This window comes from Pteronotus mesoamericanus, unplaced genomic scaffold, assembly GCF_021234165.1.
Source record: "Pteronotus mesoamericanus isolate MK-2021 breed Mesoamerican mustached bat unplaced genomic scaffold, CSHL_Meso_final scaffold_85, whole genome shotgun sequence".
In the NCBI taxonomy this organism is placed as follows: Eukaryota; Metazoa; Chordata; class Mammalia; order Chiroptera; family Mormoopidae; genus Pteronotus; species Pteronotus mesoamericanus.
In genome coordinates this window covers 43155409-43299587 of record NW_026555329.1, presented here as the reverse complement: position 1 = coordinate 43299587, position 144179 = coordinate 43155409, and the positions used below count along the sequence as shown (strand labels likewise).

The following is a 144179-nucleotide window of genomic DNA, read 5'->3' as shown; positions in this document are numbered from 1 at the left end:
TAATTCAAACCTAATAGTATACTCTTCCTTTTTCTTACCCCATTGTTCCCATATCCCTTCTGTGTTTTACTTATATTTTAAATTTGTTTTCTCACTTTCTTTGCCTTGGTACTATCCCTACTCTTATCAATTCTCCTCCCTTTTACAACTCAATAACATTTTCCCCTATGGTAATCTCATATTGCTTTTGTCATATCTTATAATATTTGTAACCTCTCTTCATCTTTATTAATCTTAGCTCAATTGGGGTTGAGACTGCTGATGTGGTAGGGGGTTCTTTTTGCTGGCGTAGATTTGGTTGCCTGGTAATACTCTTTTGTTCATCAACACCTGTACAACAGCACACAAGATAAGGTGGGAATTGTGATTACCAGTAAGCCCACTGAAGAGGAGAATCCACCAACAAGGAAGCCACCAAGAAGTAAAGCCCAATACAACAAGAGAGCCCACACAAACAGAAGAAGGGGCAAGCCTAGAGCATCTAGACAAGAAGATCAAAAGGACTGCACCACTGAGTCCCTCAGAACTCCTACCACAGATGCCCATCCCATGACAACAGGCAGGCAAAGCAGAACATCCTGAGACATAGAAACAAACAAAAAGAGTCTGGTAAATTGGGGAGACAAAGAAAGAACCTCCAAGCAAAAGGAATGGAAGAATACCCAGTAAAAGACCTAAATGAAATTGAAACAAGCAATCTATCAGATACAGAATTCCAAAAAATGGTTGTAAGGATGCTCAAGGAACTCAATGACAACTACAAGGAACTGAGACGAAACTACAACAGCATGAAAAAGGAAACAGGAACTATAAACAAGAATCAGGAAGAAATGAAGAATACAATATCTGCAATAAAAAAATACAATAAAAGGAATTACAAGCAGGCTGGATGAAACAGAGGACCAAATTAGCTAGCTGGAAGACAAAGTACAAAGAAATACCCAGGTAGAACAGCAGCATGAAAAAAGACTCTAAAAGTATGAGGATAACTTAAGGACTTCAGGACAACATGAAACGTAACAACATTTGCATCATAGGAATACCAGAAAGAGAAGAAAAGGAGTAAGGGGTAGAAAATCTGTTTTAAAAAATAATGACAGAAAACTTCCCTGACCCGGAGAAGGGAAAAGCCATGCAAGTTCAGGAAGCACCTAATCAAGATAAACCCAAAGAGGCCTACTCCAAGACACATTGTAATTAAAATGCCAAATTTTAAAGACAAAAAGAGAATCCTAAAAGCAGCAAGGGAGAAACAAATATTAACGTACAAGACAGCTCCGATTACGCCAGCAGCTAATTTCTCAACAGAAACACTACAAGCCAGAAAGGAATGGCAATAAATATTCCAAGTAATGAAAAGCAAAGGCCTGGATCCAAGACTGCTCTACACAGCAAGGCTCTCATTTAAAATGGAAGGTGAAATCAAGAGTTTCCCAAAGAAGGTTAAAAGAATACACCTCCACCAAATGAGCATTGCAAGATATGCTAAAGGGACTGCTTTAAGAAGATGAAGGAATAGAGTGAGAGACTGAGCAACACAGGTACAAAAGGAAAAAATGGCAATGGATAAGTACCTATCAATAATAACATTAAATGTAAGTAAATTAAATGCTCCAATCAAAAGACATAGGGTAGCTGGATGGATAATAAAACATGACCCAATAAATATATGCCATTTACAAGAGACCCACCTTAGAACAAAGAATCTACATACAAGGAAAGTGAAGAGTTGGAAAAAATTTTCCAAGCTAAAGGACAGGAAAAAACACCAGGGTAGCAATACTTCTATCAGACAAAATTGGCTTCAAAACAAAGGCCTTAAAAAGACACAAAGAAGGTCACTTCTTAATTCTAAAGGGAAGAATCCATCAAGAAGTCATAAACATTGGAACCATATATGCACCCAACATAGGAGCACCCAACTATATAAGGATTATCTTGGAGGACTTCAAGAAAGATATAGACAACAACATACTTACAGTAGGAGATATTAACACCTCACTGTCAACAACGGACAGATCTTCCAAAGAATCAGTAAGGACATTGTGGCACTGAACGACACGCTAAATCAAATGGGTTTAACTGATGTATATAGAACTTTTCACCCCAAAGAAACAAAATATACACTCTTTTCCAATGTACATGGAACATTTTCAAAGATAGACTACATGATAAGACAAAAAACAAGCCTCAACAAATTCAAGAAAATTGAAATATTATCAAGTATTTTCTCGAATCACAATGGCTTGAAACTAGAAACCCACCTTGAAGGAAAAACTCAAAAACATTCAAATACATGGAGACTTGGAGACTGAATAACATGCTATTAAAAATGAATGGGTAAACAATGAGATCAAGGAAGAAATCAAAAAGTTTCTGGAAACAAATGAATATGAACACACAACAGTCCAAAACCTATGGGACACAGGGAAGCAGACCTGAAAGAGAAGTTCATAGCAACAAAGTCCTATCTACAAAACAGAAAAATTTCAGATAAACGACCTAACCCTACATCTACAACAACTTCTTGTAGGAACAACAACAAACAAAGCCCAGAGGGAGAAGAAGGAAATAATCAAGATCAGAGCTGAATTAAATGACACAGAGACTAAAAGAACAATCCAAAAATCAATAAACCAAGGAGATGGTTCTTTGAAAAGATAAACAAAATGGACAAGCCTTTAATCAGGCTCGTCAAGAGAAAAAGTAAGATGACCCAAATAAATTAAATCAGAAATGAAAGAGGTAAAATTACAACTGATACAACAGAAATACAAAAGATAGTAAGAAATTACCATTAACAACTATGGCCAAGAAATTTGAAAACTAGGGTGAAATGGACAAATTTCTAGAAACATATAATCCTCAAAACTGAGTCAAGAACCAGAAAGCCTGAATAGACCGATATCAGGTAGTGAAACTGAAGTAGTACCAAAAAACTCCCAGCACACAAAAGCCCTGAGCCGGACAGAGTTGCAGGAGAATTTTACCAAACATTCAGTGAAGAGCTAACCTCAACTCTTCTCAAACTGTTCCAAAAAATCCAAGAAGAGGGAAGACTCCCAAACTCTTTTTATGAGTCCAGTATTATCCTAACTACAAAACCAGATAAAGACACCACAAAGAAAGAAACTACAGGCCAATATTGCTGATAAACATAGACGCCAAAATCCTCAACAAAATATTAGCAAACTAGATCCAGCAATACATTAAAAAAAATCATACACCATGATCAAGTGGGATTCATCCCAGGGATGCAAGGAAGGTACAATATACACAAGTCGATATATGTAACACACCACATAAACAATATGAATGACAAAGACCACATGATCATATCAATAGATGTTGAAAAAGCATATGATAAAGTACAGCACCCATTTATGATAAACACTCTCAGAAAAGTGGGAAATAGAGGGAGCATATCTCAACATAATAAAGGCCATATACAGGAAACCTACAGCCAACATCATACTTAATGGGCAAAAACTGAAAGCTTTCTCCCTAAGATCAGGCACAAGACAAGGGGGTCCACTTTCACCAGTTGTATTCAACATGGTATTGAAAGTTCTAGCCACAGTGATCAGACAAGAGAAAGAAATAAAAAGCATCCAGATTGGAAAGGAGGAAATAAAGCTGTCACTGTTTGCAGATGACATGATAGTGTGCATAAGAAACCCTATAGACTCCATCAGAAAACTACTCAACCTAATAAATAAATATGGCAAAATGGGGGATACAAAGCCAACATTCAGAAATTGAAGGCATTTCTGTATACCAACAATGAAATATCAGTAATAGAAATTAGGAAAAAATTCCCATTTACTATAGCAACAAGAAAAATAAAATAATTAGGAATAAACCTAACCAAGGAAGTAAATGACTTGTGCTCAGAAAAATACACAACACTGAAGAAAGAAATTAAGGAAGACACAAATAAATGGAAGTATAAACTGTGTTCATGGATTGGAAGAATTAACATCATTTAAGATGTTCATACTACCCAAAGAAATCTATATTTTCAACTCAATTCCTTTCAGAACACCAATGGCATATTTCACAGATATAAAACAAATTTATATGGAACCATAAATGACCTAGAATAGCCTTAGAAATTTTAAGAAAAACAAAATAGGAGAGATCACAATACCTGACATCAAACTATATTACAAGGCCACTGTAATCAAAAGAGTCTGGTACTGACATAAGAACATACACATAGATCAATGGAACAGAACAGAGAGACCAGAAGTAAACCCATGTCAGTATGATCAGTAAATGTTTGGCAAAGGGAGCAGAAGCATAAAATGGAGTAGAAATAGCTTCTTCAATAAATGGTTTTGGGACATCTGGACAAGTGCATGCAAAGAAATGAAACTAGACCACTAACTTACACCATACACAAAAAATAAACTCAAGATGGATAAAAGACTTAAATATAAGGCATAACACCATAAAAGTTCTAGAGAAGAACACAGGCAGGAAAATTTCAGATATCCCACGCAGCAATATTTTCACCAATATGTCCCCCAGGGTAAGGTATATAAAGGAAAGAATAAACAAATGGGACTTCATCAAACTAAAAAGCTTCTGCATGGCTAAAGAAAACATCAACAAATCAACAAAATGGAAAGTGAACCAACCTTATGGGAAAACATATTTGCCAACGATAGCTCCGACAACAGTTTGATCTCCAAAATATATAAAGAACTCACATGACTCCAAATGAGGAAGACAGACAATCCAATTAAAAAATGGGCAAAGGACCTGAATGGACACTTCTCCAAGAAGGACAAACAGAAGGCCCATAGACAGATAAAAAAAAGTGCTCAACATCACTAGCCATTAGAGAGGTGCAAATTAAAACTACAATGAGATATCACTTCACACCAGTCAGAATTGCCATAATTAATAAATCAACAGACAATAAGTACTGGTGAGGTTGTGGAGAAAAGGGAACCTTAGTACACTGTTGGTGGGAATGCGGACTGGTCCAGCCACTGTGGAAATTCCATACCACTGTGGAAAACAGTATGGAATTTCCTCAAAAAACTAAAGACAGAACTGCCTTTCAATCCAGCGATCCCTCTGCTGGGGTTATACCGTAAGAATCCTAAATCACCAATTCAGAAGAATTTAAGCACTCTGATTTTTCATACCAGCATTATTTACAATAGCCAAGTGCTGGAAACAGCCTAAGTGTCTATCAGGAAATGAGTGGATCAAAACTGTGATACATTTACATAATGAAATACTACACAACAGAAAGCGAGAAGGAACTCCTTCCTTTCACAACAGCACGGATGGAACTGGAGAGCATTATGTTAAATTAAATAAGCCAGGAGGTGAAAGACAAATATCATAGGATGTCACCTATAAGGGAACCTAATCAACAAAACAAACAAATGAGCAAAACAGAACCATAGACTTGGAAATAAAGAACAAACTGAGGGTGGCCAGAGGGGAGGTGGGAAGGGTATAACTGGGGAAAGACGAGGAAGGAGCAAGCCAAGGAACACGAATAAAGGACTCATGGGCAGGGACAATGCTGGGTGAGAATTGACTGTGGTCGGGGGCGGGGGACAGCGCAGGGTAGAGCAATAAGGAAAATGGTGGGACAACTGTTAAGTGAACAACAATAAATTAAAAAATTTAAAAAAAAAAGAAAAGAAAAGAAGTAGGTACAGATCTAGGTTTTGTGAAGCCTAAAGATTATACAGACTGGATAGCCATCTTTTTAAAAAAGAATGCCCAATTACCCATTAAAAATATAGGTATGGGACCCTAGAAGAGGCCCATGCAAGGGAGGTGTCTTAAAGCCTCAGCTTCATTAACTTCAACTCTGCTTAGAAGTGAGAATATGATCCTAAGTCATGATGTGACCTTAGACACTGCTTTCTCCAACAATTATCATGTTTAATTTAAATAAAAAGATTCCCTCCAAAATTACATTTACTATCCTCATGCTTTACTTCTGTGTCTTTAAGCTGTAGCTAATGAAACATTTGTGGGCATGACCTGCACTTTTTAAAGGGTGAAATAAAATAGGATAGAGAAAAAAAAACAGCAGGGTGTATCACATGATGTAAGGGTAACTATTGTTTTGTGGGGCTTTTTTTTTTTCAGCTTTATAAACACATATGCCAGTAATTCTTAAACTTTGGTTTCAGGATCTTTCATACCCTTAAAATACATGGAGGACCCCAAAAAGTTTTTGTTTATGTGGGATATATCTATTGATATTACTGTATTAGAAATTAAAACTGAGGATATAAAATTACACTTATTTATTAATTTTCATATTAGTAACTGTTGTGGTCACCCCAAGGAGGCAGGATGAAGCCAACAGTGAGCAGGACATCTAGGTGGTGACCACCACCAAGGGTCTTTCTTCCCTTGCTTTGGTTTGCTAATTGGCTCTGCTGTCTGTTACCAAGCATGCATTTTGAGCTGCTACCTGTTGGCCAATGCGCCCTTTGCTGTACTGCTGCCTGATGGAGAGCTTGTACTTTGAATGGTCCTTCTTCGTGCTGTCTTTGCCGTGTCCTACCACACCTTTTATAGATGTAACCAAATGAAGTTGGAAGTTTCAATAACTGGTGTTTAGGGCCTGGAGAATGAGACCGAGGCACTTTTTAAAGTAGCCCTGGGTCATGTGTCTCAGCCTTTGCCAGATATTACCCTCTCCAGACTCCTTTGCTACCTGCGGAGTCCATGGGCATTGACAGAGTGAATAGAAGTGGAAGTTGCACACTCTGCAGAGAGCATTGCCATCATTACACATGCTGGTGCTTGCAGGAGATCTGCTGCTTTCATCCTTTCACTGGGACATCCCTAATTTAAGATGGGACACAAGGTTTAGCACAATTAACCCTATAGCTACAGTTTAGGCAGTGTACTTTGCACTGGCCTTTGGCCAACAATCAGCCCTATCTGCACATTTTTACAGATACTTGGGTCCAACCAATGGTAGCAACAATTCCTTATCCAAGGTTGCATACTTGTGGGTAAAGAACTCAGGGAATCTGTTTCCTGACAGATACCCAAAATATAGACCAAGCTCACACATATATCTCTGCACACAATAAAACAACAATGTGAGGGCTCACCAAGACACCTATCTTCTTTTCAGTTTCAAACATTATTGATAGTAATCAAGGCACACATTTCACTTTGCAAAATACACAATGCTGAGTTCTTGAAGAAGGCATTCAAAAGAACTCTCTACCCAGTCTCAGGTTACAGGTTTCATAGAGCAGGGTCATGGTTTGTTTGTTACAAATTCAAATTCAATTATATGAAACATGCTAGTCATTTCAGTCATCAGTCAAATATTAGGGGTGAATTTTAATAGTGAGTTTGACTCTATTTTTGGTATTTGAATGCTGACAACTTTCAACTCTACTCACCTTTTCCTCTTGCCCTATATCTGAGAAGGCAACAAGAAAGCTCACAAGCTCCCTCCTTTGCTGCCTACAAAAAGTTCAGACCACATAAAATCTGGTCTACATGAGGAAACCCTCACACCAGTCTTACCCAGTATAGTGGTAGGTACAAGTTTTCCAAACTTCTATTTTTCACTTGAAAGCTCATATTTTATCATTGGAAACAAATGTTAATAATTGTTATCTTTAAAGTGACAAACATACTTCATTCGTTTTTTTGACAAAATACATGCCAAATACTCAAGTAAGAATAAATCTAGTTTGTCTGCTAGGTATTGTTACAGAAAGTAAAAATGGTGTTCCATGAAAAATATAGCTAGTTCAGTCTGAAACTCAAACAATGGCTCAAGTGCCTTTCTTAGACAACCATTGTACTTCAGTATGCAGCAAAAGTGCTCTATGCGTAATTATTTCATGCACAGAATGTTAAAACAATGTCTATGCGAGAGTGAAGATTTGATCAAATTAATGACTTTTTACAGCTTTATCAAGAATACTCTTTGGCCAGAGCCAACGAGTGGGAGAAGGGTTTAGATACATCCTCCGAAGGTACTAAGTTAGACCGAAGTCAGTGTTCCTTATCACCTCATCCCCTTGTGGGCTGAAGGGTCCGGGGAAAGGGCCTGGCTGTTGACAAACTACCATAAAGTGTTTCAGGACCCTCTGTAGCCACTCCTTATTGGGACTGTAAGTACCCACCATATACTCCTCAAAATCAGAATTCAAATAAAACAATCAAACAAATGAACAAAAAGAATGTTCTTACATGATACTGGCTTTTTAAAAAGTTGCTAGTGCATGTAGATGAAGAATGAAATGACTACTAGTACAGTTTGGTGCCCCTGCCTTGACTGGTGCTGAGGCACCAACAAATTCACCATGATTGCTTTTCACTATTAGTTAACAATGTGAAAAAGGCAAATTATGCCTGATGTTCAGAGGCAGGTGATTTGAGACTGTGAGATGAAATAGCATGTTAGACAGGAAAAAGCAGGAGATCAAGAATCTGGAGTTAAGGGTTCTAGTCTTGCCCTTACACCACTCAGTACTTAAGGGTTACATGTAGTAGAGAATTAATAAATATTTTTAGGTGATTGATGAACTATGTGGACTTAGAAAATCACTTAGCTTCCCTGGGGTTCAACTGGCTATAAACTGAGGCAAACTACATTTGGAAACGTACAAGTAGGTAAAGATGGTGAAACCCTAAAGGATGCATTTCTATAGGGGAGAAGAGCACACGGATAATTTGAGGTGCCAATTCATGTGTGAGAAGAATATCTTTTTCTGTTTGTTTTTTTTAATTGGTGCTAGATAGTTGGCAACATCCATTCAAATCCTTATAAAAGAGCCCCACTTATTTGGAACAAGGTGAAAAGAACAAATCCAAATCAAATGAGAAACTACCTGTATTGGGTTGAATAGTGTTCTACCCACTCTGCGAAAATTCATGTTCACCCATAACTTATGAATGTGACCTTATTTGGAAATAGAATAAGTTCAATGATTGATGTCCTTACAAGGAAAGGGAGATTTGGAGACAGATAAGGACACAGACAGGAGAGAAGTTCATGTCACCACGGAGGTGGGATTGGAGCCATGAAGCTGCGAGCTGAGGAAGGCTAAGATTTGCCAGCACATACCAGAAGCCAGAAGAAAAAAAAAGGTTCGCCCCACAGGTTTTAGAGGGAGCACGGCCCAGTCAACACCTTGATTTCAGACTTCTGGCCTCCAGAATTGGAAGAGAATAAATTGTTGTTCTAAACCACTCAGTTTTTGGTACTTGTTACAACAGTCCTAGGAAAAAAATACAGCATCTTAGAAAGCTTCCACTTGAGAAAGGTCAATGTCACGAATTATGAATAGTTCTTAGATACTCCAAGGGAAATTATCAGTGTTACACTTTGAAGCAAGGGAGTTTGAGCATCTATGGATGAGGAGAAATTGAAAATGAACAAATGAATTAAGACCAAAGTGTAAGGAAGGTAAAATAATTAATGAAATTCCATTTATTTGAAATTTCCAGAAGAGGCAAATCCATAGAGACCAACAGTAGATTAATAGTTGTCAGGAGTTGGGGAGAGAAGGGAATGGGGAGTGAATACTTAATGGGTATGGAGTTTCCTTTTGAGGAGGTAAAAAATTTCTGGAATCTTCAGTAGGTGAATGGATAAATAAACTGTGGTACACCAGACAATGTAATACTATTTAGCATTACAAAGCAATGAACTATCAGGCCATGAAAGGACATGAAAGAAACTTAAGTGCACACTACTAAGTTAGATTCCAACTATGTGACATTCTGGAAAAGGCAAAACTATGGAAATAGTAAAAAAAATTAGTGGTTACCAGGAATTAAGGAGGAAGGAATGAATAAATGGAGCACAAGATTTTTAGGCCAGTGAATGAATATAATAATGGATACATGTCATTATAAAATTGTCCAACAGCAAGAGTAAATCTTAATGTAAAATATGAACCAAGGTGGCTTTAATGCCTTGGTAGCGTATGTAAACACCAAACCTAAGCCAGAGTCAATGCACTTGAATCTTAGAAAACAAAATTTAAGCACAAACAGCCAACTAGGTTTTCCCAAATAAGGTAACACTGAAACTACAGCCAATCAAATACTTTATTGGATTTGTTTTTGCATCTTCTCTATAAAAATCTTTTTCCTCACACCTGTTGATGGAGGGCTCTTACTATTTGTTTGTTACTGCCCAATTCAAATTGATGTTTGCTCAGATAAGCTCTTCTAATTTTAATGTATCTTAGTTTATTTTTTTTTAATAATCACTGTGTGCTGGATATACACATTACAGTTGGGAAGAAAAGCTCTAATACATTTTCCAACTCCAGGATGCTGTAATGCAGTGATCAGACAATTCAACAAAAAGCTCAAAGGAAGTCTCAGGTTGTTAGGTATTCTGAATTCACAAACACTTTCCCTGCCAGCCTACAGAGATGTGGCACTTTTTTTTGGCACCTTGTTTTTTTTTTCACTTTACAATTTATTTTAGAGCTATTTCCATATCAGCACATTCTTAATGATTATATTACAGTCTTATAGAACTACAGTTGGTTGCGCTATAAGAAAACACTAATTTGTTACAGTGTTAATTGATACGTGAGGGAACTATCTGAACATAATGGGAATTGTGCATTTGTTTATGCATGGTTTCTTCTGCAAGATATGCTAGGTGAACACAGAAAGCTGCACCCTGATGAAGTGAGCCACAGAAAGAATCCACTAGCTGCACAAAGGTCCACGCCTCGAACATTCACCAAGGACTATGGCAGAATGCTGTGTTCTAAGCCACACCCATTCAGGAGACATGGTGCTCTCAAAGAAATGATTCAATTCTAGGAAGAAGGGACCACTCAACCTGAATTTCACTTTTACAAACTAAATGCCTGAACCTCTCTTTCTGGATACTTCATTCCAAAACACTGGAACAGTAAAATTATAAGTAGTTGAGATATGTAAAGAGACATTAAACTTCTTAAATGTAAGAGAATCACACTTTCTTCTGACATTAAAAAAGGTTCTGAACACTTACATGAGAGGATCTGATTAATCCAGTTGGAGAAAAGGAGTGACAAAACTGATACCAGGAGGTGGTACCTGGTGTGCAGCTGGGAGCCTGGCAACCCAGAAGTAACCTGTTGGAAAAGTGAGGCTGGTGAGCCATGGCCTTTTGGAGAAGTGAGGTTCCCCCAGTGCTGTTGGATCTACAAAAGAAGCATCCTAGGGGATCCTGGTGTAGGTGTGATTTTTATATCACAGCCATAATTATTTTAGGAGAAGCAAGCCCACTCTACAGCTACAATAATAGCTGACGTTGAATCTTGCCTGTTTACAAAGGGCTTGCACATCTAAGATTTTATTGGAGGCTCAGAATTACCATGGGGAATCAAACCCCACATCCAGGGCCTTCTGTTTGCAAATCCCCAGGCAGCCTCTCCAGGGCCCAAGTCAAAACAAGACCAGGCAAGTGTTACTTACATGGTTCTCAAAACATGAGAATGAGATCACTAGAAACTTGTTAGAAGTGCAATTTGGAGGACCTTGGAGCTATGGACTCAAAGATCCCAGAGCGGGGCCCAGTAATTTTGATACCAGTACAGTGCCCTGAGTGAGAGAGGGGCCACTGGAAACTCCCAAGGCAGTAATGGTGAAGCCGCACTGCTAGTGCTGGTGAGGACAGATTTCCCCACCCCCAGGCATATAAGCGCAGGATACCTTGCATAGCTTATGCAGGAGGATAGAGAGAGGGATTCACAAAGGGTAAAGCCCTCCTACTCCTTTCTGAGGCGCAACCACACTTGTACCGTAAAGGTCAATATTCTGGCAGGGGGAGGTGCTGTCCTGTCAGTCTAGCCTGTGAAAAAGGCGGTATTGGCTGGGAGAGACAGACCTTTCCGGAGTGTGTGGAAGTTTGAGCCAAGAGATTTAAATGGAGGAAAGGGAGAAATGCGCCCCTTCTTCCTATGGCACCCACCAGCATGGACATATGGGCCAGTGCTTTTGTTGGACCAGCGGGCCCTGGAAGCTATGTGGCTGGGCTACAGGCACCAGACCCTGGGGCCGGCACGATGGAGTCTCCGCACAGCCAGCCATAGTGGTTGGCAACAGCCCTGGGACCCTGGTGCAGGAAGTGGCAGTGGCCATGTGGCAGTACAGGCCCCATGTACAGATGCCAGGAAGGAGTCTGAAGCTAGACAGTGGCAAGAAAAGAGGCAGAGCTGCCTGGATGGTCGTGCTGCAGCTGCTTGCCATTCCCAAAGGACGGTGTTTTTTAAATGGGAGAAGGAACTGCAGGCACAGCCTCTGGTCAGGCAGTGGGTGGCAGGGTTTTCCTCTGAGTGTTCTGGAGGGGATGGGCTCTGAGGTAGGAGCCTCCCATACTCCCATATTGTGTAGCTTTTGAATAAAAGATCTTCCCCTTTTCACCAAACCTCTGCTTCTGGAATTTGCCTATAAGTGGTGGTGGGCAACTAATCCCACATTCTGTTGAGTAAAACATCTGTGTTTGAACAGCCCTCCCCAGGTGATGCTGAAGATTGAGAACCACTGGGTTGAAACCCTAACACCTAATGGACTCCTCAGTGTTTAGATCCACACTACTGATGACAGCCTGCAGTTGGAAAAATCATGGAGGGTGAACAATGTCGCAGGGGTGAGCCACGGCAGCCCTGCTTCTAAATCTTTCTCTCTAGTCACATCCAAACCAGTGCCTTGGGGTCTCCCTATTTTTTCTGCTTTCCTGCATGGCCATACTCTGTCCATATTTCCCCTTCTTTCCCCTGAAAGTTTATCTAATGTTGAATAAAACTTATCAGAGTCTGACTGATTCTCAGACCCACTCTTCCCTCCTGAAGTTCATCTGGAGGCCACTGACCTTCAGACCCAGATTGAGCTCACTCAGGTCTTGGTTCAAGCTGTTACTAAGAGGGGAGTCTGGAAAGAGTGCCGGCCTCACCCTCTAAGACTATACCTCTTCTTCATCTGCCTGCCTAGATCCTGCTGTTGGCTCACACAAACTACCAATTGTGGCTGCTTGGCTCTTGAAAGCTGAGAATTCCCTGCTTCCCACGTAGAGATATCTGATACCTCCTGTTTCCTGCAGGGCCAGGCTCAAACAGCTCCTTTGTGAAAGCTTTCCTGGTACCCACCCTTTCTCCCCTTTGCAGGAAGAGTGAGCCAGTTCTTTTTCTGGGCTCCTGTGGCACCTTGAGCTCTTTAGAGCATCTACCTCACTGCATTTTGTCTTTATTTACACTGCTGAAACCCTTTTTGGACTCCAGTATCTATGTCTCTGCCTGGCCCTAAGGAATGTGACAGTAAATGCTTCTTAGATGGGATGACGGTCTGACTGCTCCTAATCACAGACTATGGTCAGTGCTTCCTATGTCTGGATTCCTAGCATGTGGAGCCGCAATTTGGGTGCTCAGCAAACGAGGTGACCGGGACATGGAGATGAAGCAGAGCATGTATCTTCATCTCCTGATCTTTCTACATATCGCTCAATAATTTCAACCCTCTTCTGCATTATCCGTTCCTTTTACCTTTTGGGACCAGTGCGGTGTACCTAAACTCTGGTTCTCCAAACCAAGGCTGAGGTAACAGACCCCAGTCAGGTTCATAATAAGGAGAACATATAATTTATCACTCATATTGGAGCACTTTGGAGAATGAAAGGGGCAGTATTAGTAATGACACCAGGACAACAGGCACAAATGGGGAGTGGCACAGGCAAACTGGGAGGAGATGTGGTCACTTCATCTGAGCCACATGGTTGCTTGGGCCTCTTGCATTCAGGAGCTAGGTTTGGCCAGACTGGGCCCAGGTAGAAGCTGAACAGGGTTAGAGAAGAAGGGGAGCAGGAGCATGAAAGGGTTTCATGCCTGAGGCAGGTAACTTTTTTCCATGGAGTCTATAGCCATCCCTGACGTATAATGGTTTAACTTATAATTTTTCAACTTTACAGTGTTGTGAAAGTGATACACATTTGTAGAAACTGGACTTGGAATTTTGAATTTTGATCTTTTTCCAGGCCATCTCATGATGCCGGGCAGCAGCAGCCACAGTTCTGAGCCAACTACGTGGTCACAAGGGCAAACAACCCATACTCATCAGTGTATTCATTGTGTTAAGTGATTTTGCCCAACTGTAGATGATGTAAGTGTTCTGAGCATATTTAAGATACGCTAGGCTAAGCTATGATGTTTGATATTAAATGCTTTTGTGACTTACCAACTTATGATGAATTTATTGGCACATAACTCCATCATGAGTTTATAAGCACTGTAATGCCAAATTTTGAACCGTGAGAAGGCCAGTTTAGTAAAAACAAAACAAAATCAAAAACAAAAACAAAAAATTTTTTAAAGATTTAATCTGACCTCCAGCTGCCTTAGTTATCTCCTCACTTTTGGCACTTTCTCTGCTTTCTCAAAGGGCCACCACTGAACACCCATTATCTCTTGTTTTGCCAGATGCTCAGGGACCTGAGGAAATCACCCAACCAAATTTTAACCCCATTCTGTTTTGCACTTGGGTTTCAAAGCGTTTTCTTTTAATAATTTTTTATTTTTCAATTACAGGTGATGTACAATGTTAAATAAGTTTCAGGTGTGCTTATTTGACATAAGTGATTAGACATTTATATACTGTAGTAAGTGTATTCACCCCAATAAATCTAGTACCTTATCTGGCACCATACATAATTATTACATATATAATTGACTATTCCCTATGCTGCACTTTATATCCCATGACTATTTGTAACTATTATTTTGGGCTTCTTAATCCATTCACCTTTTTGTTCAGACCCCCAACTGTCTCCCCTCCAGCAACCATCAAAGTGTTCTCTGTATCTATGAATCTGTTTCTTTTTGGATTATTCATTTATTTTGTTCTTTAGATTCTGCATATAAGTGAAATCATATGGTATTTGTCTTTCTGTCTTATTTCACTCAGCACTATATCCTCTAGGTCCATCCATGTTGTTGCAAATGGCAAGTTTTCATTCTTTTTCATGGCTGAATTATATTTCACTGTATATATGTACCTCATCTTCTTTATCCATTCATCTACTGATGAGCACTTAGGTTGTTTCCATATCTTGACTATTGTAAATAATGCTTCAATGAGCACACGAATGCATATGTCTTTTCAAATTAGTGTTTTGGGTTTCTCTGAATAAATACTCGGAAGTGGAATTGCTGGGCTCTTAATTGTCTCTTGTTACAGACTTTGTTTTAAAGTCTATTTTGCCTGGTATAAAGTACTGTTACCCCAACTTTTGTTTGTTCGTTCATTTTTTTTTGTTTGTTTCCATTCTCATAAAATGTGTATTTCTATCCCTTTACTTTCAATCTGTGTATATCTTTTGATCTGAAGTGAATCTCTTATGGACAACATGTATGAGTCTTTAAAAAATATTTTTATCCTCACCCGAGGACATTATTTTCATTGCTTTTAGAGAGAGAAGAAGAGGTCAGGAAAGGCATGAATTGGTTGCCTTTTCTATGTACTCTGACCAGGAATTGAACCAATGACCTTTTGGTCCATGGGATGACACTCCAACCAACTGAGTCACACTGACCTAGGCCACCCTGTTTCTTTTGATTGGAGCATTTAATCCACTTGCATTTAAAGTAGTTGTTCATTGATATGTGTTTATTTCCACTTTATTATTCATATTTTTAATTTTTTTCTTCTCTTCTTAAAGAAGACCCTTTAACATTTCATGTAATACTGGTTGGGTGGTGATGAACTCCTTCAGCTTTTTCTTGTCTGGGAAGCTTTTTATCTGTCCTTCAATTTTAAATGACAGCCTTGCTGGGTAGTCTTGGTTGTAGGTCCTTGCTTTTCATCACTTTGAATATTTTGTGCCAATTCCTTCTGGCTTGGAACTTTCCTTTGAGAAATCAGCTGACAGCTTCATGCTATCTCCCTTGTAGGTAACTAATTGCCTTTCTCTTGCTGCTTTGAAGGTTCTCTTTGTCTTTAACTTTTGCATTTTAATGATGATGTATCTTGGTGTGGGCCTCTTTGGGTTCATCCTGGTGGGACTCTGTGCCTCCTGAACTTGTGTATCTATTTCCTTCTCCAAGTTAAACAAGTTCCCTGTCATTATTTTTTTCAAATAGGTTTTTAATTCTTTGTTCTCTCTCTTCTCCTTCTAGTACTTCCATGATGCGAATGTTGGTACCCTTGATATTATCCCTGAGACCCCTTAAACTATCCTCATTTTTTAATATTCTTTTTTTTTTTTCTGTTAGGCTTGGGTGTTTTTCTGCTACCTTATCTTCCAAAGTGTTGATTCAGTCCTCGGTTTCCTCTAATCTACTGTGCGTTCTTTCTAGTGTACTCTACATTTGAGTTATTGTATTCTTCATTTCTGACTATTCCTTTTGTATGTTTCCTCTCTCCATTTTTTTGTTTTCTATCTTTTTGTTGAATTTCTCATTGAATTGATCTATTCTTTCCCTAAGTTCATAGAGCATCCTTATAACTAATGTTTTGAACTTTAAAGCTGATAGATTGCTTATCTCCATTTTGTATAGATTTTTTTCCCCTAGAGTTTTGTCCAATTCTTTTATTTGGGACATGTTTCTTTGTCTCCTCATTTTGGCTGACCCTGGTGTTTGTTGCTATGTATTAGGGTAGATCTGCCAGGTCTCCTGGTCTTGATAGAATGGTCTTATGTAGTTGGTGTCATGTAGGGCCCAATGGCACAACTTTCCTTGTCACTCATGCAAGGTGCTTGAGGTGTACTCCTCGTGTCTGCTGTGTGCATCCTCCTGTTGTAATTGAGCCTGTATTGCTGCTGGCACATCAATGGGCAGGATTGACCCCCTCTGGCCAATGGGCTGCAAGGGCTGGTAGCAACTACAGTGGAGGTGCTGCTGTGCGGGGGCCCACCCCATGGAGCAGAACTTGCCTCAGAAAGGTTATTTGGTGCCTGCCAAATCCACCCTTGTGTGTGTTTCTCATGGAGGTGGTTGGGTAGTACTCTAGCATGGTCTGAAACTGCCCACTGGGGCTTCTTAGGCAGTGCAGGCCAAGGTCAGCTGCAACCTGTGGCCTGTTGGTGGATTCCCAGCATGAGCTACAAAGTGAGCTGCAAAAGGTTGCCACCTATGCTGGGCTTGGAGGTGCCTGGGAAAATCCAAGCTATGAATTGAGGCCAGCTGCTGCTAGTGCCAAGCTTTCCCTGCTTAGCAAAAGGTAGGGGCACACTGAGGCCAGATGCTATTTATTTGGGGGTTTTGGACCTTTGAAAAATTTTAGGAAAATCTGAAGCATGAGCCAAGCCAGGCCTTTTGTATGGAAATGTCACTGGAAATGGTTTAGGTGGGCCCCAAAGCTGAGTGGGGTGGGGTCTAAGGAGTCACCAGGGAGAGGTTAACTGTGCTAGCCAGGTTGATGGAGATTCAGATATGGTACCTGCTTGTGCCTACAGTGGGAGGTTCAGAAAAGGAACAGTGGTCTCTGCCAGCACTTTCTTATGGGAGAAATCTGCCCCTCCTTCCCTTGCACTGAATCCAGACAATTCACTTCCTCTCTGTTTGCCCATGCCACCTTTCAAGCTGTTGTCCCAGTGCTGGGGCTCAGAGGGAGTGAGTCTGAGTAAGTCCGTGAGTGGGCTCTTCAAGAAGAACACCTGGGACTCCAGAAACCCTCTATCTCACTTAGCCACAATCTCCATTGGTTTTCTCAGCCAGGAGCTATGGGAACGTCTGTTCCTGGCACTGGAACCCTGGGCTGGGGCATCTGGTATGGCATTGGGACTCCTCACTCCTCAGGGGACCCACAGTCAAGATATTTCTCCCAATTGTTAACACCTCACATGGGTGTGGGACGAGCCAATGCAGCTTCTTCTGTATATCCTTAGTTATGGGACTTCTGTTCAGCTAGACAACAGGTAGTTCTCCCTGATGGTTGTATAATTTCATTGTAATTTTGATATGTTTGTGGGAGGATTTACCTACTCTGCCACCTTGGCCTGGAGAAATCAGAATGCATTTTTCAGGCGCTTATCTCTTTGGAACCACACAATGGCTTTCTGGGAGGGAAGTGCTCGGAATGACTAGATGCCTGTCACAGAAACACAGGACACAGCAGAACGTGAATAGAAGGAGTTGTGTTTATATAAACATATCCTCTCCCTTGCTGGGTAGTCTTTGACACAATTAAACAGAATGCTTACCATTTACTATCATCCTGTATCAGATTAGAGGGTGACGTTATTCCCATGACAAAAGGATCCCCATATTACCAAAGGGTCCTTCAAAGAAGCAGCCTCATGTGTGTGCATACATATCAGATACTTAATAGAGGGAGAAACCAAAAGTTGGAGTATTCTAAGTTGTTGCTTATTAAATGTAATTTAAAATGAAGATAAAATTAATCTGAAATTATGATGCTAAAAATGTACTTTTCATATATTTATCTTTAAATGGTCATTTTACTAGTAATGGGTATTTTTTTGTTTGTTTGGGTTTTGTTTTTGTTTTGGTTTTTTTTTTTTTACTTCACTAGGCAGGAAGTTAAAAGGCCAGATATTCAGCTCAATATTGGACCCAGGAAGAGTTAGGCGACTGGTTGTCATTCCCCCAGCTAGATGGAGGTAGACCTGGTCTGGGCCTCTGGCTCAGTCTGCCTAGGCCCATACCACCTCTGAGCCAGGGCCACCTCACCACCTACTTCCAGCCTCCATCCTGATGTACTAGGGCCACTCCCTGGGTCTTTTCTGGTCAGGAGCAGTGCTTTTCTAAATGGTTGTTACAATGCCATCTGATCATAGATCTCCAGTGCTTGGTTTATAAGAGCCCAAGTATGGCTTCTTTCTAGTCAAGAGAGAAGAGCATTGTCTCAGCAGATAACCTACATGTGCTTCCCCACACATAACTCAAGACTAATCTCAGGACACACCCCTCATTCATTACATCCAGGCCACGTGCATCTTTTGCATCTTTTTCCTTCTCTGAATGTGCTAAATTTCTTCCCACCTCAGGACTTTTTCCCATGTGGTTCCCATGCTTGGAAAGTTCTTGCCCTTACTGGATTATCTGCTGAATCTTTCTGTATAGGAGACTGAAAGCTCTATACATACTTTTGAGATCATCTGGTTACAACTCTCTCCTCAGCACTTAGTTGTACCTAGCACAAAAGTACCCATGAAATGACCCAGAATTTAGGTGTTCTTCCATGCCAGCTCACGTAGAAACTTTTGCAGTAATGCCAAAACTGGGAAAGCTTCCAAAACCACCATGCAATTTTAGATTTTTCCCAAATTCTAGGTTACCTTTGTTCCACCCTGTAATTAAAAGTCAAAGGGGCATGTTACTAAGCAACTATGAACATGCTAAATAATTGTTTACAAACAAAAAAGAGAAGTAAAATTTCTTTTTTTTAAATTGTTACATTTGTTTAATGCACTTTTTTATACATGTCTTTCATTTTGCCGTACATATTTTAATAAGACTTTTTTTATTTTTAGTGTTCAAATTCATTTGTCTCCATTTTCCCACCACTACTTTCCCCTGCCCCACCCACCCCCACCTCCAATCCTCAATCCTTACCCGCTTTGGCTTTGTCCATGGGTCCTTTGTACATGTTCCTTGATTTGACCCTTCCCCTTCTTTTCCTCATCCCCCGCCTACCTCCTTCCCTGTCATTACTGTGGGATTGTTTTTTCTTTCAATGTTGCTGGTTATATTTTTCTTGCTTGTTTGTTTTGTTGATTAGGTTCCACTGACAACCTAATTAGGTGAGTCACCTAGGTATTTGTCTTTTGCCCCCTGGCTTATTTCATTTAGCATAATGCTCTCCAGTTCCATCCATGCTGTCGTGAAGGATAGTAGCTCTTTCTTTCTGCTGCATAGTATTCCATTGTGTAAATGTACCACAGTTTTTTAATCCACTCATTTATTGATGGGCACTTAGGTTGCTTCCAATGCTTGGCTAGTGTAAATTGTGCTGCTGTGAACATGGGGGTGCATGTTGAATTGGTGTTTTTGGGTTCTTAGGGTATAATCCCAGCAGCGGAATTGCTGGGCCAGAAGGCAGTTCCATTTTTAGCTTTTTGAGGAAATTCCACAGTTTTCCACAGTGGCTGCACAAGTCTGCATTCCCAACAGTGTACTAGGGTTCCCTGTTCTCCACAGCCTTGCCAGCACTTGCTGTTTGTTGATTTGTTTATTTTAGCCATTCTGATTAGTGTGAAGTGGTATCTCATTGCGGTTTTAATTTGCATTTCTCTGATGGCTAGTGATGATGAGCATCCTTTCATATGTCTCTGGGCCTTGTTTATGTCCTCCTTATAGAAGTGTCTGTTCAGGTCCTTTGACAATTTTTTAATTGGGTTGTTTGTCTTCCTTGAGTGGATTTATATGAGCTCTTTATATATTTTGGAGATCAAACTCTTGTCCGAGGTACCATTGGAAAATATATTTTCCCATACTGTGGGTTCCCTTTTCATTTTGCTGTTGTTTTCTTTAGCTGTGCAGAAGCTTCTTTTTTTGATGAAGTCCCATTTGTTTATTCTTTCCTTTATGTCCCTTGCTCTAGGGGACATATCAGTGAAAATATTGCTGCAGGGGTTATCTGAGAGTTTCCTGCCTATGTTTTCCTCTAGGATGTTTATGGTGTCATGACTTATATTTAAGTCTTTTACCCATCTTGAGTTTATTTTTGTGTATGGTATAAGTTGGTCAAATTTTAATTTTTTGCATGTAGCTGTCCAGCTTTCCCAACACCATTTGTTGAAAAGGCTATTTTCACTTCATTTTATGCTTTGGCCCCCTTTGTCAAATATTAATTGACCATAGAGACATGGATTTATTTCTGAGCTCTCTATTCTGTTTCATTGATCTATGTCTGTTCTTATGCCAGTACCAGACTGTTTTGATCACAGTGGCCTTGAAATAGAGTTTGATGTCAGGTATTATGATCCCTCCTACTTTGTTCTTCTTTCTCAAAATTGCTGCAGCTATTCAGGGCTGTTTATGGTTCCATATAAATTTTTGAAATGTTTGTTCTATATCTGTGAAATATGTCATTGGTATTTCAATAGGGATTGCACTGAATCTATAGATTGCTTTGGGTAGAATGGACATTTTGATGACGGTAATTCTTCCAATCCATGAACACGATATATGCTTCCATTTATTTGTGTTTTCCTGAATGTCTTTCTTCAGTGTTGTGTAGTTTTCTGAGTACAGGTCTTTTACCTCCTTGGTTAAGTTTATTCCTAGGTACTTTATTTTTCTTGTTGCTATAGCAAATGGGATTTTTTCCCCTGATTTCTCCTCTGATATTTCATTGCTAGTGTACAAAAATGTCTTCAATTTCTGAATATTGACTTTGTATTCTGCTGTTTTTCCAAATTCACTTATTAGGTCAAATACTTTTTTGGTGGGGTCTATGGGGTTTTCTATGTACTCTATTATGTCATCTGCAAACAGTGACAGTCTTACTTCCTCATTTCCAATTTGAATACCTTTTATTTCTTTTTATTGTCTGATCACTCTGGTGAGACTTTCCAATACTATGTTGAATAGAAGTGGTGAAAGTGGACAACCTTGTCTTGTTCCTGATCTTAGTGGGAAAGCTTTTTGATTTTGCCTGTTGAGTATGATGTTGGCTGTAGGTTTTTCATATATTTGCTTTATTATGTTGAGGAATAAATACCTCCTTTATTCCCATTTTGCTGAGTGTACCATAAATGGGTGCTGTACCTTATCAAATGCTTTTTCCACATTTATTGATATGATCATGTGGTTTTTGTTTTTTCTTTTGTTTATGTGATGTATTATGTTTATTGATTTGCAAATATTGAACCATCCTTGCATCTCTGGGATGAATCCCACTTGATCATGGTGTATGATCTTTTTAATGTACTGCTGGATGAGGTTTGCCAGAATCTTGTTGAGGATTTTAGCGTCTGTGTTCATCAGAGATATTGGCCTGTAGTTTTTTTTCTTGATTGTGTCTTTATCTGGATTAGGATGACACTGGCCTCAAAAAAGAGTTTGGGAGTCTTCCTTCTTCTTGGATTTTTTGGAATAGTCTGAGAAGGACAGGGGTTAGCTCTTACTTAAAGGTTTTGTAAAATTCTCCTGTGAAACTGTCCAGCCCAGAGCTTTTGTGCGCTAGGAGTTTTTTGATTACTGCTTCAATTTCACCAGCTGTTATTGGGTCTTTTCAGGTTTTCTGCTTCTTCATCATTCAGTGTTAGAAGGTTATACTTTCTAGAAATTTGCCCATTTCACTGAGGTTTTCAAATTTCTTGCATATAACTGTTCATAGTAATTTCTTATAATCCTTTGTGTTTCTGTGGTATCAGTTGTAATTTCTCTTCTTTTCTGATATTATTTATTTGGTTCCTCTCCCTTTTTTTCCTTGATGAGTCTGCTTAAAGGCTTGTTGATTTTTTTTATCTTTTCAAAGAACCAGCTCCTGGATTTGCTGATATTTTGAATTGTTCTTTTAGTCTCTATGTCATTCAGTTTTGCTCTGATCTTGATTATTTCTTTCCTTCTACTTGCTCTGGGCTTTGTTTGCTGTTGTTTCTCCAGTTCCTGAAGCTGTAGGGTTATATTTATTTGAAATGTTTATATCTTTTTTAAGTAGGCCTGTGTTGCTATGAACTTCCCTCTGAGGACTGCCTTTGCTGTGTCCCATAGGTTTTGGACTGTTGTCTGTTCATTTTCATTTGTTTCCAGAAACTTTTTGATTTCTTCTCTTATCTCATTATTGACCCATTCATTGTTTAATAGTGTGCTATTCAGTCTCCATGAGTTTGAACTTTTTTGAGTTTTTTCTTTGAGATTGGTTTCCAGTTTCAAGCCCTTGAGGTCTAAGAAAATGCTTGTTATGATACCACTTTTCCTGAATTTGTTGAGGCTTGTTTTGTGTCTTCTCATGTGGTATACCTTTGAAAATGTTCGATGTACATTTGAAAAGAATGTGTATTTTGCTTCCTTGGGATGAAAGGTTCTATAAATGTCAGTGATGTCCATTTGACCTAATGCATCGTTCAGTTCCACAATGTCCTTGTTGATGTTTCATTTGGAAGATCTATCCATTGTTGACAGTGAGGTGTTAAAATCCCCTACGATCAGTGTGTTGCTGTCTATCTTTCTTGAAGTTGTTCAAGATTTTCCTCATATATTTGGGTGCTCCTATGTTGGGTGCATATAGGTTTACAATGTTCATGTCTTCTTGATGGATTCTTCCTTTGACTATTATGAAGTGTCCTTCTGGGTTTCTTTTTATGGCCTTTGTTTTGAAATCTATGTTGTCTGATATGAGTATTGCTACTCCTGCTTTTTTTCCCTGTCCATTTGCTTGGAATATTTTTTTCATCCCTTTACTTTCAGTTTGTGGAGGTCCTGTGTTCTGCGGTGGGTCTCTTGTAGGCAGCATATGTGTGGGTCATATTTTCTTATCCATTCAGCTACCCTATGTATTTTGATTGGAATATATAATCCATTAACATTTAAAGTTATTATTGATAGTACTTATCCAACTTTTCCTTTTGTAACTGTGTTCCTCTCTTTCTCACTCTTTTTCTTCATGTTCTTAAATCAGTCCCTTTCATATATCTTGTAGTGCTGTTTTGGTGAGGTGTATTCTCTTAGCCTTCTTTTAAGACAAGTAAGATTTCTGTAAGATACTGAATTTCTGAAAAGTAGTCATTTATTTATTTATTTATTTTTGCACAGTGTAATTTTAAGCCTCCATGGAAGAAGATTCTATTCACAAAAGCAACCAAAACATAAACTACCAAGGAATAACGTTAAAAAGAAATGTGCAAAAGTGATATTTAAAAATTATAATGCTTTGTTAAGAGACATTAGGATTTTAATAAACAATGACAATTCTCTAAATTAAGATATTAAATTAACCTATGTGTTTTGCACTATCCAAGTCAAAATGCTAACCTTAAGCTTCCTACTTCCAGCTGAGATGGAAGCATAGGTAGATATGTTTCACTTCCTCACACAACCCAAAGAAGGATAACAACCAATTTATAAACAAAAAGGAAATGCAGAGCTGTCAGAAAATCAAACTGTATGGAAGTTCAACAACCACAGAGTTAAAGAAGAAAAATTCATCCAGACCAGTAGGAGGATGGAGACCTGCAACCAGAGCAGAGAAGGCGGTGGCTGGAGGACCAGGCAGGCGAGATGGGGGCTGGCTGTCCCACATTTGCATGCAGACAAACTGGGAGGAACAAGAGCAGAGCAAGACACACCACACAAACCAGGGTTCCAGTGTGGGAAAAGGGAGCCTCAAAATCTCTGGCTGTAAGAGCTTGTGAAGGTTGTGGCTATGGAAGAGACTCCCAGACTCACAAGAGATTTCATGGGAGAGACTCACAGGTTCCCAGGACATATACAAACCCACCCAACCGGGAATCAGCATCCATCAGAAGGGCCCAATTTTCTTGTGGGTAGCAGGAGAAGTAACTGAAAGCCCACCAAGGGCTGAGCAAGAGACAGTGTTCCATTTCTGACCCTTCCCTCACATATATTGCCACAATGCAGCGACCTGGATTGCCCCACTCTGGTGAATACAGAAGGCTCCACCCCTTACAATGTAACAGGTGTACCAAGACAAAGAAATATGGCCCAAATGAAAGAACAGATCAAAACTCAAAAAAAGGAACTAAGTGATGAAGAGATAGCCACCTATCAGATGCAGAGTTCAAAACACCAGTAATCAGGATACTCACAGAAATGGTTGAGTATGGTCACAAAATAGAGGAAAAAATGAAGTCTATGCAAAATGAAATAAAGAAAAATATACGAGGAAACAACAGTGAAGGAAAGGAAACCAAGAGCAGAAGGAAGAGATAAACATTCAACCAGAACAGAATGAAGAAACAAGAATTTAAATAAATGAGGAGAGACTTAGAAACCTCCAGGACAACTTTAAATGTTCCAACATCTGAAACATAGAGGTGCCAGAAGGAGAAGAGGAAAAGCAAGATATTGAAAACTTATTTGAAAAAATAATAAAGGAGAACTTCCCCAATCTGCCAAGGAAATAGACTTCCAGGAGATCCAGGAAGCTCAGTGAGTCCCAAAGAAGTCGGACTCAAGGAAGCACACACCAAGGCACATCATAATTGCATTACCCAAGATTAAAAATAAGTAGAGAATCTTAAAAGCAGCAAGAGAAAAGGAGACAGTTAGCTACAAAGGAATTTCCATAAGTCTATCAGCTAATTCTTTAAAAGAAAATTTACAGGCAAGAAGGGGCTGGCAAGAAGTATTCAAAGTCATGAAAGATAAGGACCTACATTCAAGACTATGCTATCCAGAAAAACTATCATTTAGAATGGAAGGGCAGATAAAATGCTTCCTAGGTAATGTAAAGTTAAAAGAGTTCATCATCACCAAGCCCTTATTATATGAAATGCTAAAGGGACTTACCTAAAAAAAGGGGAAGATCAAAACCATGAAGAGTAAAATGACAACAAACTGACCACTATCAACAGTTGAACCTAAAACAAAAACAAAAACAAATTAAGCAAACAACTAGAACAGGAACAGAATCACAGAAAAGGAGATCACATGGAAGCTTATCAGCAAGGAAAGGGAGGGAGGAGAAAGGGGGAAAAGGTAAAGGGAATAAGAAGGATAAATAGTAGGTACAAAATAGACAGGGAGAGGCTAAGAATAGTATAGGAAATGGAGAAGCCGAAGAACTTATATGTATGACCCATGGACATGAACTAAATGTGGGGGTGGGGATCCTTGTGGGAGGGGGCGTGCAGGGCAGAGGAGGATAAAGGGGAGGGGAAAAAATGGGACAACTGTAATAACATAAGCAATAAAATATATTTTTTAAAAGAGATTAAGCACTGGAGTTTTTTTACCAAATGATACTAAAGCCAATCTATATGGAGGAATAACTTACAAAGACAGCCCAGAAACTCTGTAAAGGAAAATAATGAAAGGGGAACTTGTCTCCCACCAAACACTAAAAAACATGCACAGGAATGTTCATAATGGCATTACGGACAATTGCCAAAAATTAGATAACATCCACATGCTCATCAACAGTAGAACGGATAAATAAATTCTTGTATATTCATAGAATGATGCAGCAGTAAGAAATGAACTCCTGCTATACCCAATAATGTGGGTGAATTCAACCGATACAACAATGAGTGAAATAAGCCAGTCTTCAGAGTACATACCATATGGTCTATTTACACATAAAGTTCAAAAATCAAGGGTGGTAGAATCTGGAAGAGAAGTTACCTTTGGATTGTGAAAAATAATATAACTGAGCCATTTCAAAATGGAGTTGGAGCTGCCATCCCAGAGGAAGTTGTCTTGCATGTCATAGTCCTTAAACCTTTGGACTGTTAAAGCTGGGCCAAATGACCTTTGGACTGGGCCTAAACCATTGTGTTCTGAACAACTGTTTGTTAGGACTATGGGACTGAAAACTAAAAGCTCTTTTTATAGTTAGTATCACTATATTATTTCATCTACACTTACAGAAATTCCTTGCTTAGTTTATTAATAATCATAGAAACTTCTTCCTTCTGTTCATGAAATTATTCCCCTTCCCTTTCTCATAAATACTTCTTGCCTTCACCCCCTAATGGAAACAGTATTTGGGTTTCTTCCTTAATCAGTCCTTCTTTAATAGCTATTCATTTGGATCTCAAATTAAATGCTTTTTAATTTTGGCTTTTATTTTTAAGTTAATGGGGGGGCACAAGAGAGGATTCTGGTGTGATGGTTACACTTGAATATTTACTTTTTAGAAATTCAGTATTAGAATTTACCAGAAAACACAGTAAAAAAAAAAAAAGAGCTACTCAACATGAATAAGTTCACAAAGTTAATATTGAGTGAAAGAAATCAGACACAAATGAGAATACACTGTGTGATTAAATTTATATGAAGCAAAAGATAGTCAAAATCAATCTATGATGTTAAATGTCAAAAGTGTTCATGTTTAGAATGGTGAGAGCAGTCAGGTTTCAGAGGATGCATAAGAAAGGTTCCGGAGGTTATGTTTTTCTGTTTCTTGATCTGAGTGATATTTCCACAGGTATGTTCCCTTTGTGATATTTGATCAAACTGTCTGCTTATAATCTGTGCATTTTCTATATACATAATATGTTTGAATCTCAAGTCTGTGTTTTTGTTTTAAAGTATGTGCATTCCCTTTGGCTTTGCAATTTCACTCTTAGGATTTTTTTCCTAAGAAAACAATAATAAAAGCACCCAAAGATGTACAAAGATATGTACTGAAGCACTATTTATAATAATAGAAGTTAGAAACAACCTAAATATCTACTGATAGGAGAACCAGATGAATGATTTAGGAGACATGCATACACTGAGATACTACCCAGCGAACTGTAAATGATATAGATCTTCATTTATTGACCTAGAAAAAAGGCTCACTATAAAGGCTCAGATGACAAAAGCAGGTAAATATATTGATGTTTTCAAATATAACATCAACATGTTTTCTGCAGTAACTTTGGATGGGGGTTTATGTATGATATTTCCCCATTTACATCTATTTATTTTCTGACTTTCCTATAAAAGCTATATCTTGAAAAAGGTAGTTGGTCTTTTTATTCACATTAAGACAGAGTAGCTATTGATAAACTGCTTTCTCCAAAAACTTAGTCTCTGTGGACAGATTCAGAATTGTGTTCCAGTCCCAACCACTTATTAGCCAGGCTACTTCATAGGTGCTACCTCAATTTAAGTGTTTTTTCCCAGACCAATAAAAATGAAGATAGTTGTGTTAAGAGGATTTTAAAGGATTAAACATATATAAAGCATTTATGGTCGACTGACACATAAAAGATGCCAATAAATGTCACTGCTCTGCTTTTAATAGGTTCAAGCAATTTTAAGTTCAGAATTTGAATTTTAGATTCAACAAATCATTTCAAAAGATGTCCAGTTTTCCAGGGGATTAGACAATAGTGTACAATCTTTCTTGTTCTAGTACAATATTTTCCCCCTTTTGTCAGTTGATTAAAACTGTTAACAATTACTGGGCCTTTTTCCTTCAGGAGGGCAAAGGCAACAATGGGATCACTGGGTGAGGGTGGAATTCTCTTGTGTAACCCTGGTGAACAGGCGGAGTTGCTACACTTGTGCTCCAGTTTCATGACTGAAGGGTCAACACCCCCAGGAGGAGGGGCTCTGGTGATACAACAGACCCAACCCAGCTAAAGTCTAGGGAAGGTAGGCCCAGGTAGGTTCCTCCCTCTCTCTCTCTCTCTCTCTCTCTCTCTCTCTCTCTCTCTCTGTCTCTCTTAAGCATAGATAACCCAGTGACTTCACACAGGCAGAGTATGTCCCACCCAACCATTCCTGGTCCTAGTTTCAGCCTCCTAAGCATCATTTTTTTCCCCAATAAGCTAAATCAGGAGGTCAGGGCATAGGTATAAGCACAGTATTTGGTTGATAGAGACAGACTGGGGACCCCTCCCAATCACACTCCATGGCCTAAGATGTTAAGAGGTGCCTTGCTCAACATGACAAGTCATAGTATAAATCCCAACGTCTTGCTGATGTTCCAAAGAAGGAAAATGCACTGAAGCTTGCCAGAATGTGAATCATAGTAATAAATGAAAACGACATGATTTATAAAATAGAAGCTCATTTACAATGAGACAGTATAAACATTGCAATAGTTTTCATTATGATAGCAACTAAAAACAAAGTAAACTGTGAACACCTTCATATGAAGAGATCACACTAGGAAGAGATGTGTGTGAAAAGTCTTCCTATTTTATCCACTGAAACAGCTACCCATTTCCTTACCTCTCCAAACAATTATATCAATAATAATAGCTAAGACCTAGATACCAGTTAGTAATACTTCATATACGTTAACTAACTTATTTCCCATAACTACTTATGAGGCAGGTAGTATTTCTTATCTCCAATTTACAGAGGAGGACACTGAGGTTGTCATCAGCCAGGCCTTGGGAAGCACCAGTCTTGCTGCTATACGCTCATCATCTAGCTCTTCAGTAGCTTTTTCAGTCTGGCTAAAGACCAATTCCGCCTGTCCAGGCATTTTCAAAATGAGGTCAGAGCTGCCAGACTTTGATCTACCCCAGAGATGGCTTCCTGCCACCAGTTCAGGTTGGTGATGCTGGGTTGTCTGAGTTTGCATAGAGCTGCCATTGCTAAGATTGCTGGCATCACTGCAGTCAGATTGCCAGTCCCAGGGGGGTGCCACCAAATGGAAACTCACTCTGTTGTCTCACTGATGCTGCTCCCACCAGCCTGCCAGGAGGGGGCACTGACTGTGCTCCACTTCAGATCCAACAGTGATTCTCGCTTTGGCAGAGCATTGGAATCACTTGGGAAACTTTTAAGACTCTGTAGCCAGGCCATGCCCTGCACCAACTGCATCTGAATCTCTGAGGGTGGGGTGGAGCCCAGGTGACAGTATTTTTTTAGAATCTCCCAGTGAGCTTAGGTTGAGAACCACTGTTAGTTCTCTCTTTCACTGAAAAAGGGGAAGCCAGACCTCTATGGAAACAGTCTTCAAACTGAACTGTTTGCAAATCTAACACAAGGATATGATCTCTCCTTTCTTTTCAATTTGTTCATTAAAAGTATAAAGCTTCTATTAGGGAAATGTTCCATTTTCCTGTGTCAGAGAGCAGAAAGATAAGCATTTTGTAATAATCATACGGAATACATTTTTCCTTCAAAGTAGGAGGGCCTGAGTGAAAGATAACACTGTCTGCTAGATCATCATTATCAAAAAGAAGAGTCATAGACTGACTATTCTTAAAAATTTAATAAATACTTACTGAGCATATACTTTATGCTACGTATTGTGCTTGATACTGGGGAAGACAGACAGACAATTACAGTTCAGCATGATGTCTATGATGGAGAGGAATTTTGTGGAAACAATAGAAGGGACTCCTGGCAAAGAAAAAACCCAGACAAGTAAGTAAACTGATTTTATTCCATGTATTGGATTAAGAAAAGCCCCTGAATCTGAAGATCAGAAGGTCTAGGTAGCGTGGTTTTGCCTTAGTCACTTATAGGGAGTACGTACAAAAGTTATGGGTATGGGGGATTTTGTGTTAGGGTTTTTTTTTAATATAGTTTTTTTAAAAATCCTCACCAAAGGATATATTTTCATTGATTTTAAAGATTTTATTTATTTATTTTTAGAGAGAGGGGAAAGGAGGAAACGGAGGGAGAGAAACATCCATGTGCCAGAGAAACTCTCATCAGTTGGGTGCCTCTCACACACCCCCAACCATAACCCAGGCACGTGCCTTGACTGGGAACCAAACCGGTCACCCTTTGGTTTGCAGGACGATGTCCAACTCACTAAGGCAACCTGTCGGGGCTGTTTTTATTGATTTTAAAGAGAGAGACAGGTGGAGAGAGAGAGAGAGAGAGAAGCATTGATGTAAGAGGGAAACATAGATCATTGTCTCTTGCACGTGCTCCAACCAGGAATCAAACCTGCAACCTTTTGGTGTACAGACAACACTCCAACCAACTGGGCTACCCAGCCAGGGCTGTTGGGATTGTTTTGCAATCAGGAAAAGTCTCAGTGAGCTAAACAGGAAATGTTTATCTCTGTGTCTAGCTGATTTCCAGGGGAGAAATTGTTCTAATCTTAGCTAATCACTTACAAGACAAAGAACAGGATACTGGCCAGGGGCAAAAGTGGAAGTGTCTGGGTTTGTTTGGCCTTGTCACTCCTACCCAAGATTTTGTGTATGTGTATATATGCTTTTCCTCTTTTTTAAAAAATTGGTAAAACTTCAAATACATGCAAATATAGAAAGAATAGTATGATGAATTCTCTTATAACAATCTTCTACTTTCAATAAATATCAAAATTTGGTCATCCTGATAACTAACTTTTTCTTTCCTTCTTTCTTTCTTCTTTCTTTCTTTTTTCTTTCTCTTCTTTAAAACAAATCCTAGACATTGTGTCCCTTTCACTCTTCCATCCTTTGATATACATCTGTAAAGAATATTTAACTACTTTTGAGTTTCAGGAAAGCTTTCTAGAGGAAGTGACGTCAAAGCTGACATCAATATGAGTAGCAAATTACCTGGTGAAATTGTAGTTGGCAGGGCTGGAAAGAGGAGCAGAGTATGTTCTAGATGGAAGGAACAGCATGTGCAAAAACTTCAAGGCACTTTTGAGAAGAAAAGGGGCCATAAGAGATGAGTGTAAAGAGGTAAGCTGTGTATCTTTCATAAAAAGTTTTGTGAGCCTTGGGTTCTAGAAGGCCTAAATTAACTAGTGAGAAAGGAAGAGAGAGAGTATTGAAAGATTTCTCTAGCCCACACACATGGAGTTCTCTTGGAGCAAGGCCTTACTGCTCTGGGGTCCACTTTCAGTTCTTCCCTCAGGTGCAGAACATAGAGTCCAGTGGATCTCAAAGCTTCATTCAAACAAGTAAAATGTGTATTTTGGGGGTTTGGTTCTCTCACAGAACATCCCCCCTGCCCCATTCCTGCTGGAAGAGGTAGGCAGCCTTGTCCACCACCATCCAGGCTGATAAATTAGAAGCACGGACCTGTCTTTCACTGGTTTATTCCTTCTGAGATCCACTCAGTGAAGTGGAGAGATCCATTTCCTTGAAAGAAAGAATGAGGACATTACACAATACAGTTGAGTTCACAGGTCAGGAAAGATCTGAGCTGGTCATAGAGATTTGGAAACTATCTGCAGAGATGGCACTTGAGGTGAGAAGTGAGCTTAGACTAGTACCCAGAAGAATCACAATATTTAAGTGCCTGGCAGAGGAGTCACATTACATCTTGGTATCATTTCCTTAAGCTTCATAATTGCCCCGGGTTCCTTATTTTTCTTACACTCAACTGTGTTCCTATAGTAAAAATTACAAAACCCTTAATTATGGCAAAGTTCTGTGGCCTTGTCTTTGAAGATAGTGAGGACAGGAGGAAGCTAGATTATAGGGTCCTATTCTACAGATTGTTGGGGTACAGACCTCAACAAGGTAACAGTGGGGTTGAGACAGGATAATAAGAAGCTAAGAAAATTCCTTGGCAAGTATAACAGGGAAACTGAGACCAACAGTTGAACAAACTGGCTGAGCAATTTACAGGAGGATACAAAAATGTCACCTCCATGGAGATAACATCTAAACTTCAGTTGTGTTTCAGCTCCAGGCCCAGAAAAGCAGCAAAACCAGGTAGAAGACACCAGAGCCAACTGCCAGGACTATAGACCCTGCTTGTGGCTATCCCTCTGGGGAGCAGCGCATGCCATTCCCTTTCCCTTCTCCCTGCTTGGCCCTCCCTCCCCTGCTTCCCTCCCGGCAGGCACAGGTCTCCTAAACTCTTAGGCAATAGGCAGCTCTCAGCTTGTCCCAGGCCAATGCCCTGAACCTGTCCCCAAATCCCCTCTTCTCTGACTCGCCAGTGAGCTACAGCAGCCCAGCCTAGGCTCTCCTTTTGCTTTTTCTGCGCTAAGTCCTTTTTTGTTTTGCTGTCCCCAGCTTTAATAAATGTATCACCTGGACTCGTGCTGTGAAATCTTTCTTACAGAAAGTCAAGGGCCCACACACTATCAGCTGACCCTATGCAGACCCATTCGGGGCCAGGCCCCCATCCCGTAACAAGGTGACTAGGATGACAGGGAAGCAAGCGGAGTTGCTGGTAATCAAAGAAGAGGCAGAACGGAGGCAAGGGAAGACAGACTAGCCACAAGGGGAAACAGTTAACAAAATAATCATAGGAAACTTAACATAGAATACATATTTAATAAGACTCACATTTTTTTATTAAAAATTAATTCAAGATATTATAATGACCATTTATTAAGTGCTATGTTCTTGGCAACTGTTCTGTGATTTCATGTAATTCTAGGAACACTGCCCTGAAGAGCGGTTCTCAGGCCTCAGTCTACTAATGAGGAAACCAGGCTCTATACATCATTCAGTGTCTTGTTGATTAGATTGATTAGATGCTAGAAATTTTCTAGCATCTAGTTCTGACCTAGCCACTTCCTAACTGTGGTATCTGGGTGAGGGCCCTTCATCTCCAACCCCTCAAGGTTTGGAACCACAGGCCCAGAGGAGCTCTAATGCCCCTGAGCTCCCGCTCCTGGTTCCAAGTCTCAATATCACTATTTTACAGATGAGAAAACTGAGGCCAGAGGCAATGCAGGTCTAGAACCCAGGCTTCTCATGAAGAGCCTCTCATTTTGAAGCAGCAGCTGCTTGCGGACCATCGCTGACAGTCTCTTTTTTCCAGTTCTGCACAAAAAAAAACATGCCCAGAGAAGGAGACTAATCCGAAGTCCTGATGCGAACACAATGCTAGAGACCACCGGACTGCACACTTGACCGGAGCTGGGCGCCTTTCCTGCAGCGCGTCCCCAGGCGAGTGTCTAGCAAGGAGCCTCTAGTTACCAGTTTCCAGGCACCACGAGGTAGCCGCCTCTGCCTGGGGATCCCCTCTCCCAGGGCAATCGCCACGGAAACCACTTCTCCGGTCTCCCGGGGTCACAGCTCTCCCTCCTTCCCATTCCAGGTGGAAATACCGACCTTAAAGATAGTGGGAGTTCAGTGACGTGGAGAGTAAGTAGCTGGGCGGGCGTGGCGGGGAGCTAAGCGCGGGGCGGGATAAAGTAGAAAGGCACAGCTTCCTCACTTGAGTGTCTCTCTCGCAACCTTCCCAGATTGCCTTCTCCCCTGATCTCCTTTCTCCTCCTCCTGAATCCAGTTTCAAAGCTGGCGCAGTGGTGTGTTCAAGGGGCGGTAGCACTGGGCGGGGCAGGGTGGAAGGGGAGCCTTGCGGGAGAGGCCACGCTCATTCCGCCCGGGGAAGGAAGAGTGGGTCTCAGGAGGCTGCCCGGGGAGGGAAATGCCACCCTGGAAAACAGAGAAGTCTAGTCAACCAACTGAGGTGTACCTGAGGGGTAGGGAGAGTTGGTTAGAGTGCAACCGTAGTACGAATGCCAAGATGTCTCCACTTGTCCTGCTGGAGATGGCCCGGAGGCAATGAATAAGGTGGGTCTGTTGCCACAGAAGCCAGTCTGACATTCCCACATGGCAGACATTTATTCACTGGCATTTATGGGGGAACGCGAGGCAGTGGAAAGAGGAGTGTCTTTATCAAATATTCTTTGGGCCCAGAAGGTCTAAGTGCTATTCCTCAGATAGCCATTGAACCTGGCGCAGCCCAGCATGGTGGAGGGTCCATGAATGGAGGTCGGTCCTCCCTTCCGTCCTTTCTTAATATGTATTAAGGAACCAACTATGAGCCAGGCCTGTGCCAAGTACTGGAGATATAGTAATAAATTTTTTTAAAAACCCAAAGTTCCAGCCCTCAAGGGGACTGCATTCAAGGATGTATCTGAACCTGAATTCTAAACTATAATGCAACTTCAGCTCTGAAGGAAATCATTTATGCAGAACAAAGTGAACAGATCATGCCAGATGTGGAATTTCAGCTTTATTGAGCTATAATTGACATATAAAATTGAAAAATATTTAAAGTGTACATCATGGAGATTTGACATATATACTTTGTGAAAAGATGCCCCCATCTAGTTAATTAACACATCTAACACCTCATATTTCTGTTTCATTCTTCTTAAAATTTCAGTTATACAATACAGTTTTCAGCTATAGTCACTGTGTTTTACATTAGATACTCCTACATCATAAATTAAGTTTGTACCCCTTTACCAACTTTGCCATATTTTTCCCACCTCCAGACCATGGCAATCATGTTGCTACTCTGTTTCTATGAGTTTGACTTTTTTTTTTTTTAAAGATGCCATATATAAGTGTTACCATGTACTATTTGTCTTTCTTTGTCTGGCTTATTTCACTTATTTTCTTGATAACACCCTGACCATTTCCCCAGAACTGCCCCTTACCAGTGCTAGGAGTTGAGGATTTAGGGCTGCCTCCTCAGGCTCCTGCCAGGTATCCATCCCACCCCCTCTTCTCAGCATGTTCCCTCCTCTTCTGCTGTTTCGGGTGGATCAAAGTATTCGCCCAGAAGAACAGAGCTGGGTTTCGGGAGGGTCCTCAGCCCCTACCTGAGGTACAGTCCCAGGAAGGTAAGAGGGTAATGAACAGCAACATGGTGTTGAGATTTGAGGGATTTGGGGGGCTGGTCAAAGAAAAAGATATAACCGAAGAGGTGGAAACACATAAGCTTTAACAAGGTTGTGCTTAATTAAACAAGTTTGCATGGGAAAGGAAGTCCCCCATAGCATGAGAACATCAGAGCACTGGCGGCTGGAAGGGGAAGAGGGCAAGGGAATTCCCAGGGGATATGGGCCTTGGAGAGGGATTAACATGTCTAGGAGGTGTTAGTTTCTCAGCAGCACGGTGAAGAGTGTCTGGGTTGAAGGGCAGCTTGCGGTCTTATATAACTACTAGGCTCTATCTTAGTTATGGTTGGCAGACATGAGGTGAGCCACTTTTCACAGGGTATGCAAAGCAGGAAAGCTCTAAATGGCTAAAAATCTGTTTTGGAGGGCCAATATTTGAAGTAATTGAATGTGTAAAAATTTGAGTTGCACACTGGCAGGCTTTTGAGCTAATGGGACTTACTTAGACCACCGTGAAGAAGTCAACAACCTATGAAAGCCATCTTTGGCTCGCTTATATAACACGTGGACTGAACGAGGGTAGCAAGGTCCATTGGCCTACCTTCTAGGCATGAACTTGACTCAGGGACCTCTTAGATAGCAAATGAGGGCATCTCATTATGGGCAATATCTTACCCTCAGAGGACTCTGAAGACTGCCATTGAAGATCCTTTATGATCTGGCCCCACTGGCTTCTATACCACTGCTAAGTGTTGTGATGGCATCCTGGGTAGATAGTCTTCTCAGATTACAACTTTCCTCATGTCATTATCCCACTTAAAAAGCTTCCTGGCTCCAAAATGTCCACTTTGCCCCACAAACTGAGTGGCTTAAAACAACAGAAATGTATTGTCATAGAGTTCTGGAGACTAGAAGTCCAAAATCAAGGTGTTGCTGGGCCATTCTCTCTCTGAAGTCCCTTGGGAAGGAATCTTCTCTTGCCTCTTCTAGCTTCTGAAGTATGCTTGAAGTTTCCTTCTGAACAATGCTTGAGTTCATTGGCTTATAAAGGCATCACTACAATCTCTGCCTCTCTTGTACTTGGCTGTCTTCACCCTATGTGTCTCTCAGGGTCTGTGTATGTGTCTCCTCTTTTTACAAGTACACTAGTACCACCTTTAATGATCTCATCATAACCTGATTACACCTTCAAAGATCTTATTTCCAAATGAGGTCACATTTACAAGTAAGTGCATTAGGACTTCAACATATCTTTTTGAGGGACGCAATTCAACCCCTAATACCAGATGACTTGACTGGTTAAATGAATGTGATGGAAATATGAAGGAGCTCCCATAGACCTTTCTTAGGTGGGTTCTCTTTAATCTCTCTGTCTCTTCCTTTACCCTGCTGCCTAGAACTTGGATTCTGATGTTAAAGCCAAACAAGGTACAGGAGCCTGGGGAGTACATTCCCAGCCCTGAAGAGCCAAACTGGACTTTTATTTTAGAGAGAAATAAATTGCCAAGTGTATAAAGTTCCTTACTGTAGGGTCTCTATCCCTTGTAGCAGAACCCAGTTCTAACTATCACACTTCATGCTGTCCTGTACTTGGGGCTTCTTCATGAGGTTTGGTTCCTCCTTGGAGTTACCCAGGGGAAGTGAGCACAGGTCCTTTTGCTTTTAAATCTTCAAACTAACTTGAGGATTCTATCCTGCACATCTTTTCTCAGGGACAGTCACCAGTGCCTAATCTCTCTCTTCACCTCTGATTTATCTCTCCATTCTTCAATTCAGAGGGTCTTAATTTCTTCTAGGGCAAGAAAATAATTATGCTCCAACAGTCATGCAAATCTGTGACTTCTGCTATAAACTGCCTGTCCTGAGTCCCCTGGGGCTTTGAGTTTTGAGATTCAAAACACTTATCTCTCCTGCTGTTTTCTCAAAGATGTAGTTTGGAAGTCAGAAATCCAAAATGGATGTTTGTGGGGTTTTTGTTGTTGTTGTTGCTTATACCTCCTTTCTCTGGGACTCTGAGCCCAGGTTGCTGTAGCTGATGCATGAATAGGAGAAATGTGACAAGGGACCACAAATGACCAGGAATGACCCTGCCACATGAGCATTCATCAAGATGTAGTGTCAGAAGATGCCAATGCTACAAAAGGTCTTTAAGAATTTCCCCCAGAAAAAGAATTCTGTGTTCAAATAGGTTTGAGGAACACTCAGAATATTTAATATGCTGATATGCACTGTGAGGTGGATAGACTGCACTATACTCTAAATTAATCTTTCTACCTAGAACCATTTACCAATACATCAAAGCACAGGGGAGTTCTGTCTTCCAAAATGCATTTCTAGATAAGTACATATGTGTGTATTGTTACAGAAGCACAACGTGTCCAGGAGGAAACAAATTGGTACTAATTGTGGCCTCTGAGGGGCCGGGGTGGGAATTAGGCTTTTTTCCCTCTCACTGTACAGCCTTTGGGCTTATGTTTACCATGTACATGTGTTAAAGTAGATACAATAAATTTGTGGAAGCTTAGATGAGCCTAAAGCTGGATATCCAGTTGACATAATATTTAACGGAATTATCCTTAAGAATGAGAGCTGCCACCCTGTACTGAGGGTCGTCATAAGAAATATCCCACTTGAACTCATCATTGAGTCTGATGCAAGAATGACATTGAGGATGCCATAAAATAGGAAAACAAATTTAAAAAACCCAAACAAACAAAAACAAAAAGATTATTTAACTGCTCTGGTGTGCAACTGGGTCTACCAAATTTTTTAAAACTTTAAAATGCAGCCAGACTTGGGACCCAGAAGGATTAAGAGCGATTTTTAAATCCTCATTCACTAGCTGTATCCCTTGTGTTGGAAAAGTCACTAGGCACAGGAAATTCAAAAGTGAATGAGCCAGTCTCTATCTTCAGATGGCTTCTGGAGCTGGAAGTTGCTTTGTTTCTAATCAAAGACTCATCTGGAAAGAGCCTCCATGCACCCACCTCAGCTTCATGGTTTGTACCAGAGCTGGCTGGGCCTGAGTTTGCCTACTGAGAGCTGAACTGAGTTTAACAAGGCTGCCTTGGAAGATAAAGAACTTTGGGTCACCTGGAGTCCTATGAGCAGCTTGACCGTTCTAGGCACTGCACATTTCAGATCACACTGTCAGGCCTAGGAACTGTAGGAGGAGTCTGCTGGCTTGATTTGTAACCTGGACTGGCTATTGGCATCCTGAGTTGGAGGGAGATCATTGGAGGCTCCAGTCTTGTAGCCAGTTGGGCAGAAGCATAGGTAACAACCTGGGCTTCTAATCCACCTCTGAAATGGAGAGCATTCTTGTGGGAAAGTGCCCTTAACCTGTAGAATCTGATGCTGTCTCTTGGTAGATAGTGTTAGAATTGAGTTGAATTGTAGGACATCCAGCTGGTGTCACAGAGCATTGCTAGGTCGTGTGGGGGGAACCTTTCACACACACAGTGGAATTGGAGTGTAGAACCCAAATAGGTACATATCTAAAAGTGGAATTCCTGGATCATACGATAACTCTGTTTAGCATTTTCGGGAACTACCAAACTCTTTTCCAAAGCAGGTGTACTATTTTACAGACTCACCAGCAGAGAATGAGGATTCTAATTTTGCCACATCCTTACCAACACTTGCTATTATCTTTTTGACTATAGCCATCCTAGTAGGTGTGATATAGGATCAGTTGGTTTTGATTTGCATTTCCCTAAAGTCTAAAGATGTTGAGCATTGTTTCATGTGCCTATTGACCATTTGCATATCTTCTTTGGAAAAATGTTTATTTGAATTCTTTGCCCATTTTGAAATTGGGTTTTATTATTGAATTGTAACAGATTTTTCATATAACCTAGATACACGTCTCATCAGATATGTGATTTCCAAATATTTTCTCGCATTCTGTTGGCTGTCTTTATATTTTTTTGGCTGCATTCTTTTGAAGCACAAATGTTTTTAATTTTGATAAAGTCCAATTAATGTTTTTTGCTTTCTTTTTTTGCCTAATCTCAGGTTCTAAAGATTTACTTCTATATTTTCTTTTAAGAGTGTTATAGTTTTAAATTTTACATTTAAGTCAGTGATTCATTTTGAGTTAATTTTTGTATACGGTAGTGAAGAAGGTATCCAATTAATTTGATAGTGTGTGGATATCCAGTTGTCACAACACCATTTTGAATTGTTGTAGCACCTCTTCCAAAGCCTACTAACTGTAATTGTTAAGGGTTTGTTTCTGTATTCTTAATTCCATTCCACTGATCTGTTTGTCTGTTCTTATGACAGTACCTCACAGTGTTGATTAGTCTGCTTTGTAGTAGCTTTTGAAATTAGAACATTGTTCTTTTTCAAGATTGTTTTGGCCATTATGAATATCTTGAGTTTCCATATGCATTTTAGGATCAGTTAGTAAATTTCTGCAAAAAATCATTAGGGATTTTGATAAAGACTGTGTTAAATATGTTGATAATTTGGGGTAATATCTATTGCCATTTTAGCAGTATTAAATCTTCCAGTCCATGAACATATGCTGTCTTTCCATTTATTTAGGTCATCCTTAATTTCTTTCAACATTTTTAAAGTTTTTAGACTATGAGTTTTACACTTCTTTTGTTAAATTTATTCAGAAGTCTTTCATTCTTTTGTCACTGTTGTAAATGGAATTATTTTTCTTAATTTCATTTTCAGATTGTTCATTGCTAGTGTATAGAAATACAACTGATTTTTATATATTGATATTGTACTCTGCAAGCTTTCTGAACTTATTAGTTTTAATAGTTTTTAATGGATTCCTTAGTATATTTTTTATACACAAGATCATGTTGTCTGCAAATAAAGAATTTCCTGCCCCCAACATTTAAAAAAATAGTTTGTCTTTTACAGCAGTTTTAAGTTTGCTGCAAATTTGAGAGAAAATGACAGATTTCCCCTATAACCCTTACCCCCACACATACATAACCTCCTCCATTATGAATATTCCCCCCAGCATCGTACACATAAGACTACAGTTGATAAACCTACATTGCATATTATTATCGCTCAGAGTACATAGTTTCCATTATGATTCATTCTCAGTCTTATACATTCTATGGGTTTGGACCAATTTATGACATATATCCACTATTAGAGTGGCATACAGAGTAGTTTCACTGCCCTATGAATCCTTTGTGCTTTGCCTATTTATTCCTCCCTCCTCTCACTCCTGGTAACCACTGATCCTTTTACGGTCTCCATAGTTTTGCCTCTTTCAAAATGTCAAACAGGTGGAATTATACAGTATGCAGCCCTTTCAGATTGGTTCTTTCACTAGTAGTATGCTAAGTTTTATACTTAAGTAGTATGTTTAAGTTTTCTTCATGTCCTTTCATGGCTTGATAACACACTTCTTCTTAGTGCTGAATAATGTTCCATTGTCTAGATGCACCACAGTTCATTTGTACATTCACCTACTGGAAGACATCTTGGTTGCGTCCAGGTTTTGACAATTATGAATAAAGCTACCATAAATATTCATGTGGAGGTTTTTGTATAAACATACATTTTCAACTTCTTTGGGCAAAAAGGAGCATTACCGCTGGATCATATGGTTAGACAATAATTTAGTTTTGCAAGAAAAGTGGCTGTACCATTTTGTATTCCTATCAACAATAGAGTTCTTTTTTGCTCCACATTCTCACTAGCAGTTGGTGGTGTTAGTGTTCTGGATTTTGGCCATTCTAATAGGCATGCAGCAATATCTCCTCATTGTTTTATTATTTTTATTTTTTAATTAATTTATTTATTTTTTCAAATACATTTGTCTCTGCCTACCCCCCACTACTTTCCCTTGCCCCCTCCCTCCCTCAACTCTTCCCCTTTGGTTTTGTCCAGGAGTCCTTGCTATATGTTCTTTGACTGTCCCCTTCCCTTCCTTTTACCCTGCCCCCGCTTTCCCTCTTTTCTCTGTTGGTTTCTTTTCCTTTCAGTGTTGCTGATCTTATTTTCCTTGCATCTTTGTATTGTTGGTTAGGTTCCACTTATAGGTGAGATCATATGGTATTTGTCTTTCACCCACTGGCTTATTTTGCTTAGCATAATGCTCTCCAGTTCCATCCATGCTGTCGCGAAGTTTAGTAGTTCTTTTTTTCTTTCTGCTGCATAGTATTCCATTGTGTATGTGTACCATAACTTTTTGATCCAGTCATCTACTGATGGGCATTTAGGTTGCTTCCAACACTTGGCTCTTGTAAATTGTGCTGCTATGAACATCGGGGTGCATAGGTTCTTTAGAATTGGCATTTTGGGATTCTTAGGATATAGTCCCAGCAGGGGAATCACTGGATCAAAAGGCAGTTCCATTTTCAGCTTTTTGAGGATATTCCACACTGCTTTCCACAATGGCTGCACCAGTCTGCATTCCCACCAACAGTGGACTAGGGTTCCCTTTTCTCCAGAGCCTCGCCAGCACCTGTTGTTTGTTGACCTGTTTATGATGGCCATTCTGACCCGTGTTAAGTGATACCTCATGGTGGTTTTTATCTGCATTTCTCTGATCACTAGTGATGCTGAACATCCTTCCAAATGTCTTTGGGCCCTCTGTATCTCTTCCTTGGAAACGCGTCTGCCCAGGTCCTTTGCTCATTTTTTGATTGGATCGTTGGTCTTCTTGAAGTGGAGTCGAGTGAGTTCTATATATATCTTGGAAATCAAACCTCTATCTGATGTATCATTAGCGAATATATTTTCCCATACGGTTGGCTCCCTTTTCATTTTGCTGATGTTTTCTTTAGCCGTGCAGAAGCTTCTTATTTTGATGAGGTCCACCTTGTTTATTCTTTCCTTCATGTCCCTTGCTTTAGGAGACATATCAGTGAAAAAATTGCTGCGTGGGGTATCTGAGAGTTTCCTGCCAATGTTCTCCTCTAGGACTTTGATGGAGTTGCGACTTATATTTAAGTCTTTTATCCATCTTGAGTTTATTTTTGTGTATGATGTCAGCTGATGATCCAATTTCAATTTTTTACATGTAGCCATCCAGCTCTCCCAACACCATTTGTTGAAGAGACTATTATTGCTCCATTTTAGGCTTCTGCCCCCTTTGTCAAATATTAGTTGCCCATATAGCCCTGGGCTTATTTCTGGGCTTTTAATTCTGTTCCACTGGTCTATGGGTCTGTTCTTGTGCCAGTACCAGATTATTTTGATTATAGTGGCTTTGTAGTATAGTTTGATGTCCGGTATTGTGATCCCTCCTACTTTGTTTTTCTTTCTCAAAATTGCTGCAGCTATTCGCGGTCATTTATGGTTCCATATAAATTTTTGAAATGTCTGTTCTATTTCTGTGAAATATGTCATTGGTATCTTAATAGGGATTGAGTTGAATCTATAAATTGCTTTGGGTAGTATGGACATTTTGATGATATTACTTCTTCCAATCTATGAGCACCATATATGCTTCCATTTATTTGCGTCTTCTTTAATTTCTTTCTTCAATGTTGTGTAGTTCTCTGCGTACAGGTCTTTTACCTCTTCGGTTAATTTTATTCCTAGGTACTTTATTTTTATTCTTGATATATGGAATGGTATTTTTTTCTGATTTATTCTTCTATTTCATTGCTGGTGTACAAAAATGCCTTTGATTTCTGAATGTTGACTTTGTATCCTGCTGTTTTGCCAAATTCACTTATTAGGTTGAGGAGTTTTTTGATGGAGTCTACAGGGTTTTCTATGTACACTATCATGTCATCTGCAAACAATGATAGCTTTATTTCCTCCTTCCCTATTTGGATGCATTTTATTTCTTTTGCTTGTCTGACCACTGTGGCTAGGACTTCCAATACGATGTTGAAAAGAAGTGGTGAAATCGGACATCCTTGTCGTGTTCCCGATCTTAGTAGGAAAGCTTTTAGTTTTTGCCCATTGAGTATGATGTTGGCTGTAGGTTTTTCATATATGGCCTTTATTACATTGAGGAATGCCCCATTTATTCCCATTTTGCTGAGTGTTTTGATCATAAATGGGTGCTGTACCTTATGGAATGCTTTTCCTGCATCTATCGAGATGATCATGTGCTTTTTGTCTTTTATTTATGTGATGTATTATGTTTATTGACTTGTGTATATTGAACCATCCCTGCATCCCTGGGATGAATCCCACTTGATCATGGTGGATAATCTTTTTAATGTATTGCTGGATGCAGTTTGCCAATATTTTGTTGAGGATTTTAGTATCTATGTTCATCAGTGAAACTGGCCTGTAGTTTTCTTTCTTTGTAGGGTCTTTATCTGGTTTTGGGATTAGGGTGCTGCTGGCCTCATAGAAAGAGCCTGGGAGTCTTCCCTCCTCTTGGATTTTTTGGAATAGTCTGAGAAGGACAGGGGTTAGCTCTTCATTAAATGCTTTGTAAAATTCTCCTGTGAAACAGTCCAGCCATGGGGTTTTGCGTTCCGGGAGTTTCTTGATTACTGCTTCAATTTCCCCAGCTGTTATCGGTCTGTCCAAGCTTTCTGTTTCTTCCTCCTTCAATGTTGGAAGATTATACTTTTCTAAAAATTTGTCCATTTCAACAATGTTTTCAAATTTCTTGGCATATAATTGTTCATAGTAGTTTCTGACGATCATTTGTATTTCTGTGGTATCAGTTGTTATTTCTCCTCTTTCGTTTCTGGTATTATTAATTTGGGTCCTCTCCCTTTTTTTCTTGATGAGTCTGCTTAAAGGCTTGTCAATTTTGTTTATCTTTTCAAAGAACCAGCTCCTGGATTGGTTGATCCTTTGAATTGTTCGTTTTGTCTCTATGTCATTCAGTTCTGCTCTAATCTTGTCTATTTCGTTCTACTTGCTCTGGGATTTATTTGTTGTTGTTTCTCCAGTTCTTGAAGTTGTAGTGTTAGGTCTTTTATTTGAAATGTTTCTATCTTTTTTTAGGTAAGCCTGTATTGCTATGAACTTCCCTCTCAGGACCGCCTTTGCTGTGTCCCATAGGTTTTGGACTGTTGTCTGTTCATTTTCATTTGTTTCCAGAAATTTTTTGATTTCTTCTCTTATCTCATTATTGACCCATTCATTGTTTAATAGTCTACTGTTCAGTCTCCATGAGTTTGCAAGTTTTTGAAGTTTCTCTTTGAGGTTAATTTCCAGTTTCAAGCCTTTGTGGTCTGAGAAAAAGTTTGGTATTATTTCAATTTTCCTGAATTTGCTGAGGTTTGCTTTGTGTCCTATCATGTGGTCTGTCTTTGCAAAACTGCCATGAGCATTTGAAAAGAATGTGTATTTTCCTTCTTTGGGATGTAAGGTTCTATATGTGTCAGTTAAGTCTCTTCGATTCAGTGTGTCATTCAGCTCCACAATATCTTTATTAATGTTTTGTTTGGAAGATCTGTCAATTTTTGACAGAGGGGTGTTGAAATCCCTTACTATCAGTGTGTTGCTGTCTATATCTTTTTTGAAGTCGTCCAAAAATTTCCATATATACTTGGGAGCTCCTATATTGGGAGCATATAAGTTTACAATGTTAATGTCTTCTTGAAAGATTCTTCCTTTAAGTATTATAAAGTGCCCCTCTGGGTCTCTTTTTATGGCCTTTTTTTTTGAAATCTACTTTGTCTGATACAAGTATGGCAACCACGGCCTTTTTCTCTTGCCCATTTGCTTGGATATTTTTTTCCATCCGTTTACCTTCAATCTGTGTAGGTCTTTTGCTCTGAGGTGGGTCTCTTGTAGGCAGCATATGTGTGGGTCATGTTTTCTTATCCATTCAACTACCCTGTGTCTTTTGATTGGGGCATTTAGTCCATTTACATTGAGAGTTATTACTGACAGAAACTTAATCATTTTTTCTCTTTGTACCTGTGTTTTTCTCTTTCTCACTCTTTTCCTTCATCTTCGTAAACCAGTCCCTTGAGCATATCTTGGAGTGCTGGTTTGGTAGAGATGTATTCTTTTAGCCTTCTTTTGTCTGGGAAACTCCTTATTTCTATTTTATTTGAGAGCCTTGCTGGGTAGAGCAGCCTTGGCTGTAGGCCCTTGCTCTTCATTACTTGGAATATTTGTTGCCATTCCCTTTTGGCTTGTAGTGTTTCTGTTGAGAAGTCAGCCTCTAGCCGTATCAGGGCCCCCTTGCATGTTACTCTCTCCTTCTCCCTTGCTGCCTTGAGGATTCTCTCTTTGTCTTTGACATTTGCCATTTTAATGATGATGTGTCTTGGAGTGGCCCTCCTTTGGTCCCTCTTGAGTAGGGTCCTCTGTGCCTCCTGGATCCATGAGACCCTATCCTCAAATTAGGGAAATTTTCCATCATTACTTTTTAGAGGAAGTTCTCTATCCCTTGCTCCTCTTCTTCTCCTTCTGGTATCCCTACTATAGGGATATTATTGCGTTTCAGGTTGTCCTGCATTTCCCTAAATGCCTCTTCATTCTTTTTGAGTCTTTTTTCTATTTCTTGTTCTTTCTGGGAGCTTTTTTCTACCTTATCCTCCATCTCACGGATTCGACCCTCGGCTTCATCCAGCCTGCTTTGGATTCCTTCTACTGTGTTCTTCAATTCAGAAATGGTATTCTTCATATCCTCTTGTGTCTTCTTGATAGTTTCTATGTCCTTTTCCAGGTTGATATAGTTTGTTGTAAGATCCTGATAGTTTCTCTGCAGTTTCTCATAGTTCTCTTTGAGCTGGCTGAGCTCATTGAACTTCCTTAGAACCATTGTTTTGAATTCAGTATCTGGTAGTTCCCTTGCCTCTATTTCATTTAGCTCTCTCTGTGGGGAGTCCCCTTTTCCACTCATTTGGGGGGAACTTCTTTTTCTTCCCATTTTTGTGAGAGTCTGTTAAGTAATTTATATATTTATTTATTTATTATTTTTGCTTCTGCTTCAATTGGGCTGTCTAGATTTCCTGACTTTGTGGATTAAACTTCTATGGTAGTAGGCGGGTTTATTTATTTATTTATTTATTTATTTATTTATTTATTTCCTTTCCTTTTCTTTCTGGGCTTGCCTCTGATTATGTCAGTTGTTGACCCTATATGACCTTGGGTCGTTTGTTTGAGCCTTCCAGGAGTCTACTGTCTGTGTCTGACTCCTGCTTTGGGCAGCTGTGTGACCCCTTCGGCCAGGGATCCGTTATTTCTGTGGATAGCTCTGCACTCTGACGCGGGCTCCTTGATCGCGCTCCCCGGCCTAGCCGCATCCCCCACCCGCCTGGGCTCCCTCGTGCTTGCCCCAGCCCAGGGGGCTTCTTCCAGACCTCACGTACTCGTCTGGCCCCCCAGGCTGGCGGGCACCCTGGCACTGGTCCCTTTAGGGTCTTCTATTGTGTGCTTTTCCTGCTTTTGGCTCTTTGGATGCGTTTCCTGCCCTCGCCAAATGGCGACTATGGAAATGGAAGGAAGTCAGCTCCAGGACTCTCCGGTTAATCCTGTCTCCAGTCTCTCCTCCGGGGACTCTGGGCAGCTCTGTGACCCCTTTGGTCCGGGATCCACTATTTCTGCGGACTGCTCTGCACTCGTGGCCCCTGCCGGTCGAATTACACCTGACCTCGCCGATCTGCGCACTCCCTCCCAGGCCCCATTGGTGCCAACCTGTGGGAGGCCTTGCCAGCTCGCGTGAGCCCTCGCCGGCCCGTGTGTGTCCACACACACACTCGCCAACCCTCGCTGGCCACTCGCGCAAGTGTGCACACCTGCACTGGGTGGTTTTGGGCTGTCTGTTGTGTGCTTTTCGGCGTTGGCTCTTTGGGGGTGTGTCCTTTTCCCGCACAATGGAGACTAGGGAAAGGAGGAGTCGGGACTCCCCGGTTCCTCCTCCCGTTCTTTCCCTAACGCCTCCGTTTCTAGTCTCTCCTCAGGGGTCTCTGGGCAGTTCAGTGACCCCTTTGACCAAGGATCCACCACCTGTGGGGACTGTGTTTCAATCGCAGGCAGTCTGGTTCATGCATGACCCCTTCTGCCTCTTTGGGGGGCACGCCTTTCCAGCCCACAACGGAGACTATGGAACAGGGAGGGAGTCTGGACTCCCCGGTTCCTCCTCCCGTTCTTTCCCCAATGCCTCCGTCTCCAGTCTTTCCTCAAGGCTTTCCCAGCTGGTCTGCACTTAGCCCCCCAGCTGACAGGCACACAAGCTGTGTGCCCAGCGCACAAAAGGCAGGTTAATTGATTCCCTTATGCCTGAGCGAGATGGTAGCTGCAGGGTGGGAGGTGCGTTATCACTGGGGCTCCCCCATCAGCCGTCTCAGTTCTCTTCACAAAGTTTTCCTCACCAATCTTTTCCCAGGCACCAGCCCACCCTGCTGCCGCCTCTACCCAGAGATTAAGGAGGGTGGCTGCCACTGCAATTTTTGCGTTGGCCCTTTAAATGTCTCTTTGCATCCCCGGCCACCTGTCTCTGGCAGAGAGCGCCCCTAAGCTTTTCGGGGTTGTGTTTTGTCTGTTTTCCTGGTTTTAGGTGCTGTAGTTTAGGGGTCCCTGTTTATGATTCAGACCCTGTTCTTCTTGGGGGGAGCTAACTGGCCGCTTCAATGTCCCTCTGGTGCTAGTGCCTGTGGGCACCCAGCCCACCCTCTCGAGCATCCACTGCACTTCTCACCTGTTGGGATGTGTGAGAGTTGAATGCACTGTCTGTCCGCGGCTCCAAGGCTCCTCTCCCATTATAGTTCAATTGTTTCCCAGGTGATTACTCCACTATTTAGTCCCAATTCCAGTTTGGTCTTGGGAGGAGGAGGTCAGCGTGACTCCCATTCACTCCTCCACCATCTTTCCTCTATTTTTTTAATTACTATTTTTATTTACTGAACATTTACTTTATTTCAAACCTGTAAATATCCTTTTTGGCACTTAGAATAATAGATCAATTGGCTCATCTTATCTGAATTTTGTTTTTTATTTTTATTTTCTTAAATTTATTTTTATTGTTCAAATACATTTGTCTCCATTTACCCACCACCACTTTCCCCAGTCCCACTTCCTTCCCTGAGTTCTTCCCCACTTTGGCTTTGTCCATGGGTCCTTTATACATGTTCCTTGATTTGACCGTTCCCCTTCTTTTCCCTATTACACCCCTCTCTCCTTCCCTCTGGTTACTGTTAGTTTGTTTTTTTCTTTCAAAGTTGCTGGTTATATTTTCCTTGCTTGTTTGTTTTGTTGATTAGACTCCACTTATAGGTGAGATCATATAGTATTTGTCTTTTGCCCCCTGGCTTATATACTTAGCATAATTCTCTCCAGATCCATCCATGCTGTTGTGAAGGATAGTAGCTCTTTCTTTCTTTCTGCTGTGTAGTATTCCATTGTGTAAATGTGCCATAGTTTTTTTAATCCACTCATTTATTGATGGGCACTTAGGTTGCTTCCAATGCTTGGCTAGTATAAATTGCGCTGCTGTGAACATGGGGGTGCATAAGTTGTTTTGAATTGGTGTTTGGGGATTCTTAGGATATAATCCCAGCAGTGGAATTGCTGGGCCAAAAGGCAGTTCCATTTTTAGCTTTTTGAGGAAATTCCACACTGTTTTCCACAGTGGCTGCACCAGTCTGCATTCCTACCAACACTGTACTAGGGTCCCCTTTTCTCCACAGCCTCACCAGCACCCGTTGTTTATTGATGTGTTTTTGATGGCCATTCTGACCGGTATGAAGTGGTATCTCATTGTGGTTTTAATTTGCATTAATAGTCTGATGACTACTGATGTTGAGCATCCTTTCATATGTCTCTGGGCCCTGTGTATGTCGTCCTCGGAGAAGTTATCTGTTCAGGTCCTTTGCCCATTCTTTAATTTGATTGTTTGTCTACCTGAAGTGGAGTTGTGTGAGTTCTTTATATATTTTGGAATCAAACCCCTGTCTAATGTATCACTGACAAATGTATTTTCCCATACCGTGGGTTCCCTTTTCATTTTGCTGATTTTTTTTTAGCTGTGCAGAAGCTTCTTATTTTGATGAAGTCCTGTTTGTTTATTCTTTCCTTTATGTCCCTTACTCTAGGGGACATATTGGTGAAAATATTGCTGTGTGGGCTATCTGAGAGTTTCCTGCTTATGTTCTCCTCTAGGACTTTATGGTGTCATGACTTATATTTAAGTCTTTTATCAATCTTGAGTTTATTTTTGTTCATTGAGTTAATTTTGAGTTCATTATTGACCCATTCATTGTTTAATAGCGTGCTATTCAGACTCCATGAGTTTGAATGTTTTTGAGGTTTTTCTTTGAGATTGGTTTCCAGTTTCAAGCCCTTGAGGTCTGAGAAAATGCTTGTTATGATACCACTTTTCCTGAATTTGTTGAGGCTTGTTTTGTGTCTTCTCATGTGGTATACCTTTGAAAATGTTCGATGTACATTTGAAAAGAATGTGTATTTTGCTTCCTTGGGATGAAAGGTTCTATAAATGTCAGTGATGTCCATTTGACCTAATGCATCGTTCAGTTCCACAATGTCCTTGTTGATGTTTCATTTGGAAGATCTATCCATTGTTGACAGTGAGGTGTTAAAATCCCCTACGATCAGTGTGTTGCTGTCTATCTTTCTTGAAGTTGTTCAAGATTTTCCTCATATATTTGGGTGCTCCTATGTTGGGTGCATATAGGTTTACAATGTTCATGTCTTCTTGATGGATTCTTCCTTTGACTATTATGAAGTGTCCTTCTGGGTTTCTTTTTATGGCCTTTGTTTTGAAATCTATGTTGTCTGATATGAGTATTGCTACTCCTGCTTTTTTTCCCTGTCCATTTGCTTGGAATATTTTTTTCATCCCTTTACTTTCAGTTTGTGGAGGTCCTGTGTTCTGCGGTGGGTCTCTTGTAGGCAGCATATGTGTGGGTCATATTTTCTTATCCATTCAGCTACCCTATGTATTTTGATTGGAATATATAATCCATTAACATTTAAAGTTATTATTGATAGTACTTATCCATCTTTTCCTTTTGTAACTGTGTTCCTCTCTTTCTCACTCTTTTTCTTCATGTTCTTAAACCAGTCCCTTTACATATCTTGCAGTGCTGGTTTGGTGGAGGTGTATTAATTTAGCCTTCTCTTTTCTGGGAAACTCCTTATTTCACCATCTATTTTAATTGAGATTCTTGCTGGGTAGAGCTGTCTTCGTTGTAGGCCTTTGCTTTTCTTTACTTGGAATACCTCTTGCCATTTCCTTCTGGCTTGTAGTGTTTCTGATGAGAAGTCAGCTGCTAGCTGTATCAGGGCTCCCTTGTATGAACTACCTGTTTCTCCCTTGCTGCCGTTAGGGTTCTCTGTTTGTCTTTGATATTTCCCATTTTAATTATGATGTGTCTTGGAGTGGCCTCATTGGGTTCCTCTTGAATGGGACCCTCTGTGTCTCCTAAACTTGCTTGACTTTTTCTCTGCTCGAATTAGGAAAGTTTTCCATCATTACTTTTTCAAACAGATTCTCTATCCCTTGCTCCTTTTCTTCTCCTTCTGGTATCCCTGTTATACAGATATTATTACGTTTCAGTTGTCCTGCATTTCCCTAAACTCCTATTCATTATTTCTCAGTCTTTATTTCATTTTCTTGCTTTTTCTGGAAGCTTTTTTCTATCTTGTCCTCCAGCTCGCCAATTTGATCCTCTGCTTCATTTAGCTTGCTTTTCTTTCCTTCTACTGTGTTATTCAGTTCAGAAATTGTATTCTTCATTTTCTCTTGCCTCTTGTTGATGGTTTCTATATCCTTTTTCATGGTAATACAGTTTGCAGTAAGTTCCTCATAGTTTTTCTAAACTATGTTTTTAAACATAGTTGCCCTGTAGTTTTTCATAATTCTCTTTGAGCTCACTGAGCTTCCTTAGAACCATTGTTTTGAAGTCAGTATCTGCTATTTTACTTGCCTCCATTTCATTTACTTCTCTTTCTGGGGATTCCTCCTTTCCCTTCAACTTGGTGGTGTTTCTTTTTCTTCCCATTATTTGTGAGACTCCTCTTTTTCGCTTCTGCTTCTTAAATTGATCTGCCTTGATTTTTTATCTTTGCGGTGTGAACTTCTATGGTTGGAGACTGCTTTTTTTTTTTTCTTTCTGGATCTGCCTCTGATGATGTCAGTTGTTGACCCTGTCTGACCTTAGGCAGTCTGTTTGAGACTTCTAGGAATCTACTGTCTGTGTCTGTCTCATCCGGTTGTTAATCTAGTCTCTCTGCCATCTGCAGCCAGGCTTAGGCACCACAGGGTAGGGCAGAGTCCCTTCTGTGGGTGGGGTTATTGTGTCCTTTCAGACTGCTGCCATTCAGAGGAGTAATTCTGACTGAGGAAGATGACTGTTGCCGTTTGGGGGAGGAGTCAGCACTGGGATCCTCCAAGCTACTCCCTCAGTTCTCTCCCTAAAGCCTTCCTCCCCAGTCTGTATTTAAGCATCTCTAGACCACTCTGCATCCCCTTTAGCCAGGGATCTACTATCTGCGACTGCTGCGCTGTACTCAACACCCTGGCATGCACAACTCCTGGCCAGGGCAGAACCTCCTGATGCCGGGGCTATTGTGTCCTTTCATGCTGCTGCCACTCAGAGGAGTGGTCTGCCTGAGCAAGATGGAAGCTGCAGAATGGGGGCGGTCAGTCAGCAGCGGGACCCCTGACTCCCCACCAGGCACTCTCTCAGTTCTTTCCCCAAAGCCTTCCTCCCAGTCTCTCTTCAGGCAGCTCCAGCCCACTGTCCCTTGCCTTTGCTGGGCTGCCATTACAGATTTTTGCGTTGGCCCTTTAAACGGCTGTTTGTGTCTCCAGCCACCTGTCTCTGCCAGAGAGCACCACTATGCTTTTCACAGCCACCTGTTGTCTGTGTCCTTTTCGGGCTCTAGTGCTCTAGGCTGGAGGTCCCTGCCTGTGGTTTAGACCCTGCTCTTCTCAGGGGGATCCAACTGGCCGTTCCAATATCCTTCTGGTGCTGCCACCTGTGGGTGCCCCGCCCACCTTTTTGAGCCTCTACAGCACTCCTTACCAGTTAGGCTGTGCTAAAGCTGATTCCTCTGTGCATCTGAGGTTATAAGGATCTTCTCTTGTTATTGTTCCATTGTTTTCCAGGTGATTTCTCCACAATTTAGTTGCAATTCCAGTTTGGTCCTGGGATAGGTCAGTGTGACTTCCACTCACTCCTTCGCCATCTTGAAGTCCCCCTTATCTCTCTCCTCATTGTTTTAATTTGAATTTGATGACATATAATGGGGAGTATCTTTCATATGCTTATTTGCCATCTGTATATCATCTTTGGTGAAGTGTCTGTTAATGTCTTTGGCACATTTTTTATTTGAGGTGTTTTCTCATTGTTGAGTTTAAGAGTTATTTGCATGTTTTCTATAAAGGTTTTTCTTCAAATATGTCTTTTGAAAATATTTTCTCCCAGTATGTGGCTTGTCTTTTTATTTTCTTGACAGTGTCTTTCATAGAGCTGAATTTTTAAATTTTAATGTAGTCCTGTTTATCAATTCTTTCTTTCATAGATTGTGGCTTTGATGACAGAGCTAAAAAGTCATCACCAAACCAAGGTCATCTATGATTTTCCTTTGTAATCTTCTATATTTCCTAGGGGGTTTATAGTTTTGCATTTTGTGTTTAGTCTGGTTCATTTTAAGGGGTAAAATGTATGTGCCTAGATTTTTTTACATGTGAATGTCCAGTTGTTTCAGCATTATTTATTGAAAAGACTGTCTTTCCTCCATCATATTGCCTTCACCCTTTTGTCAAAAATCATTTATATAAGTAGTACTTGAATGCGTTCATTTTAAAATGGTGGTTTAAAGCTGCAAATTCTTTTCTATTCTACCATCATCTCAGGGGTAACCATTTTTATGTAGTTGAGGTATATCTATCTAGATATTTAAAAATACTTTTCTCAAGATATAAAAACTCATAAAATATCTATCATGTCATTTTTTAAATGTTTTATAAAAAAGTTATATTGTATCACATTTTAAAATGCATTTATGACTCAAGAATATTTCAGAGCTGTGTCTGTGCCAGCAAATTTCAACCTTTTTCTTCTTTTGGCACACATAAACTAATTACTAAAATTCTGCAACACAGCAAAAAAAGATATTTTGCCAATCTGACAAAAAATATAGGTATAATTTTGATTCATTCACACCAAATGACTATTGTTGTGTTGGCTGTTGTCATTTATTTGACAATCTAAGGGAAAAGAGGTTAGTGCCCCTGATGAAACAGTCAGGTACCACATTTTAAAAATTCTTGTGGTGAACCTAACCAACAATACAAAGATGCAAGGAAAATAAGACCAGCAACACTGAATGGGAAAGAAACCAACAGAGACAAGAGGGAAGGGGGCGGGGTGGGGGAAAAGGAAGAGAAGGGGGAAAGTCAAGGAACATATAGCAAGTACTCATGGACATAACCAAAGGGGTAGAGTTGAGGGAAGGTGGGAGGGAGGGAGGGGCAAGGGAAGGTGGTGGGGGGAAGGCAGAGACAAATGTAGTTGAAAAAATAAATTAATTAAAGACAAAAAAAAATTCTTGTGGTGAAAATCACTGCTCTATGCCGATAAACATCTCTAGTCTGTTCCTTGAAACTGCTATATAGTAAGCAAAGCATTGTATAACTATGACATTTTGTTTAACCATTCCTCTGTTCTTAGACATCTAGGTAGTTCCTAGTGTTCCTCCAGTAAACAATGCTACAGTGAACCACACCTTGTATGTGACTCTGGAAACATGGATAACTGTTTGAGAGATACAGAAAAAGGGAATTTTGTCTATTAATGTATATACTTTTTATATTTTAATAGAGCCTGCCAAGTTGCCCTCCAACATGTGTGTTTCCCCACGCTGTGGCCAACACACACATATCTTTTGAATGTAAGATCCATCTTTTTGTATCCCAGTTGCCCACCAACTGCAAAAAGGAGGAATGTCTGAGGTGGGCCTTGACCAGGAGCAGGATTTAGACATGTTGCTGATGAGGGTAAGGTGAGAAGAACTCACACTTATTGTCTTCTATGTCATAGGCCACATGCTTTCAGTTCATCTCTATCAGTAATGGTTGCTGATCAGAGAAGCCTAGTGAGATGTAAAGACTAAGTTTCTGAGAAAACTGGTAAAATCTAATAAAGTATATAGTTTAACTAGTTGTGTTGTACCAATGTTAATTTATTAGTTGTGACAAATGTACCCTGGTTATGTGAACATTAGTAGTAACTGGTAGAAAGGTATACAGGAATGCTGTATAATCTTTGCAACTTTTCTGTAAATCTAAAATTACCCTAACACAAAAACTTATAAAAGACTTGAACATGTAATAAAAAACAATGTATAGACCATATTTGGATCCTGACTCAAATAAACAGAAGTATTTATGGGTAAAGTGATATAATTTCTTGGGACTACTTTAAAATACTCTAGAAAAAAAGGTTAAAAAAAGACAAAAATGATTGGCAAAATGTTGGTATTTATTGAAATACCAACACATGGGGGGTGGGGTCTATTAGACTCTTCCCTCTACTTGTGAATAACTGAATTTTTTCACAGTGAAAGTCAAATAGGTAACACTGCTCCATGGATATTAGTGACCCAGTGACTTCCCTCTTTTTAATCTCACAGGACTTCTTCCTATGTTGTTTTGCACTATTCACAGAACCTCTTCTTTCTGGTCTGTAGGCATTATTTATTTTTTAATCTGCACCAACCCTATTTACTCCAACAAATACTTGTAGAGTATTAATATGTATACCAGTCCCTGTTCTACCCAGAAGACATGAGTTGTAAAAGCAGACATTGTAGTTAACACAATGAACTCACAGTCCAGGTGGCCCACAAATATTAAGCACTTGTGCCAGTAAATGTAATTGTTTAAAAGTATTACACGGGAGAGCCCTGGCATCCATTATAAAGGTTAGTCCATAAACAAGCAAACAGAGTTGGCGTGTGATTTAACTCTTCAGGGCTGCAGCCCGGAATTCCTTACACTTCCACATAGGCGTTCCCTTTCAACAGAAGCCCAGGGGAAGTTAGCTCTCATACCTGCTCCTTTCCCTTAACAAGCCCTGAGTCATTTTATGGCCCTTTCAAACACTTGCCCTTAGGAGCATTTTCTAACTGCTAGGGGCTTGCAAGCATGTAAACACTTCAGCTGTTTGGTCTTTTTGGAGCTTTTTGATAAAAGCAACCTTGTTCTTCTATTAGATTAATCATGAAAGTTATCACAGGTCTCACAGCCTTTTAAACAGATGTTAAATGCCTCCCTGCTTCCCCTTTATCCCCCGAAATGGAGTTTCTGTAAAGATTGAGAATACAGACAACCAAACCTCCCTCCTCACCGACCTGCCGTCTCAGCAGTTGATGCATCTATAGGCAGCTGTCAACCGTAGCTGCACGCAGGGCTGCTGGAGCAAAGGAATGGGAATAGGAGATTATTTTGCAGTTAAGAAAGTATGGGATGAAAGCTGATCTGCCAGAGGAATGCTGCATCTTTACTGATGTCATGAAAAAAGCACTGTAAGGCCTGTCTCAACATTAGAGCTCTGCACAAGGCTCTCCCTCCCAGCACTTGCTCTGTTAGCAATCAGGCTGTAAGCACAAGAGGCCTCTTTTCCATTCACAGAACCTCTGCAAGCTTTCCAAAGACAATCATTGAATAAGTGGCCACAGCCTTGGGCATTTCCCATTTTAATACAGACTACTGAATAATTAATTCTAGTCTCCACTATGCTTCCTCCTTCACCGTGCAGTGATAGTGTGGACTTCGGATCCAGACTACTTTGTTTCCAATTCCAGTTAATCATTACTAGCTTTGTGGCCGTGGGCAAGTTATTCAACTGCTCTTTACTTGTCTTCCAACTGCAAAATAGGGGTTAATGGTAGCACTTACTTCAAAGGATCAATATTAAACTTACATAGAGATACAGTATCTTGGTATTGGATGCACTATGTGCTTGCTGCCATTAGGGTTGAAAATCATGAGAGGGCCTAGCCCAGAGTAAGGAAACCTAATCTCTCACCTTCATTTCTTCTCCTTATGCACAGGGTCCCTAACTCATGTTTGTCCTTCCCAGACCTGTTGGGATTCCCAGCAGTGCCCACAGTAGGCAGTCCATGAGTATGTACTGAAACTAAAGACATGAATGAAAGGCTCTATGGACCTGCCACTGCTGATTTCCAAAAGAATTTGCTAAAAGGAAACTTCTAATACTGGATTAAATAAAAAAAGGATTATTACTTTGAAAACCTCATAGGAACTTTGGCAAATGTCCTTCGTTTTATTTACTTTTAAGGTAGTAATACAAGGTTGCCAAATTTTAAGGTTTATATCCTAGTCACAGAATTTGAGACATGGCATTTTGATTATTTGGGAGAACTTCATCTAAATGGTACACATTTAACATCACACTCCTTACTGGTGTTAAAAATGAGTCCATACAGTGAGGTTAAAATTATGCCAATTATAACTTGTGTGCTTATCGAAGCATTGCTTATGAGTTATGAAATTAAAATGAACTGAATTTTGAAAGGCTGTGCTCAATATTGGACCAAATGTTTCTAATACACAGGCTATTCGATAGTTCATAGGGCACTATTTCTCAGCTAACCCTGAATGAGAAAGAGAATAGCCCAAAGCTTGATGAAATGTACCAGAGTGGTTGCTCGGCCCACTTTGGAAATTAAGTAGTCTCTGGGGATCATTCTGATTGGAAAATAAATAAAAGCTGTCACTCTATTCATTCTAAAGTTTAGTATTATTCTAAAAGTAATGTACATATCCGTGACTTTCATGGCAGCATAAGAGTATATACGTGGAACTGTGCACATGAGACCCTTTCATTTAAACTTGAGCAATGGTAATACTGCTATTTAGGACATGTTGTGTTACACAAAAGAAGTACCTAAACTGATAGTTCGGAAGATTTAGTTGTTTTTAAATCTCTGGTAAAAATACCTAGGTTGATAAATCTGAATTTTATATGTCCTATTGTAAACATCAAGTTAACACCACAAACTTTTTTTTTTTAAAAAGGAAGTTTATTGGTTTTTATAATGGCTCAAATTGCAAATAAAGCAATTGGGTAGTGGCATCAGCCTAAGACATGTCATGTGTCTTTGTCAATTGGCTTCATAGCACCTCAATACCCAGGAGAGGAAAGATCTCAAAGAAAAGTAACAATGTTAGTGGTTAGGACCCCTGGTTAAATACGACCGCAATGAGTACACATGGAGAGCGCTGGGCCTGTGGGGCCAGTGTTACATTGGTCCTTTAATTCCACACATGGCATAGCCTATGAAAAATACGAAATGAAAGATGTACATCTCAAACCCTTTAAGGACAAATATTTAACATGACAAGCCAGGTATAATATCTAAAGAGCTGAGATTCTAAAAAGCCTATTTTTGTTTACTTTACATACACATCTGTGACCTGTAATGCCTGAACGCATCTTGACTTATTGAAATTAGGACTGAAAAAAGAAAAAAAAAGAAAGAAAGAAAAAGAGAAACTCTGAATCAACTGTCTTAGCTCAATTCTGAAGAAAAGAAAAATCTGACAGTGGTAAGTTTCCCATTGAAATTATGTTCCCAAATAGCATGGTAGAATGCTTCCAGTGGGCACACCACACAATGGTGACACAGGCCTAATGTTTGGCCTGTGTACACCGAACATATTTTCTGCACTACACTCACATTTGATTGCTTGATGTTAACTTGAAGGAAAGCTACTTGCATGTAGCTAGAGTGTTCTTGATTATGAACACAGATTACAAATACACCTAATAATTCCCATATAGCCAAACTAATCTCATGGGTACGAATTCATAAGTTAACAGGTGGCAAGCATGAATATTTTCCCAAAGTGATCTAGTGCAGAATGCATTAGCACTGTTGATGTTTTCGCTGTGCCTGCTCTGAAGAGACCAATAATTTAACACATGCTTACCACTTGCAGAAAGGGATTCCAGGCACTAGCATTTTAAAGAAAACATAACTGGTGTTGGAACCTTACAGTCTAAAATTATCCTACAAGTATATGCTGGCCTTTTTAAAACTACCATTTACAGTTAATTAAAAGCAATCAGGAGCTCCGGAACCTTACTTTGGAGAACCAGAGTATGGCACACATTTGAAATTTGGACAGATTCCTAGCAGACAGTTATTTCTCAAGAATATTCTGCATAGAAACTGTACTCCTTACTAGGTATATTCTCTCACCAGGACACATGGGGCAATGGGCCCTTGTGCCAGTGAGGACACACCAGGAATGATGTAACTGGGTATTTTTTAGTTTCTAAATTAAGGCATATTAAAAAATTTTCATGTGCAAGTTTACACCACTTTTCTAAGTTCATCACCAGGTAATTAATGCAGGTTCACAGATAAATTACTCTCAATTTAACTATATGCAATAATCATGCCAATAACTTTTCTTCTATATTCTGCATAATAATGGTTAAAAAAGTGGTACAGTTTAACTATGTTCACAATCGTCATTTTCAAGGCAGTAGAAGACCAAGACATTTTAAAATGATATAAAATAGCTTTTCCTCCCATTTTCCTTCCCCAGTGCACCCCTTTAACAGTTTAAGAAAGACTGCCTTCAAAACACAAGCTCATACATTACATTCAGCACTGTGATAATGTAGGCAATTATGAAATAAGTTGAACTTTGCTTCCTGGTGAAGCCACATTAATTTCTTTTTTGAGTGAATCTGACTTTCAGTGCAGTTCCAATTCATGCTTTTAGTGATACACAATTTCCAAAATGTTAAAGTAATTTCAGTCGATTGAGCCTTCAATGGCAATGCTTATAAATTATATTTATTAGTATGGTCAAGATAAGAAAGGAGTTTAGGCTTTGATTATAAAATGCAGCATCTTTCTCTGATTCTCTTGGCTAAACTTTTCCTCTTCTTTTTTCCATTTTTTTCTTTGCTATCTTCCATCTTTCTGGCTCGAATTTCCCTCATTAAATCAAAAAATACCTAGAAAGAAGAAAAAAGGGTAAGCTTGGTACTTCTCGAAATCATAGCAGTAAACCTTGGACACAATATAAGAATAACTATTTTAGAGTTCTTGTTTGAGTATAGGGAGAGGAAACCACAAAGCTGAAGTCTACTCTTCTAAGTGTACTGGGAAAATGTGACAATTGGGAAATATTTTGTTGACATAATATAACCTGATCTTTCCATTCCAATTTCTAAGAAAAAAAATTAAAAAGCACTACAAGTGATGAGAGCTCCAAAGATAAAACTCAATGGACTACATCTGAATTATGAAAAAGTCTAATTATGAACACTTTGCAGATTTTAAAAAGAACATGGTGCATCTATATGGAATGACATGGAATGAACTACAAGACCTTTTTTTGTTGTACAATTTAAAAAGCAAACCACAGAAATGTTCATCTATCTACATACACAGAAATACTACATATATAAAATATAAATACACTCTACATTTATATACTATATACTGTGAAAATCCTATTTAGACAGGGGTAAAATAAGCAAACACAAACTCTCCCTGAGATTCTGCATGCCTGCCTATAAATGCAGACAATCGTCTGGGAAGATACACACATTAGCAGTGCTCACCTACAGGGTGGGGAGGGGAGTGGCATCTGGGTGAATAGTGACTCACTTTTTCCTCCATATTATGAATTATTATTTACATGGTAAGCATATGTAAATGTACAATAAAAAAAAAGAAACCAAAAAAAAAAAACCCAAAACCCCAACTTTTTCACAGGGTGTATTTAAAATCTGCCTCTTTGAAGCATCTACCCAATGGTTTATTTGGAATCCAGAGGAGGATAGGCATCTTGTAGGGAGCTAATATCTATCTGCTTTCTGTGACAAAATGTGATACCTTCCCACTTAATAGGAGGAGATAACATCAACACTTCCTACCTCAGAAAATCTGTTATCAGGCTTATAGTAGTGGATGGCATACAGTGTACGATATACTAATCACTATTTTGGGTAAAATAGGGAAGAACATGGGTCCCAGAGTTGGTCACTCCTACCCCTGTGAACTTGAGTCAGGCAGGTAATCAATTCACACTTTAATTTCCTCATCTAAAAAGTGAGCATGAGAATAGTATTTATGTCTTACAGGGTTAAAGATGAAATGGTTAGCGCTTGCCACGGTGCCTGGTTTTTGTACGCATTAATGATTACTAGCTCTCGTAACATTACTTCTTCAGCAAACAAACAAATGAACAAAACAAAAACATAACCTAATTCTAGAAACCGAATAGTAGTTGCAGGTTACTTTTAATTAGCCACTGAAGTACTTTATCTGGTAGCCACTCTTCAGATTGTAGCAATACATAAAGTTATGATTTTCAGTATAAACTTCTGCCTCAGTTTAGAAGTAGCCTCATTTAATGTAATCCTGCTTTGGAGAGGTGACCGTTGACTGCAGACTGTATTTCCCAAAAGAAGACACAACAACACTTCCTATGAGCTTTTCCAGAATCCCACCACTCTCCATCAAGAGGTGGAGTCTATTCCCCTTCCTCCTGAACCTGGGTGGAGCTTTGTGACTATCCTCATCAATGGAATGAGGTAGAAATGAGTCTAGGTCATAAAAGGTGACATGTTTTCTGCCTGGCTCTTGTTTACTTGTGACACTTGCCCTTGGCAGGTATTCTGCTACCCTGTTGTAGAGAAAGCCTAAACTAGGAAACACAAAAAGGTCACACAGAGAGGAACGGAGGTATCTTTGCACAACAGCCAGCATCTACTAGTTAGAGCAGACATGAGTGAATAAGCTTTTAAAACCAAAGTTTAGACGCTTCCAGTCCCCAGAGTTCAAGCTTTTTCAGCTGAGGCACCAGACACTGTGGAGCTGAGACAAGCCATGTCCACTGTGTCCTTGGCCCACAGATTATGTAAGCATAATAAACGGTTTCACTCATTAAGTTTTTGGAGTATATTTTGTTACACAGCCATAGCAAGTAAAATAGCCTTATACTTTTACCTTTTCTCTTTTGAAAAGTAGTATGTGAGTATGGCAAAAAATTAAAACACCGAAGTTCAGAAGGGTATTCACAGTGAAAAAAAGCATATACCTGTGACAATTCTCTGGCAACCACAGGTACTAGGTTCTTCATGTGTATATGTGTGTATGAGTGAGTATTTAAAAACACAGATGGCAGCAAACTATTGACACTGTTCTGCACTTTGCTTTTTTCATTACTTTATGTTGAAGATTTTTCCATCCCAGCACATTGAGGTCTACCTTCATTTCAACAGTTGTAATAGCACCTCATTATAAGGACACAACATCATTTAAATCAGTGCGTTGTTGAAAATTGGATGTATCATCTTTTGCTTCTACAAATAATGCTTCAATGACTACTAATGATATACATTTATGTGCAAATGTATGATATTTTCCGTATAATAAAATTTTAGAACTCAGGTTGTTAGGGTCATAATTTTGACAGATGACAGCCAAATTCCACAAACACAAACACAAGTGTTCCTTCCACAAACACAGGTGTTCATTTTTCTATTCTCTGTCCAACATATATTATCAACCTGTTGCTTTTTTCCAAAGTGACAAGTAAAAATGTGTTATATTTTTAAACTGCATTTCCTTTTTTTAAGAGAGACTAAGCAAACCTCTTTTCAAGTGTAAAAGTAATTTGCATTTCTTTTCTGTGACATGCTTGTTTAATCGTTTTGACCATTCTTCCACTGGGTTGTTGGTTTTTTTTTCTTACTGTCCTGTAAGAGCTCTGACAATGCTCACATCATTCTTTCCAAGGGCCTCTGATACCAGCAGATGACATACAAGGACTGCGAGAAGGGCAGTTTCATAACTTGGACAGTTACTGTTCACCTGTCCTCCCTACTCCATTTAGTTCCAGTATGGTTTAGAGTCTGTTCTACAGCCTGCTCAAGACATCAGTTAGGAGGAAGCTAAGTATACAAGTATATATGCTAATGCTACGATGACATTCAATGCTGCCTTTCAAAACTCCCAACATACAATCTTAAAACACATTTTCATTAATACTTTAAAAAGCATTTGCCATAACTTTAAAGAAAACTGGTGTACTGAGTAGAAATTCTGTAACATTCATTTTGTACAGATATCTTGGACCTATAGCAATCTGACCATGTGACTAAAAAAATTCCATCAGTTTAGGACAGTAATGACAGTTTTAAGACCTACAGTAAATAAAAGAATGTCTAATATGACTTCGGGATTAGGGCTATGACTCTAGAAGCACAAGCAGACAAGTTCACTAAAACTTGAGGCCACCCAGAACAGTGCTGTTAGTCAGTGAGCATCACTGGTCCACCGCCTGTGCTCCCTGTGAAGGAAGAAATACGCAAATTCTCAGGTCCTACTCCAGACCAGATGAATCCAAATCTCTGTGTGGCAAGGCCTAGGGATCTGTGTTTATCAAGCTTTGTAGGCATTCAGTGGGGACTACATGGTTAAGGGCTGATAAAAGCCCCTGCCTCCACCCCAGAGGCCTCTCAGAACCTCTGCTGCCTCAGCCCAACAGGCAGTGTCTCCTAAATCCTGAAGACAGTCTCTGGCAGCAGGATGAAATGAACCTGGGAAGGCTCCTGGAAACAAGGTGATGGTGTTCCTCATCTGGTCCCCAGGAAAGGCCAATCTGAACAAAGTGGGAACATAAGGAAAGAGGGTAAATGGTTTCCCTTTCCACTCAGGGAAAAACAGAGGTTGAGGGTGGGGAGTGGAGTTGTACAGAGATTTAAAAATCTTCTAATCTAGGCTCATCATCTTGGGAGGTCCCTTCACTTTAAAATGGGGCCAGGCTGGCGTCAGCTCTAAGAACTTGCACAAGTCCTCCCTTCTAAATCATCCAGCCAGTCAAGATAAGGAGAAAAAAAAAAGGCAAGAATTCAGGTCAGGAATTCTATCAGCACTTAAAAAAAAAACTACATTTTTGCTACAGGTGTCTCATGTTGTAATGTCTTTTGTGAAACCAAGGGACAAAGTGAAGAAATTCCTAACATGTTGCACTTGAGCATTCAGGGCTGATAAAAATCAACACACATTAAACTGTTATTTGAAAGTCTCAGAATACCTTGACAAAATAGAGCCAACCAAGTTAAAGCAAATCAGCCAATTTTTAACATGTAATAGTAAGGCGAGCCACCTTTACCTTGTCAACATTAGCACGTGTTTTAGCAGATGTTTCCACATAGTTCACATTCCACTGATCGGCTCTGGTTTTCGCCTCTTCTACAGAAACCTGCCTTTTATCTTCTAAATCTGATTTGTTACCAACCAGCAGAAATGGAACATTCTCATCTTCTTTTACTCTTAAAATCTGTTCCCTGGATAAGAGAAAATGATAAGGAAACATTAACATTACTTCTCTGTGTTAAAATAACTAAATAAATACCACCTGGTTTTTGGTACTTATTTGTTTCTATATAATAACAATGAGCTCGTTTATCCCATGGTAGGAAGTAAGCAGTACTTCTTTCTTATTAATTGAGTTACACATTCACTTCGCTGAAGAAAAATTCCCCAAGGAAGGCAACACAAAATATGGCAGATGAGGTGCGAAATAAAAGTATCAAATGCAACTTCTTCCTAAAATGCTTTCCAGAATCCCATCTAGGACACATGACATTTAGTCATCCTATCTCCTCAGATTCCACTTAGCTATGGCAGTTCTCAGACTTTCCCTGTTTTTGCTGACTTTGACAGTTTTGAGGACTGCTGGTCAGGTAATCTGTAGAAAAATATCTCAATTGGGATTTGTCTGATGTTTCCTCTTGATTAAATTGGGGCCATGGGATTATTAGGAGGACACAAATGGAGAAAGTGCCATTCTTATTACATCATATCAAAGGTCCAACTAAATGTTTTTAAAGGCCCACACATGCCAGAAATATCTGGAAGTCAGCTCCTGAGTATAGATTTTGCATTTAGAGATAAGTTTCATGCTGTGACCATGTCACCAATTTTAAAGGTATCATGGCTCTGCCCTTTCTAGTCATGTGACTCTGAGCAAATCTTTTTTTTTTTGGTCTGTTTCCTTATCTGTAAAATGGGACTACAATACCTTCTTGACACAATTGCTATGAGGATTAAACAAATTGCTTAGAACTGTGCATAGCACACAGTAAATATTCAATAAATATTAGCAGTTCTTACTGATTATTATTAATCTATTGGATAATGATGTTTTGTTAGATCAACAAATGAAATTTTTAAGATTTAGGTTTACTATTCTACAGATGCTTCTCCTTTGAAATTAAGGGGATTATTAGAATTAAATATCAGCAAAGTTTATCTCATTTTGTAGGAATCTTACCATGGCGTTTGAGACTGAGTATAAATCTTTGTCATGGCTTCTTTTCAAATTAGTGTATTTTGTGCCTCACAGCATCTGCTGAATACTGCCACCACCTCCACTGCTGCTGACAATTTTGAGTGCTCACAACGTAGCAGGTGCTTTAAATGTTGTAAGTGCTTTACACACATTATCTCATTTAATCCTCACCCAAAACCCACGAGGTTAGTACTAGCTAGTATAGTCTGTCATCCTATTACAGATAAGAAAAATGAGGCACAGAGATATCATGTAACTTGCTCAGAGTCACAGTTAAGTAGAACTAAGATTTGAATCTGAAAAATCTAACTCCAGAGCACACATACAATTTCTACACTAATTATGGGGTCTCCCCACAATGGAATATCTAAGGAAATAAACCCTTTTCAAGAAGGTTTAGTTCCCAAAAATCATTCATCACAAGAGACCCCTACCTCTGATATGGAATGGACACCAAGGTGTCCACTGGGCATTATGGTGAGGGTCTCCACGTTACAGGACATTTCCCCTGCATGGCAAAGTTACAGACGGGCAGAGGGAAACCTTTTTATTGTATTTATAGTCATCAGAGCAAACCTGTGGGAGAAGATGAGGTAAAAGAAAGGTGGAAGAAGAGTGTTGATCATATAAAGACAGTTTTACCTTCCTGAAAAAATGTTTTCAATTAGTTATTTCAACTGAGACTTAGAATTGACATTAACAAAGTAACTAGAGATATAACGATATAGAATACTTTAAATACACAGTTTAAAAACAATGCCCTACATAAAAATGTTTAATACAGTAGAAAAATACAAGGTAGTGAAAAGGGCTGTACGTTAAAAAGGAAGCTCACCATATTCCATTTTAACAGCATGGAATGGAAAGGCCATGTGGTGTTATAAAAGAGCCATCACTCATTTAATGAGAGCCAGCACTGCAGAGTTGTTAAAAGCGAGAATGTGGAGGCAGACTGCTTGGACTGTAGCTGCTTTGCCATTCCTAAATGCATGACCTGGGAGGGGCAAGTCACTGAGCCTTTGTGTGCTTCAGTTTCTTCATTTATAAATTTGGATAATACTTTTTTTAAAAAAGTCACATTTAAGAAGTCACTAAACATTATGTATTTTATGCACCTAAGAAAAACTGCTGCCAAATGTAACTTAAGATGTCATACTATACAGAAGATAAAGCCTTGAGTTAAGCAGATAACAAAATGTAAAACAACGTATCTATGCTAATAATGCGTTGGAAAGCATATGGTGCATGAGCACTGTATTAGGTAATGTTGTTTTTCTAATGTGAATAAACTATGGACCACACCTACAGTCACCCCCATCCTTCGCTGATTTGTACTTAACCTTAAATATCTTTTTAGAAAGTAAAAATCTTAATGGAGCATCATATTTGGGTGACATAGGCTAAGCTGTACAGTTCTACAGAGTACTATATTTCCTACCACTCACATGATTTCTTGCAAAAAGCATGTCAAATAACCATGATTATTGCTATTAAATTTATGATGTATTTATGAAGAGGATTTTGGTCAGTTACAATCTTTTCCCAGTGCTGGTAACACATTTGCTATTACTTCTTACCCAGTTTCCTTTGTGACCTACTGCCTAAACCAAGATGTTAATAGTAACTGACTTACCACTGAATCACACTAACCACTAGGAATGTAAGATTGACTCTTCTTTGTGACTTCAGCACTTCTGATCATATATATAATCATTAATTTATATCTTAATACATACCTACTAAGCTACCATGAGTCAGGTGCTTCAGGAAGACCTATTACTGAAATTACAGCATGATTAATGCTATCAGAAACACGGCCATGGAGAACTTGGACCTACTGGGTTCAGAGGTGAGAACACAGTATTCTTTAAAGTTAGTAAGTTGGGGAAAAAAGGTCAGTACCCCCAAAAGTTGGGGTTTTATTAGCTACTTTCCTGAATGTCAAAGAAAGGTAACGCTATGTCTAGAACATTCATACGCATTTGCTTAATGTGATGTTCCCTTTAAATAAGAGTTAGAGATGCTGTAATAGAATTTTAGAATAGGCAACTTTACAAAGTGGTCCAGCTTCTTCATTTTTAACATAAGGAAAGTGAGACTCAAAAAAAGTAAGACAGTTTTCTAACATTTCTATCAAATGTTTACTTAGCATTGTATGTTATATGGCAGCAATTGTGCCAAATATGGGTACTGAGATGGGTAAGAAATTGATTCTGCAATCAAAACTTTTGACCGAGTCAGGAAAAACACATATACATCAAGCTCAGTGTAAGAGTGTGGTAAGCATGCTATTGGAGAGGGGAGACTAGACTGCATACGGAGATGAAAAAGCAATGGATTCTGTCCTGGTATTAGGAGGACCAGGAAGACTAAATAAAGGAGCTGACAGTTGTGGTGTACTTTGCAGAAGTTAGACCATGTGGACTGCTGACAGTCTCAAAAATCCCCCTTCAGATAATTGCTGGTCAGTTACTAAGACTTGTTATTTATGGGAAGGGCAATGCATTGGAGGTACAATAGAAGACTAATGAATGATTCATTGTAATGGCAACAGCCTAAGATTCTTTCCCTTGACATAAAAATACCTTATTTCCTTGAAATACCACTTTGGCTTTGGCGACTATGGTGATACAATTTATTCCATGACCTGAAATAGGACCTGCTATGACATAATAAGCACTTAAACATTTGCTAAATGAATGAATTAAGCACTGACATTTATATAACTTTCAATTTGTTTCCTAGCATTACAGGTTACCAGAATCTGCTACCCTTTGCACTTTATCACATATGAAACTGTTCCTTACAGAAACCAACTTAATTTTGCAAACAAATCTATATTTTTAAAGGTTCTCAATGGTATCTTTTGTAAGCATATTCTCTTAGAATCCTTTAAGTTCTTGAGACTTTCAAGTGTACACAAAAAGGAATACTTTGTATAAGCCCAGGTTTAGTTTTTTGCACAACCACCTGAAATAGCTTCTTTCCTCATCTTTGGAAATTCTTCTTATCCTTCAGACTCATATATTTCATGAAGACCTCTCAGTTTCTTTCCCATCCTGGATCCCCTGTAATGGTAACTGTTCATGTTTCCTACTTGTGACTAACTTGCTCTTGGTTTCATGCCTTATTCAAATAAGCTGTGTGAATCTTAAAAACAGGATACATATGTTACATGCTTACTTTGTGTCCCCCATACCAAAGCAGATGTTAACACACAAATAAAAATGTACAATTAAAGAATACTTTTGATTATGCATGTAGTATTTACGAGACTACTCAGGAACTTATTTATACCACATTTCTCTTAGGTATGAAGAAAATCTCTCCACTTTACCCACCTCCCCAATCAAATGAAATTGATGACAGATTTAAACTAAGCAAACAGTAAATAAGATATAAAAGATACCATACAACACAACCTAGTGTGCCAATCTACGGTATTATTATTTCTATTAAAAATTTCAGTTCGTGCTGTCAGGACATCTATATTGTGAGGAAGATGGCAATGTGCCTGCTGAGCATTACAAAGGTGCCGAGAAAACAGTAATGAAGGAAGAAAGATTTAAAATCTGGGTCAGAGCTCAATTATGTGATCCAAGAGTCAACTATTATGGCCATAGCAGTATTATACTCCAAAGAGAAATATTTCCATAATGCATAAAGAAACTTTGGGTAGTGAGGCTGTCACAAACTCAGGCTTCAATGCACTGGGCACTGGGATAGCATCTGAGTATAAGTACACAGTGAATAGAGCCACATGCTGATATTAAGAGGGAATAAACACAATTAGACACAGAGTGAAACACTACCAAGTAAGAACCTCTAGTTGTATACTTGTTTCTGGGGAAGAAACTGTTACGCAATAAGTCAGAGCAACATCATTCCCTGACATACCTGAAGTCAGCTGTGGCTGCAAAAGATTCCATTTCCGTAATAGAGAACACACAGAGGAAACCTTCCCCACTCCGGAAGTAGTTGTCTCTAATTGCAGCATAGTCCTCCTGCCCAGCTGTATCCAAGATATCAATCTGTACTTCTTCCCCATCCAGCACTACCTTTTTCCGATAGCTGTCTGCTTTGGTAGGCTCATAGTCCTCCACAAACTAAAAGATAAAAAGCATATCCACTTAAAAATTATCTTTACTTTTCAAAACTTATTTTGAAACACAATCAAATGAAGTTGCCAAAATAGTACAGAGAAGTCCCGTACCCTTCATTCAGTTTTCCCCCAAGGTAAAAACAACATTAATATAAATTCTCTTTTCCTTTTTATTGAATTTATAGCGTTCACACTGATTAACAAAATTATAGAGGTTTCAGGTGTACAAGTCCACCACACTTCATCTATACACTGTATTGTGTGTTCACCACTCCAAGAAAAGTTTCCGTCCATCACCATTTTGCCCCTTACACACCCTCCTGTACCTTTTCCAGCTCCCCTTCCCCCAGTGATCACCACACTATTGTCCATGTCCGATAGTCTTTTTTTCTCCTTCGCTTTTTGTTCAATCCCTCCAATTTAAATTTTTCATTTTAGACAATTTGGCAGCTTCCTCATTTGCAAAAAGTGGGGGTTGATCTATCACCTCTAGGCTGTTTACAGCTTGAAATGCGCGTCTTTTCTCTTCCTTAAAACACAACCTGCAAAAACTATTTCGCAAATACAGGCATACCTTGGTGACACTGCAGATTTGGTTCTAGGCCACCACAATAAAGCAAGTCAGTCTTTTTGCTGGTGGAGTGGTCTTGTCTTTAATTTGTAAAAAACATAAAACATGTGAAGTGCAGTAAGGCGGAGTGCAATAAAATGAGACATGCCTGTATTTTATTAAATGTGTAAGAGTCCCTTTCTATGTGACTCGAAACATCAATTTTCATGCAAGAATTGTGAAAATAACTTGAAAATAAGTCCATATTTAGGTAAATACTGAAAGTATTGCATTATTAAATCTTGAATTTTAAGATTTATCTTCAAACTTTTGATATTTTTAAACCGTACAATTAAACAAATTTACATTCCCATTTTTATTTTCAACTTTATAAATCTCACCTTGGTATTTGGATCACTGCATTATTGTTAGTGTGGGGGTGCACGCGCGCGCACACACACACACACTCTCTCTCTCTCTCTCTCTCTCTCTCTCGATGAGGTTTTCATTAGTTCCTATAAACATTTCATTTTCTAATATTTCTTATTTATTTGCTCAATGTCTATATTCTCCTGCTAGAATGTAACCCCTATACCCTGACTATTAGACTCATCACCATATCTCCAAAGCCTACAATTGTGCCTGGTACATGGTAGACATTCAATAAATAATTATTTTAAAAAAATGAACACAGCATATTCGTAACTGTAAAAGCTAGAGAATATTCTACCATATTTACATGTTAATGTTTTACAAATATTTATAAACATTAAATAAATATTAAATATTTATGAATAGTAAATGAAGGCTTTACCATTCACCGAATGTCAGAAATAAGAATGTTATTTTTTACCTTATTGTCAAGCAGGTAGATTTAGGATTAGTTTGAAAGAAGAGTAGCTTGGTTCCAGTCAAGACGGCAGAGCAGGTAAACTCTGTGCTCGCCTCCTCCCACGACCACACCAAAGTTACAACTAAATTATAGAACCACCACCTGAGAACCACCTGAGGTTAGCTGCACACAAATCCTAAAAGTAAGGATATAAAGAACCCATGTCCAGACTGGCAGGACGGGCAGAAATGGGAAATAGGTGTGGTGACTAAGTATCAGAAGGAATATCTTGGCTGTGCAGGTTCCCCTGAGGAGCAAGCGGACTCAGCCTCACACCAGCGTCCCCTGACCAGGGCACCAGCTTCTGGAATAAGAGTCTGTGTGACATCTGGCAGTGAAAACCAGCAGGTATTGTGTTTGAGAAGAACAGGGGACTCCTGGAGACTTAGGTGGGTGAGTCAGTTAAGAGGCCTGCACACAGACTCACTCACTCATAAACAGTTGCTCTGAGCTCCAGTGCAGGGGATAGCAACTCGAAAACCTCCAGGAATATACAGGGAGGAACTAAATTGTCTAACTTCAGGATGAGGGCTGGAGGGGGAGAGTTCCGGCAATTATCTCCAAGGACAGAAGCGCTAGCAGGCGCCACTGCTTCAACCAAGGTGGTCAGGCACAGGAAGGAGCCATGTCTGTACTCTCCTTTAACCTGGCTAACACCATTCACCCCTCGTAATTTCCTGAGACCCTACCCCACCCAACTCAGTTGCCCAGCCCCAGCCTCTTCCAGTGCCTCCTCCAGACAAACACCCTGCCTAGGCTACTGCTTCAAACTTCTCAAAAATGTCTCAAAGAATCACAAACCCCAAAAAGCAGCAGCTGTCCTCAGCATGTGTTGTAGCTCTTGATAAATATCCCCAAGCCCAGCAAAAGTGGTTACCAGTCTCAACTTGCACTGTTGACTCCCTACAGAAGGCCCTAAGCCTGGCATGTGCAGTAGCCAGTGTGGGCCTGGAACAGAGCTTCAACTAAGCAGTCACAAACCTGGCAAAAGTGGTATCTGGCCTCAACTTGCACTATGGTGCCCACCAAAGGGTCCCATGACTAGAACCAGCAGCATCCAGCCTTAGTAGACAGTGTAGCCTCTCCCAAGCACCTCCAAATCTAGCACCAGAGGCAACCAAATGCAGATCACTTTGAAGCTTCTACCTGGAGGCCCCAAGCATGACACAAGGGGCTGCTGACCTTGGTCCTGCACAGGAGCCCTTTCCAGAAAGCTTCAGACCTATCATACCCCGTGCCCAGTGTCAGAACGCACCACAGCATCACACTACCAGCTCCGCAAATGACAAACCCAAAGGCTGGACTCAGCAGGCACCAGTGCCCCATTAGGCCAACTCATGTTCCAAGGGGTCAGTCAAGACACAACAGCATGACAGCTGTAGTTATGGCTAACCTCACAGCCTGTCAGCCTGGGGGTCAACCACGTCTACTGATGTGCAACAGTGAGCCCCAAATACAGCAGGTGGGCACACATAACCCACACAGGGGACACCCCTGAAGCATCAGGCACAGGTAACCAGGGAGACTGCACCACTAGGCCCCATAGCAAAACTTCCACATAAAAGGTCATGCTGCCAAGACTAGGAGACATAGCAAGACCTACCTAATAAACAGACACAAACATATAAAGATAGCCCAAGTAAAGAAACAAAAAAAATTTTCCCAGATGAAAGAGCAGGACAGAACACCAGAAAAGGAACTAAATAAAATGGATATAAACAATCTACCAGATACAGAATACAAAACACTGCTTAGAAGAACGCTCAGTAAACTTAGAAGATTAGATGAACTCAGTGAGAACTTACATAAAGAGATAAAAACCATAAAAAAGAACCAGTCAGAAATGAAGAATATAATAACTGAAATGAGGAATGTGTTAGAGGGATTCAACAGGAGATTAGATGAAGCAGGGGGTGGGGAGAATTAGCAATGTGGAAGACAAGGTAGAAGAAAATTTCCAATCAGAACAGCAAAGAGAAAGAAGAAAGAAAAGGAAAAAAATAGTTTAGGTGACCTCCAGGACAACATCAAGCATAACAACATTCACATCATGGGTTCTAGAAGAAGAAGAGGGAATTGGAAACCTGTTCGAAGAAATAATGACTGAAAACTTCCCATACCTGGTGAGGGAAATAAAACATACAAGTCCAGGAAGGGCAGAGAGTCCAAAACAAGATGAACCTGTAAAGGCCATAGCAGGACACACCATAATTAAAATGTCAAAGGTTAAAGACTAAGAGAGAGTCTTAAAAGCAGCAAGAGAAAGACAGTTACCTACAGGGGAGCTCCCATAAAACTTTAATCTGATTTCTCAACAGAAACTTTGCAGGCCAGAAGGGACTGGCACAAAATGTTCAAATGATAAAAAGCAAGGACCTACAACCAAGATCACTCTACCTAGCAAGGCTGTCATTTGGAATAAAAGCAGACATAAAGAGCTTCCCAGATAAGAAAAACCTAAATGCCCTCGCTGGTGTGGCTCAGAGGATTGAACACCAGCCTGCAAATTGAAAGGTCGCTGGTTGGGGGTGTGCGAAAGGCAACCAACCGCACACTTACGTTTCTCTCCTTCTCTTTCTCTTTCCGTTTCCCTCTCTCTAATAAATAAAATCTTTTTTTTTTTAAAAAAAAAAGAAAATTCCACCCATTGTAAAAAAGAAAACAAAAGACAAAGAAAAAGATAAAGTAATTCATCAACACCAAGCCAGTATTACAAGAAATGTTGAAGGAACTTAAAAAAAAAACAAAGATATGAATACTAAAATGGCAATAACTACATAACTATTAATAATTATTTTAGATGTAAATGAATAAAATGCTCTAATCAAAAGACAAAGGGTGGCTTAATAGATGAGAAAATGAGACCCAACACATGCTTCCTACAAGAGAGATATTTCATGCAAATGAAAGAAAAAAAAGCAGGAGTGGCAATATTTGTATCAGATAAAATAGACTTTAAAACAAAGGCTATAAAAAGCGACAAAGAACAGTATTTCATAATGATAAAGGGATCAATCGAAAAAAAGGACAAAACTCTTGCAACGTCTATTCAACTAACATAGGAGCATGTAAATATATAAAGCAAACTTTGACAGACATAAAGGGAGAGGGCAACAGTAAGAGAGTAACAGTAGGGAACTTGAACACCCCATTGACAACAACGGGTTGAACATCCACATAGAAATTCAACAAGGAAACGGTGGTAAGTGATGCATTAGACCACATGGATTTAATTGATATTTTTGGAGTATCTCACCTAAAAGAGGCAGAATATACATTCGAGTACACACAGAGTATTTTCCAGAACAGACCACATGTCAGACCACAAAACAAGTCTCAAGTTTAAGAAGACAGAAATCATATCAAGCATCTTCTCTGACAACAATAGTATAAAATCAGAAATGAACTACAAGAAGAAAATTGAAAAACACCTAAACAGAGGGAGACTAAATAATACGGTACTAAATAATGAATGGGTCAACAATGAGATCAATGAAGAAATCAAAAGATACACTGAAATAAGTGAAAATGAAAACACAACCCAAAATCTATGTGACACAGCTAAATCAGTTGTAGAGGGTAAATTGTAGCAATACAGGCCTACCTCAAGAAGCCAAGAAAGCCCTGGCCAGGTCGCTTGGTTGGCTGGAGCATTGTCCCCATATGTCAAGGTTGTGGTTTGGATTCCCGGTCAGGGCACATACAAGAATCAACCAATGAATGCATGAATAATTGGAACAACAAATCGATGTTTCTCTCTCTCTCTTTCTCTCTCCCTTCTCTCTCTCTAAAATCAATAAATAAAAATTTTTTAAAAAGCAAGAAATATCTCAAATACATAATCTAACCTTAAACCTAAAGAACTAAAAAAGAAATAAAGCCCAAACTGAGTAGAAGAAAGGAAATAATAAAATCACAGCAGAAAACAAATTTAAAAAGAGTGTAAAAAAATTTAAAAGATCAATGAAAGCAGGAGTTGGTTCTCTGAAAACATGAACAAAACTGATTAACCTTTAGTCAGACTCATCATGAAGACAGAAATAATTAAAATCAGAAATAAAAGTGGAGAACTGACAACAGACACCACAAAAATACAAAAGAATCTAAGAAAATCCTATGAACTGGAAAACCTGGAAGAAATGAAAAATTCCAGAAACACACAATCCTCCAAAAACTAACTGATGAGGAAGAAACAAAAAATCTGAACAGCACAATAACTACTAATGAAATCCAGTCAGTAATCAAAAACCTCCCAAAAGCAAAAGTCTTGGACCAAATGAGTTTACCAAACATTCAGAGAAGAATTAACACACTTCTCAACCTATTCCAAAAAACTGAAGAGGAGGGAAGGCTCCCAAACTCATTTTTATAAGACCAGCATTACCCTGCTAACAAAACCAGACAAAATCACTATTAAAAAGGAAAAGAAATAATGACAATTATAGGTCAAGATCCCTGATGAACATAGAAGAAAATTCTCAACAATATTTTGGCAAGCTGAATTTAACAATTAAAAATCATACACTGTGATCAAGTAGAATTCATTCCCAGATGCAAGGTTGGTTTATTATTGACAAACCAGTTAATAAGACAGATAGAATACCACATATATAAAATGAAGGATAAAAATAATATGATCATATCAGTAGATGCAGAAAAAGAATCTGACAGAATCCAACATCCATTCATGATAAAAATTCTCAGCAAAGTGGGGATAGTGGGAACAGATATCCACATAATCAAGGTCATATATAAACCCACAGCTACCATCACACTCGATAGGAAAAGTTGAAAGCTTTTTTTTAAGACCAGGAAAAAGACAAGAATGTTCACTTTCACCACTTTTTTCCAACATATTAGGAGCCCTACCCACAGCAATCAGACTGGGGGTGGGGGAGAAAACACCCAAATTAGAAAGGAAGAAGTAAAACTGTCATTACTGGCAGATGGCATGATATACAAAGAATTTGAAAGAGTTAACTAAAAAAACTACTGGAACTGATAAAAAAATTCAGTAAAGTAGCAGGATACAGAACAAATTTCTAGAAACTGGTTGCATTTTTATACACCAATAATGAACTATTAAGAAAGGGAAACTAACAAAACAATCTCATTTACAATTGCATCAAAAAATTACCTCAGAATAAATTTAATCAAGTAGGTAAAACCTGTACTCGGAAAGCTAGAAGACACTTAAGAAAGAACTAGAAGATACAAACAAATGAAAGGATATACCATACTCATGGACAGGAAGAGAGTTAACATTGTTAAAATATCCATAGTATCCAAAGGAATCTACATATTCTACTGTAATCCCTATCAAAATACCAATGGCATTTTTCTCAGAACTAGAACAAATAATCCTAAAATTTGTAAGTATTCTCAAAGGAGCCTGCATAGCCAAAGCAATAAAGAAAGAACAAAGTTGGAGGTATCACACTGTTATTAAACTATACGATAAGGCTATGGTAATCAAAACATAGTACTGGCATAAAAACAGACACGTAGATCAATGGAACAGAATCAAGAATCTAGAAATATGCCTCTATGGTCGACTAATAAATGAGAAAGGAAGCAAGAATATATAATGTAGTAAAGACAGCGTATGCAATAAACGGTGTTGGGAAAACTGGACAAATATATGTAAAAAACTGAAATTAGACCACTTTCTTAAACCACATACCAAAAAAAAACTCAAGTTAATTAAGGACTGAAATACGAAACCTGAAACCATAAATTAAAGACTGAAATACGAAACCTGAAACCATAAATTAAAGACTGAAATACGAAACCTGAAACCATAAATTAAAGACTGAAATAAAAAACCTGAAACCATAAAATTCTTAGAAGAAAACATGGACAGTAAACTCTTTGACATCAGTCTTAGCAATATTTTTGGAGGAGTATGTCTCCCCAAGCAAGGGAAACAAAAAAAATACAAAAACAAAAACAAACGTGATTGTGTCAAACTAGAGTTTTTTGCACAGTGCAGGAAACCAACAAAATGCAAATACAACTTAGTGAATGGTAGAAGATATTTGCCAATGATATATCTAATAAGGGGTTAATATCCAAAATTCATAAAAAACACATACAACTTAACACCAAAAAATTAAACACCAATTAAAAAATGGGCAGGGAACCTGAACAGTTATTTCTCCAAAGAGGCCATACAGATAGATGGCCAATACACATAAGAAAAAATGTTCAGCATTATTAATCATCAGAGAAACGCAAATTAAAACCACAAGGAAATATCGCCTCACACCTGTTATAATGGTTACCATCAATAAATCAATGAACAAGGGTTGACAAGGATGTACAAAAAAGAGAACTCTCATGCACTGCTGGCAGGACTCTAAACTGGTGCAGGCTCTGTGGAAAACAGTATGGAGGTGGTTCCTCAAAAAAATTAAAAATAAACTCCCATATATGTCCCAGAAATTCCACGTCTGGGTATTTATCTGAAGAAATCCAAACCACTAATTTGAATAGACATATGGACCCTAGGTCACTGCAGCATTATTTACAACAGCCAAGATATGGAAGCAACCTACGTGTCTACTGATAGATGAATGGATAAAGATATGGTACATATATACAATGGAATATGACTCAGCCATAAAAGAGAATGAAATACTGCTATTTGGGACAACATGGATAGATTAGGGGGTATTATGTTAAGTGAACTAAGTCAGACAGAGAAAGACAAGCACCATATGATTTTACTTATATGTGGAATCTAAAAAACAAAATAAACGCACAAACAACACAGATATAAACTCATAGATATACAGAGAAAAAACTGATGGTCTCTAGATGGCGGGGGAGGTTTGAGGAATGGGTAAAAATATGACAGGGACTAAGAAGTACAAACTGCCAGTTATAAAAATAGTCACAAGAAGATAAAGTACAGCATAGGGAATATAGTCAATATTATTTTAACAATTATGTATGGTGTCAGATGGGTACTAAACTTATCAGGGTGATCACTTTGTAAGTTATTTAAATGTCTAATTACTATAGTGTACATGTGGAAACTAACATATTATTATATGTCAACTATAACTGAAAAATAAATTATAAATTTTTTAAAAGATGGCAATGACTAAAAAAAGGAAAAGATACTGTTAGCTAAGATGCTAGAATAATACTTTGTGGAAAAATGTCTTGTAAGCCTTAATTTTTGAAAGAGGAACCATCTCTCTTATCACTTGACAAAAGTAAATAGTTTGTACACTTTGAGTTAAAAAAATGAAAGGGTAGCTATAATATGTAAACAAATAGTGTGGACAACAGAATTGAACATATAAATTAGTAATTTCATTTAAAGCACTATTTCAATTTTTCCTCTCTACAAATTTTTTATTATAGTCACCAACAAGTGGGACAACTCATGAATTTGAGAATTTTGTGTGTATGAAAAAAAAATGCTATAGAAGGAAGCAATAGAAGGAAACACGGGGTGGTAAAAATCTCCAAAATTTCCTTCAAGAGACCAGGTTTAAACAGACTGGATAACCTTTCTGAGGGTTTTTTCTCATCTGTAAAATGGGGATACCATGACCTATCATGCAGGACTATTATGAGGATGAGGTAAAAAAGTAATCACAAAACCCTGCTTCTATAAGGAAGAATAATTAAGGATAAATGCTTAAATTAGATTACTAACTCTTAAATCATTTAGACTTGGTAAGAGTTTTCTAGGGAAAAGAATCTGGGTCAATAAAGTCTAATATAAGTACATGCACATAAATCAGTTAACCTGCCTAGCAATTATACTTTAGGGATACAGCCTTTACCTATTTAATGGTGAATGTAGTGCCATGCCAAATACACAATAAAGAACATTTTCACTGAAGTTATTAAAGGATACCTTATGTATGTTAATCTCAAATCTCAATTAGGTACTATATCCACTAGTTCTATTAATTCAAGGTGAGAATTCCCATGAAAACACTAAAAATAAGTAAGCCAAGGTTAGATTGCTAAAACATAGGTGGTATTTCCAGTTTTTTGTTTTTTTTTTAAGCATAAGGTTTTTATAAACCTTGAGTTCTTGACTTGTTATATCAAGTTGTATGTAAATGTTGGCTCTAAATTTAAAAATAAAAAAAATGATTAATGGCTTTCAAAGATTCAAGGAATATATCCAAAATAGCACCAAAACTAAGCTAGAGAAATCCTCCCTGAAAGCCCAAACTTTGATACCTGTGATAAAATCAGCACATACCTCATCGTACATGAACTGTAGAGTCAGAGCAGACTTGCCGACACCACCACTGCCCACCATGATGACTTTGTGTAAGGCCAAAGAATTCTGACCCTTGGGCTTATTGGCGGCCATATTGTATCACAGAGTTTTCACCAAAGGATTAAGAAGAATCTAAAAAAGAATTGAGATAATAAGTAATTCTCAGTACATTCATGATGTCCTTGTGCTTCAAGATACCAGTTTTTATCCTGTGGTGATTTTAAACAGATGGCAAATGAAGTATGCTCATTCAAGGGAAAAAATCAGAGAACACCATGGCAATAAAGCAAATGTATAACTCAAAAGCATTTCTCTTATAATAGTTTTCAATAATGAGATGTAACCAAAAGTGAAAATTTCCCAGCGCAACCACATGTCAATGGTAATAGAGCTGTATGAGAATATAATCACACAGATGATCACTTTGTTTTCATATTAACCTCTACTGGCAACAATTATAGAGATGTTTCTTCTAATTCCAGTAAGAAACTGAACAACAAAAAGACTGTCAACTGAAAGGCTTACTTACTTCCAGTCTAGAAAAGAAGAAACTGCATTTCAACAACTTGGTGGTAGAATTATCAATAGAATTCAACACTGTCTACCCCAATTCTCAAGCATCCTATCTCTGTAACATTCGTGTACCTTGGGGTGAATGGCCAATAAACAAATGTCTGAAGTCCTGGGTCTCATGTGCCCTCCCTTTCCTTGGAACATGCATCATTTGTTTACTACATGCATGTGCTCAGAGTGGAAAAGCCAGGTTCCTCCAGAAGCTGTAGTGGTGAGATACATTAATAGCACCTAGCTAGGTACCCTCCTTGGCCATGGTACCAGGCCTTAGAAATGGAGGCCATGAAGTCACAACAAACACTGAGACTGTGTGGAGGCCCAAGCAAAGAGATTTTGTTATTAGAAGATCCAGGGGACTATACCCATCCTTCCCAGTATCTCTTTGACTTATTTTGGCCATAGATACAGCTTTCCCAAATTGCAGCTCACAGGACCAGACCCCATCCTGCCTACCTCCCTATCTTATGCCAATCTCTCCCAGCTTGGCTTCATCAGACATACACTGGTCTACCTTAGTTCTTCAAATGCTCCTCGCCATCTCTTGGCCTTTGCTATGCAGTTTTTTCCAGCCGGCATATTCTTCTTCTAGCTGGCTAACTCCTCTCAGTTTTGGGTTTTCAGTCTTACGTGAAACTCAGACTAAATCAATACTCTCCCCTGCCCTTTGCTCTCCTTACTCCATCTGATACTTTTCCATCATAACCATTATCAAGTTGAAATTGCTTGACTATAATAGTTGTTTAATATGGGTCTTCTTCCCCAATATATCAGAAGTAACCAGGGGTCAGGGGCCATGTCTATTTGGTTTATTTTACACTTAATGTAACTCTAAGATGGCTCAGCAAAATCAGCCATTAAGTTCATGTGTTGAGTGAATAAATAAACATACGTTCAAAGTCTGACTTACCCTTGGGCAGTGCTTTAGATTGTACTGATGTACAGTAGCTCAATCACAAGATTCAATCACAAGTCTGAGCAAGGACAGTCTGCCTGGGGTCTGTGCCTCACACACTGTCTTCACAGGGCATTAAGACCTGGGCACTACTTCAGGCTGCACCCAGGAATCATTTCCATATGCCTATTTGCCCAATACAGAATATTAAGAAATAGACCCACACAATCTTGCTACTCATTTAACAACATTCACATGTTAACATCTTTTGAGGCTGCTTTTAATCTATATGGAACATAAAACTGAAATCATACTATATATTCAATTTTTGTACTGTCCTTATCATATCATAATCATTTTAGCAGAAGCATCTCAAACTGTGAACTCCATGGTAAAGGATTCATACTTGGAAGCCAGAAGTTCAATTCAACTCAAAAAACAGGAATTGAATCCCTCTTTTTCCTGGATACCAAGGACATGACCAAGAGATTCTGAATGACTATCACTGCTCAGAAATAGTGAAAATAGTATACTTCAGGATAAGTAATTAAATGTCTGAAAAATACCAAGCCTAAGCAAGTTCATGGAGCATGCTGTTACTGGTGTGTCTAAATAAATCAGGAAATGACGTCTTTCTCACTATTATGATCCTTACTTGGCAACTGTAATAATGTCATGGCTACGTAACTAGTTATACTTTTAAAACGTAAGTACCACACGAGCTCAGGGTGTTGCCACATCAATTAATACTCTAAACTTGTGTGCGCGCGCATTTTTAAAGCAAAACATTTAGCAGTTACACCAACTGGGTTAAAACACTTTTCTTAACAGAACAATTTAAAATATAGTCTGTGATTCAGAAAAGGCAGAGGGCCTTAAAGACATTTTTCCAAAGTGCAAATTATTCCCTAATAATTATGAGCTGCACATCCCGTATTTTCAAGAGGCTATTCAGGAAAAGAAGCTCCCTCCAAATATAGATTCCTCTTCTCATTTCAGAAACTTTGCATTCTGCAACTTAGCTACAAATCCCTATTCTAGATGCTGTTTTGATGGTAAACAAGCCAAAGCCCTACCCACCTGGGACTTCAGGCAAACACAAAAATAAGAAAATTATGTTTTTCATGCTAAGGGCAACAAAGCAAGTAAGGGGGCACTGGGAAAAAAAGTGGGTAGAGGATCACTTAACTAGGAAGATCAACGATGACTCCTTTGATGAAACATCTGAGCTACGGTCTGAGTTTTATGAAGGACTCAATTCTGAGATGAAGAACATTACAGACACAGGGAATAACAAATGCAAAGACCTAATATGGCAGAGGATTTGACATGTTCTAGGGACCAGAAGACCAGAGTAGATGGAGCCTTGAGAGTAACAGGAGGTGAGACTGAGCGGTAGGAGATGCCGAATCACAAAAAGCCTTGAAGGCTGTGGAAAGATGCTACAGTTTTATTACAATGATAATGAGAAGCCTCTGGAGAGTTTTTAAGCAGCATTGTGACAAAATTTCATTTACATTTTAAAACAAATACCTTATCTGGTATGTGGATAGATGCTAGAAATGCAAAAATTGAAAGCACAGAGGGTTATCCCATAGTCCATGCAAGAGGGACAGAAGCTTGGGTGAGGGAGGTAGTGGTGGCATTGGCGGCAGAAGCAGAGCAGCAGAAGCAGCAGCAGCAGAAATGGCACTAATAACAAGTAGTGGTATAAGTAGCAATACCATCCATTGTAGGATGGCCACAACAAGCTTTTACTGAGTCTTCATTAATTGTTAGATACTGTTCTGCACAACTTATGCGTATTAACAGTTAGGCACCACATTTCATGTATGAACAACCCTATGAGATGTGTACCATTTTAACGTTATTTAAAAGATGAGGAATCTAGGTCATAGAAGATTACTTGATCAAAGCTAAGCCAGGATTCAAACTGAGGCAGCCTGGCTCTCCTAACCACTATGCTGTTTGCAATACTTTTTGGAGACACAGTAAGCAGGACTTGAGTAACTAGATGGGAAAAAACAAGAGCCACTTCTAAAAATATCTCGATGTGTGGTGGTACCATTTCCTAAGATAGAGAAAGATGAGGAAGGAATGGGTCTGGGAAAGAAATACTAAATTCTGCCTGTGTATTAGATATCCAGTTGGAGTTACCGAATAAACTGAATGTTCCAGTCTGGAGTTCAGGGGTGAGGGTAGAGACAGAGGCAAAAATTTGAATGTCAGTCTACAGATGGTGTTTAAAGTCACAAAACTGAATGAGCTCCTTGGGGATAAGATGCAGGTAAGAGAAGGCAGCAGAGGACAGATACCAGAGACAACCCAATAGTCTGGTCCAGGAGGAGGAGTGGCCACTTAGGAGGAAATCCAGTGATTATATACTCACAGAAGTTAACTGTCAAATCCTGTAGAGAGAATGAGGTAAGGGATGAAGAAAGAAATGATTGCTAGATTTGGCAAGACAGACACTGCTAATGACCTTGAGAGGTCCTTTCACCAATGAGGTGGAAACTATAACCTAAATGGGGTGAGTTGAAGGGAAAACAGGAGATACAGAAATAGACTTTATAACTCTGAAAATGAATGGAGAAATGGGGCCATGGATGGACAAGGTTTTTTGTTTGGCTGCTTTTTAAATTACTATTAAGAGATGTTTCTGTAATAATCACTTAAAGTGTGCAGAAATTAATGATGAAGAAAAGAGGGTGGCTCCAGGAACAAAGTGCCTCTAGGAGTGGACTCAGAGGAGTGGAGATCAGGGCACACAGGAATGGGGCCATCTCCTTCTCTGCAGTAGAAGGTGAGGTAAAGCAAAAAACAGTGGAATAGGTGCAGGTGGCAGGCAGATTTGGTTATTTCCTTAATAACTACACCGATATTTCCTCAATGAAATATAACCCCACAGCTAATTTATTGAGGGAGTTGGAATTAAGAAACAAACCTATCTACACAGATCAACGGAAAAAGAATCTATGAGGTCCATCCAGAAGGTATCCAAACCATGTATTATGAAAAACAGAGACATTTACTGAAGAAGATATAAGATATAGGAAACACTGTATGTGGGACAATGATGCCTCAGTCCCCTTCCAAGTAGCCACCTTGGGACCTCACACAGTTCTCCCAATTGACATCAGCTGCCCCATTGTATTTTCCTGAATCTCACTGATGGTCTGAAATCTCTTCCCTTTCAAAGGTGATTTTTGTTTTGGGAAAAGCCAGAAGTCACAGGGCACCATATCTGGGTTGTAGGAGGGGCTGAATCACCTGGGTGGATTGATGTTTCGTCAAAACCTCTGCGCAAGATGTGGAGCATGAGTGGGCATGTTGTCGTGATGAAGCTGTCAAACATCAGATGCCCTTAGCTGAGGTCTTCTGAATCATATGAATAGTTTCCATGGAAGACTGTAGCAAGCTTAATGCAAAATCTGATGCAGATTCGTTGCTTTACTTGCTCTCTCAGTCATTTTGAATATCATGGCCACAGAGTATACGTGCTCACTCAACTCCATCTATTACCCCCACTGAGTAGAATGGCGAAGGCCATCGTTCACACCTGCACACTGCAGTCCACTCTCTTTGGCTGCCAGGTTACAGTGATGCTGTATAAACCATTCCCCTTGTAGTAACAATGGCTTGACTTTTTCTGGACAGATACTGATAGTATCTAAAATGGTGGCATTTCAAATTGGGAGGAGGAAAGCATGGAGGATAATTCAATAAATAGTATAGGGCAAATGGTGAGCCATCTGGAAAAAAAAGTTAAATCTAGTCTCCTCACACCAATAAAAAAGAATGGAAAGGCATAAAGTTTACATAAAAGTTAATGTAAAATAAGTCATATAATAAGTTTGATAAATTTTACAACTCAAAAACTTTTTACTTCACAAAATCTTCAATTAGCAAAGTAGAAAGTTAAAACTGAAGGAAATACATGCAATTCACTTCAAAGATAAGAGGTAGTTTCCCTATGGATAAGTGGATAAGACACCACTGTTTTATCCCTCAGATTGATAATCTGTTTCTAAGGGTCACCAAACTAGTCAGCTTGGCCTGCTTTTTTAGAGTGGTTTTACGTTTTTCAAGGGTTGTAAACAAAACAAAACAAAACCAAGAAGAATATAAAACAAAATGTGGGGGCTCACAATGCTAAACTGTTTACAGAAAAAGTCTGTCAACACCTGGTGTAAAAAAATAGGCATCATCTACTGAAGTAGAAGGCAGCTCAAACATATCATTTAAAGTGGGAAAATAACTCCTGAGATATTGAACAATGTTCCTTGTACGCTATGAGCTACATACAAAGATGAGAAAAAAAGATTATTTAAGAATTTACTTGTTGGCCCTGGTCGTGTAGCTCAATTGGTTAGAGTGTCGTCTCAATATGTCAGAGTTGTGGGTGTGATCTCCAGTCAGGGCACATACAAGAAACACACGCAATGAATGCATAAATAAGTGCAACAACAAATCAATGCTTCTCTCTCCCCGACTCCCTAAAATTTTTAAAAAGAAGTTACTTGTTTATACATCTGAAAGAATATTAAAAAAAATGCTAACATAAGGTTTCCTGTGAGGGCAGAAACTAAGTCAGTGGTGGATAGATATGGAAGAGTGGCTTTTGCTTTACACTATTTTGACTTTTGTATCACATGAACATATAATCTGCTTTAATAATAAAATTAATCATAAAATAAACCAATAATGTAAGCCTATTTATTTCTTGCATTCACTTGACAAAAAGTGCAATTAACTATCTTCTTGACCCTATATATAAACTAGAAATTGAAGGACTAAAACTGAATTTCAACTGAAATACGACTTTTCTGTGTGTGCATGCATCTGTGTTTTCCAGCTTCAAGTAATGACAGGGATTCTTGAATTTCAAACTGTTTGGTTGATTTGGTTCCTCAATTATTATTTCCTACCTCTTTTTAAAATTAAAAACAAATTTTTTTTTTATTGTTCAAATATATTTTTCTCCATCCTCCGCAACTTCCCCCTGCCCCTCCCACCCTTAATCCTTCCCACTTTGGGTCCATGGGTCCTTTATACAAGTTCCTTGATTTGACTCTTCCCCTTCCTTTCCCCATTACCCTCCCCTTCCCTCTCATTACTGTCAGTTTGTTTTTTCTTTCAATGTTGCTGGTTATATTTTTGTTTGTTTGTTTTGTTGATTAGGTTCCACTTAGAGGAGAGATCTTACGGTATTTGTCTTTTACCCCCTGGCTTATTTTGCTTAGCATAATGCTCTCCAGTTCCATCCATGGTGTTGTGAAGGTATTTTCTACCTTTTACTGTTCAAATTTTAAAAGTGGTATCCTACAATAATATTATAGAATCTATTTGGTTACAGGTGGGCTTCAAGTTTTCAAACGTACTGTTTTTCTGTGCTTCATGCAGAAACTAAACATCTACACCATGCTCACAATGTTCATTTAATTTTTGAATTACCTGATTTTTCCTCCCTCCTTCCTTCCTGTCCTTCCTTCTTTCCTCCATCAACAAATACACGGAGTGCCTACCTCATTATGCAAGGCACTGTTTTGGGTATTGCAAATGTGGAGCTGAATTCCACAGGCCTAGGTCCCTGCCCTCATGTGTTTAGTTAATGGGTACCTGCACTGCTATTAGTTTCCTGTTGCCACTGTAAAAAATTACCACAAACTTATAGTGGCTTAAAAGAAAACAAACGTATTGCTTTACAGTTCTGAGTGCTATAAGTCCAAAATTAGTCTTAAGGGGCTAAATCAAGGTGTGAGTAGGACGAGTTCCTTCTGGAGGCTCCATGGGAGAATCTGTTCCTTGCCTTTTCCACCTCTCCAGTCTGCCTTTCTTTAATCCTTGGCTGCATTGCTACAATCTCTGCCTCTGTGGTCATATAGTCTTCCCCTCTACCTCCTTCTTTAAAGGACACTTGTGATTACCTTTAAAGCCCACACAGATAATCCAAAATAATCATCCCATCTCAAGATTCTTAAATTAATCACATCTACAAAGTCCCTTCTACCACAGAAGGTAACATTCACAGCATCTGGGGATTCAGATATGGGTATTCTGTTGGGCCATTATTCAGCCTACCACATAAAAAAGTGAGTCAAGGCACTTCACACTACAAATTTTCAATCCAGACATGAAGCTCTCTATTTTAAACTTTAAGTAATTTTCTAACAAATGATAAATCTAGTTCTCCAATACTTGATTAAGGAATACCCTACCAAAGATGATATCAAAGATTCCCTTGCCCACCAAAAACAAAAAAGAAACCCAATGACCTTTGCATTTCCAGAGTTCATTATATGTTTTAGGCTTTCATAATAAAGACACTTACTTTTAAGCTTTTAACCGAGTAAAAATATTATCTGATAAAAGTTCTTACTGACAGATCCCTTGCTAATAGAAAGACTAAATAAAGCACTTCTCTCTTGTCCAATTTGAGTAGTTCATTAAAGGTTTATGCTCACTGCAAGTTTAGTCCCTATCAAAACATTACAAACCATTACTAATCACAAGTAATCACAAATTGGTGAATCACTTTCAGAATGCACAGGTAATATTACTGGCATATTTTTCCAGACATTTACAGAACAGGTATTATTAATACTATTTAATGTTGCAGAGCATATAGAAAGCTTCCAAATTCTTTTCAGAGAGCTAGCTTCACATTGATGCAAAGTCCTAACAAAGAGAGACAAAAGGAAAAGTAAGTTCACTGACCTATCATGTGAATACGGTGCAAAAGTTCTAAATAAAAAATGGTACCAGATAGATAAACCAAAGTGACCAGATGCAATTCAATCAGTTATGCAAGAATGGCTTTATATTTTAGGAAGTCAGTATAATTCTGTCTGCGTAGAAAAATCGTGATTATCCCTACAGGATCTGGAATGATATTTGATAAAATTCAAAGTCCACTGCTTATAAAAACCTTTAGAAAGGTGGAAATTTATTGGCATCCACTTAGTAGACACAGAAACTCGCTATCTTAAAACCCAAAGCATAAAAATAACATCAGGCTTAATGATCAAATAAAACCATTTCCATTAATGTCAGGAATGAAGTGAGAATGTCCACTATCATCATTCTTACTTAGCAATGTGGTAGAAGTAGTACCTGACAACATTAGAAAAATAAAGGAGGTAAATAAGCATTATAAACTGATTCATGCTTAGGCCAAAGAAATCAACTGAAAAACTGCTATAAATGAGATATCAAAGGATAAATAATATATTATAATCAATATATATATATTGATTTTTTATTTATATTTTTTTTTTTTTTTAATTATATATAAAATATTTATTATATAGTCAATATATTATATAAAATAAATATAATAAAGAATATATAACTAAACATAAAATTAACACAAACTATTTGATACACATGAAGATAAGGGTATTAGGTAACACTAAGGGTAACTCAATAAATAAAGATAGATCCTCTCCTTGGGACAAGACTATTTTGGGAGGGGATGGGAACGTAGGACAATGGTGGAAAGGAGGAGAAGGGACTAAACACAGAACATGTCTGAATGACCCATGGACATGGACAACAGAGTGGGAATTGACTGTGGGAGCAGGGCATCGGGGTAGGATGGGTGGAGGGGGGCAAAGGGGTAAAAATTGAGACAACTGTAATAGAATAAACACGATTTAAAAATAAAAAAACAAAAATTTTTTTAAAAGACTGTATTTTGGCAAAGGAAAAAACCCCTGATAATAATATAAAGAATATTAATGATTAATATATAAAAATTTCTTCACAATAATAAAAAAGTTAAAAGACTTAGTAGTCATCTGACCTATCACCAGAGGGTTTTTTTTTTTACCTTTAATACCTGTGAAGAGGATTTCTGATGTTGAAAACTGGCTTTAACTTTTTCTTGAAAGGTAGGTTGATCTACCTGTAATAAAATCATCCTTTTCATGAATTCTGATAAATGTACACAGTCATGAAACCAACATTACAATCAAGATACTGAGCAATTTCCACCATTTTAAACTATGCAATCAAGTTCTATAGGAACAACATTCAAAGTTAAAAAGTTCCTGAGCAATGTTTCACTTTTGAAATGTAACAACTTAGTATTTTCTAATTATCCAAAATGCACTGAATAAGGAGAACACAAAATGATAATGAAGAATGAACTAAGGAAGGTAATATTTTGTCTTAAGGGTACAGTAGTTTTGCTGATGCCTTAACATTTTTGCCTTGTCTGCATAACAACATTTGTAAGACTTGCCAGACATAAGGTCAGACATCAAAGCCTGGACTTTAAAAATCACAAAGGCTCAAGTTACTTTATCTGCTTGGGTCTCAGTTTGTTTGTAAACATAATGTTTAAATGAATAAAATAGCATATATAAGATGTTCAAATACACACAGTAAGTATGGGTAATGTAAACATCCAGGCATCTTTTTAGAGTATCCTGCCTTTTTATGCAATATATTCAGCACTCAGTCAGTGCAAAATTATTACCAGCCACCAGAAAGGTAAAGCCCTCACAACAGTTAAAACTAACAAAAATTGTGTAGAACCCTGAGGAAGTGATGGCTGAGACTTGAAAGATAAAACATCAGCAGACCAGGTGAACATGGGATGATGGTGAGAGATAAAGCTAAGTAAAAAGGGCAAGAAAGAAAACTTTACATGCCAGAAATTTAGATTTTTATCCTCAGAGAGAATCACCAATTTTTAAATGAGACATTATGACTCAGATGGTAGAGAGAACAGTAGGGAGACTTCAGAGCAGCTATGACCTGAATTTGGACTAAGAAGAAGGTGTGGACGCAGCCAAGAGATACTATGGAAAAATAATCAACCAAATCTGAAGATAAATTAGATGTGAGGGGTGAGGAAAGGAAAGAGAAAATTCAAGCCAAATTACCCAACTTTTTTGGAAAGGAAAAGAAAAGAAGAGGAACAAACAGCTTTTTTTAGGGGGTGTGGGTGAGAGAAGAATTGGTGCAAGGAAATGATGGAAACAACTATTCATCTTTTAACAAATCAAACTTTTTAAAAAAATTAAGTACAGTATAGCCTGAGGATAAGCAGCTTTGTTAGCCCCAGACCCAGTGCTTTTGCCACCATATTATGACTTAATTTCAGCAATGTTGAGACATAAGTAACAAGATAGAAATTGAAAGATGGAAAAGACCAATAAACTACTATTTATAGCAATTTTAACACATCTTTGAACTCCTAAATGTGCTTTTAAAATAACATTATATAGTTTAGAAAAACATTTAACAATTCTTAATTGTGAAGAATATACATTTTGCTTCTCTATTCCTAAGCTAACCCTGGAAGGACACATATTGGTATCTTGAATTTTAAACCATGTGACTGTATTACCTATCTGGAAATTAAGTACATAAACAGTCATTTACTGAATTTACCAGCTACAAAACTGGGTAAAGAAATATCTTAATAAAGATATATTAAGCCTGGATGCTTAATATATCTAATAAAAAAGTATGATTTATATCTGCTTTTGGTTCTACCACATGAGCTATAAATAATGGGTATATACACTGTTAGTTTTTCCAATTGATACACTTATGAACTTGATATTGTCTGTGAAAGCTTTAATTTAAAAAATGCAACGAAAAAACTGAATTAACCATGCCTAAGTAATCCAGCTTAAAAATTATTCAACTGAATAAAAGTTATTAACCCACATGTTAAAAGAAATATTGACAAAAAGTTTAACAATAAACAGTCACTGGCAAATGAAATTTTTTAAAAGATCTATGTATACATGAAGACATAGGTTAAACCCCACTTTTTAACGCACTCATTAGTAAGTTAGCCCTCTCTTTGTAGTTTCTCTAATCTTTTGGTTTGCTTTTGGATTTCCTTTATGTTTCTTTTTCCTATGCCCATTTTCTGAGTCGACATTTATTTACTGAAGGTCAGATAGTGTGCATTGGGAGAGGGTGGTGAGCGGGTATGTATGTAGATGGGCAAGTCAGGATCACTAACTTAAAGGATCTTACAATCAAGTACAGAGATATGAGCGGAGTACAGAGATATGGGAGGAAGAGGGTTACTAAAGTTTTAATACACAAGTTTGCCTTTTGCATCCTCTTCCATGTAAGTGGCACTTACTCTTCTATGTTGTTGACTTCATAGCTGCACTTTTTATAAATTCATGTTTATTCTATACAGTTGTCTCAATTTCCCCTCCTGGTCCTCCCCCACCCATCCCACCTCATTCCCTGTTCCCACAGTCAATTTCCACTCTGTTGTCCATGTTCATGGGTCATTCATACATGTTCTTTGTTTTGTCCCTTCTCCTTTCCACCACTGTCCTTCTCCATCCCCTTTGGTCACTTTTGGTCTGCTCCACGTTTCCATGGCTGTGATTTATTTTGTTCTTTAGTTTATTTTGTTGACAGATTCCACTTATAGATGAGATCATATGGTATCTGCCTTTCACTGACTACCTTATTTCGCTTAGCATAATATTCTCCGGTTCCATCCATGTTGTCACAAAAGATAGGAGTTTCTTCCTTTTCTTTTTATAAATGCAGATTGATTTTATTATTTTAAATATCAGAGTTAACTATAAAATATTTAAAAATTTGAATCCATTATAAAGTCTCAGCAATTAAAACATGTCACCAGCACAGAAATAATCAAGTAGACCAAAGAAATAAAATGAGTTTTCAAGAAACAAATGTATGTATCTATGTAATACATGATTAAATTGGTATTTCAAATCAATGGGGAAAATATGGCTTATTCAACAAACAAGGTGCATGGACCACTATTACTTGAAATAAAACAAATACAGAGCCCTGTTTCACATATTATACAAAAAATATTTAGGTGAGTTAAAAATCAATATGAAAAATCTAAGGAGTTTTAGGAGAAAATACAAACTAATATTTTTCTTACCCTGAAGTAAAATATTCAAGCTCAGAAACTATGAAGTAAAATATTGACAATATGACTATAAACATTTTTTAAGTTTATGTTAAACAATAAACATTTAAGACTACAGTAATAGACATATAAAAAAAGTTAAAGGACAAGTAACAGAATAGGAAAGTATTTGCAACACATCTAAAAAAGGGTTAAGAGTGTTTTTTGTATTTTTTTAAATAGGGAAACAATTCTACAAACATTTAATCAAAAACTGGATAAAGAATACCAAAAAGTCATTTAAAGCTTTTTAAAAAATAACAATTAGGCAAGAAATAGACAAAAACAGGTTTAGTTTCAACAAGTAATAAAGAAACAATTAAAATAACACATCATTGTCACAATCAGATTAATAAGTATCAAAAATATTGGTAATATCAAGTATCGGTGACTGTGAAAGGAACTGGATATTCATAGACTCTTTTCCTTTATCTTCTTAAAGCAGTCCCTTTCACATATCTTGCAGTGTTGGTTTGGTGGAGGTGTATTCTTTTAGCCTTCTTTTGTCTGGGAAACTCCTTATTTCGTCTTCCATTTTAATTGAGAGCGTAGCTGGATAGAGAGCAGTCTTGGTTGCAGGCCTTTGCTTTTCATGACTTGGAATATTTCTGGCCATTCCCTTTTCCCTTGTAATGTTTTTGTTGAGAAGTCAGCTGCTAGCCATACTGGGGGTCCCTTACGTGTTACTACCCCTTTCTCCCTTGCTTCCTTTAGGATTCTCTTTCATATTTGCCATTTTAATGATGATGTGTCTTGGAGTGGGCCTCATTGGGCTCCTCTTGAGTGGGACCCTCTGTGCTTCCTGGACTTGTGTGACTTTTTCTCTCCTCAAAATAAGGAAGTTTTCCATCATTTTCAAACAGGTTCTCTATCCCTTGCTCCTCTTCTTCTCCTTCTGGTATCCCTATTATACAGATATTGTTACGTTTCAAGTTGTCCTGCGTTTCTTTAAGTGCTTCTTCATTCTTTTTGAGTCTTTTTTCATTTTCTTGCTCTTTCTGGGAGCTTTTTTCTACCTTGTCCTCCAGCTCGCTGATACGATCCTCGGCTTCATCTAGCCTGCTGTTGATTCCTTCTACTGTGTTCTTCAATTCAGAAATTGTACTCTCCATTTCCTTTTGTCTCTTATTGATAGGTTCTATGTCCTTTTTCAGGCTCATATAGTTTGCAGTGAGGTCCTCGTAGTTTCCCTGTAGTTTTTGGTAATCCTCTCTGAGCTCACTGAGCTCCCTTAGAACCATAGTTTTGAACTCAGTATCTGATAGTTTACCTGCCTCTATTTCATTTAGTTCTCTTTCTGGAGATTCCTCCTTTCTCTTCGAGTGGGGGTTATTTCTTTGTCTTCCCATTACTTGTGAGACTTCTTTTTTGCTGCTTCTTCATCAGGTGATCTGTTGTGATTTCCTGACTTTGTGGTGTGAACTTGTACGGTAGAAGACCACTGTTTTTACTTTCTGAATCTGCCTCTAATGATGTCAGATGTCGTCCCTATCTGTCCTTAGGCAGTCTGTTGGAGACTTCCAGGAATCTACTGTCTGTGGCTGTCTCCTTCAGCTGTTTACATAGTCACTCTGTACTCAGGAGGCCACCTTAGACAGCTTAGGGCGGGGCGGAGTCCCTCCTGGGGGTGGGGCTATTGTGTCCTCTCCCACTGCTGCCCTATGGGGGAGTGGTCTGCGTGAGCCAGACAGCTGCTGCCATATGGGGAAGGAGTCAGTACTGGGATCCCACCAGCTACCCTCTCTGTTCTCTTCCCAAAGTCTGTCTCCAGTCTCTCCTCAAGTGTCTCTAGACCACTCAGTGCACCCTATTGCCAGAGATCTACTATTTGTGGATGACACTCTGTACTCAGCAGCCAGGCTTTAGCACTACCAGGCCAAAGTTCTCCTAGGGGCGGGGCTGTTAGGTCCTCTCATGCTGTTGCCTCTCAGGGGAGTGGTCTGCCTGAGGAAGATGGCTGCTGCCATATGGGGGTGGAGTCAGCACTGGGATCCCACTGGCTATTCTCTCAGTTCTCTCCCCAAAGCCTCCTTCCCCAGTCTTTCCTCAGGCATCTCCATCCCACTCTGCCCCTGCTTTTGCTGTAGACGAGGGAAAGTGGCTGCAAATAAAAATGTATGCATTAGTTCTTATTAAACCGCTCTTTGTGTCTCCAGCTGGCTGTCTCTGGCAGAGAGCAACCCTGCCACTTTTCGCAGTTGGCTGTTATCTGTGTACTTTTTGGGCTCTGGTGCTGTAGGCTGGAGATGTCCACTCATGGTTTAGACCCCGCTCTTCTCAGGGGGATCCAACTGGCCATTTCAATATCCTTCTGGTGCTGCCACCCATGGGCACCCTGCCTATCTTCTTGAGTCTCTACCGCAGTCCTTACCAGTTAGTTTGTGCTAAAGCTGATTCTTCTGTCTGTCCCAAGTTATAAATCTTCTCTCTAGCCATTGTTCAATTGTTTGTTCTAGGTGATTTCTCCACAATTTAGTTGTATTTCCAGATTGCCCCTGGGAAGAGGTCAGTGTGACTTCCACTCACTACTCTGCCATCTTGATTCTCCTCATAGCTCCACTTTTTAATGGCTAATATTTCACCCCATACATAAATTTATTTACCTAATCATGTAATATAAGAAAGTAGAGCTGTTTAAAATTACTCAGTATTATAATGGATGACCCTCTATTTCTAACATTTAAAATGTCTTCCATGAGGTAGATTCTAAGAAATGAAAAGGACTGAATGGACTGTTTAGGGTTTATTAGGTACGTTGTCCAACTCCTTTTCAAAAGTGCCATACAATTGTTCACAACATTCCTATTAGCAATGGGTATTCTTTTTTAAAAATACTATTTTTTATTTGATTACATGAAGAAGGTAAACTTTTTTCCATGTATTTATTTTGTGAATTGTTAATTCAAAACATTTACAGTACTCATCTGGCAATAGTATGTTGTATAATTTCAGGTCACCATTGGCTAGGCTTTCCTCTTCAACTCCCAGTCCACTTGTAGCAGGTTTCCTCTGTTGTTGGGTAGATCTGTTCCCTATATCAGATCAGGAGAGGTGACAGACTATGTTCATTGGTATTTTAATGGACAGGTTTCACTTCAGGGTTTATGGGCAATGAGTAAGTTGATAGGTTAAATCTTTCTCCAATTACCAACACAAGGATAATACACCCTGGGGGCCACTAACTCTTTCAAGAGTCTTTTGAAAGTAGATTTCAAAAATTAACATGGGAACTAATGTTGCAATCTTCCATGGGTTGTGTGGGTGGGCTATCCAGCGAGCTCTTAATATATCCTAATCATCATTTATTCTGCCCTCTGTTCCAATGACTTGAGTTTTAGGACTTGACAGGGAAGAACAGATTCCACTTGCAACTTCCCTCTTGGGTATGCTGGGCAGGGGCTTCCCTTAACCTGGTTCATCCATCAAAGCCATCTGTTCTGTCTTCTGGAGTTTGTAAAGTCTCTCTCTGCTTTTGCTGATGGGCACTCCATCTGTTCTCATTCTCACTGCTGTCATGGATTTACAAATTTCTGTCTGTAAATTTTTTCCCCTCTTTCTTCACAAGGAGTTGGAGATGTAGATGAGTTTGATACATGAATTTAGACTATTGGCTTTCACTGTAAGAGAGTTAAAATCCTAAATTGACTTGATTTGGAATCCCCAAATATTTTGAATTTAGAAATTATGAAAATCTCAAATAAAGATGTCTAAGTAAAATTATCCTGAGTTTTAAAGAATACAATTTTCAGTACCAGTTTTAAGAATAAATCAGTTTCCCAACTTGGTGTGCACTATAAAAAGATGCTTATTTTAAGTATGGCATAAGAAAATGTACAGGAAACATCAGTTAAAAAAATGTTTTTAGTCCTCACTCAAGGATATGCTTATTGATTTTAGAGAGAGAGGAAGAGAAACATCGTGAAAGAGAAACATCAATCAGCTGCTTCCCATACATGCCTGATCAGGGATCGAGTTGACAACCTAGGTCCATGCCCTGACTGGGGATTGAACCTGCAAACTTTTTGGTATACAGACTGACGCTACAACCAACTAACAACCTGGCCAGGGTGGAAACATGTTTTTTAATTAAAAAATTCCTCTATTAACATAAGAATGTATCACTGAACTTATGTTTAATGACAACTTGAATATTATCAATTAAATTCTCCACTGCAAATTTACCATAGGTTCATTTCCAAGGACTATATTGAATGCTATTGAGAACTCCTAATCTTATCATTATTATTGATCACTATCCTCACCCCCCTTTCTCCCCACATACATTCATGCAGGAATGGGACTTTAGCTCTTCCTTCCATCAACAATTTTTCATTATTATAAAAGCAACATGTGCTCATGATTGAGTAATTCGGAGAGTAAAGAGAAGAGGGGAAAAGAGGCACCTTGTGGTCCTGTCACCCAGTGTTAATTATTTTGAATTTTTATCTTCTATAGGACTGTCTTGCACAAGGCATTCAACCAATCAAATGGTTCAAGAAGCTGGGAGAAAAATTCCAAGAAAAGCAGGAAAAAAGAGAAGAGAAAAAGATTAAGAAAATCACAATACCTGGGGACAGGACAATACTGAAGGAAAATAATATTTTCATTTATTGAGTGTTTGCCCTGTGAGACACTTTTTCAACTACTTGATTATCTCACAAGACTCTCAAAAAACTTTACACATGTAACTACTAGTCATATTTTACAGATGAGAGAACTGAGCCATATATAGCTTTTTAAAAATGTGCCAAATCACATTGCTGTCCTGAGCCAGGATTTTAGAAAAATCCAGATTCCAAGTATTCAACATCTAAATTTCACTACCATTATGGAAGAAACTGGTAAGAATGACCTTTCTACAAAGCTTGAGGACACACAGTTTTAGAGGCAATTTCTTTTATTATTTTTTAAAATTTAATCTTTATTGTATTTTTTTCCATTACCATTTGGTCCTCTTATACCCCCTCCCCCTAGCAATCACCACCCTGTTGACCACGGCCATGAGTCCTTTTTCCTTTTTGCTCAATCCTTCCACTGAGGCAATTTCTTTTAAATGAAAGAGGCCATTCTCAAGAGTAGCACAGAAAAGCTACACAAATCATTTTATTTGGGGAATAAAAGTCAGTGGTACCAAAAGAGCAATAATCATATCCTCCCAAAAGAACGTATTACAATTTCATGTATTCACATAGGAATTTCCTAAAACACAAAACACCTGAATTTTACCTCCTAGTAAAAAAAAAAAAAAAAAAAAAAAATTCCATTAGTTATGTGTTTCATCCCAGAAACAACAGCTTAAGAATGCTATAATATAATCACATGAATAGCCCCAATGAGAAAAGCCATGTAATCGACACAAAAGAAAAAGGCATCTGACATGTGGACCCTGAGAAAGAAGATACTTACTAAGAAGGGATCCTGGTGGCTTAACTGGGTTTAAAAAAAAAACAAACAAAAAAAGGGCCTAGCAGCCATTTCTAAATGGGGATTCCCATGCAAACTGCACTTCAGGGAGGTGTGCACTAAGCTGCCTTCCTGCACTGTGTTTCTGCCATCTGAGCCAGCCTTTATAGAGGAGTTTATGGAATCCTGTTTCAACCAAGAGGACTGAGGCCTCCCTCTGTAATTGGAGAAAGCGCATTTATATTTCCCTCACAATAAACATCTTCACTTGCCAATTAGAGCAGCTCCATTTTGACCAATCAGAACAGTGCCTTTTGAACCAATCAAACTTCAAGGATTTGGAGATCTCACTTGCATGAGGATGATGAGGATGGACCAATCAGAGACCAGGGACAAGGGCTTCTGTCCATTTAAGCCTGCTCCCCTCTGGCTCTGGGAGTACATTTTCCCTTTCAACAAAAAATTGAAGACTGTTTCCCTGGCTGGAGCCGAAACACCAAAGTTGTCCCTGAAGTAGGCCAGAGCAGAGCGTGAGCTGCCTAGTCCCTGGGCCACTTCATTACTGTGCTGTATCACTGCTGAGCTATCCACACCCTTGTTGTTTGCAAGCCATGCTGTATCACAATTGAGCCATTTTGCACTGAAAAACTTTCTTTATCACACCCCAAACTGGGGATTCCTGTTAGCACTGAATTGGCACCAATGACCATCAGCTGACAGATAAAATTCAATTATTCCTTCTTGATAAAATATTTTTCTGAGTTAATCACCCAAGGCTGCCCATTGTCAGTGCATCTAGGCACTGCTAATGAAATGCTTCACAAATTTGAGTCATTTTTGTATACTAACCTTCTCTGTGTTTAAAAAAAAAGTCTACCTTCATTTTTAAGTAATGTAAATTAGATTTAAAAAGCTGAAAAAAAAAGAAGAAATGCAAATTAGAGTAAACATAATAGTGGGAGATAGAAAAAAAATCTCAGAATTCTTTTTTTTTTAAAAATTTTATTTATTTTTAGAGAGAGGGGAAGGGAGGGAGGAGGAAACATCAATGTGTGGTTGCCTCTCACGCCCCCCTACTGGGAACCTGGCCAGCAACTCAACCATGTGCCCTGACTGGGAATCTAACTAGCAACCCTTTGGCTTATAGACTGGCACTCAATCCACTGAGCCACACCAGCCAGGGCTCTTTTCCGGGTTTTAATATTCTTGTCTACAGTTACCATGGAACTAATAGAAAATTTGTGCATGTAATCATGGGCTTATTTACAGCCCACTTACCCAGATTTCAAAACCAGTTAACAATAAGAGCACGACACACAAATTACCATCAGTGAAGGAGGATAGCTACTGTTAAAAGAAACTCCCTCCATTTTTTCTTGGTTACATTAAAATTATACATCATGTACATTAGCTGCATTGTAAGTTAATGACAACTTAATCCTGAAGTGTGGCCTGCTATCTCTTTCATGAAAAGGCAAAAGTGTATTTGAAAAGTACAAAATCCTAAGTTTTAGTTATATGACAGATCATGTTAAATTATAAACTAGAAAGAAAGTAACTTGAAAATTCTCTTAAAATCATAAAAATATCCTGTAGTACTCTTGATTTTCCTGCCCCAAATCAACTAGTGATAAATCTTAATTTGAGATTTGAGTGTGTTTTAAAGTTAAAAATGATAGTAATTTGTGGAGTCATGAAGTTCCAGTTCACAACCTGCCTACTGACTATCAAGAACATAGTTATTTGTAGAAAAGAACTTTTACATTGAAAGAAACCTGAAGGGACACTTCCCTCACAGGTGTTTCTAAGCAGGAGTATGAATCAGAATCATCTGGGGAGATTTTATAAAATGTATTTACCCAGGACCCATTCATGAAGATCCTGATTCAGCAGGCTGGGATGGGGATTGTGTACATATTTTGTAAAAGGCTGCCTACATAACTCTAATTTGCATCCTTGTTAAGAACCATCAGTCTATATGTATAACGCTGAATCATATGAAGCTGACAACACATGATTTTTTTTTTTTTTAACATACAAAAACAGCAATTTCGTACGGTTCATCTAATAGAAAGTGGCAAGGATTAAAAACAACCAACATTTACTGAATTGTACCAGGCACTAAATTCTTTATACCTGCTGATGAAAGATAACGCTAGGCAATAATATCCTGGATTTTGTATAAGGAGGTGAGGGGGAGAGACAGGAAGTTGAGAAACAGGAGGACCTGAGTCAGGGATAATGCCACAGAACAAAATATTGTTATGTCTGTGATAAAGACCACTGGGGTTATAGATGGACTGACCAAGGCAGGAGGAGACACTGGAGAACATTAATTTAAAACAATCCTGCATTCAGCAATTTTCTGAAGTCAAGGAAAGGACAACCCTCTTCAGTTATTTCCAACATGACTAATAGCAAGAATATGGAGTAGAATGTATGGCCTGTTACTCGAAGTCAGAGAGAGGGAGGAGGAGGTAGCAGTGAGGGGGAGTGGGAGAGAGTGAGCAAGAAAGTGCCCTGTCTTTCCAGAGGCTTGCTTATTCGGTACAGTCATGGCTCATCAAGAATGGCTGTGAATCATAGGCTGGGCAGCAGACCCATGCACAAGTAAATCTCCAATCTTTTCCAACATTTAAAATTAAAACATTAAACATGTGCACCTAAATTCAGCTAGTGGTCAGAAGCAAAGTTATAGCACCTCATTATCATTTGAGGCTTATAGGCTTCAACTAATAGAGAGGACAATTTCATGACCAAAGAGATAATACTGATATTTGTAAGGTCCAGGCTCTATGGAAAGTGTGATTTTCCTGGGGACCTAATCCAATACAATAGCCTTAAGTATATTAGTGTATTTCTTCCAATTTTACATGTAGTATGATTTTAACAAGCTTTCATTTTTACCTAGAAGTTTCACAGCAAGATATTTTTTAAGTCAAGTGAAACATGATGCAACTAAACAACAGAAGTAGTCTTAAGACAATCCAGTTCTCTCATTTTTCATATGAGTAAGTAAGGAGGGGTTGAAAAGAGTTAAGTCACTTGCAAGAAATTCCACAGAAAGTTCTGGTAGAGTTAAAACTGGAACTGACCCAAGATGGTATGATCCAGCAGATTCTGTGCACCCATGCCAATGTAGTTGGATCAGATATGACACCAATGTGTACTTACTTGCAAATAACTTTGAAGCCAATATCTCTTACTGTCATTTTCACTTTACTCCTAAATCCAGGGTTAAGTTCAAGGGATGGGCTGAGCATGACTGTTTTACTTAGTAAGTTGTATCCACTTAACTGGATTCCACATTCACCAATCCATCGACTGCAGACTGAGTTTAACCCAGAGTCTGAGTTTAACAAACCTTCTGTCGGACTGGCCTCAATGAGATCTAGTAGTGTCATGTTATGCCAGGCATTCAAAAACATGGTCTTGGTTACAAAGCGACAGGCGCTAATATGAAGACAAAGAGACTTATTAAAATAGACTATTTACAACAAAGCATGGTTGTCAGGTAGTGGCTTTCTCATAAGTCACCTTTCTTCCTTTCTGGGTTCTTGCTGTCCTCAAGGATCAGTAGTGGCCCCACTGAGAATCATCTGATCCCACATTTGTGAACCTTGATTTTAAAAGTTTGAAGGGAAGAAAAATAAAATATTAAAGCTCTTACATGCTATTTTATATTTCACATTTTAAATTTCATATTGAAAAACGGCAAGCATGAATAAATAAGGCCTGTATTTAATTCCAGGAAACGAAATTCTTAGGCTTAAGTAGAGCTGTCATTCTCATAAACCCAAGAAATAAAAGCAAAAAAATTCAGTTAGTTCTGAACTTTGAATTGCTAGTTATATTTCAGTTGACAGGATACAAACATAATGTACCAAGCATGGGAACAAATTTGAGGTATCAGAATAGGGGTTTTGACCCTGATACCCCCAAAACTATATACTAACTAAAAAACCCATTATTAATGTTGCCTGTCCTTTATGTGAGTACAACCTATCACAAAAAGAAGTAAAATTACTTTTACATGGCTTACTTAAAATTCTTCAGACTCTGTACTGAGCTTGGGTTAAAATATGAATTCCTTAATACTATCTCCCTGCTCATTTCCTTTTTCATTCTTCTCTCCTGAAACATTATATATCATGATCATGATGCATTTTTTCAATTCCTAATGAAATATCTGTGAACAATTTAAGGAAGTTTGGCTTAAATGATAACAATTTATAGGCAGTTGAAGAAGGGTACCAAGAAAGATTAACAGTTCATGTAGGGACTGGCATGCCACAGAGTGGGAGAAAATTTTTAGAATTTAAAACTAAAATAACTTAAAAAGAGAGAGACAGACTTTGGCTCACTGGCAGAATCTTTCTGATTACTTATTTTGGTAAAAAATAGAATGACCTGTCTATAAGCTCCCATCAAAGAACTAAGACTGAACTGATTAAATTTAAATTTATTCTTACCCTATAAATATACATTACAGCTATTTCTAAGATGACAAACTTAATGCATACTTAATACCATTATAAATCCAAGGTGAAAGAAGTTCTTGATCCACACAATTAGATCAAAGCATTTTCAATTAAAAGATTTTTGGTGATGTGAGTGTATGGGTACATAAAAGTAAAGGAAGCTATTTAAACAGAACTTCTGTATAGCATTTCCAGCCTTCTAACTGCTTTGCAGGTCTGAGTGGCCAACTCCTTGGTTGTTCCAGGGTATTCTGGTAAAATGTCTATCAGTGTTTCTCACCACACTAATTATTGTAAGCTTTTCAACAGCAAAAAACTTTTCAGTTCTGTAATACCAGCACATAGCATAGTATCTAGCAAATAACTAGTAAAGACATATGCGTTTGAAAAAAAAATTAATCTCTAGAAAATAACTTTGGAAAGAGGTAATCAGTCTGGGTAGAATTCTGAGACATTCCCCAAGGAAGAACAAAAATCCCAGTTAAGAATTGCTGACTGAGGAGATGGGCAGGGAAGAAAGTAGAGCCAGTAAATGAAACAGACTGCTCTCACATCTGATAATGCCATGTTGCATTACCTGGAATTACAATGTATTATGCATTATGAACAAACTGAACACTGGCCTCAGAAGCTAAATTTGCTTTTATGAGACTAATGTATTAAAAAAAAAAAAGCCCCACCCAAAAAATAAAATTGTCAGAGAATTCTGCTAAGTTAAGCTAATATTTAATACTTCATGCAATTTTCTTAATAAATTAATATAACTATGTCAATGTTATATAACATTTGACTAGAAATTCGATCTTCGGATAATAAGGTCATTTACTAAAATCACTATAGCAAGTGGCAAACCTCTGCAAAACTTTTTTTTCTTCTTATATGTATATCTTGAAGCTTAGAGTTTTAAGCACATTAGATGTGCTGTTTATAGTGGCCGAACTATATTTGCAAATTAACTGAGGACAGGAATATCCCAGACCCCCTTGAGAAGCCAAGAAAGTCTATGGACCTTCCACACAGAAGCACCTCAACTACAGTCTTAGTTGAAAACAAATATATATGTTACAAAGCTTATATTTACCAGTTATTGCTTCTGCTGAACCTGTATGTGAATTATTAGTAAGAAATAATATTTTTTAAAGGCTAACACAATCATATTGTACATAGAGAATGGCAAAAAAATTTCTGGTAACAAAATTATAAAAGGAAGGATTAAATTATGGATAGCCATACAATGGAATTATGAAACAATTATTTAATAATACATCAAGTACTGAACAACACCGAAAAATGTACACAAAATATGTGAAAGCAATTTACAAAACATATTTGTGTGTGATATGCATTAGTACAAAAAGGAAAAACATTAGATACCAAAATAAATTTTCAGTAAGAGTGAATAATCTAAAGAGCATCATAAAAATGTTTAATTTCTAGGGCTTTTTGCTGATAGGTATTACAGTTTTCTACCATGAGTATTAACTGTGTAACCAGGAAGAAAAAATTTTACAACAGTGGTTATGATTGGGCTTTAATAAAATCAGACTGTCACAGATGGCTGCTGTGGGCCAATTAAGAAAATACTGGTCACATGGCAAAGCTGAAAGTACACAAGGTAATACACAGAATTTTGTAGCAGGTCTGTGGTAGCCAGCCTCCAAGATGGCTCCCAACAATCCCCACCCTTCTGGTATCCACACCCTTATGTAGTCTCTTCCTGTACTGTACCAGCTTTGACCTGTGTGACCAATGTATTAATAATAGAGCAGAAGTAGAGGCATGTCATTTCCAGGACTAGGCTATAAAAGCCTGAGGCTTCTTTCCAGGGCACTGTCATTAGTCTCTGCAAGGGAAACAATGTTGTGAGTAGTCAGTCCTATGAGAGAAGTCCATGTAGCAAGAAATTGAGGGCTCCTGCCAACAAACATGTAAGATAGGAAGCCGATCCTCCTAGCCAAGTCTCAGATTATGGCAGTCAGGTGCAATCAGATGATTGCAGCCTCATGAGAGACTGAGTTGAAACCATACAGCTAAGCTACTTCCAATTCTTGATCCACAGAAACTGTAACAATAAATGTCTGTTGTTTTAAGCCACTAAAGTTGGGGTAATACGTAACATAGCAAGAGCTGATTATATAGTTAACTTACAACTTTGGAAACCAGGACGCTTTTCAAGAATCTCCCTTTGGAAAAAGCACCTAGGCTGTATCTCATTTTGCTCTAAATTTGAGGTTCAGTTTTCTTCATCTGACCCAGACCACAAATGGTGTTTAAATACCTTTTCAAAATGCTCATTTCCCTAGATTTGCCTTCTACTTCTTTCCATCTCCAACTCATATGTCACCCATGTTCTCTTTTAGTTACTGTAAATCAAGATTCAGCAAACTCCTTCTGTAAAGAGATATAGTTAATATGTTAGACTTCTCTCAGAGTTGAGTAGACAACTACTCAACTTTGTTGCTGTAGTTTGAAAGCAGCCATACACAAAATCTAAATAAATTTGAGTGGTTGTGTTCCAAAAACAGGTGGTAGGCTGAATTTGGATCTAGAACTGTGGTTTGCCAACCACTGCTATAAATGAAACTGATCAAGATCCAGTATGACCAATGCTTCCACTCACGCAGTAGATCCCATGCACTCTGGCCAACTCAACAGATACTGTTCTGGAAATCCCTCACACACCATCATCTCTACTAGACACACACTTGTTATTTCTTCTATCTTAAAGACAAACCAAAAAATTTGTACCATGCTTCCATTTCTGGAACTTACAGTGTCTAATTTTGCTCTTCTTCCCCCCTTCTAAGTCTACTCTTACCAGGCTTTTGTTAAGGTCCTCAATGATACCACACTGCTAAATCTAATAATCAATTCTCAATCTTCATTTTACTTCAGTTAGCAGCAGCTGACCAAGATAATCCCCCTTCTTTCTTAAAATGCTTTCTTTGATTTCCAGGATACCAAAATAACTTGGTTATCCCTCAAACTTCTGCGGTAGCTCCTTTTCCATCTTTCTTTCATTCTAAATGTTGATGTCTTTCATGATTTCGCTTGGAACTCTTTTTTCTATCCATATTCAATCCCTTCATATCTCTCTCAGTACACCCATATATGGAATGACACCAAAATTTATACATCCAGATTTCACCTTTCCCTTGGACACCAGCCTCATATTCAACAGTCTACTCAACTTCAACTGGTTGTCTAACAAGTATTTCAAACTTAGCTGTCTAAAGTCTAAATTGTCCAAAACTCAACTCCTAATTTCATTTACCCTCAAACTGCCTCTCAGCTTTCCCTTTATCAGTAAATGGCAAATCCATTCAAGTTGCTTAGGCCAAAACCCTGGAGTCATTCTTGACTACTCTCCCACAGACGACATCTGATATGCTGGCAAATTTGTAAGCTCTTCCTCAAAGGAAGTTTCCTTCAGGAAACTTCCCATATTACTGGGAATAAAAGTCTTACAATGGTCTAAGGTCCTAAATTATTTCCCATCCCTTCTACTAGAAGACTAACACAAGGCTCACTCCCTCACCTCCTTTAGTACTCCTCTCTGTAGAATGTAGGATTCATGAGGGCAGCAATTTTTTTTTACACTAAATTAAAACTTTATTGAATAAAAAATATTCTACAGACACATGGTCTGAAGGATTAGGTTTATGTTACATGCAATAAACCTGAACATGACAGCAAATCAACATGGACTGTTAAATTAGTATTTCTTTTTTTTCTGTGTGGGATGGTTGATCTTGAGTTTTCAGAGAGCAAGCTGGCCCCAGATTTCTCCAAGTCTACATTCCTTTGTCTCCAATTCTTACGTATCCAAAGACAGGGAACCACAGACACGCCTTCATAGGAGGGTACAAATTAATATTTCTCATTGTAGAAAACTATTTATGTAGATGACACGAAAGGAGAAAGGTATGATAGTCTACATTTTTGCTAATCATCTCTGATTAGTTTTAAAAGGGCATGTGAAGAAATGAAGATTTCTTTGATATATTTCAAATAAATTAGTTATATGTGTACTACTGAATCTCCTTCAATCTCTCTTGCATACCAAATTAAATCCTAGAACAAATATCAAATTTGCTTGCTGGTCACTCTAAAAGACTATTAAATTCAGAACAGAATACAAGTTCTGAATTAACGTGCATTAAGTAGGGCAAAACCAAGAATCCAGTTACCGCAAAATTCACGTAGGCACACTTAATAGTCCACTCTAAGCACTTCTAAATCTCACATTAATTACTAAAACCTGTTTATAGTATTGACATTCTATCATTCAAGCATCAATTATTACATTTCATAAAAAGAAAACCATTCATTTCAGCAATAGCATTACTGCAATATTCCAAGAAAGAAAAGAAATAAAAGAAATAAATCATAATTAACAAAACCAGTATCCAAGATAGGATACAAGGGGAGAAATTTTTCTTTGTTTACTGTTTTATCTCTATTATCTTAGGTAGTTCCTGTCCCATAGTAAGTCCTTAAGAAATATTTGCTGAATGAATGAGTTAACTGTGAAAAGAGACAAAAAACTGTTTTCTAGGTTGATGGAAAACTTATTGGCAAAACAAACTGTGTATATTAACTTTGTTCATTTCCCACTTTCATAGTGTTTTTTTAAAAACATAATCAATTCCCCTAACAGCAGAAAGACTAGAATGTGAGTAAATAGTCCTAGATTCTGCCACATACTAGCCTCTAAAGACTTGAGTTTTTCTGACTCATTTTTAATGACCATGATTTTCACATGTGTAAAATAAGTACTGAACCAAGAAACTTGGACCCCTAGAAAATCTACAAACTTCAAAAATTTTCCATATGACTTTAGAAGCTTATGAGATGACAGATGCTTCCCAAACACACAGGGATATGACCACAGCCTTTAAAAAGATTATGTTGACAGGAAAATACAAGTCTGACTTCCTGGGAAAAATGTCATGTTATACAGCAGTGCCATACCAGCTGATAATTTGGTGACACAGAAGTGAAACAAACACTGATATGAGGGCTTAAAATGTTCAAGGCTTTATGTTAGATATTTAAAAAGTTACTTCTAGTATTCAACAATAACACTGGAAGTTAGGGAGGAGTTTTCATTCTTTGTTCATATTTTTGTAACAGACCATGTAAATGAACCCCCCAAAGTTATATAATGTGTCCAAGATCACCCAGCCAATAAATATGTCCAAGATCACATAATAAATGGCTGAGCTAGAATTCAAATACAAGTCTGCAAAACTCCAAACCTACATCATTTCCAGTGTAACATATATATACACCAAAAGCTTTGGTTATGAGGACACAGCATATTCAGGATAGCCACAGATACCGAAGTGATCTTTTGATTGGAGAAGCAACTAGCTGAACTTTACCTCTAGTATAGTTACAAAAATCATCTTCATAGCTACAGAATTCACAGAATAAGCCCCGTAATGGCAGAGGCTGTGCAGATGTCCTACTAGAAAGAACCTGTCCATAAACTCAGTTATATTTCATAATACAAATGGATACAAATTACTGATTATTTTTAAAGGAAAGAAAACTAAAATTTGCAGATGAACGCTTACCATATTCGAATATCTCATGGTATTTATTTATTAAAATGATCCTATAAGGCAGGCAGGCATCAGATGAAAAAATAAAGTCATAAGACTATACAAGAGATAATGTATTTTCAGCATTAACTATCAGTTGAGTGGAGATGTGAATAGAGCCCATCTCTTTCCAATTGCTACTGCTCATATCTTGGATATTTATGAGATACTTAACCTCAAAATGATTTAAGCAGCATGTTTTTACTCCTATGCTCCCCATTTCCATGAATGGCATCATCATCTACTCAAGGCTCAGGTACACACAACCAGGAATTTCAGTTATTCTTAATGCCTCTTCCTTAACTTTTCTTGTACAATTAATCACTTATATCCTATATATCCCACTTCCTTAGTATTTCAAATCCAGCTGTTTTTCTCAAACCCCCAACTCAACTTAGGGCATCACCATATCAACCTGATTTACTCCAAAAGTCACACTGTCCCAACCTGATAACTTGACAACTTGACCACTTCTAATGCATCTCCTGGAAGCGATCTTGAGAGCAAACTTATATGAGCACCCCAGGATGAATAGAAAATGAGCCACTGGAGTATGGGAAAATATTAGAACATGTATTTACACGTTTCTAATCTTAAAAAATGAAAGAAATTAAGCTTTAGTAATAGAAAACATGCAGATTGGCACTGACATCCTCATTGCGTCTGTAAAATGTGGAGTTCAAGAGGGAAGACAGTGAGCATTACAAGAGGTGGAAAGTAGTGTTCTCACTAGTTGTTCATTTACTTTCAGGATATTACTGTATCTTTGTTTGCAATATCTAGGTAGGTAGATTTACCTAAAACACCTTTATAAAATAGGTGATTTAAGAGATCACAAATTGAATAGATTCAATCAAGGGCAGATAAGCAAGAAGACAATGGGGAGCTTTAACTTATTTTACACCTAGTATAAGTTCTTCATCAGCCTCATAGAAGAAAACAATTACACAAAGTAATCAGATCTGAGAAGAAGGAGGCCAAACTGAAATGGAAGACTACTTGTAATATGGGTTTACAGATCTATGAGTAATTCTGTATTAGTTAGGTTTAGGTCTGGCTGCTAATGGCAGAAAACCCTAAATTAACAGTTAAAATGTAGAAATTAACTTTTGTGATGATATAAGTATATGGAGCTAGGCAATCCAGAACTTATATTGTGGCTCCAAAATTATCTAGCAACCAGCATGCTTCCAGTTTTTTCAGGGGTATCTGTCCTCATGGTACAACATGAATTTCAACCATCATCGCAAAGTTAAGTTTAAGGCATGCAACCCTACTCTACTTTAAGAGCCGTTCCTGGAAGTTTCACACATCATTACTACTTGATTTCACTGGCCAGAAATTAGTCACCTAGCCACAGTTACCTGTAAGAAAAATTGGGATATGTAGCCTTTATTCTGGGTAGCAGTTGCATGGCCTGCCAATATTTGGGAACTTCTTTTACAAAAGAAGAGGAACATTGAGACTAGCCATCTCTAACATATATTGTAAATGATAAACCTCAGTATTGTTACCCAATAGTTAACCACAATATCAAAATACAAATAGGTCTGAAAATTGAAGTTTTTTTCCAAGTGAGTCTGGTGCAAACTGATTTGAGGCAAACCTGACCTGAATACATGAAAGACTACAAGAGCTGTCCAGAAAAAGCCCAGCTATTGTTAAGAGAATGAGAATGGTTTCTGCGACATCAATGTTACCTTGTAACCAAGGAGAGTGAACTGGAATGCTCGTGTGTGAACAATGATGACTTCACTGTACTAGTCAGTGAGGGTGGTAGACGCTGTTGAGTGAGCATGTGTGCTGTGTGGCCATAGTATTCAAAATCACTAAGCAAGTGGAGCAACAAATCTGTGTCAAATTTTGCCTTAACCTTGAACATTCCTCCACAGAAACTATTCAGATGAATCAGAAAGCTTTTGGAGATGATGTAATGAGTGTAGTGCAAATAAAAGTGTGGCACAAATGCCTCAAAGATGACCGAGAATCTGTTAAAAGTGACTGATGTTCTGGAAGGCCTGCAACAAGCAGAACACATGAGAACATTGAACATGTTTGGGCCGCAATCCACAAAGACTGGCAACTGACACTGCAAGAATTAGAAGCTGATTTGGGGGTTCCAAAAACTACCCTGTCCAAGATTCCAATGCAAGATCTTGGCATGAAATGTATCGTGGCAAAATTCATTCTGTGGCTTCTGCTACCAGAGCAGAAGGAACATCATGCTGTAGTTGCTAATGACACTGGAAGAACTGTGTGAGGTCCCAAGGTGTCTACTTTGAAGGAGACTGAGGCATCATTGCCCTATATACAATGTTTCTTGTATCTTCTCCAATAAATGTATTTTTCATATTACATGGCTGTACACTTTCTGGACAGACCTTCTATTTGTATTATTTATTTATCCCATGTAGTATAGTCATACATTTTACCACAGAAATGGTACTTGACTAAAGGATACCTCACCAAGTTATGTAATATTTAGAGTATGCATGAAATTATCTTTCTTAAATTCTAAGAATTCTGAATCCTAAGTCTCATCAGGCCTGGAAGGTTTTAGATGAAGGACTATGGAAGTGGAGTATGAAATAATCAGAATTATTATGGTATTTAAACTAAGTATCCAGAACAAGAAAACCTTCATAGTTTCTAGTTACCTTTAATTTTTTTTTTTATTGATTGATTTTAGAGAGAAGAAAGGAGGGGGGAATAGAGAGAGAGAGAAAGAGAGAGAGAGACATCGATTTGTTGTTCCACTTATTCATGCATTCATTGGTTGCTTGTTGTGTGTGCCCTGACTGGAGATGGAACTCGTAACACGGGTGTATTAGGATGATGTTCTAACCAACTGAACTGAGCTACCCGGCCAGGGCTATATCATCTTTAAAGTACTGCAATAATGAATCAAAACTTCATATAATTTCTCTGAACTTAGTAAGTGCTTGCAAGCATCCATTAAGCCTTCTTACTTAATAATGTGATCCACAGCACCCTCCTTTAATACTTGGTCTTCCTGCTGTGGTAAAAATGGCTAAAATAACTTGTAGAAAATAAAAGGTATATTAAAATGCATTCCACTATCAACAAATACTGCTAAAAACCACAAAGGTTTTAGGTAACAAGAATAAGATCCTTATACATGTAGGTTAAAGTACAAATGTTTATAACATGTCAGTTAAAGTATTTTCTGGATTCTACAATAACATTACATATAAAAATTACTTTTTATTTATGAAAAAGAAAGAGGCACCAGAGAAAATACTCTTCAAAAGTAAATTACTTCTTTTGTAAAAACAATGTACTAACTACATGGAAATAATACTATGTAAATACATTACTGATGGAGATATTTGAATGAAGAAAATAAGGGTTCTAGGTTAAGCACATATAGGTAGCGAGTGCCACATATGAAATATATTCTCTGCAAAATTCACAGCTTTCATAACAAAACTGAAACCGGAAATGCACAAAATGTTATAATGTCATTAATATGGTTCAATTTATAAAAATAAGACCTTTACAATACAGAAAAGAAGAGAAGGAATCATATCCCCTCTCACACTGTGACACCAATATCACTTGATATGAACACTTGAAAAGGACAATAAAGAAAAGTATAGGCCAACCTCTCATGAACACAGATGTGAAAATATTAAAATATCACCAGACCAAACCCAAATGACATAAAAAAGTTAACACACTATGAACCAACTGGATTTATTCAAGAATACAAGGTTGGTTTACACATTCACAAATCAATGTAATTCACAAAATGGGAGAAGTCATCTCAACTGTTACAAAAAAAATGCATCTGATAGAATTCAATATTCACTCACTGAAAATCCTTAGCAAACTGGAAATGGAGGAAAGCTCTTTAAATTGATAAATACGATTTACAAAATCTTTACAGGTGAAATACTAAATATTTTTCCCTATGAAGTAAGGGATAAGAGAAGACTGTTCACTACCATCACTTCCAGTTATTAATGCCATGGAGATTCTAGTTAGTGCAATAGGCAAGAGCGAGAAAAAGGCAAAAGACTGGATAGGAAAAAGTAAAACTGAGATTATTCATAGGCAACATTCCAAAAGACTCAGATTACCAGTAGTAACAAGTAAACTTAGCAAAACTGCTGGAAATAAGGTCCTAACTTATATTTATTTTATATAAAAATTACTGGATCAAGGACCTAAATGTGAGACCTAAAATAATAAAACTCTTAGAAGAGAACATAGGACAAAAGTTTCACAACATTGGATTTGTCAATGATTTCTTGGACCTGACACCAAAGGCACAGGTAACAAAAGAAAAAAAATGGACAAATTGAACTTAATGAAAATTAGAAAATGTTGTGCATCAAAGGAGGCTACCAACAGAGTAAAAATGAAACACACATAGTTGGAGAAAATATTTAAAAATAATATATAAGGTATTAATATCCAAATATATAGAGAACACTCCTAAGACTCAATAACAAAAATACAAACAACATGATTTAAAAATGGGCTAAGGACTTGAATAGACATTTCTCCAAATAAGAGAAATGAATGGCCAATGAGCACATGAAAAGATATTTAACGTTACTAATTAGGGAAATTGAAACCATGAGATACCACCTGACATCCCTTTGGATGGGCACTATCAAAAATCAAAAAGAAAAAACAGGAAACAAGTGTGGGTGAGGATGAGGAGATACTGGAACACCTGTGCACTCCTGGTGGAAATGTAAAATGGTACAGACATTGTGGGAGACAGTATTGTAGTTCCTCAAAAAGTTAAAAATAGAATTACCATATGATCCATCAATTCTACTTATAGGTATACATCTAACAGCCTTAAAAGCAGGGTCTTGAAGATGTATTTGTACACCCATGTTCTTAGCAGCATTATTCACAATACAATAGTTAAAGCCTAAAAGCAACCAAAGTGTCCATAGATAGGTGAATAGACAAGCAAAACTGGTATGTACATACAATGGAATTCTATTCAAACTTAAAAAGGAAGGAAATTATGCAATATGCTAAACATGGATGACTCTTGAGGCCATTATATTAACTGAAATAAGTCAGTGACAAGGAAAATACTGTATGATTTCATTTGAAACACTTAAAAAGTGGACAAAATTATAAAGACAAAGTATAATGGTGGTTACCAGGGACTAGGGGGAGAGGAGAGTGGGGAGTTATTATTTAATGAGTATAAAGTTTCAGTTTTACAACAAGAAGAGTTATAGGGATGAATGCGGTCATGGTTGCACAACAATGTGAATTTATTTAATACTACTAAATTGTACATTCAAAAATGATGAAGATGGTAAATATATTTTACCATAAAAAAGTGTGGAAACAAAATTATATAAAATTAAAAAAATATGAACATGGCTGTATTCATTATCTACTGCTGCATAACAAATTACCTACCCTAAAACTTAGTGGCTTAAAATAATATTTATTTTAATTTGATAAGCTTAGCCAGGTGGCTCTAGTTCAGGGACTCTTAGGAGGACGCAGGCAAGAGATGTTGGGGCAAACTGCAGTCATCTGAAGGCTCTAACACAGTTGGAGGATCTGCTTCCAAGATGGCTCCCTAACATGGCTATTGTGGCAGGAGGCCTCTGAGTCCCTCACCATCTAAGCCTCTCCAATTGGCTGCTTGAATGTCCTCATAACATACAGCTGGTTCCCTCCAGGGTGATCCAAGAGAACAAAACAGAAGCTGCAATGTCTTTTATGACCTAGTCTTGGAAGTCACACGATATCATTTGGTTGGCCCTATTCAATGTTCAAGGAAACCAACACAAGGGAGTGAATACCAAGAGGTAAAGATCTTTGGTGGGTATTTTGGAGGATGGTGACTTTACATAAAAAAAAAAAACGCAGAGAAATTTAAAAGATCTAAATAATACCATAGGTCATAGTTATGGGTTGGAACACTCATTACTGTAAAACTGTTAACCCTCCCCAATTTTACCTATAGATTCAATGCAGTCACAATAAAAATCCCAGCAAGGTTTTTTGTGAAAATAAGCTAATTTTAATATTTGTACAAAAATGCTAATACCAGGAACATCCGAGACAATTTGGAAGAACAACATCCAAGTACTGTAGAGGCTGGGGAAATAGGCTGCCTGTTTTTTTTCTGTAAGCTGATTTATCTTTTGTAATACACATTTTAAAAAAATTGTTGAAACACTCTCAAATTTAGAGAAAAATTACCAGTACAATACAAAAAACTTTCTTCCCTGAGCCATCTGGGAGTAAGTTACTGATATGCTGCTCCATCTCACCTCAACACCTTTGTGTTTATTTCCAACACAAAGACAATCTACTGCTATCATTGGGAAATAAACATTAATACATACCTACCATAGAATCCTAAGGCCCTATCCAAGATTCTATCCTGGGACAGAATCATGTGTTTCATTTAGTTGCATTTCTTTCATCTCCTTCAGTATGGAACAATGCCTATACTTTCTTTGACTTTCAAAAACGACAATTTTGAAAGATTACCGGTCAATTATTTTGTAGAATGCCTCTTCAAAGGATTTTTGTCTGATGATTATATTCAGATTATGCATATTTGGCAGGAACAATACAAAGTTATGTTGTTTCTTCTGTCTGCATTTCTATTTTAATACACTCTATTTTTTTTTTTTTTAGAACAGTTTTATGTTCATAGCAAAAGGCCTCATTTTCTAAGTAAAGTGTTTTTGGGGCATACCCAACCCCATTTGCTTATGTATTGTCTATGGCTGCTTTCTATTTACAACAGCTGAGGTGAGTACTTGGTTATAACAGAGACCATCTGGCTTGCAAAGCCTACAATATTTAATATCCAATATCTGACCCTTAAAAAAAAAAGTTTGCTGCCCTGTCTGCTATGGCTCAGTAGATTAAGTGCTGGCCTGCAAACCGAAGGCCCGCCAGTTGGATTCCTGGTCAGGTAACATGCCTGCGGGGGTGTCCGAGAGGCAACCAACCGAGTGGTATTTCTCTCACACAACATTGTTTCTCTGTTCCCCCCCTCAAAAAAAAAAAAAAGTTTGCTGACTCCTACTCTATTGACTGTCAAGACATTATAAAGCTACAGTTGCTCTGGCCAACGTGGCTCACTTGGTTGGAGCATGATCCTGTACACCAAACTGTTGCAGGTTCGATTCCTGGTCAGGGCCCACACCAGGGCAGAACCAATCTATGCTTCTCTCACATGGATGCTTCTCTCCCTTCCTCTCTCTCTCTCTAAAAGCAATGAAAAGTATGTCCTCAGGTGAGGGTTAAAAAAAGACACAAAGCTACAGTAAATCAGGCAGTGTGGTATTAGTGAATGAAAAGACCAGGAGTTGGCAAGCTTTTACTGCTACACATGTAAATGCATAAAATGTGCCCCCTTTGAAAGGTAATCTTCCCAAACATCAACTTGAAAATTAGTTTCTAACCTGTTAAAATCTACAGTGGCACTGGATTTTGAAAACATTTATTAAAAGTGCATTCATTAAAAAGGAACACTTTTTGATGAATTTGAAAGAAAGACTGATAGGGAGAAGGGAAATAAGCAAGATAAATTTCATTTAAAAATCTGTCCTTAATTGTTAAATAAAATTGAAACTGAGCACTATCACTAAAGAAATACAACCAACAGCTAATTCTCTCATTTTGATCTATATATCTTTACAAGACACCTATTTCAATATGACAGCCATTAAAACAAATATAAAACAGACTGAACCTAAAACCAAGGCCTCTGAATCACCATATAAGAGTTAACTTTCACTACAATGAAACTCCATATAACTTCAGCAAATGGCACTCTGTATAAGCTGGAATTTTTCTGTATTTTACAGTCTACTATATCCCTAGCTCTTGGGATAAGACCTAGGTAACTGTTACTTTTATTTTTAATTTTCCAACTTCATTGATATATAATTGACAAAGAGAGATTGTGTATATTTAATGTATACAACATGGTGATTTACTATACTAATTATTTGTTGTATGAATGAACCAAGACTTTCAAAAGTTATAATAAAGCATATTCAATTACATTGCTCATTAATTCAGTGCAAATAAAATATTTTACACTATTGAAAATAAAATTTTATAATTTTATTTATTTTAATCCTCACTTAAGGATACGGTTTTTGGTTTTACAAAGAGAGGAAGAGGGAGAGGGAAAGGGAAAGGAGAAGGGGGGAGAGGGAGAGGGAGAGGGAGAGAGAGAAACATCAATTGTTTGTCTCCTATATACATCCCAACTGGGGATTAAACCAGCAACCCAGCTATGTGACCTAACTGCAACTCTTTTGGTACAGGGTGATGCTCCAACCAACTGAACCACCTGGCCAGGGCAAAATTTTAAAATAGCTTATACAACGTCTCATTATTTTCTGATTTATATTTTGTGGCTTATAATGTACACTGTATAATTGCACGTTAGTATATGTGCATGATTTAAAATTCAATACACACATGACAGTTTCTAGAATTCTGAACTGATGGGCACATGATCAAAAAGAGTTAACTCCTCTGCAGCTAAGGTACTCAAAGCATAACTAGTTCATGAAAAAGAAAAACAAATTTGATAATTATATTTAGAAACACACAGAGAAACATGACAGTAATTCTGTTCAATTCTTAAAGGGGCTTGCTTTCATTCTTTTTAAAATTTCACTTTTCTAGTAATTCATTTTTATTGTATTTTACACAAATATCAGCTGCTAAGTATAGATAATTTTAAAAATAGTCCTTCACCAGAGATAATTTCAGAAGCACTGAGATAAAGAACAGTCAAAAGGCAACAGTGATCAGAATGCTTCCTAAATTTTTCCAATGGTTCACGGAGGGCCTGAGATAAAGGACTTTATGATCTGCCTACAGCTCTCCCTATCAGGCTCTTTTCACCTTCCCTTCTGTACCATTCAGGAATACGTCACGCTATATTCATTGCATGAATTTTAGTCCCTGGTCCTGAATATTCAACATCCAACTCAACCGTATCAATCTCCTTAACCAAACTCCTATTCATCCTCCTTGTGGTCACTTCTTAGGAGGCTTTCCCTGTTTGTTAAGCCTAAGTTAAATCCTGTTGCCTGTATGTTTCTGGCACAGTGAGTGCCTGGCACACAGTATGTGCTTATTCATTCAACAAACAATTTATTAAGCAAAACCTATGCTCATCTCACTACAGCATACTGTCTTCCCCAAAACGTTCTAACCTCCTATTCAAAACTTTATACTCTACTACCAATAAATGGATGTCTATCAGTTTCAAATATTAAAGAAAGAGCAAGCATAACAAGCTATAATTTCTAAAGGTTAAAAAATCCCTCAATTACCGTTATTCTTTCCTTTCTCATTTCATTTATAAGACCACTATTGCCAACATGTTCCAGTTTGGGATGAAGAAAATACATATTAGTAAAAACTCTGATCTCAAAATTACTTTCATATGGCTGCCTTAAAAGGAAATGTTTTTCTCTGAATGCATCTACTGCACCACCATACTGTGACACAGATTTAAAACATATATTTATTGATTGATACTATAAAAATAAACTACCAAAAGAAAATATGCCTAAGTATTTTAATGTATTTGATAATATGTTATACTGACATTAAGTTAAAAAAATGAGCCCTGAGTTCTAAACTCAAATAATGTAACAATTACAGTCTCAGTATTTTAAACCAGAGAACATATTTTTAAGGTTTTGGAAAGTTACTGAAAAGTCTACCTTTATCATATTTCTTAATCTATTAGTGTAAGGAAACAGCACAAAGTAATTTATAAGCAGCAATTCGATTTTGACATTTTGCACACATCTGTCAGGTAGTGACATACACTGTATACTGCCCACTGAAACTGTTTCTTATACGATGTTACTAAAATTTCACTAAAAATACAGATAAGCTTACTATCCTACAGTCCTCAGTGGTGATAATGCTCTGACAAGGATTACTTCATGGTTTAAACAATCCAAAAAAGACACCGTAAATATTTTGGCACTGTACATTTTAACATTTTTTGATTGAAAAACTGCAAATATTGTATCAAAAATTTAAACATGCAATAAAGTTATATACAGTTTAAACTCATTAGAATTAAGGGTAGTATCTATTTGACTATTTATACCAAAAGAACTACCAAATGTACAGTAGGGATTTGGAAGAAAATGAGATGATGAAACAAATTATTTCTGGAATAATATAGTCCTATTTTTCTACTTCCCAAACTAAAAGAAAACAACTGTTAAAAAAGTTCTCACACACATTTTTATAGGAAAATATAAACTATGTTTTATTTAGCCTAATATCATTCCCTAAATACTTAACAACTAACTGACAGCAGGGAAAATGGACCAGAATGTGCTACAACATAAAGGGAAGTCAAGTTGTGATAAACCTTAACATGTCCAAGACAGGAAAACCTTGTTAATTTGGCCAAAGTTACAAGAAATGATAGATGATTAATTCATAGATTACCTTCCCAAATCAATATCAGTGAATGAATACCCACACTTTACCAGGTACCTTATTATACTTAATACTTAACATATACACTTTAAAAAATCAACTTAAGAATATCCTGAAGAGACAATAATCAGTGAAAAGCAATTGAGCCATCAGAAACAACATTTGGGTAAGACAATGTTTGAATTTTTGAACTGTATTCCACACAGATTTTGATACAAAATTTTATGTCTCACAAATCCTCAACTTTATTAATTTTTTTAAAAAACCTGAAAGAATCAAATGGTGGCGGAGTGAGTGGAAGTCACACTGAATGCCTCCCAGGACCAACCTGGAATTTCAACTGAATTGTGGAGAAATCACCAGAACAAACAACTGAACAATAGCAAGACAGGAGCCTTGTAACCTTGGAGACAGAAGTATTGGCTTTAGCGCAATCTAACTGGTAAGGAGTGCGGTACAGACTCAGGAAGACGGGTGGGGCGCCCACGGGCGGCAGCACCAGAAGGATATTGAAACGGCCAGTTGGATCCCCCTGAGAAGAGCAGGGTCTAAACCAAAAGCAGAGATCTCTAGTCCACAGCACCCGATCCCAAAAAGTACACAAAAAACAGCCAGCTGTGAAAAGCAGCAGGGTTGCTCTCTGCCAGAGACAGGCGGCTGGAGATGCAAAGAACCACTTAAAGGCCCAAGGCATAAATTTTCATTTGCAGACACTTACCCTGGTCTCTGGCAAAGGCGGGGGCAGAGTGGGCTAGAGACACCTGAGGAGAGACAGGGGGAGGAAGCTTTAGGGAGAGAACTCAGTGAGCAGCCAGCGGGATCTCGGTGCTAACTAATCCCCTATGAGGCAGCAGCCATCTTGCTCAGGCAGAGACCATTCCCCCTGAGGGGTTCCAGCATCAGAGGAACCAATAGCCCTGCCCCCAGGTGGGATTCCACTCCACTCTGCGCTGTCTAAGCTGCCTGCTGAATGCAGAGTGGCAGCCAAAAATAGTAGATCCCTGGCTAAAGGGGCCACAGAGAGGTCTGGAGACACTTGAGGAGAGAATGGGGACGGAGATGATGAAACAAATTATTTCGGACGGAGGCTTTGGGAAGAGAATGGAGAGAGTAGCCGGTGGGATCCCAGTGCTGACTCCTCCCCCATACGGCAGCAGTGTGAGAAGATCCAATAACCCCGCCCCCAGGAGGGACCGCCCCCCCCCCCCACCCGGCCCTGAGCTGTCTAAGGTGGCCTACTGAATGAGGAGTGACTACATTAACAGCTGAAGGAGACAGCCAGACAGTAGGTTACCGGAACTCTCCAACAGACTGCCTAAGGGCAGAGAGGGACGACATCTGACATCATCATAGACAGATTCAGAAAGTAAAAACGGTGGTCTCCTACCACACAAGTTCACACCACAGTCAGGAAATCAAGACAGATCAACTGAAGAAGCAGCAAAAAAGAAGTCTCACAAATAATGGGAAGACAAAGAAATACCCTCCACTCGAAGAGAAAGGAGGAATCTCCAGAAAGAGAAGTAAATAAAATAGAGGCAGGTAAATTATCAGATATTGAGTTCAAAACTATGGTTCTAAGGCAGCTCAATGATCTCAGTGAGCTCAGAGAGAATTACCAAAAACTACAGGGAAACTACAAGAAACTTACTGCAAATTATATGAGCATGAAAAAGGACATAGAAACTATCAATAAGAGGCAAGAGGAAATGAAGAATACAATTTCTGAATTAAAGAACACAGTAGAAGGAACCAAAAGCAGGCTAGATGAAGCCGAGGATCGAATCAGCGAGCTGGAGGACAAAGTAGAAAAAAGGTCCCAGAAAGAACAAGAAATGGAAAAAAGACTCAAAAAGAATGAAGAGGCATTTAGGGAAATGCAGGACAACTTGAAACATAACAATATCCATATAACAGGGATACCAGAAGGAGAAGAGGATGAGGAAAGGATAGAGAACCTGTTTGAAAAAGTAATGATGGAAAACTTCCTTCATTGGAGGACAGAAAAAGTTACACAAGTCCAGGAAGGACTGAGGATCCCATTCAAGAGGAACCCAATAAGGCCCACTCCAAGACACATCATCATTAAATAGCAAATATCAAAGATAGAGAATTCTAAAGGCAGCAAGGGAGAAACAGGTAGTAACATACAGCTAGCAGCTGCCTTCTCAACAGAAACACCACAAGCCAGAAGGGAATGGCAAGAAGTATTCCAAGTCATGAAAAGCAAAGGCCTGCAACTAAGACTGCTCTACCCAGAAAGGCTCTCAATTAAAATGGAAGGCGAAATAAGGAGTTTCCCAGACAAAAGAAGGCTAAAAGAATACACCTCCACCAAACGAGCACTGTAAAATACGCTAAAGGGACTGCTTTCAGGTGAAGAAAAAGAGTCTATGAATACCCAGTTCCTTTCAGAGTTGCCAATACTTGATATTACCAATATTTTTTAATATGTATTAATCTTATTGTGACAATGATGTGTTATTTTAATCATTCCTTTATTATTTGTTGAAACTAAACCTGTTTTTTTGTATATCTTGTCTATTTCTATTATTTTTAAAAAGCTTTAAATGACATTTTGATATTTTTTACCCAGTTTTTGATTAAATGTTTGTAGAATTTTTTCCCTAAAAAAACCCCCCAAACCATTAACCCTTTTTCAGATGTGTTGCAAATACTTTCCTATTCTATTACTTGTCCTTTAACTTTTTTTATATGTGTATTACTATATAGTTAAATGTTTAATATAATCATATTGTCAATACTTTATAGCTTTTGGGTTTGAATATCTTACTTCAGGATAAGAAAAATATTAGTTTGTATTTTCTCCTAAAACGCCTTAGATTCTACATATTGATTTTTAACTCACCTAAGTATGTTTTTGTATAATGTGTGAAATAGGGCTCTATATTTGTTTTATTTCAAGTAAGAGTGGTCCATGCACCTTATATGTTGAATAAGCCTTATTTTCCCCATTGATTTGAAATCTCAACTTTATCATATTATTATATTGTTAGATAGATATATGTTTGTGTCTAGAATGCTCATTATATTTCATTGCTCTAATTGATTATTTCTATGCTGGTGTCATGTAGGTTTAATTCCTGAGACTTTTAAAATGGTTTTAATTTTTTAATATTTTATAATTAACTTTGATATTTAAAAAAATAAATAAAATCAATCTGCATTAAAGAAAGAAAGAAAGCAAGAAACAGAGAAAGAGAGAGAGATAGATATGGAACTACCTTTTGTGACAACATGGATGGAACTGGAGAATATTAAGCTAAGTGAAATAAGCCAGTCAGTGAAAGACAGAGGCCATATGATCTCACCTATAAGTGGAATCTATGCAACAAAATAAACTAACAAACAAAATAAACCACAGGCATGGAAACATGGAGCAGACTGAAAGTGACCAGAGGGGCGGGGAAAGAGGATAATGGTGGAAAGAGGGGAAGGGACTAGACAAAGAACATGCATGAGTGACCCATGGTCATGGACAACAGAGTGGGACTTGCCTGTGGGAGCGGGGGGTGGGGGTGTGATGGTGGAAGGGAGTAAAGGGGGAAAAAGTGAGACAACTGTAATGTAATAAATATGATTTATAAATTTAAAAAAATAAAAAAATTTGATAGCCCAGAATTATAATAATCAATAATTATCCTATTCCTGGAGGCTATTATGAATTCAAGACATTTTTCTTGGATTCAATAGCCCCAGAATATGGAACTCTTAGTTCTCCTATGGTCATATTATAATCCTTCTGCCTCTTCCTTTCATAGCTGTCCCTCACTGATTACTGCTACCTATGTGCTGCCTTCAGCAGCATCATCCCTTTACCACCAAAAATTGTTTGCAAGCAAGCTAGAAGGCATATTGTAACAGATATAGAGTAAAAGTAAGTCAGCTCTGAATGATGGCCTAATTATTTTCTTGAGCATGAGATGCACAGTAGTTTTTAATGCTAGGACCTTGTATTTCTACTTTGGATGCTTACAGGTACTGTATTGTGTCGTCTATAATGCGCACCCAGATTTTTGCCCCAACCTTTCAGGAAAACAAATCTTCCATTTTAATTTTTTATACATTTATATTTAGATATTTGTTTTTTGTATTAGAAAGGAATTTTAGCATTTATTTTTGAACATTTATGGTACAAGAAATTTTATGTAACAAATAATTAGAAAACACAAAAACGGATACAAGATATTTCAGGTACCACTCATGGATAATGTGCACCCTTATTTTTCCTTCAAAAATTTGGGCAAAAAAGCGCACATTATACATGGCAAAATACAGTACGTTGTTTTTCCTTATTTGTGTGTTTTAAAATCTTACTTCCTAAATCTTAATACTGTAGTCTTAACTTTCCTAATCTACCTCATAAGGTTGTGTTTGAATGATTAAATGGAAATAGTGAATCTGAAATTGCTTAGCTTAAAACCTGGCCACAGAAGGAAATCTACAGATTCTAGTAATTTCCTCTTCTTTCTTTAAGTTTGTGTCATATTTTAGGTTGTAAAATTTGACCTCCAAAGAAGTGAATGTTACCGTACTAATTTAAAAGGCTGTAACTAAAGAAATGAGGGATATATGCTCTGAACAGGCAGACATTTGGGAAGCCGGCATGGAAGTTATTTGACTGTCATCTTCGATTATTTGAAAAAAGATATAGATAAAATGACTACTCTCAATTCTGTCAACAGATGCATCATTTGACAAATGCTCAAAAATATGTTCATGTACTAAGTGTTTCTCCAAAGAGCAAATAAGGAATAAAGAGAAGTCACAGGACAATATACATCAGCTTGAAACAAGGATGGATTTTTAAATTAAGATATCAAAAAAATGATACAAATTTTCACAACATCATTAGAAGTGTTTAAGCAATGGCTAGTGGCTGGATAATTTTGAGATTTTTGTAAAGGGTGGTAGAATATACTAGACAACCCTCTAAGGACCATTCTAACTATATAAGTGATGATGTACTTTACACAGACAATCCAAAACCCAGAGGTTCCATTTTCACATTTAATTTTCACACTGAAAATAAATCCTGAAGAGTACTGAAAGAGTATGGAAGCAACTCAGGAACCAAACAGTAACCAAAGTTACTGGTTCAACCTCATGACAGTATTTACATATCAGCTATATCTGTATATTAAGAGTTCAGATAAAAGTAACAGTTCAGGTGATAAGGAATTATTCCTTTTTTGAGCAGGAAAAATCACAATTACATCAGCAGTATCATTACCATCAGCATACATATCATATACCCAGTATCATAAAAAGGAACTGGGAACTATCTTTACTTAAAAAAAAATCATTTCAAAGATGAATCATATAAAATATCGACACTGATAGTTTCCAAGACCAAATAAATGAGAGAGAGGAAGGAAATTAATTATAAAAAAATTGATTTCAGTAATCTTTAATAATGTGGAAATCAGAAGAGAGTTGGTATAACCCCCATTCAGAGAACTAAAGAAAAATACATAAAGGAATGCTCAAGAGAAATTAGCCCTTACAAATAGCACTTTTTCTTATTTAAGCAAACTTGTGATCTTTGGTTTAAACTAAAACATTCCACCTCCCATAAAGTGAAGGGTTGAGAACCTACATTAACAAGGATAATTTTATAATTATGTAACAAATTATCAGGTAACAAACACGACTTTTTCCAAAACTCCATATACAGGATGGGGCAAAAGCAGGATTACAGTTTTAAGTATGGAAAGTTTATTCTTGTTTTATTTTTTATTATTGTATTTTTTCCATACTAACAACTGTAAACCTATTCTTGCCCCACCCTGTATTAACCTTCTATTCATTACTTTTGGTTTAATCTCATAAAAGTGGGCAAAAAAAGACACAACACCCCTAGCACAATGCCCCTAAAGAATTGGACATATTATCTGTCTGGATAGCACCTGTTCCTCTAGAGGGACGCCCCCCTCTCCTTACTGCATTATTTTTAAAAATTATTATTATTATTTCTTTTATTTTAGAGAGAGGGGAACGGAGGTTTCGAGAAAGAAAGGGAGAGAAACATGGATGTGAGAGAGAACCATTGATCAGCTGCCTTCCATATGTGCCCCCAACTGGGGACCACACCTGCCTGACCAGGATTCGAACTGGAAACCTTTCTGTTTGCAGGAAGACACCCAACCGAGCCACACCAGCCAGGCTCCATACTGAATTAAAACAGGACTATAATTTAGGATGTTTTGCCTTCCTTAAAAGCAGGGCAAGAGACCCAGGTCAGTCAGAGTACTCCATTCCTTGGGCTCTTCTGGTAGGGCTAGTGAAGAAGATTGGCTCTTTCTGCTATTTTGGGAAGAACTGAAATCTGCAGACGAAGGTGGCCACCACATGAAGAGAGTCTGCCAGGAGAATGAAGAAGCAGAACTGAGGGAGAGAAAACCAAAATTTTGTTTTGCTTAAGGTAGGCTAAATTGGATTTCTGCCTCTTGCAACTGTTAAAGAGCCCTAACACCTATGGTATATTTCTATTTGCTTCTCGTTGTTGAGAAAGGAATAGTTTCTCACTGTTTAATTGCACAGTAAAGAGGAAGGTGACTATCACTGTCATTAGCTATTGACTCTGCTTTAGTACTAGGCACTTGGAAGAATTAAGAACAGAAAGTTAGCTATTATTCCAACCCCCCCCCCAAAAAGCCCTATGGCAAATTAGGAAAATTAAGCACGGTTAACATCATCACAATAAAATGCACAGCACTCTGGAAGAAAATCTTAGCAAATCACATATCTAATAAAGAACTTGTATCCAGAACACAAAAAGAATTCTTTCAACTCAATAATGAGGAGATAACCCAATTTTTAAAAAATAAGCAAAATATTTAAGTAGACATTTTGCCAAAGAAAATATGTAAATGGACAGATAATAAGCACATGAAAAGATGCTCAACATCATCAAGTCATTAGGGCAATGAAAATTAAAACCAAAACGAGATACCATTTTATGCTCACTAGAATTACAATGATGATGATGACGACAAAACTGTTAGTAGAGATGCAGGGAAACTGGAACCTTCAAACACCACTGCTGGAAATCCAAAATGTGCAGCCACTTTGGAAAACAATTTGGCCCTTTCGTAAAAGGTTAAACATAAATGCACCACTGGAAAAAATAAACAAACAAAAATTTAAAAAAATAAAAATTCACCCCCCTAAAATTAGAGACAGACAAATTAAACACACAACAAACAAACAAACAAACAGACAAACTTCCAACCTAGCAATCCACTCCTAGGTATTTTCTTATGTGTTACAATAGCATTATGGTTATACAGGAGTATGACTTCATGTTCTTAAGATGCAAGCTGAAGGTCAAAGAGGTGAAGTTTCATGTCTCCAACCTTCTTTCAAACTGTTTAGAAAAATAAAAGCATCTATTCTTAGACAAAGTAATGTGGCAAAAAATAACTCTAATTGGTGAATAAAGGCATTCAATATATACCTCAACTTTTTTTGTAGTTTTGAAATGTTTCAAAATTCAAAGTTGGGGGTAGGGAGATTTTTTATTTAGAAAAATAAATTTTAAAATGCAACCAAATGTAAAAGGAATAACCAAGGCAATTCTCTGTGCATTTCAGAAAAAGGTACACAGTTCATGAATAAAGACCTTCATCTCTTTGGTCTATATGTTAACATACAGAAAATAACAGAGAGAACAAATGGGAACTAAAAATAATTATGCAGAAACTTAGCAAACTGGAATTATATGAAAATGCTATTGCTAACAAATACTTTTTGAAATAAAAATTTAAGACAAAGCAACATAGTTATTAGTTGGTGCTACTGCTAACAAATGCTATTGCTAACAAAATGCTATTGCTAACAAATACTTTTTGAAATAATAACTTAAGACAAAGAAATATAGTTATTAGTTGGTGCTCAAATCTTAAGTTACGGGTATGTCCAAGATGACCTGTTGATGAAGGTCAGTAAAGAGCACCCGTCCCTCTTATGCCTCTTGGCTGATGTAAAATCTACTGCTATCATGTACACAAAAGTTCTAAGTTTCAATTTTTAAAAATTTAGTTTCTTATACTTTGTACCTTCCTGGTAAGAATAAGAATAGAAACATTGTACTGAATCTAGAATCATCTTTGGTTACTCTTTGTCCATCTATAATTGGGGTTCCTCAATTTTGTAGTCAGCACTGCATTAACAATTCTTCAAAATATTGTCAGTAGTTATCATTTCCCTTCACTTAGAAACCAACAGGCTAACAGGTGTTTTGTCTTTCCACTTGCTACGCCACAATATCTGCTTTTAACAATTTAAAGTTTTAACAGCTTGAAACTCATCAAACTAGCATAAAACAAAAATTTTAAGAATCCAAAGCTCACCTGGAAGTTCAATCATAAGGACATATTTGTAATTTTCAAAATAAAAAATATGTTCTTTAAGGGAGGGCCTGAGAAAAGAATGACAGGGGACTATTAAGTACTTTTAGTAAAATGTTGCCTTTGTCTTGTGTGGAACACATAGAATATGCTCTTTAGTAAATATTTTTTTAAGGTAAATGTAGAAATGCATTGTTGTAGCTAAAACAATTCTTAATCATAAAAATTCTGAAATTCTTGTATTTCTTTTCATACATTCTGAAATTGTTTACCAACTTACTTTTGTTTGAAGTGTGATTTCTCCCCCCTTCACACTTTCTCTTGCAAAAAAGGAGGAGGTGGAAAGGAGAAGGAAGGAAGGAGGAGGAGGGGGAAGAGGACACTTCCAATAATGAACTGAGTAGAAATCTATTACTTTATATGCCTTTTGAGCTGTGTAACTTAAGATTTGAATACTTGGTAATTTGTTTTATCATATAATTGATAAAGTGGTGATGTGCATTAATGTTAGTTCAACCATATATTTATACTGTCTGGGAATGTGTGGTTATAGTTCTGTGAGAGAAACAATTTGTCAGTGTTCACCAGCTGGAAAAAATCTAGTGCGAGAGCTTAAACATCTAAATATATAATAAAATCCATTTATGAAAGAAAGAAAGGGAGGGAGGGAAAGAGAGAGGAAGAGGAACATTCTTAGAAGTGAACTTAGAATTAAAATGCCTAAGAAAAACCCAGGATATGCTAAGATGCAGATTACTTCATACACACAGGACAGTTTAGACACAGTATGCCAGCAGATGAAGGAAGACAGAAATCACTATCACTGGGATGGCTATACTCAAAAAGATGGACAATAAAAAATGTTGGTGAGGATATGAAGAAACTGAGAAACCTCATACAATGATAGTGGGAATGTAAAATGGTATAGGTACTTCAGAAAAAGTTTGGTAGTTCCTCAAAATATTAAACATGAAGTTACCATATAACCTAGTAAATGAAAACACATGCTCATGGAAAAACATGTACATTAACATTCACAGCAGCATTATACAATAGATGTCAAAAAGTGGAAACACCCAAATGTCTATCAACAGATGAAGGGATGAACAAAATGTGGAATATCCACTCAACAGAACATTGTTTTGGCCATAAAAAGGAATGAGGTACTGACAGATGCTGCAACATGGACAAACCTTCAAAGCATTATGTTAACTGAAAGAAGACACACACAAAAGAACCACATTTTTACCATATGATCCAGTAACTTCCCTTTTGGGTATTTATTAAAAAAATAAAAACAAAAAACACTAACTCAAAAATATACATGTATCCCATTGTTCTCTGCAGCACTGTTTATAGTAACCAAGATATGGAAACAACCTAAGGGCCCATCTGTGGATGAATGGATAAAGAAAAGGTGACACACAGATACATACACACAAATTATTCATCCATTTAAAAAAAAAAAAGAAATCTTGCCATTTGTAGTACCATGAATGGAACTCGAGGACATTATGGTAAGTGAAATAAGTCAGACAGAGAAGGACAAATACATAAGATGTCACATGTGAATTAGAAAAAAAAGAAAAAAAGAAAAAGAAAAACCCTAGCTTAGAAATGCAGAGACCAAACTGGTAGTTGCCAAAGGCAGGGCAAATGCGTAAAGGGAACCAAAAGGTACAAACTTCCAGTGAAAAAATAAATAAGTCACGAGGCCTTAATATACAACATGATAACTATAGTTGATAATATAGTATTACATACTTGAAAGTCACTGGGAGTAATATTAGAAGTTTTCACAAGGGAAAAAAACGTGTAACTATGTATGGTAATGGATGTTAACTAGACTTACTGTGGTGACCATTTTTAAATATATATAAATATCAAATCATTATGTTGTACACCTCAAACTAAAATGATGTTATATGCCCATTATATTTCACTTAAAAAAAAAAGACTACATATTGCATAATTCCATTTATGGAGTCCAGTAATTTCCAGAATAGGCAAGTCTGTACAGATGGAAGTAGATCAGTAAAGGTGACTCTTGCACAACATACCTTTGAAATATGTAGGACCACTCAGACACAGATTTTTTTCAATATGTACAGTAGTATAAATGTATTAACATTTTCCTTATGATTTTCTTAATAACATTCTTTTCTGTAGCTTACTTTATTTTATGAATATAGTGTAAATTATTTATATATAACATACAAAATATGTTAATCGCTTGCTTATGTTATCAGTAGGGCTTTCAGTAAACAGTAGGATATTAGTAGTTAAGTTTGGGTGAGTTGAAAGTTATATACAGATTTTCAAATGCACAGAAGTCCATGCCTATAACTCGTCATTGTTCAAGGGTCCACTGTAGTTGCTTGGGGCTATGGAAGGTGGATTGACTCAGGAATGAGGACTAAAAAGTATGGGGTTTCTTTCTAGGGTAATGAAACTGTTCTTGAACTAGATAGTAGTGATGGTTGCACAAATCTACAACTACTTGATGGTATACTTTAAAAGGGTAAATTTTATGGTATGTGAATTATATCTCAATAAACTTGTGATTTAAAAATAATCCAGCCTCTCACATCCACAAAATGAATAAAGGTAATTCAGAATTAAAAATGTAAATAACCAATGAATTTACAAAAAGTTCAAACAGTTGTAACCAAAGAAATGTAACTTTCAAAATAAAATAAAACATAGAGACAGGAACAGGTTTTGTGATGTGATCAAGTTTTTTTTATTCTGAAGCACTAAGACAACTACTAAACACCCCCCCAGCAGCAAATAAAAATAAATGAAGAGACACAGAGAATTATCTTTGTTGTAATGTTTAGGTTCATGAAATAGGCAGAGACCTTGGTGACTAATAGATTCAGTGACGGGAAATTTACCAACAATCCAAGGATTAGGAGTCAGTTGATGTCCCAGAAACCTAAGTTCTCAGGCGATGGAGATTTTCTGCCACAGACAAAATTTTGTCTTATGCAGGAAGATCAGGGGAAAGAGACCATCCTCAGACTAAAAAGGTGGGAGTGGGGGAAGGGGAAAAAGAGGAAACAAAAAAGATCAGCGTCCTGACCAATCCGGACCATCAGGATGGCAGCCTATACCAGAGGGTGAAACCTACGGGTCTTCAAGATAGGGGAGCCCTCCGCCCCCAACCCAGGGCTGAACTGCATGCCAGCTTGGCAGCAAGACACAGGGAGTAAAAGGAAATGTGGGTTCCAGCAAAAGTGGGGATGGACAACTACTCACGGACCAAGAGTACTCACTAAGTGAGTGAGTGCTCCTTGACTAGTGACAAGAAGAGATTATTTACTAAACACCTGAACTACCAGCACTCCTAGCAAGGTGAAAATGGACAACGGGCCATGAACTCAGAATTGTAGAGCTTCTAAAGAGAAGCTCCCCAGCATAAGGGACAAGAAATTAGTAAATATCCTATCACCCAGCACTCCCGGGAAAGGAAATACTTAGAATGGCAGAGACAGACAATGGGATGTGAACTGGGAGTTCACATAAGCACCTAGATAAATTTGAATAAGCATCTACAGAAAAATATGCTACTTGAATTTTCTGGATGAATTAGATGGCAGTGAAACGAACACTCTCCAAAAAGCTGGGAGACTGAGCACTGGTGTGTACTTATAGTTCCGTATATGCAGGATATTGGGCCAACACCTGATTCCACACCAACATATCACTTCCATCCAGAGAGCCAGGTCTTCATAAATGAATTCTGGAGAAAGAATTGCCTCAAAGTCAGATGATCCAGGCCCTACAAACTTGTCGAGAACCATGCCACAGGTTGTGTTACTCTAGACCATCCCAACCGATAACCTCATCTACAAACTCGCCTTGGTAAAGGACCTATAGACCTAAAGACCCAAGCCATAACCACATCAATACAAGATGAGCCTAATTCATTTGCAGAACACAAAAGCCATTTAAGACTAAGAAAGCCTAGAGGGGGAGCCCTTAGATTTTCATAGACTGGTAGCAGCTTTAGCCTAGAGATAACTCTGTGGCATCCATTACTGGCTGAGTGAAGCCTACAATGAAGTTTGGAAGAATTGTGTGGAGAAGCAGGAAAAAAACTCAAAACTGGCTGCATAAACTGGGAAACTATGGAGCAGTTCTAACCTTCCTTGTACTTTGTTGCTGCCCATCAAGAAACTCAACATATCCTGCCTCTTACCACATCCATCTCCATCAAGCATCTCTTAACCGAGATAGTGAAGGACTGCAGTCTTTGAAAGGCATATCCACAGCTACATTAACATACAAATGTACATCTTTGTATATACACAGAGAAGATAATACGATAAAGCAATCAACATATTTACTGGAGACACTTAATAATGCTATTTAACATTGCTCTGGAAATATTAATCAATACAATTAGATAAAATAAACAATGAGAGTCATAAACATTGGAAAAGAAAGGGATAAAATTTCTATCTACAGGTGACAGGAAAGTATACCTGGGTCTAAGAGAAGCAATGATTTCAGTAATTCAAACAATAAGGATTCAGCAAGGTAGCAGGGAATCTCCAGAAATCAGCTAATATTCATATACATGAATAACTAGTTAGAAGATAGAATGCTTAAGACAACTCTGTAATAACACAACAAAAAATAAAATTCTTATGAATAAACCTAACTGTTCAAAACTCACATGAAGAAAAATTTAAGAAAATGAAAAAACATCATTTATTCTAAGTTATCTTAATACCATCAATAAACTTAAGTTAAATAATAAGTTTAATTTGGGGCCAATAAAAGTAACAATGAGCTTTTTAATGGACTTAGACAAACTGACTCTCCAGTTCACATGGAAGGGTAAAATATTCAAGAACATCAAGAAAAACACTGAAGAAAAGGAACTAAAATGGCAGATTAGTCCTATCAGGCATTAAATCATACTACAAAGCCTCTATGACTAAAACAACGTGGTAACTGGTACATGAAGAGCCAGACAATCCAACAGAATAAAATACACCGTGCTACATATAGAAATCTTTTATATGACAATGGGGGAAAAGGGTGTTTTTGTTTTTTAAAGAAATGGCATTGGGCAACTGGATAATCATGTGAAAAAAGATAAACTTGGATGCATTCCTCACAACATACACCAAAATATACTTCAGATGGATCAGAGAACTGTGAAAAAAATGAAACACTGTGAGCACTAGAAGAAAGCATAGGTGAACTCCTCTATAACCTGGTAGGGAAAGGCTTTCTAACTATGACTAAAAATCCAGGTGATAAATTTAGCATTAATATATTTGACTACTCAAAAACAAACTTTTGCACAGCAAAAACAAAAACTAAAACCCACTGTAAACAATGCCAAAAGATGAATAGGCAAAATTTTGCAAAATATGTCAAAGTTAAATGGCTAATATTCTTAAATATAAAGAACTTTTAAAATCTGAGGGAATAAGGCCAAAAATTATTTAGAAAATACACAATATGAAACACAATTTAAAAATGTAAAAAAAATGATCCTTAAACATATAAAAAATGTTCAATTCATATGTAGCAAAAGGAATACAAATTAAAACTACACCAAGATACCATTTCTCACCTATGAGAGCAACAGAAATTCAAAAGCGTGGCAACATACTCTATTGGTCCGACTGTGGGACTTTTTTCCCCGTGCTTCTCTTTCTTTTTATTTTTTGCTTGTTTTTCTATAACACAAAAAATATAGGGTATAGGGAGTATAACTGGTAAGGGAAGGAGACGACTTGGGGTGGTAAACACAACACAACATGCAGATGATGTATTATGGACCTTGGTTCTTGAGTTTGGCACGCGTGCGCGCACACATACAATCAAAGCCAGGAACACAAATTATGAGAAAGCTTATTTAGAAAGAGAAAGTTTATTTAGAAAGTTATAGAGGTAGTAAAAGTGAGCCACAGAAGAAATGTGCTAAGGAAACAAGTCACAAAGGCAAAAAAGGGCCCATGGAGCTTAGGAGAGAGAAAGGAGAAAGGGCAAGGTAACGTGCTTGGGCGGTTGCGGGGTGGGGAGGTGGAAGAGAAAGGAAAGGCAGAGCATACTCTTGGGAAGCAGAACACCGTGCTACATATAGAAATCTTTTATATGACAATGGGGGGAAAGGGTGTTTTTGTTTTTTAAAGAAATGGCATTGGGTAACTGGATAATCATGTGAAAAAAGATAAACTTGGATGCATTCCTCACAACATACACCAAAATACACTTTGTGTGGCACTTTGTGTTTTTTTGATATGAGTGTGTAAGACTGTGGCACTCTTATACACTATTGTATACATTGTATTGAATGTACTATTCAAAATAGTACAACTAACTGCATATGGAGAGGAATTTGGAGATGTCTAATAAATCACACACATGCATTTATCTTGAAGATATATCTCCAACAATACAAAAACACATATGGTATGCAAAGTTTTTCATAACATCATTTCTAATAGAAAAATATAGAAAATTACTTAAATGTCCAAGTACAGGAGAATGGTTGAATAAACCAGTGTACACACAATGGAGTACTACGCAGTTTAAATGGAAGTTATTTAATTTATGTTTACCAGTTTTTTTCAAATAGCTTCAAAATTATTAGGACATAAATACATATTAAGCTGTTTGGATCTAACTATTTAAGAAATTAAAAGTTAAATGTCTCCTTTGACCTAGGGATGCTGTGAAAAAATAACTGACATAACAAGGCTGCCACAAACTGAGAAAGTCTGGGTTTTGATAAAGGCCTGTGAAGACTTTTAAGAGTGTGTGTGTATGTAGCTATAAGGTTTCTGTGGATTGTGGTTAACCAAATTTATAAGAGGCTAATGAAGACAGCTCCATAGTACAGTAAGAGCCGTAATATACTTCATGGTGGCACATAAGAGGAGCAACTAGCCCAGTCTTGAAAGTTGCTTTTCATTTGTTTTGTTTCGTTCTGCAGAATGATGTCAAGAGAAAGAATATAATCAGGATACAATTTTTGAAGACATATAACCTGAGTTATGAAGGACCAGACTGGGGGAAGGAGTGGCTAGAATTACAGGAAGAGGAAATGGGGGACTTCGAAAAATACTAGATTCCAGAAGCTTGGTATTGCAGAACTGAATATGGGGGGGCGGGGGCGGGGGCAGTTCGCGGGCTGTGGGGGGTGATGAGGCTCTGGGGTTAAGGAAGGAATAGATCTTGAAGGTTCTGTATATGAGAATAAAGATAAAAGAAGTATGGATTTTATTAATGGGCAAGGAGCAGCTGCAAAAGGTTTTAAGCAGAGGAGTATCATGACTGCTGCAACCAAGGGTGGAGACGAGAGGGGGAGGTGATGGGAAGGGGAGAGCAGAGGCCAAAAGCTTGCTGTAGTATTCCAGGATAGATCTAGACAGAGCAGCTGAACCAAAGCATTTGCAATCACTCAGCTGTGTGGAAACCTCTATTTTCAATGCGTTACTGTGCTAGATACTCAACTGCTTAAGAATAGAGAAGCAAGAAATCTGTGGTTTATATAAACACAATCATGATCTTTGTGAAAACCTGGCATCTTTGCTTCACCTTCACAATGCAGTTGGGAGTAAAAGTCATTTCACAATCTTGCTGTTTTATTCATCAAGATAACACTGTCAAACCCTGATATATTAGCTTCAGTGAGTGAATTCAGCAATGAACTATGTCCCACATTTCAAAGAGAGTACATGTGTCAAATGTTATACCTACTGCATCTCATACAGGACTCTAGCTGTGAAAGCCTTTAAGGATAGTATTACATAAAAACAGACACATAGATCAATGGAACAGAATTGAAAGCCCAGAAATAAACCCATGGCTTTATAATCAATTCAAATTTGACCAAGGAAGCAAGCATATACAATGGGCTAAAGACAGTGTTGGGAAAATTAGACAAATATGTGCAGAAAAATGAAACTAGACCACCTTCTTATACCACACACAAGAATAAATTCAAAATGAATACTTAAATGTTAGACTTGAAACCACAAAAATCTGAGAAGAAAATAGGCAGTAAAATCTTGGACACTGCTTGTAGTTATGTTTTTTTCCTGATTTAGCTCCTCAGGCAAGGGAAATAAAAGAAAAAATAAACAAATGAGACTACAATAAACTAAAAAGATTTTTGCACAGTAAAGGACGCCATCAACAAAATCAAAAAAACAACCCACTGAATGGGAGAACATATTCGGTGATATATCTGATAAAGGGTTAATATCCAAAATTTAAAAAGAACTTATAAAACGCAACACCAAAAAAACCTCCAAACAAGCCAATTAAAAATGAGCAAAGGACCTGAAAAAACACTTTTGTGAAGAGGACATACAGATAGCCAAAAGACATATGAAAAGATGCTCAATGTTACTAATCATTAGAGAAATGTAAATGAAAACTACAATGAGATATCACCTCACACCTGTCAGAATGGCTATCATCAATAAATCAACAAATAGCAAGTGCTGGAGAGTGCGTGGAGAAAAGGGAACCCTTTTGCATTGTTGGTAGGAATGAAAATTGGTGCAGCCACTGTAGAAAGCAGTATGGATTTACCTCAAAAAATTAAAAATGGAACTGCCTTATGACCCAGCGATTCCATTTCTGGGAATTTATTCGAAGAAACCTGAAACACAATTCTAAAGTATATAAGCACCCCTATGTTCAGTGCAGCTTTATTTATAACAGCCAAGATTTGGAAGCAGTCCAAGTATCCACCAGTAAATGAGTGGATAAAACAACTATGGTACAATTACACACTGGAGTACTACTTGGTCATGAAAAAGAAGAAAATTTTACCATTTGTGACAGTGTAGATAGACCTGGAGAACATTATGCTAAGTGAAATACTCAGTATACTCACAAGTCTTTTAAAAACTCAGAGCTTTAACTTTTTTCTATATTATAACCAAATCCTAATGAGCACAACAAAGTATCTTAAAGCTAAAGACAAAACATAGGATAACTGTTACTATTGAGGGCTTGAGAATGAGCTGTTTTTACATAGAGCTATGTACTTAAAAAAAAGACAGAAAGAAAGAAACAAGAGAGGAACCCATCTATCTGAATTAAGCATATTTCAAAGTGTTTTTTGTTTTTTGATATGCCAAAGTTGAGGGTTCGCTCCCCGGACAGGGGTCACACAAGAAACAAGCAATGAATGCCTAAATAAGGGGAACACCAAATCAATGTTTCTCTCTCTCTAAAATCAATAAATCAAAAAAATTTTTAAAGAGTTAAAAAAAATAACTGCACAGGCTTTGAAAGAGTAAAGACAATTTTTCTAGCACTAAATAGCAATTAGGTTCATACACATACACTCTTAAAAGTCTTCACAGGCCTTTATCAAAACCCGGCCCAAGCCAACCATGGCTTCAGCTGTGGAGGAGCTACATACAAAAAGATTTAGAAGAGGTCAAGGTGTTACTGAAAATGGCCACTAAAAAGAAAGTACGTGATGCTCTTACCGCTGAAAAATCCAAGGTTGAGACAGAAATCAAGAACAAGATGCAGCAGAAATTGCAGAGGAAAGCAGAACTTCTTGACAATGAGAAGCCAGCTGCTGTGGTTGCTACCATTACAACGGGCTATACAGTGAAAATCAGCGATTATGGATGGGATCAGTCAGACAAGTTCCTGAAGATCTACATCACCCTAACCAGTGTCTATCAGGTCCCCACTGAGAACGTGCAGGTGCACTTCACAGAGAGGTCATTTGATCTTCTGGTGAAGAACCTAAGCAGGAAGAATTACTCCATGATTGCAAACAACCTCTTGAAACCCATCTCTGTGGAAGGCAGTTCAAAAAAAGTCAAGATGGATACAGTGATTTTCTTATATAGGAAGAAAGTGGAAAACACGGTGGGACTACCTGACTCAGGTTGAGAAAAGAGTGCGAAGACAAAGAAAAGCCTTCCTATGACACTGAAACAGACCCTAGTGAGGGATTAATGAATGTTCTAAAGAAAATTTATGAAGATGGAGATGATGACATGAAGGGAACCATTAATAAAGCCTGGGTACAATCAAGAGAGAAGCAAGCGAAAGGAGACACAGAATTTTGAGACCTGAAAGCCCTTTTGGGAACTGTGATGTGGAAATATTGATGTTTTCAATAAGGACATGTTGGCGCGCTGCACAGATAAACTTAACAGATGACTTGACAGAGTCTTCTTCTAAGTAAAGGCAATGAATTCTCCTACTGGAGGATTTATTTAAATAAAATATGCTTATTAAACACTTCCTCTAAAGATGGTTTCCATAGCAAACTGGTCATTTTGTTCAAGAAAGGGTGATACTGCATTCTCATGTGAAATGTAAAGAAGCAAGTCTTGCCTAGTAAAAATGCTATATAGCATTTTTATTCAGCTGAGACGTAGAAAAAAGTTACTGCTTATTAAGTTCCTGAAATCAGTTCTCACCAATGTAAGAATAAGTAAAAAAAATAAACTCTCGATTTTTGCATTAAAAAAAAAAAAATAGCAATTAGACCCTTACCAGAGTTCTGCCCTCTTTAAGCCTCCATATTAAACTCAAAGAGAAAATGACATACGATCTAAAATGGTAAAAATCAGACCCAGTATACCTTTGCTTCTTTTACCATTCTTTCCAGTTCCCCACAACCACTCCCCCATCATTAGTGAAAGAAAGGAAAAACAATATGCCTTCAGGAAAGGTTACTACAAAGAGGTTTCCAAAAGTCCTCTCGAATCTCAAATATTGATACTTCAGAGGTAAAAAAAAAAACAAAACAGTCATCAAACACAGAGTTGAGTTCCTAATATTCTTCTTCCAGGACACTTATATGAACAATGCCCAACCACTTTTTTTCATCACCACACATGTAGAAAGCGGTAACACTGTATTTGTAGGCACACTAGATAAACAGAAGAGTGCCTGCTGCCTAGGGCCACCTGGCTAGGGTTACTAGTAACCCCAGGTCCCACATGATGACCAAGTGCTGAGATCAGGATCTCATTTTCCTCAGCCTTTTAGGATTTACTGCAATAACCAATGCTCTCAGAAATTGTTACTTTCAAATCCAGACTCTACTACCCCCTAGCTTCCTAGCCACCAGCAAATAACTTCACTTAGTAAAGTGTAGGGAAAACCACATATCTTGCAGAGGCATTATGGAGATTAGAAATAATATAAGTAAAGCTTTTATCAAAGTGCTAGACAGACAATCAATGTATGAGGACTACTATTATCATCAGGAGGGTTGATGAATTCAGAAAGAGAAAGCAACTCCTGTAAAGTGGTAATGTCAATGAGGCAAGAAATTGCAGGCTTCCCTCTCCTTAGTGTCTAATAATTAAAATATTTTACAAAACATTGGAAACCATATACTGTCTCCTTACTTCTGCAAAATCATAATCTTTTTCCTCATTAACAGCCTCTTATTCTGGTATTTTTAAAGTGATTGTCCTTGCCACCCAGCTGGTAAGGATTACTAGTACATATTACACTGATATACACACATATAAGAAATGATACTGGTACATTTACCTACTTTCTGTAGAAGCTAAGCTTGGAGAACAAGTGTGGAATTACTACCACATATTTGGAAAGGAAAGAAGGTATCAGCACGTTTCCATTTGAACCTCCGTAAAGTGAAAATAACCCAGCTATCTATAGACAAAATTTATCCTCCCCAACAAATGGTAGACAAGATTCTTTCCTATAATTAGCCCTTTCCCCCTGAAGGCCCTGTGATGTGAAGGAAGTGTTGTATGAAGAACTGCTTCAAAATAGATGATACAGATGACTGCACACTGAGCAGACACTCTAGAGAACAGCATCTGGATCTGTGAAAAGAAATGTGAAAGTGGCTACTGGTAAATTATGCCAAGGTCATATCGGATGCTACAGGATTTCATATATGCATGGGGAAAATGAGCCACTACAAGCACTTTGGTGATGCACCACATTTTCTAAACAGTGGTAAACATTCAAACTTAAACCTACTATCTCACCAGGAAATCACTGCTTCAAAAACATGCTCATGTAGTAAAACTTTAACACTATACAAATTATTATAATACCCAGACACAATATCCCAAATATAATTTTAACTTCTCAGGGGGTGATAGAGTTTTGGAAGGACAGCAAATAATTCTTAAAATGTTCCTTGACCATGCCAAAGAACTGACAGACAAAACAAAGTCTGCATATGTCAAGAAGCTGGAACAAAAATACAAACAAAAAAACTCTAGCTCAATAAAATGACTCCTAGAAGGCAACTGTGAGCTCATCTACACCTTCACTCATTCAATGAAGAAGTGAATGGATGGCCCTGGCACAGGTAGCTCAGTTGGTTAAGAGGGCCATCCCCTAACATGAAGGCCATGGTTCCATCCCCAGCCAGGACACATACAAGCAGCAATCAATGAATGAATAAATAAGAGGAACAACAAATTGATGTTTCTCTCTCACCATCCTTTCTCCCTCTAAAAATCAATAAATAAAATTTTTTTTAAAAGAAAGTAATGAATAACTTCTGTGTTCTAGGCTGCATCACATGGAAACACAGAGATGAGTAAGGTAAGTCTGGCTTCTGCCCTGAAGAAATTCGAAGTCTAAAAATAATGTTTTAGAGTCAGAGTCATTTTACAGTAACATTGTACTAATACAGATAAAAACATAAATTAATAAAATTTACTTACATAGATTAATAAACATAAGCAAAAAAGAATGCCTTCTACTGTGAGTTCACTAATGATATTTGTTACCCAATTTTTGGAACATAAAGTTGTGATTTACTTTCAGGACAGTAATTATTTTATGAAACATGTTTTATAAAGGTTCCCCCCCCACCATCACCACCAAACACAATTCATAAATTAGGTGTTTTCGGCTCGACATGTAGGGCGTGGCACTGGAGTTCTCACACAACCTCCATGACACCTGGATGAGCTCCCACACAGTCTGGACATTCTGGTTTCCAAGCAAAGGCCAGCTAACTCCTTAATTCTCCCTAAACCTTAAAACAACACTGCGTGGTCACCGCTGCCCACTTACATACATCTACCAGACGGAGGCATAGAAATCACGTCTTCCACTTCTGGAAAATCTTTAGGAGCAGACTACAGAGGCAACACCTCTCAGTCATAATATCTACATTCTCTTCTTCGTTTTAGAGGGTGGATTACCCGAATATGGACCAAACCTGTGCCAGAAGCTCAGCACTGGCTATTCAGCTCAGTGCGGAAAAATCTAATGACTTCAGTCTGAAAAAGCCATTCCTTTCATTGCCACAAAACCCTGACGGAGATGCTTAAAAAGCAACTGCTGTACAACAGGCAAGGAACTGAAAGAAAGGAAAGAGGGGAAAAGGGCGGAGTGAGGCGCTCGGACTTCGGCGGCGGGGTCGCGGGCACCGCCCAGGCGGGGTCCTCGCCGCGTAGGGCCAGAGATGGAGTGACCTTCCAACAGGGCCAACTTGGAAGGGGTACCGGGCGCGGGTGACCTCGCCGCAGTCGTCTGCCCTCGGATGTGCACTCGCCCGCACAGCAGCGAGAACGGCGCCCCGGGTTCCATCCCAGGCTCCATCCCGGGCTCGTCCCGTGGCTCGTCCCCAGACGGAACGCGGGACATGCAATCCCCGTGGCAAGCCCAGCACCCGGGCCTCAAGCGGCCCCCGCCCCACCCGTATATCGCTCACCTGCACAGCACACCAGTCCACCGCCCCGCGGGCGCCGGAAGCCGCGCTGAGCTTGCTCGGGAGAAAAGTCCTCGGCCCCTGTCTGGAAGGCCCCGCACTGGGAGCAACAGAGAAGTCCGACGGGCGGCGGTGGAGCCTGGGCGGGGGAGGAGGAGGAGGATGGGGAGGAGGCGGACTTGGGGCACCCAGCTCACAGGAGTTCCACCCCCCTCCCGGCCGCTCTGCAGCAGCTGCCGCAGAGCACTTCCGGGGCGCTGGAGAGCGGGGTGGGCCGGCGGGGGAGGGACTTCCTGTTTTGGGGCGTAGCGGAGAGCGTTGGGGGCCCCAGCAGGAGAACAAAGGCCGGGGAGGGCGCGCGTTTGCTGGTGTCTACCTTCTGCGTGTTGTGTCCCGGCATCGCTTTTTTTGGGGCGGCCCCACCCCCAGCTTCCAGCGCTGAGCGAGATGAAGTCATGTCCCAGGAACCCGGGAGTGGCCGCAGTCTCGTGGAGTTTCCCGGATCTCGGCGCCGGCGCCACAACGTCTTTGTCTCTTTTCTGGAGGCCAAGAGGGGTTCTTGGAGAAAGGAGGGGAGACCGAAGGACGCCATCTTGCTTCTAGGGAGTAGCCCCTTTTGGGGCGTCCTAGGATGAAGGGCGCTCCGTTCTGTGGCCAGAGTTTTCCAGAGTGGAGCCGGCGACGTGGCTCATCGGTGGCCGAATAATGGTGATGGGTCAGTCGCCTGCACTGGCTAGAGGGTCTCGGTGGCTGCCCCGGGCCTCACACTGAACTGCTGATCCGTGGAGAAGTCGCTTCCTTGGGTGGTGTAGAGCCTATTCTGAGTGGGCTGGGGCCTCCTCAGACACTGCACGTGTAGTGTGGCTTCGAGATCATCCTCCGGCCCCCACTCTTCGATTTGGTAGCCTGAGTTAGAAGTAGCTCCACAAAATCAGTTGCTTTATTTAAGTCATTCCACAGATTCGAAATAGATCATTTGCCTAACATTTGTTAGCAGCGACAGAGCCTTGTGTCTTGACTCCCCCCTGCTTCCACATTGAGTACCAACTCCGTCTTTGGCACTACCCATTCAATTGGTAGAGAGACATGAAAACATATAATTACGATTGGGAGTATGGCATGTTAAGGTATACGGAGCAAGAACAGATGACTTTACTATGTGTTAGATTTTAAAGATAAATAGAGGTTTCCCAGCACACAAAGGGGATGGGATGGCAAATCCAGATCCTTACTGAAAGATCATGCAGCACAGGGACAAATGATGTGTTGAGAAATCAGAGTGGTAATTACGGGATTTAAAAGTTGAAGCCTGAGGTTCTGAAAAAGATGAAGCTGGGAAAGCAGACAGGAGCCAAATTATGAGAACTCTTTCTTACCATGGTGAGGCAATGAGTAGAGTAATGACCCTGGATTAGTACAAACCGTAATCCCCCTTGATACTTCTACACCCTATTTGGGAGGAGTGCTTGTAGACAGGAGACAATTACAGGAATAAAGGATGAAAGGACCATTATGTGAGTGACAGTGATCATGCAAAGATGGATTCCTAAAACATTCAAGAGGCCAAATCAACCGATTTTGATAATTAATTGCCGGGGTCAGTTGCTGGGTGAGAGATTGGCAATTGATGCCATTTTGCTTTTTTGGGGAGGATAAAGGTAAATTTTACCAAATGAGACAACAAAGAGTGGGGATGGGGTGGGATGGCATGGGAGATGGGTTGTAGAAAATGAGATTCATTTTGGAACTGGTGAGTTTGAAGTACCAGTAGTGTGGTCAAATGGCAGTTGTTACATGTATCTAGAGCTCTAGGAGGATCCAGGCTGAATTTAGGAAAACCCCAGGTTGGTATTACCACATCCAAGCAAAGGGCAGTCTCACTTTGTTGAACAGTTTCAAAACCACTTCTCCTTTCTCCCTACATTTTCTTGGGAAAATCGTTAAAATGTTAACATTGAAAAAATCCCCATGTGGTGATTTATGCCCATCCATAGACTAATACTCAAATGCTTGATGGTCTAAGGATCATAAAGGTTAGGTTTACAGGGAACTGAATATGACCACGTTAACTAGAATAGCATCATAAACTCATAAAATGAAACATTTTAATAAAATTTTGTTAAGTTTGATCATTAACATTAGCTTCATAAAGCTGGCCACAGATAAAGGATTCAGAATGGCAGATTGTGCAAACGACTGCTGAAAGGAGAATTAGAAGGAGGATGACTTCAAGAATGAGCAATGGGAACACAAAGACAACTTTAAGTTCATTACCCTTTCTTCAGCTATGTCTTGATTGTTAACAGCTATGCTAAACTGGCTTAAAGCAGTCAGAAATAGAATGGATCATTTTGAAAAGAAGCTTCAGAAAACCACAAATAACAAAAACCCTACAAATAACTTCAATATCAGAAAATTACTAGTTATTCTATATTCCTACAGAGCAGCATTTTGAACAAAAAAAATGAGGAACTCTTGCTTTTAGTTCATAGATTATTCAAGTACATTCTCAATTTGCCTAGAGTAGAAATACATTTAGGTTTATTTACCATTTAATGGATAATATACTGAACTAGTAATGAGAATAATGATCTTGAGTTCCTTTTTTGTTGTATTCATTGTATAACCCTAGCAAAGCCACTTTCCCTCTCTGTGACCTAGTTTCTTTGATTGTAAGATAGAGAATAACTTTCTACTAGCCTGCCTCTCAGAGATATAATAAATAACAAATTAATGCCTTAAAAGCTATTATTAGGTACTTGGATGAAATGGCATAATTGTCAGTACATATTAATAATTAGCAACTAATTTCCAGTAGAACTCATGAGCATTCCTAAATTTGCTGCCTAGGCAACTCAAAGATAATGAAACAAAGAGTTGCGTTTTAAATTTCTTTTTGACTTGTAAGTTTAATTTTTATTCATGATCAAATCTTATATATTAAAGATAGAGTAAAAATTAAAAGTTTTAGTAACTACAGTTTTTATGTTTGCTGGTGCTTAGAGCTAATATATGCTTTGGGGAGAAGTACAATGTAGGTATGCTTTTGTTAGAATCATGTTTCAGAATTCACAATTAGTCTACTGCAACTATTGAACTGAAATTTTATGTTAAAAGCATTATTCATATCCCTATGGAATAATAAGAATTTTTCTGAAACATGAAGGTGAACATTCCTATGAAACTTGTCATTCCCATCACTATTCAATCAGAAATACAAAATAAAACATATAGTCTTGTGAGGTTTTGTCCAATGTCTTGTCTATGTAAGAAACATTCAAACATGTAGAAATATTTTATAGGATTTTATTTGAGCTAAGCTGACAAGATGATGGGCAGCAAGATCTCAAATGCTCTGGAGAATGACAGCTATGCAGTTTATTTTACGCACTGAAAATTTTTGGAATGTAAGATTACATGAAAGTGAAAGAAAAGTGGAGGTCTGACCATTTATGTCTTTATGATACTACAAAACTCCCTTTCATGTCCACCCTTTTGAACCATGTATTTCCATAATTCTTTCTGCCAGGTGATAAGAAGATAAGACTACTAGAATAATGGTTCCCAAGTGTTGCTACTTTTTAGAATCACCTGTATAGCTTTCAAGAAAATTCAGATTCTCAAGTGCTATCCTAAATAGTCAATTAGAAGTCTTGAGTGGAGCCCAAAGCGTCTGTAATTATAACACTCTCCTTCAAATTCTGATCATCAATCAAGTGTAGAAAGTTTAGATTTCAGTAACTTATCCAAGATTACAATGAACCCTAAATAGGGCCAGAAACTAACTCAAAGTTAAAAGATCTTTCACTGGACATTTGTTGTTCTTTCACTGATTGCCTATCATGAGTAGGATGAAAAGGTGGAGAGGAAAATAGCAATTTTATTTTTAAGATTTATTTTTAGAGAAAGGTGAAGGGAGGGAGATAGGGAGAGAAACATCAGTGTGGGAGAGAAACATCCATCAGTTGCCTCACGCAAGTCCCCAACTGGGGACCTGTCCTGCAACTCAGGCATGCGCCCTGACCAGGAATTGAACTGGTGAACTTTGGGTTTGCAGGAGGACGCCCAAGCCCCTGAGCCACACCAGTCAGGGTTATTTTTTATTACAATTTTAAAACCATATTCTATTACATGGATTTAAGGTTAAATGAGTTAATATCTGTAGAGTGCTTAGACCAATACCTGGCAAATGGCAAGTACATGTAAGAGTTAATGCATAAAGTTCTTTGTTGTTGAATTACAGCATTCACTTTGCCCAGGGTTAAGTTAGGTAAAATTGTATTGAATATAAACATTTTTTTATGAAGAAAAAGTTGTACGTAAATAATGGTGGAATCCTCAGCCATTTTTAGTCATGGAAACCCTGAATTTATATAGCTGAAAATATTTCTATATTGTTTCTCTTAATTTTTTTATATATTATGAGAAATGTTGATAATATACTTATTAAATAAATTTTTGGATTTGCAGCTGTGTAATATTTTTATATCCTTTTATTTCAGATATAGTTTAGGTGCATGGGATGATGTATTTTACATTATTTTATCACTAAACTAGCTCCACAATTGATTCTTATTGCTATGTAATCAAGTATGTTTTAGAAGCCATTTGTATATATCTTCCAAATGAAATAGTCCTCTTTAATAAGATAGTAGATATGTTTGATTCTGTTTAATTTCCCTACTTCTCTACAAGTTTCTTCATAGTCTTTCAACTGTGAACATGTTTTTATTCTTGTTAATTATAAATAAAATTATGCATTTTTATCACTGGTAAAGAAAGAGCCCAGTTCATTATTTTTGAGGGCTCTTCAATACATTTTGACAAAATCTAAAAATATACCTTTGGCCAGCATCTGTCACTATGAAAATTGATACCCATTTTAATTCTTGTTCAATTGTATAGGTTGCATTATTTTTCTCACATACCCAGCACCAATTTCTAGTGACTCCCGTAATCCTCTTTGTGTGTGCACACACACACACAGAGGATATTTTCATATCGTCATGCTGAACAATAATTTAGTCTTTAATATATTTCATTAAAATGAATTATTCTATCATTCTATCCAGGGTAGACTTAGGGTTAGACCAGACAGAAGGTATCTATAAAGTCAGGAATAATCTGGTAAGTAGAATGGATTAGACCAGAAGGTACTGGTCTGAGAAGCCAGAAGGAAGAATTAGATACTATCATTGATGAAGCAGCTATTTGAGTCCAGAGTCAACTAACAGAGGAAATTAAATTCATATTGAATATTTACCATATTTCAGACTTTGTACCAGGCACCTTACAAAATAAGGAATGTCTGGCTAAATTCCATAAATCTAGGTGGTTTAATTCTTGGGAGCCAGAGGAAATAGTGTTATTAAGCAGGTCACTTGAACAAATTATATTACTCTCTACATCAATTATTCTCTTTCTGTTGTGTCTTCAGTCTCTCATAGTACTGGTTCCTTGCCATTATCATGCTCATTTGTTTAAAATGTCTCCCTCGTACATATTCTCCCTCCCTCCAGCTTCTACACCAAATTTCCTTTCATTAAAGAAAAACTTTTGAGAGAATTTTCTATGCCATCTCTACGTTGTAATTTCCAAGTTTCTGTTCAATGCCATTTCAAAGTTGTCAGTGAGATTCAGGAAAATATGACGGGGCAGCTGATGGCAACTGGGAGAACTGTGTAA

The 144179-nt window shown here is 38.2% G+C and overlaps 1 protein-coding gene, 1 non-coding gene and 1 pseudogene across 4 annotated transcripts; 1 reads left to right on the top strand and 2 right to left on the bottom strand.

Annotated features, from left to right (window-relative positions):
- Positions 1–56991: 56991 nt before the first annotated feature.
- Positions 56992–138719, bottom strand: RALA (RAS like proto-oncogene A). Of its 3 annotated transcripts, none has more exons than XM_054564376.1 (6): positions 138498–138719; positions 87389–87463; positions 78072–78224; positions 68192–68400; positions 63113–63287; positions 56992–58940 (listed from the first exon to the last, which is right to left on the bottom strand). In XM_054564376.1, the coding sequence occupies exons 3-6, from the start codon at positions 78183–78185 to the stop codon at positions 58818–58820; spliced, it is 621 nt and encodes a 206-aa protein (XP_054420351.1). In that variant the 5' UTR covers positions 78186–78224; positions 87389–87463; positions 138498–138719; the 3' UTR covers positions 56992–58817. The 3 variants fall into 3 exon arrangements, with proteins under 3 accessions (XP_054420351.1, XP_054420350.1, XP_054420349.1); XM_054564375.1 differs by lacking the exon at positions 138498–138719 and adding an exon at positions 99431–99455; XM_054564374.1 differs by lacking the exon at positions 87389–87463.
- Positions 104108–104238, bottom strand: LOC129063577 (small nucleolar RNA SNORA38). The gene has a single exon (XR_008528364.1). It is a non-coding gene; the product is annotated as a small nucleolar RNA SNORA38 (small nucleolar RNA).
- Positions 134203–134951, top strand: LOC129063345 (calcyclin-binding protein-like; annotated as a pseudogene).
- Positions 138720–144179: the final 5460 nt, after the last annotated feature.

What these genes read in the sequence shown, in the direction of transcription:
- RALA (XM_054564376.1), bottom strand. Translation starts at nt 78,185, where the DNA reads ATGGCCGCCAATAAGCCCAAGGGTCAGAATTCTTTGGCCTTACACAAA. An exon ending in TACAGTTCATGTACGATGAG is followed by an intron (nt 68,401 to 78,071) that starts GTATGTGCTGAT and finishes TTTATCTTTTAG; the next exon opens with TTTGTGGAGGACTATGAGCC. An exon ending in GCAGCCACAGCTGACTTCAG is followed by an intron (nt 63,288 to 68,191) that starts GTATGTCAGGGA and finishes TCTCTTATCCAG; the next exon opens with GGAACAGATTTTAAGAGTAA.